The sequence below is a fragment of the Bos indicus genome, chromosome 5 (assembly GCF_029378745.1).
Source record: "Bos indicus isolate NIAB-ARS_2022 breed Sahiwal x Tharparkar chromosome 5, NIAB-ARS_B.indTharparkar_mat_pri_1.0, whole genome shotgun sequence".
Classification (NCBI taxonomy): domain Eukaryota; kingdom Metazoa; phylum Chordata; class Mammalia; order Artiodactyla; family Bovidae; genus Bos; species Bos indicus.
This window is the reverse complement of record NC_091764.1, coordinates 116,949,523-117,073,224: the sequence shown is the minus strand read 5'-3', so window position 1 is coordinate 117,073,224 and position 123,702 is coordinate 116,949,523. Positions and strand designations below refer to the sequence as shown.

The following is a 123,702-nucleotide window of genomic DNA, read 5'->3' as shown; positions in this document are numbered from 1 at the left end:
TGGTCAGGTATTGGCTTTTTTCCCCAGAGCTCCAGATATGTTTCTAACGAGCAGTCATGTTTAAAAACAACTACAGTATATGATGATCCTTTACTTTTATCTAGTTGCTTCACTTTTTTAATTTCATATTTAGTGCTTTTATCTCATTTAGTTTATGTTCTTCATTTTTTTCATCTCTGTTTTTTCTTTTGATGTTTTTTCTCAAGCCTTTATCTAGTAGAAAAGCTTTTGTATACATATATACATATATATATATATATATATATATATATATATAAAATTATGTATGAGGAAAGCCTAGCACTGAAGAATTGATGCTTTTGAACTGTAGTGTTGGAGAAGACTCTTGAGAGTCCCTTGGACTGCAAGGAGATCCACCCAGTCCATCCTAAAGGAGATCAGTCCTGGGTGTTCATTGGAAGGAATGATGCTGAAGCTGAAACTCCAGTACTTTGGCCACCTCATGCGAAGAGTTGACTCACTGGAAAAGACTCTGATGCTGGGAGGGATTGGGGGCAGGAGGAGAAGGGGACAGAGGATGAGATGACTGGATGGCATCACCAACTCGATGCACATGAGTTTGGGTGAACTCTGGGAGTTGGTGATAGACAGGGAGGCCTGGCGTACTGCAATTCATGGGGTCGCAAAGAGTCGGACATGACTGAGCGACTGAACTGAACTGAACATATATTTTGGAAAACTCACAAGTTTTGAATGAGATAGTTTTTGCCTAATAAATAGATTTGCCTAATAAAAAAATTATCACATTTTGATTTCACTTGTTTGACTTAGCATGAATAGAATGCTAGATTTCGAATTAAAAATAGATAAGCAACAAGCAACAAAGGTTTACTGTATAGCATAGGGAACTTCAGTCAATATCCTGTAATAAACTATGGAAAATACTTTCCAAACCAATATTTCATGTGTGTACACCCGGTCGTGCTGCTGTGCACCTGAAGCACCGTGACCCACTGTGCTTTGACGAAGTGCATCCACCGAAATAACAATAGTGATGACATGAAACGCCGAGAGTGATTCCACCAGGTGAACGGTGTTTGCTTGTTGTCACCCACTGCCTAAGTCCTGACTATTCTTTGCCACCCCACAGACGCACCTCGCCAGGCTCCTCCGTCCTACACTGTTTACCAGAGTTTGTTCAGATTCATACACACTGAGTCGGTGATGCAGTCTCACCATCTCATCCTCTGCCCTCCCTTCTCTTGCCTTCGATCTTTCCCAGCATCGGGGTCTTCTCCAATGAGCTGGCTCTTCTCATCAGGTGACCAAGTATTGGAGATACAGCACTAGTCCATCCAAAGAATGTGCAGGGTCGATGGTCTAAAAAACTCAGTTAAAAGGCAGAGATTGAATGAGTAGATAAAAGAGTAAAACTCTATTAAATGTGGCCTGTAAAACACTACTTATAAACATAAAGACGTAAATAAGTTGAAAGTAAATGAATGAAGAAAACAAATGCCACACAGACAATATGCACGAGAAGCGAGTGTGAGCATTTTATTTTACATGAGTCCCCCCCCCCCGCCCTGATTTATTGAGATATAATTGACATATAATGTGGCTTTTTAACAGGCAAAGGAGAAATTCAAATCAAAGACTGTCACAAAAAAAACCACATCATAATGATAATAGGATGAGATGGTTGGATGTCATCACTGACTATAGACATGAATTTCGTAAGCTCCTAGAGTTGGTGATGGAAACGGAAGCCTGGCATGCTGCAGTCCATGGGATCACAAACAGTCAGACACGACTGACTGAACTGAACTGAATGATAATAGAGACAATTCGGCAAAAGACATAACCACAATTGTGTATCTACCTAATAATTGGCGCTCCAAAATACAGGAAGCAAAAGTTAACAGAAGTAGAGAATTAAATAGAAAATTCCACGGTTACAGTAGGAGACATTATCATCTTCTCTCAGCAACTGCTAGAACTAGAAAAAACTGCAGAAAAGATATAGATCTAAGGAACAGCACCACCCTTCTTGACTTGACTCCCAAACAGAGGACAGTAGAATACACATTCTTTTCAAGTGACATGGAACACACAGATGGACGCAAGACAGACCACACGGTAGATTTACACAAGTCTCAACTCGTTCGAAAAGGTAAAGGATCGCACAGAATAGTCTGTGACCATAACAACACTGAATTACAAATCAATAACTGTGAGGATTTTTACAGAAACTCTAAGAATCTGTAAGTGAAAGTGTAACTTGAATTGACAGGTCAGAGCCAAAGACGGGAGATTAAACGACTGATTTCCTGGGCCGCAGGAACCCCACTGACCACGCTGACCCCAGGCCACCGAGGCCCCCGAACCCCACGCCCGCCGTGACCCCGGCCCGCGCCCCGGCCGCCCCGCGCCCGACGCGCCGTGTCCGTTGGCCCTCCGCCCTGCGCCTCCGACGCAGCTCGCACCGGGCGCTGCCATGGGGCCCGGGCCGGCTCTCCTGCTCCTGGGCCTGGGCCTGGGCCTGGGCTGTGGGCCCGGCCGCCCGCCTCCGCCCCCGGCTCCCGCGCAGGCGCCAGGCTCGCCGTCCCGAGACCGCCCCATCCCGACGCCCGCCGCGGCCCGAAGTGCCGCGTCCGAGACCCGGGCCCTCGTCCAGGCGCGGCGGCCGGAGGCCGCGCTCCGCTCGGTCAGGGCCTCCCGGGACCCCGGGGAGCGGGGCGCAGGCTTTGGCGGCCTTGGGGCCGGCCGCGCCCGCGTCAGCCTCCGGGCCCGCGCGGCCCCGGGCGGCGGCATCTTCCTGAGCGGCCGCCGCGGCCTCTGCCTGCCGGCCGGGCGGCCCCCGAGCCTCGTGCCGCGCTGCGTCCGCGCGCACGTCCAGCTGCGCGCCCGCCGCGCCCCCCGCCGCCGCCGCGCCCGCGCCGGTGGACCTGCAGCTGTCCGCGCCCGGCGGCCGGCTCTCCCTGCGCTGGCTGTCCCGCCTGCCGCGCTCGCTCGGGCCTCTGGAGTGGACCTTCCGCCTCGGGCTGCTCGGGCCCGCGGCCGCCGAGAGCCGCGCGTTGCCCCGTCGGGCTCTGCACCGCGGCCGGCGCTCCTACCCGGGATTCGTGGCCCGAACCGAGTGTCCCACGGACCGGCCCACCCCGGTCGTCTTAGAAGCTATCAGCCCGAACAGCTCAGAACCCACTGAGTCCTCCGTGTCCTATCAGGTATTCCGACCGGGGCCTTGTAAATTGGACCCCGTGAGGATAAATAGGAACGACGATAGACCGGTGCGACTGACCAGGGACATGGAAGACACCTTCAATGCAACAGTCATCCTCTTCTGTCCCATCCAGGAGTACTATTATCGGGGTTGGTCTATCTATTCCGTTCCTTATGTAGGGGCCGTGCCTGACTGGACTAAACCTCTGGAAAAGCCACCGGTCAAGTTTAGTAGAGGTTTCTTCGTGGTGACTATACCCCCATATTCTTTACCTTGGGGGGTGTATCTGTTTAATTTCTCGGTGGTTGTCAGAACGCGGGATCCCCAGGTTCCAGGGAAGAACGACTCAGACCGCATCTATGTCGTCATTTTTAGACGTCCCCTGAATGCTGTTATTTCAGGGCCTTCCAACATCACAATTAATTTCACAGATGGGGTGACTCTCAATGGAAATATGTCTTCTGATCCAGAGGAAACAGACCCTCTAGAGAAAGAGAGACTTAAGTTTCTCTGGTACTGTACCACAAACCCAAGAAGGTATGGAAAAAAAATAACAGTGATAAGCAAGGAAGTTTGTCTCCCGGAGCAGGTTGATCTCAAGTGGACATGGGCTTCTGGTCCTATTCTCACACTTTCTCCAGAAACACTTCAAGGCGGCCGTGTATATTTTTTCAGACTGGTGATCCAGAAGACCAGCAGGTCAGCCTTTGCTGATGCAACGGTGCACGTGCTTCAAGGAGAGCCAGTAGCTAGCACTTCATGCATTGAAAATTGTGACCAGGTTCTGGTTTTATCAGAGAGATTCTCGTTGTCTCTGGATTGCACAGGTTGTACAGCAGGCCGAGATGTCTATCGGTGGTCCATTCTGACGTCTTCAGGTCAGGAGGTGCCATTGGACTGGACGGGGCAAACTTCAACAGGACGGAATGGTGCTTATGTGTCTATAAAAGCTTTTGCTTTCTGGAATTTCAGGGAAGATAAGTTTTGGATTTCACTAAATGCAGCAACTTGGAGTGGAGTCACCTTGGTCTTAAGATATCCTTTCGTTATTCACCATGTCCCTATAACCATAGACTGCAAAATTGTTCCAGAAAAAGGAATTTCCTTCATTACTCAGTTTGTTGTCATTTGTACTCATTTCAAGCATAAGAACATTGTTCTTACATATAAAATAATAGTTCCTGATGTACATGGTTTTGGTGAGATCAGTTCTTTGAAAGAGAATAACTTTGGATCCATCCTGTATTTGGGGAAGAATTCCACATCGCCCCCTTCCTTTCTCCCTGTTGGTGTGTTGGACAGTCATTATGCCTTGAAAATAATTGCTCAGGCATATAATACCTCTCTGGGAGCTTTTTCTCAGGTGAACTTGTATGCCACTGTGCGGCCTCCCACTGACGTAAAGTCATCACCAACTGTGCTGGAGGAGTTATCCAACTTCACCATGGGACCAAATTCCTCCCTGTCTACTTTGCTTCAACAGCAGGATTTTCTAAATGCAAGTTATTTAATATACGTAGTAGCTTCTGTCTTGAATAGCATGAAAACTGATGCAAGTCTTCAAGCTGACAAAATTAAACTCCGAGAACACCTTTTCAATCAGACACTCATTCTTCCTATAAACACTTTGGTGAATATTAGCCAGGTGGTCATGGCTGTTACTAAATTAACAGAGAATACCTCTGAGATCAGTGCATTCTCTCAAAAACTGGCCACAGTGAGGACTTGGCAAGCAAGCCAAACCCTCCAAGATAGTCATCAGAGAGATAAGAGCATTTCTTCTGAGCAAATAGAAAGTGTGTGCACTGGAATCTTAACAACCTTGTCTAACATCCTGAAACTGCTGGTTCATTATGAAGTCTTTGAAGAGCCTTTCCACGTGGTTGAATCTCTAGCAGACACGATATTGTCTGTGAAAGTGCCAGAGAATGAGACCACTGCCTTGAGGACCTCCAACTTTAAAATGTATGTCAAGAAAACCGAAAAGTGGAATGTTACCAAGTTCTTCAGCACCCAGAAGCACTGTCAGAATTGTTTTTATCCCAGCCTAAATGTGAACAGCGTTCCTAGTCTGCCTGCCAGCGCTCCGATTTCGACGATGTTTTGTGAATTTGCGGATGACCCTTTCCCTTGGCTAAATTATGGGGAAAACATTTTGACCCAGGTGGTTGGATTCCGAATGACAGGAGTGGAGGCCACGGGTGACGTGATTGAGATCCCACCTGATGCAGTGGAAGTGCACCTCATCAGGAAAAACCTGAGCTTTGGAACTTTTAATCTCACGGTGGGACCCAGCTCAGAGCCTTATGCAGTGGATGAATCTGCGACAAAGACGACAGGGGCGTTTAGCTTTGTTGTGGACAGTACCGCAGGCAGGGACGTGTTGATCCACATCATGACAGACGTGTCCGTCTTGTTCACGGTGTCTGTGTACGCGGGCCGTGAGATCACACCCAACTCTTTTATGACCAGCTACCTGGTGCCCCATAAAATCCCTCCGATTGCCAATGAGAGTGACCTGTTTGACCCAGAGTGTGCAGTGAAGGAGGCCCGAGTGGTCTGCCTCCCCTCGGCCCTGGTGCAGGTCATAGCTCAGCGAACCGATTCCTCTGAGTGCACCGTCGCTGTGGTTCTACAGGCACCTCGTTTTGTCCTAAAACCCAATAACAAGTTGGTGAGAATTTCTGTTTTCAGCAGTGAATGCTTGGACATGTTTGGGATCCAGAGCGATTGGAGAGAAGATACCTGCGCTGTGGGAGAGAAGACCACTTGGCAAAGAGTGCACTGTATCTGCAAGAACCCACGGCGGGCCAAACGGCAGCTGGATATAATCAAACAGGCCAACCTTCGCCTGCATACCCACTATTTGACGGCCAAGGTGATCGTGGTCCCTAACCCTGTGGACTTACGAGTGGAGACAGTCAAGAACGTCGCCCCAAACCTTGTGACCCTCTTCACGGTACTTCTCATTTTGCTGTTGTACTTGATCCTTGCGTTCTGGGCCTTGCACAGAGATGAAACGGACCAGTATCTTAGGAACCATGTGATAGTTCTCCTTGATAACGATCCTTATGATAATGTGTGTTATCTAGTCACTGTTTTTACAGGAAGCCGTTGTGGTTCTGGGACCAGGGCCAATGTCTTTATCCAACTGCACGGAACTGAAGGTAGCAGTGATGTGCACTGTTTAAGCCATCCACAATTTAGGACTCTCTACCGAGGAAGCATCTGCACTTTCCTCCTAGCGACGAAAAAGGACTTGGGTGACATCCATTCCCTCCGTGTGTGGCACAACAACGAGGGCAGGTCCCCTGAATGGTATTTAAGTAGAATCAAAGTGGAGAATCTGTTCAGCAGACACATCTGGCTCTTCATGTGCCGAGAATGGCTTTCTATTGACACCTCTTTGGATCGAACCTTTCTTGTAACCCCCCCAGATAAGCCTCTCAAGAAAATGGACTTTTTCCTCATAGATTTAAGTTACAAGCTGGGGAGAAGCCACTTGTGGTTCTCTGTTTTTCCTGCTGTCATTTCTACACCATTCAATAGGTTCCAGAGGCTGTCCTGTTGCTTAGCCATGTTGTTGTCAATGCTTCTGTGTAATATTATGTTCTTCAATCTAGAGAAGGAGAATGAAGGAGAGACAGAAGAGTGGAGGTTCATCGAGTTGATGGTGATCGGACTGGAAAGTGCCTTTATTACCCTCCCCGTGCAACTAGTGATCACATGTTTGTTCATGTATTCCCAGAGGAGACCTCAGGTGACTCTAGGTGAGGTTACTCCTCGGAAACATCCTTTGAAACCGCCAGCAAGCCAGCACTGGGAAGAACGATTGGGAAACTGGCATGCCTATGAAATTGACAAGGCAAGCTCCCAGAAGCCTGTGTCTAAGAGACATGGTGTGAAACCCAAGGGTTCTGTCAACGTCACCTCTAAAAGACAGCCCCCGGCCAAGCAAGCAGAAAGCCAGGGGTCTCCCATCAAAAGCAAGGTCTCCCGTACCGAAAGCAAGGTCTCCAGAACTCAAAGCAGGGTCTCTGGAAAACAACACCAGGTCTCCCACACCCAGGGAAGAAATATAAACACTAATAACCCTAATATTGAAGATAATACAGATGTTTCTGTGGAGAAGCAGTCTTCCCATCCAGGTTTGGCATCCCTCAAAGAGAAGACCAGGATTGTCCTGCCACGATGGTGTATTTGTATAGCCTGGGTGTTGGTTTTTCTCATCTGCAGTATATCTTCCTTCTTCATCATATTGTATGGACTCAGTTACAGCTACGAAAAGTCAATAGCATGGCTGTTTGCATCATTTTGTGCATTCATTTTGTCAGTCTTTCTAGTGCAAATGTCTAAAATTATATTGATCTCAGCCTGTAGAACAAGTAAGGCCAAGTACGGTAAAAACCTTTCGTGGATTGGCGACTATCGCTTCACTGAGATCAAGCTGCATAACACCTGGAAGGACCCAGAAGAAATGCGAAGGAGCCAGGCGAGTGTCATGGAGCTCCGAAACTCGAGAATGTACCAGCCTCTCACCCAGGACGAAATCACGATATTCCAAAGAAAGAAGAGGATCAAAAGAAGAGCTTTCCTGTTCCTGAGTTACATCCTCACTCACTTCATCTTTCTGGCTCTCTTGCTGAGCCTAGTCGCTGTCCTACGCCCCACTGACAGCTTTTACTATAATCAGTTTACTCGGGACCAGTTCTCTGTGGATCTGGCAGGCGTGACCAGGCTGGAAGACATCTATCAGTGGCTGAACAGGGTGCTGTTGCCTCTGCTCCACAATGACCCGAATCCCACGTTTTTCCCTGACAGCTCCTCTAAAATCCTTGGCTTGCCACTCATGAGGCAGGTGAGGGCGCAACCTGGAGAGATAATGTGTCTGCCGGCCAAGAAATTTGTGGAGGGCAGCCTCAAAGGAGAGATTCGCTGTCACCCCGAATATGGCATTGATCCAGAAGACACAAAAAACTACTCTGGGTCATGGAATAGAGTTAGTAAGCGGGACACTGACAAGACGACCAGAGGGTTTACTTATAGGCCTCCGGAGAAGAGGTGGGCGTACTCTTCCTATGGGCTGCTGCACACCTATGGCTCAGGAGGATACGCCTTCTATTTTTTTCCAGCAGAGCAGCAGTTTAATTCCACACTGAGGCTCAGCGAACTCCAGAAAAGCCACTGGCTGGATGAGAAGACGTGGTCTGTGATTGTGGAATTGACCACCTTCAATCCAGACATCAGTCTCCTCTGCAGCATCTCGGTCATCTTCGAGGTCTCTCAGTTAGGTGTTGTGAACACTAGCCTGAATGCGCACTCCTTCTTGCTCGCTGATTTCAACAGAAAAAACTCAGCCGACTCAGCAGAAAACTACTTGTACTTGGCCATCTTCATTTTCTTCCTTGCCTACACTGTTGTCGAGGTTTACGTAATCACACAAGAACGGACTGCCTACCTGCAAAGTGTATATAATTTGCTCAACTTTGCTCTAAAATGTGTCTTTACCTTGTGGATCGTACTCTTTTTCAGGAAGCACTTCTTGGCCATCGGTGTAGTTCGGGCTTACCGGTCGAACCCTGAGGATTTCATTCCCTTTCATGCAGTGGCTCAAGTGGATCACACCATGAGGGTGATTTTGGGTTTTCTGGTATTTCTGACGATCCTGAAGATGCTCCAGTATTCCAGGGTCTTTTACGATGTGCGTCTGGCTCAGAGGGCCATCCAGATTGCCCTTCCTGGCATCTGCCACATGGCATTGGTGGTGTCCGTGTATTTCTTTGTCTTCATGGCATTTGGGTACTTGGTGTTCGGGCAGCACGAGTGGAACTACAGTGACATGATCCACGCCACCCAGACAATGTTTTCCTACTGTGTCTCAGCTTTTGAGAACACGGAATTTTTCAATAACCGGGTTCTCGGGGTCCTCTTCCTCTCATCTTTCATGCTGGTGATGATCTGCATATTGATCAACTTATTTCGTGCTGTGATTTTGTCAGCCTATGAGGAAATGAAGCAGCCCGTGTATGAGGAGCCCTCAGAAGAAGTGGAAGCCATGACTTATCTGTGTCGGTGCCTAAGATCTGCTTTTTGCTGCCTGTGCTTCAAGCCCAGGGCGGAAGACGAGCCCAAGTTCTTCATCAACATGGTGTACGGGCAGCCAGAGAAGAACAGCCGCCACTACCTGGGGCTGAAGACCAGAAACATTAATGGGAAGAAAATGGTTTACCTCGTCGTGTGATCCATGGCAGTGTCAAGGCCCACAGACAGGTTCCTCCAAAGGCTCGGTTTCTGGGGTCGAGGGGCGTTTCATGGCTCAGTTGTGTTTCCCACCCGTATTCTTCACAGTGCACCCCGCGTCTGGATGTGTCTGCAGCGGAGGCCTCCAAGCTTGGAACTTGAAAGGCGGGTCAAGGGCAGCATGGCCTCTGCGGAGAGAGGAGGGCGACCATCTGTGAGTCCCGGGTTCATTTCCCTTTTTCTTAGAAGCTGCTGTCTTTGGCACTGACTGCAGTTTAGAGGGTTAGAGACCTAGATTTGGGGGAGGGAGCTGAAAGGGCCCCCAACCTCATCTCAGCTTGTCAGAAGCAGCAGGTGAACGCTCCTGCTGTCCCGGTCCCCCTGTCCCCGAGGCTGGGAGGCCAGGGCTAGTGGTTGGGGGCAGAGCCCAGGTCCTCCGGCCCTGCTGGCCCTTCCCTTTGCTGATGGGGCTGCAGAGCCTCCCTGCCTCCTTACCCCCACCACACACACTCCAGCTGGGCAGGGCTGGAGGGGCCTCATGAGGGGTCCCAGGAGTGGCCCTTGTGCCTGGAAATGGAGGGATGTGGACCAGGGTGCAGCAATCTGAAGTTTCCCGTGTGCTCTTAAGGCCACTGCAAGTTATGGATGTATAATTTAGTACCATTTCTGGCCATGAGACACGACTTTTGTTAAACAAAAGGGTGTGTGTGTGTGTGCACGTGCGTGCACGTTGTGAGGTTTACACTGGAAAGCAGTAAATATTCCATGTAATGTGTTTTGCCATATATACTTCTAGGATTTGGGCTTTTGGTTATTGTTGGCCTGCTGGATTGTTTAGAATACATTGTTTAAGAAAATGGGCTAATAGCTCTTGTATTTTCACCCCAAAGCATGTTTCTTTATGTAGATGCCACTTTAAGCTTGATCAGAATTAAATCTGCGATTTCTTCCCTGAGGCCTTGTAGTGATTTCTGTGATGGGGTGGGGACAGAGATGGCACCTGCACTCCAAACCCAGTGCCAGCAAGGGGGGACCACCTGCAGGTGGTGACTGCTTGTACCAGGTGTTTGTCACTCGCCTGCCACGCTGATGGTACTCAGCTGCACTGGAAGTGCCATGGCACCTCGCACCTTTGCAGGCATGGGCACGTGCACATGTAGGCGCCTTCCATCCCTTTGTCCCTGGGGTGGTGGTGATCTTCCTTGCCAGCTTAGACAATGAAGAGGCTTTGTGCCTTGCCCCAAGCCACCCAAACTGTTATGGTCAGAAGCTCAGTTCTGGCTTTTCTAATCCCTGGTGGAATTCACGGGTGTGGCTAGGTTCTGGTCCACTGGTTCTTAGTGAAGTGCATGTTCCAGGAGTCCTGTTCTTATTGTTGTTCAGTCGATCAGTTGCCTCTGATGCTTTGCACCCCCATGGACTGCAGCACACCCCGCTTCCCTGTCCTTTACCATCTCCCAGAGCTTGTTCAAACTCACGTCATTGACTTGGTGATGCCATCCAACCATCTCATCCTCTGTCGTCCCCTTCTCCTGGCATCAATCTTTCCCAGCATCGGGATCTTTGCTAATAGAGTCAGCTCTTCGGATCACGTAGTCAAAGTACTGAGCTTCAGCTTCAGCAACAGTCCTTCAAATGAAAATTCAGGACTGAGTTCCTTTAGGATGGACTGGTTTGATCTCCTTGCAGTCCAACAGTCTTCTCTAACACCACAGTTCAAAAGCATCAATTTTTGGCACTCAACCTTCTTTATGGTCCAACTCTCACATCCATACATGATGACTGGAAAAACCATAGCTTTGACTAGATGGACCTTTATCAGCAAAGTCTCTGCTTTTAAATATGCTATCTAGGTTTTTCATAGCTTTTCTTCCAAGGAGTAAGCATCTTTTACTTTCATGGCTGCAGTCAACATCTGCAGTAATTATGGAGGCCAAGAAAATAAAGTCTGTCACTGTTTCCATTGTTTCCCCATCTACTGCCATAAATGATGCTCCACTTCATGTTCCTGGGTAGCACCTCTCATTATCTCCTGACTTCAATCCTTAATTTTCTATGACTATAGCCTTGCCCAGAAACTGTCTGTAGTGGACTGGTACTGGAGTCAGCATGTGGGCGCCCGCAGGAGAACAAGTCTGAAGGGAGGGAAGGGGGCCCCCCCACATCACCCCTTCCTGCTCCTGCGGTTGTGACCCTTTACCCTTTGGTCGCCCTCTGACTTTCTGAACCATCCTGCCACCCACAGGTGCCCACACAGGTGGCACCCAGCAGGAGGGCCCAATGCCAAGGTGTCCAGGGGACCTTCCTGCAGCCGGCCCCCTGGGAGGTGACGCCTGGTCCCCCAGCACAGAGCCAAGAGTACCATGAAGTCCCCTGTGTCCCCCGCTCAAAGCCCTGACTCGGGACTGCATCACAGACCCTGTCACCTCCTGTCAAGTCCCGCCTCTATTTGTGAGCCCGGAGGTCTGCAGAGACCCATGTGCCCTGTGGCCCCAGGAAGGCACCACTGCCCCCTGTGGAGGGGGAGGGTGCTGGGAGCCCTTCAAGGCAACGTCTGGGGGACGAGCCCTGCTGGGAGCTGGGGAGCAGGTCTGTCCAGGCAGCATGGATGGTGCTCAGGCAGCCTGGGGGAGCTTGGCACTGCCTTCTGTGGGCTGGGCGGTCTTGGCCTCCCAAAGCCCGGCTGCTCTCCTCTGAGTGATGAAGGGCTCAGTGCCTCATGGCATTGCATCCAGCAGATGGACCAGGCATGTCCAAGTGAGGGCCAGCCCTGAGCCAGGCCCAGGAGCGGCTGTCACTCCTGGGTACATGGTGGTCCCACCCCGGGCCTCAGTCTCTGCTCCTGGGAGGGGAGGCGCTGGAGGAGGGGCCTCTGAGTCAGAGAAGCAGAGGCCCTGGGGCCTGCAAGCCAGGGTGTCCAGGGTGCTGCCAGGGTAGCAGCCAGCCAATGTGCCCCAGCACAGAGGGAGGGGCCAGGCCTGCGGGAAGCACTTAGCATCCCGCCCAGCTCTGTGCCCTTGGCTGTGGCTCCCTCTGGTGGAGGTGGTACACAAGAGAAGTCCTGGCCAGCAGGCCCCAATGCCAGGTCAGGAAGCCAGCCTGCTGAAATAAAACTTACATTGAACATAAGGGGCTAAACTTCTTAGGACGATCTGTGGTCTCTGAGCGGCCAGGACACGCCCCGTATTTCTTGGGGCCTGGCTGCACTGGAGAGTCCACTTGTCCCTTCTGTGTGCCCAGGACCCGCACTCATCTCTTGGGGACCTCGCCCTCTCTGGTCCCCAGGAAGGTCGGATCGCACTGCCACCCGCGCGCTCCAGGCAACCCCGGGGATGCGGGTCCGCGGGCGCTCTGCCGAGGGCGTCCTCCGGGTACCTGACAGTAGCGCAGCGTGAGGTGTCAGCCATAGCGCGCGCGTGTTCCGCGCCCGGGGTGCGGGCTCTGCGCTTCGCCGCGACCTTCCGCGTGGGGGCGGGGTGTCGAGCCTCGGGGGCGGGGCGGCCCCCGCCCACTACTTGCTTCCGACACACCCGCCGCGCCAGGAGGGTTACCCTACAGGCTGGGGAAACCCAGGGCCACCCCAGGCTGGCAGTTTTGGTGTGAGCCCCCACCTACCCGATCAGACAGGAGCCAGGGACGGCAGGGGCAGAGGGCGGGCGTGGGAGAGTGGGTGGGATAAGGGAGTCCCTCTCCATGGGGACCCTCTGAGAGGTGACTGCAGAGTCCCCTGGGAGGCAGAGGAGCCCTGGGGCAGTGGTCCCTTTGGACAACAAGTGGGACCAGAGGCCGTGCTGTAAGGGCCCCAAGCCTGGGTGCCTCTGTCCTGGGTGTGGCCTGGACAGTTGCACAGGGCCTCACACTTAGAAGGACCCCATGCTCGCTTTGAAGCTCTGCTGTGGTCCTCTTGAAATTCTTCACCATCTTTGAACAGGGTTCCTACATTTTGATTTTGCACGGGGCCCTGAAAATCATGTAGTCGGTCTTCTGACAGCCAATGCATCTTTTCTGAATTCCCCACAGCTCACCACCTCCTCGGCCACTAACCCCAAACTGAGTCAGGACCAGCTCACTCGCATACCGAGTGCTCTTGCAGCAGGCAGGCCTGGGCCTTTGGTTTCCCTGGACCCCGCCTAAGAGGCCCCTGTACTTTCAATCCTGTCCACCTACAATCTATCTCCCTCACAGCAGGAGGATGCTTCCAACCTGGAAATCAGATCAGGCCCTTCCCCGCTCAAAACCCTCAAACACTTCCCCAACCCACTTGAGATGAAATTCAAATACACGACCATGGTCTCTGAGACCCAGCTTGCTCTGGTCATTGGCCGTCTCTCCAATGACATCTCCTACCACTTCCACTCCTCTCTGCTTACTCAGGCCCCACTACTAACCTCTCTTTCCTGCCTCCCTGCATTTGTACTTACAGTTCCCTGCCCTAGCTATGCCCTTCCCTAGCTCTGTGTGAGCCATGCTCCCTCATTTCAGGCTGATCTGTTGGCTCAGAGGGCACCTCCTTGAAGAGGTCTTCCTCGATTCCCCATCTCATTCTCATTTTTATCTCTTTAACTGCCTTATTTTTCATCTTATCACTTATCACACTCAAAATCCCACATAGTGTATCATGCTTGGGTGAATTTTGATTGTCACTCACTCCTATTATAATGGAAGCTCCATGGGAACTAGGCTTAGTGATGAAGCCTCGAAGAGTGCCTAGTATATAGTAGGTGCTAGAGAACCGTGTGTGAGATGACTAATGTTAAATGAATGGGGAATGAAAAGCAAAAAATCAGAGATTATAAGGGATAATCAGAGATAATAAGAAACAAATAATTAGATGACAGATCTAAACAAAACGTATCAGTCATTATATGAAGTGCTGAGAGTTATTACATTAACCGTAAATGGTCTTTGGTTGTTTTTTCAGTTGCTAAGTCCAGTTTATTATTTGCCAAGACATGGAGTGCACCTTGCCAGGCTCCTCTGTCATCCACCATCTCCCAGAGTTTGGTCAAATTCATATTCATTGAGTTGGTGAAACTATCTTACCATCTCATCCTCTGCCTGCCCTTCTCCTTTTGCGTTCAATCTTTCCCAGCATCAGGGTTTCTTCCAATGAGTTGGCTGTTCTTATCAGGTTCCAAATAGTGGAGCTTCAGGATCAGTCCTTCGAAACAACATTCAGAGTTGATGGTGTAAATAACTCAATTAAAAGCCAGGGATTGACTGAGTGATAAAAGCATAAAATTGTATGATATGTTGCCTGTAAAAGACCACTATAAATGGGAAGACATAAATAAGTTGAAAGTAAATGAATGAAAAGGCAGGTTTTAGGCTGGTTTAGAAAAGGCCCATCAAATTGCCAACATCCCCTGGATCATCAAAAAAGCAAGAGAGTTCCAGAAAAACATCTATTTCTGTTTTATTGACTATGCCAAAGCCTTTACTGTGTGGATCACAATAAACTGAGGAAATTCTGAAAGAGATGGGAATACTAGACCACCTGATCTGCCTCCTGAGAAACCTATATGCAGGTCAGGAAGCAACAGTTAGAACTAGACACGGAACAACAGACTGGTTCCAAATAGGAAAAGGAGTACGTCAAGGCTGTATATTGTCACCCTGCTTATTTAACTTATATGCAGAGTACATCATGAGAAACGCTGGGCTGGAGGAAGCACAAGCTAGAATCAAGACTGCCGGGAGGAATATCAATAACCTCAGATATGCAGATGACACCACCCTTATGGCAGACAGTGAAGAAGAACTAAAGAGCCTTTTGATGACGGTGAAAGAGGACAGTGAAAAAGTTGGCTTAAAGCTCAACATTCAGAAAACTAAGATCATGGCATCTGGTCCTAACACTTCATGGCAAATAGACGGGGAAACAGTAGAAACAGTGGCTAACTTTATTTTTGGAGGCTCCAAAATCACTGCATATTAAAAAGCAGAGACATTACTTTGCCAACAAAGGTCAGTCTAGACAAGGCTATGGTTTTTCCAGTAGTCATGTATGGATGTGAGAGTGGGACTATAGAGAAAGCTGAGCGCTGACGACTCTGTGCTTTTGAACTATGGTGTTGGAGAAGACTCTTGAGAGTCCCTTGGACTACAAGGAGATCAAACTAGTCCATCCTAAAGGAGGTAAGTCCTGGGTGTACATTGGAAGGACTGATGTTGAAGCTGAAACTCCAATACTTTGGCCACCTGAGGCAAAGAGCTGACTCATTTGAAAAGACCCTGATGCTGGGAAAGATTGAGGGCAGGAGGAGAAGGGGATGACAGAGGATGAGATGGTTGGATGGCATCACCGAGTCAATGGATATGGGTTTGGGTAGACTCCAGCAGTTGCTGATGGACAGGGAGGCCTGGTGTGCTGCTGTTCATGGGGTCGCAAAGAGTCAGACAGGACTGAGCAACTGAACTGAACTGAACTGAAATGAAATGAATGAAAAAAAAAAACAAATGCCACGTAGACGATAAGCTTGAGAAGGCCAGTGCTGCGATCTTATACTTCATTCCATTGCCTTTACCTACGTATACTGTGATATAACTGACATATAATATGGCTATTTTTTTAAACAGCCAAAAGAGAATTCAAATCAAAGGTTGTCACAAAAGACAAACACATTTCATAATGACAATAGGGCCAATTCAACAGAAAGACAAAACCACAATTGTGTGTCTACCTAATAAATAGACCTCCAAATATAGGAAGCAAAAGTGAACAGAATTACAGAATGAAATAGACAATTCCACGGTTACAGTAGGAGAGATTATCATCTTCTCTCAGCAACTGCTAGAACTAGAAAAAACTGCAGAAAAGATATAGATCTAAGGAACAGCACCACCCTTCTTGACTTGACTCCCAAACAGAGGACAGTAGAATACACATTCTTTTCAAGTGACATGGAACACACAGATGGACGCAAGACAGACCACACGGTAGATTTACACAAGTCTCAACTCGTTCGAAAAGGTAAAGGATCGCACAGAATAGTCTGTGACCATAACAACACTGAATTACAAATCAATAACTGTGAGGATTTTTACAGAAACTCTAAGAATCTGTAAGTGAAAGTGTAACTTGAATTGACAGATCAGAGCCAAAGACGGGAGATTAAACGACTGATTTCCTGGGCCGCAGGAACCCCACTGACCACGCTGACCCCAGGCCACCGAGGCCCCCGAACCCCACGCCCGCCGTGACCCCGGCCCGCGCCCCGGCCGCCCCGCGCCCGACGCGCCGTGTCCGTTGGCCCTCCGCCCTGCGCCTCCGACGCAGCTCGCACCGGGCGCTGCCATGGGGCCCGGGCCGGCTCTCCTGCTCCTGGGCCTGGGCCTGGGCCTGGGCTGTGGGCCCGGCCGCCCGCCTCCGCCCCCGGCTCCCGCGCAGGCGCCAGGCTCGCCGTCCCGAGACCGCCCCATCCCGACGCCCGCCGCGGCCCGAAGTGCCGCGTCCGAGACCCGGGCCCTCGTCCAGGCGCGGCGGCCGGAGGCCGCGCTCCGCTCGGTCAGGGCCTCCCGGGACCCCGGGGAGCGGGGCGCAGGCTTTGGCGGCCTTGGGGCCGGCCGCGCCCGCGTCAGCCTCCGGGCCCGCGCGGCCCCGGGCGGCGGCATCTTCCTGAGCGGCCGCCGCGGCCTCTGCCTGCCGGCCGGGCGGCCCCCGAGCCTCGTGCCGCGCTGCGTCCGCGCGCACGTCCAGCTGCGCGCCCGCCGCGCCCCCGCCGCCGCCGCGCCCGCGCCGGTGGACCTGCAGCTGTCCGCGCCCGGCGGCCGGCTCTCCCTGCGCTGGCTGTCCCGCCTGCCGCGCTCGCTCGGGCCTCTGGAGTGGACCTTCCGCCTCGGGCTGCTCGGGCCCGCGGCCGCCGAGAGCCGCGCGTTGCCCCGTCGGGCTCTGCACCGCGGCCGGCGCTCCTACCCGGGATTCGTGGCCCGAACCGAGTGTCCCACGGACCGGCCCACCCCGGTCGTCTTAGAAGCTATCAGCCCGAACAGCTCAGAACCCACTGAGTCCTCCGTGTCTTGTCAGGTAGTCAATAAAAAGGTCTGTAAATTGGACCGCGTGCGAATAAATAGGAACGACGATAAACCAGTGCGACTGACCAGGGACATGGGAGACACCTTCAATGCAACAGTCATCCTCTTCTGTCCCATCCAGGAGTACTATTATTGGGGTTGGTCTATCTATTCCGTTCCTTATGTAGGGGCCGTGCCTGACTGGACTAAACCTCTGAAAAAGCCACCGGTCAAGTTTAGTAGAGGTTTCTTCGTGGTGACTATACCCCCATATTCTATACCTTGGGGGGTGTATCTGTTTAATTTCTCGGTGGTTGTCAGAACGCGGGATCCCCAGGTTCCAGGGAAGAACGACTCAGACCGCATCTATGTCGTCATTTTTAGACGTCCCCTGAATGCTGTTATTTCAGGGCCTTCCAACATCACAATTAATTTCACAGATGGGGTGACTCTCAATGGAAATATGTCTTCTGATCCAGAGGAAACAGACCCTCTAGAGAAAGAGAGGCTTAAGTTTCTCTGGTACTGTACCACAAACCCAAGAAACTATGATGGAAAAAAAATAACAGTGATAAGCAAGGAAGTTTGTCTCCCAGAGCAGGTTGATCTCAAGTGGACATGGGCTTCTGGTCCTATTCTCACACTTTCTCCAGAAACACTTCAAGGCGGCCGTGTATATTTTTTCAGACTGGTGATCCAGAAGACCGGCAGGTCAGCCTTTGCTGATGCAACGGTGCACGTGCTTCAAGGAGAGCCGGTAGCAAGCATTTCATGCATTGAAAATTGTGACCAGGTTCTGGTTTTATCAGAGAGATTCTCGTTGTCTCTGGATTGCACAGGTTGTACAGCAGGCCGAGATGTCTATCGGTGGTCCATTCTGACGTCTTCAGGTCAGGAGGTGCCATTGGACTGGACGGGGCAAACTTCAACAGGACGGAATGGTGCTTATGTGTCTATAAAAGCTTTTGCTTTCTGGAATTTCAGGGAAGATAAGTTTTGGATTTCTCTAAATGCAGCAACTTGGAGTGGAGTCACCTTGGTCTTAAGATATCCTTTCATTATTCACCATGTCCGTATAACCACAGACTGCAAAATTGTTCCAGAAAAAGGAATTTCCTTCATTACTCAGTTTGTTGTCATTTGTACTCATTTCAAGCATAAGAACATTGTTCTTACATATAAAATAATAGTTCCTGATGTACATGGTTTTGGTGAGATCAGTTCTTTGAAAGAGAATAACTTTGGATCCATCCTGTATTTGGGGAAGAATTCCACATCGCCCCCTTCCTTTCTCCCTGTTGGTGTGTTGGACAGTCATTATGCCTTGAAAATAATTGCTCAGGCATATAATACCTCTCTGGGAGCTTTTTCTCAGGTGAACTTGTATGCCACTGTGCGGCCTCCCACTGATGTAAAGTCATCACCAACTGTGCTGGAGGAGTTATCCAACTTCACCGTGGGACCAAATTCCTCCCTGTCTACTTTGCTTCAACAGCAGGATTTTCTAAATGCAAGTTATTTAATATACATAGTAGCTTCTGTCTTGAATAGCATGAAAACTGATGCAAGTCTTCAAGCTGACAAAATTAAACTCCGAGAACACCTTTTCAATCAGACACTCATTCTTCCTATAAACACTCTGGTGAATATTAGCCAGGTGGTCATGACTATTACTAAATTAACAGAGAAAACCTCTGAGATCAGTGCATTCTCTCAAAAACTGGCCACAGTGAGGACTTGGCAAGCAAGCCAAGCCCTCCAAGATAGTCATCAGAGAGATAAGAGCATTTCTTCTGAGCAAATAGAAAGTGTGTGCACTGGAATCTTAACAACCTTGTCTAACATCCTGAAACTGCTGGTTCATTATGAAGTCTTTGAAGAGCCTTTCCACGTGGTTGAATCTCTAGCAGACACGGTATTGGCTGTGAAAGTGCCGGAGAATGAGACCACTGCCTTGAGGACCTCCAACTTTAAAATGTATGTCAAGAAAACCGAAAAGTGGAATGTTACCAAGTTCTTCAGCACCCAGAAGCACTGTCAGAATTGTTTTTATCCCAGCCTAAATGTGAACAGCGTTCCTAGTCTGCCTGCCAGCGCTCCGATTTCCACGATGTTTTGTGAATTTGCGGATGACCCTTTCCCTTGGCTAAATTATGGGGAAAACATTTTGACCCAGGTGGTTGGATTCCGAATGACAGGAGTGGAGGCCACGGGTGACGTGATTGAGATCCCACCTGATGCAGTGGAAGTGTACCTCATCAGGAAAAACCTGAGCTTTGGAACTTTTAATCTCACGGTGGGACCCAGCTCAGAGCCTTATGCAGTGGATGAATCAGCGACAAAGACGACAGGGGCGTTTAGCTTTGTTGTGGACAGTACCGCAGGCAGGGACGTGTTGATCCACATCATGACAGACGTGTCCGTCTTGTTCACGGTGTCTGTGTACGCGGGCCGTGAGATCACACCCAACTCTTTTATGACCAGCTACCTGGTGCCCCATAAAATCCCTCCGATTGCCAACGAGAGTGACCTGTTTGACCCGGAGTGTGCAGTGAAGGAGGCCCGAGTGGTCTGCCTCCCCGCGGCCCTGGTGCAGGTCATAGCTCAGCGAACCGATTCCTCTGAGTGCACCGTCGCTGTGGTTCTACAGGCACCTCGTTTCATCCTAAAACCCAATAACAAGTTGGTGAGAATTTCTGTTTTCAGCATTACGTGCTTGAATATGTTTGGGATCCAGAGCGATTGGAGAGAAGATACCTGCGTTGTGGGAGAGAAGACTACTTGGCAAAGAGTGCACTGTATCTGCAAGAACCCACGGCGGGCCAAACGGCAGCTGGATATAATCAAACAGGCCAACCTTCGCCTGCATACCCACTATTTGACGGCCAAGGTGATCGTGGTCCCTAACTCTGTGGATCTACAACTGGAGGCAGTCAAGAACGTCACCCAAAACCCTGTGACCCTCTTCACGGTACTTCTCATTATGCTGTTGTACTTGATCCTTGCGTTCTGGGCCTTGCACAGAGATGAAATGGACCAGTATCTTAGGGAACATGTGATAGTTCTCCTTGATAACGATCCTTATGATAATGTGTGTTATCTAGTCACTGTTTTTACAGGAAGCCGTTGTGGTTCTGGGACCAGGGCCAATGTCTTTATCCAACTGCATGGAACCGAAGGTAGCAGCGATGTGCACTGTTTAAGCCATCCACAATTTACGACTCTCTACCGAGGAAGCATCTGCACTTTCCTCCTAGCGACGAAAAAGGACTTGGGTGACATCCATTCCCTCCGTGTGTGGCACAACAACGAGGGCAGGTCCCCTGAATGGTATTTAAGTAGAATCAAAGTGGAGAATCTGTTCAGCAGACACATCTGGCTCTTCATGTGCCGAGAATGGTTTTCTATCGAATCCTCTTTGGACCGAACCTTCCAAGTAATGCCCCCAGATAAGCCTCTCAAGAAAATGGACTTTTTCCTCATAGATTTAAGTTACAAGCTGGGGAGAAGCCACTTGTGGTTCTCCGTTTTTTCTGGTGTCATTTCTACACCATTCAATAGGCTCCAGAGGCTGTCCTGTTGTTTAGCCATGTTGCTGTCCACGCTTCTGTGTAATATTATGTTCTTTAATCTAGAGAAGGAGATGGAAGCAGAGCCACAAGAGCAGAGGTACATCAGGTCGATGGTGATCGGACTGGAAAGTGCCTTTATTACCCTTCCTGTGCAACTAGTGATCACATATTTGTTCATCTATTCCCAGAGGAGACCTCTTATATCTCTACATGAGATCACTCCTCGGAAGCATCCTTTGAAGCCAGCTGCTAATGAACACTGGGAAGAACGGCTGGGAAAGTGGCATGCTTATGAAATTGACAAAGCACACTCCCAGGAGCCTGAGAAGTCTAATAGATATCCTAAACCCAAGTCTTCTCTCAAGGTCACCTCTAAAGGACAGCCCCCGCCCAAGCAAGCAGAAAGCAAGGTCTCTGGTACCCAAAGGAAGATGTCAGGCACCCAAAGCAAGGTCTCCAGGCCCCAAAGAGATGTCTCCAGTACACAAAGAAAAGTCTCCAGCACCCCAAGAAAGGTCACCGACACCCCAAGAAAAGCCTCCAGCACCCAAAGAAAAACCTCTAAAGCCCAGGAAAAGAATAAAAACACCAATAACCCAAATGTTGAAGACAATCAAAGCATTTCTTCTGAGGATCTGCCTCCCCAGCCAGGTTCACGAGCCCTCAAAGAGAAGCCCAGGATTGTCCTGCCTCGGTGCTGTATTAGTGTCGCCTGGCTCTTGGTTTTTCTTACCTGTGCATTATCCTCCTACTTCATCATATTTTATGGACTGACTTACGGCCTCGAAAAATCAATAGCATGGTTGTTTGCATCGTTTTGTGCATTCACTCTGTCAGTCTTTCTCATGCAGCCATCTAAAATCATACTTATGTCAGGCTACAGAACAAGTACAGCCAAGTATTCAAAGAACCTTTCATGGATCAGCAACTATCACTTCACTGAGATCAAGTTGCAAAACCTCTGGAAGGACCCAGAAGAAATGGACAGACGCCACCAGTTTGTCATGGAGCTCCGAAACTCAAGGATGTACCAGCCTCTCACCCAAGATGAAATCACAATATTCCAAAGAAAGAAGAGGATCAAAAGAAGAGCTTTCCTGTTCCTGAGTTACATCCTCACTCACTTCATCTTTCTGGCTCTCTTGCTGAGCCTAGTCGCTGTCCTACGCCCCACTGACAGCTTTTACTATAATCAGTTTATTCGGGACCAGTTCTCTGTGGATCTGGCAGGCGTGACCAGGCTGGAAGACATCTATCAGTGGCTGAACAGGGTGCTGTTGCCTCTGCTCCACAATGACCCAAATCCCACGTTTTTCCCTGACAGCTCCTCTAAAATCCTTGGCTTGCCACTCATGAGGCAGGTGAGGGCGCAACCTGGAGAGATAATGTGTCTGCCGGCCAAGAAATTTGTGGAGGGCAGCCTCAAAGGAGAGATTCGCTGTCACCCCGAATATGGCATTGACCCAGAAGACACAAAAAACTACTCTGGGTCATGGAATAGAGTTAGTAAGCGGGACACTGACAAGACGACCAGAGGGTTTACTTATAGGCCTCCGGAGAAGAGGTGGGCGTACTCTTCCTATGGGCTGCTGCACACCTATGGCTCAGGAGGATACGCCTTCTATTTTTTTCCAGCAGAGCAGCAGTTTAATTCCACACTGAGGCTCAGCGAACTCCAGAAAAGCCACTGGCTGGATGAGAAGACGTGGTCTGTGATTGTGGAATTGACCACCTTCAATCCAGACATCAGTCTCCTCTGCAGCATCTCGGTCATCTTTGAGGTCTCTCAGTTAGGTGTTGTGAACACTAGCCTGAATGCGCACTCCTTCTTGCTCACTCATTTGAACAGAAAATACCCAGAAGAAATCTACTTGTATGTGGCCATCTACCTTTTCTTTCTTGCCTATATTGCTGACGAAGTCAATGTCATCACGGATGAAAGGACTGCCTACGTGAAAAGTGTATATAATTTGCTCAACTTTGCTCTAAAATGTATCTTTACCTTGTGGATCATACTCTTTTTCAGGAAGCACTTCTTGGCCATCGGTGTAGTTCGGGCTTACTGGTCAAACCCTGAGGATTTCATTCCCTTTCATGCAGTGGCTCAAGTGGATCACACCATGAGGGTGATTTTGGGTTTTCTGGTATTTCTGACGATCCTGAAGACGCTCCGGTATTCCAGGGTCTTTTACGATGTGCGTCTGGCTCAGAGGGCCATTCAGACTGCCCTTCCTGGCATCTGCCACATGGCATTGGTGGTGTCCGTGTATTTCTTTGTCTTCATGGCATTCGGGTACTTGGTGTTCGGGCAGCACGAGTGGAACTACAGTGACATGATCCACGCCACCCAGACAATGTTTTCCTACTGTGTCTCAGCTTTTGAGAACACGGAATTTTTCAATAACCGGGTTCTCGGGGTCCTCTTCCTCTCATCTTTCATGCTGGTGATGATCTGCATATTGATCAACTTATTTCGTGCTGTGATTTTGTCAGCCTACGAGGAAATGAAGCAGCCCGTGTATGAGGAGCCCTCAGAAGAAGTGGAAGCCATGACTTATCTGTGTCGGTGCCTAAGATCTGCTTTTTGCTGCCTGTGCTTCAAGCCCAGGGCAGAAGATGATCCCAGGTTCTTCATCAACATGGTGTACGGGCAGCCAGAGAAGAACAGCCGCCGCTACCTGGGGCTGAAGACCAGAAACATTAATGGGAAGAAAATGGTTTACCTCGTCGTGTGATCCATGGCAGTGTCAAGGCCCACAGACAGGTTCCTCCAAAGGCTCGGTTTCTGGGGTCGAGGGGCGTTTCATGGCTCAGTTGTGTTTCCCACCCGTATTCTTCACAGTGCACCCCGCATCTGGACGTGTCTGCAGCGGAGGCCTCCAAGCTTGGAACTTGAAAGGCGGGTCAAGGGCAGCATGGCCTCTGCGGAGAGAGGAGGGCGACCATCTGTGAGTCCCGGGTTCATTTCCCTTTTTCTTAGAAGCTGCTGTCTTTGGCACTGACTGCAGTTTAGAGGGTTAGAGACCTAGATTTGGGGGAGGGAGCTGAAAGGGCCCCCAACCTCATCTCAGCTTGTCAGAAGCAGCAGGTGAACGCTCCTGCTGTCCCGGTCCCCCTGTCCCCGAGGCTGGGAGGCCAGGGCTAGTGGTTGGGGGCAGAGCCCAGGTCCTCCGGCCCTGCTGGCCCTTCCCTTTGCTGATGGGGCTGCAGAGCCTCCCTGCCTCCTTACCCCCACCACACACACTCCAGCTGGGCAGGGTGGAGGGGCCTCATGAGGGGTCCCAGGAGTGGCCCTTGTGCCTGGAAATGGAGGGATGTGGACCAGGGTGCAGCAATCTGAAGTTTCCCGTGTGCTCTTAAGGCCACTGCAAGTTACAGATGTACAACTTAGTAACATGTTTCTGTCTATGAAACATGCCTTTTCTGAAACAACAAGTTATGTGTTTATGCTGAGGGGTTCACACTGAAAGGTCGTAAATATGCCATGTACCGTGTGTTACCATATATACTTCTAGGATTTGGGCTTTTGGTTATTGTTGGCCTGGTGGATTGTTTATAACACATGAGTTAGGAAAATGATGTAGCAGCTCCTTTATTTTCAGCCTAAAGCATGTTCCTTTACGTAGATGTCACTTTAAGCTTGATGTGAATTAAATGTATGATGTTTCCTGAGGCCTGCAGTGATTTCTGTGATAGGCGTAGGTACACAGCTGGCGCCTGCCCTCCACATCCAGTGCAGCAAAGGGGAACGACCCACAGGTGGTGGCTGCTTTTCCCAGGTGTTTGCCACTCATCACCCCTGGAGAACGGAATGGCTACCCACTCCAGTTTTGGCCTGGAGAATTCCATGGACAGAGGAGCCTGCAGGCTACAGACCACGGGGTCACACAGAGTTGCACAGGACTAACACTTTCAGTTCACTTGGCACCCGGAGGTGCTGATCTGCACTGCGTGGCCACGGCACCTCACACCTTGGCAGGTGTGGGCACATGCACAGGTATAGGCCTCCATCCCTTCCTCCCTGTTGTGGGGGCAGTCTTCATCAGGTGAGTAAACGAAGGAGCTTTGTGACTTGCCCAAGGCCACCCAACAGTTAAGAGTCAGAAGCTCAGTTCTGGGTTTTCTATCTACCCTGGCGGGAAGTCCCAGGTGTGCCCAGGTTCTGATCCACTGTTCCGAGTGAAGTTCACGTTCATGGTTAGCACCTCCCATTAGCACAGGACTTCTGAACTAGTTGAGAGCGTGGAAAACTGGGGCTAACTCTTTATATTGGGTTCCGGTCAGGCGCACTCGCCCATGGAACACAGAATTGTGGAGTGTAAGCCCTGGCGATGTGGGCCAGGAACTGTGGGCCAGGCCCCCCTTAGAGGCTGGGAAGACCCATGGCAGATAAGGCAGTCTCAGGTGCTCTTTGGGGGAGGGTGGGGAGCGCCCAGACATTCTTCCCAAATTTAGGCATCAGCTCAAGTCTCCACCCCTTCTGTTGTTGTGGGAGGCCCAGGGTCACCCTATTTAGGCTCCCTTCCCTGGAAATAAGCCCCCAAGTCAGCACTGCATCTCATGATTTGGAGGTGCGACAGAGTCAGAAAGGCACCGCCCAAGTGGGCAGTCCAGGAACAAGGCTGGGGATGGGAAGCCATCTGAGACAGGACCAGGGACAGCAGCCGAATGCCCCGGGGAGAGAGGACTCTCCACTTCTGGCTTCAGTGAGAAGTCTAGCAGATTTGCAGGGGTGTTCCCATGTGTACTGGGAACGAAGGGAGTGCCAGGGGCCTTCCAGTGTCAGAAAGCAATGACACGTATTCTTATAGTTTAGAAATCTCAGAGATGCCAATTGTAACATTGTCAGCGTGGAAATTATTAAAGGGAAACCTCACTAAAATGGAGTCGGGAGGCCAGATGCGGGGTCTCATGCATACCCCACTCAAGTCAACACAGATCCCAACTGGAAGAGAGGTACTGGCAGGAAGTGATGCAGGAGGAAGAAAGATTTTCTCCTTGCCTGGCAACTGCATAGCCAATGAGAGGCTGTCACAGCTCAGCCAGTGAAAAGCTATCATAACAGCCCCTCCCAGCTACCCCTTCTCTATTAAAGATCTCTTTTCTTTGTTCTACCAGACTTACTTGTCCCAAACTGCAATTCATTGCTACTCCTGAATGAATCCATTTTTCTGGTAAAAATAACTGGCTGTTTTATTGTTTTAGGTTAACATCTGGGAAATAAAGTAATGAGAAAACTATAAATTCAGGTTTCTCCAGAAGGTCGTTTTCCTGGAACATGGCGTCAATTTCTAAAGGAATCTTTTAAGATGCCTTTATTCTTACCACATTTCCAGGCACAGGGCAGGCGCTTTTCAGAAGAAGTTGGAGGCAGTTATTCATGCCTCCTGAGTGTGCATTGCCCAGGAAAACAAGATAGATGTTCTTGGGTTTGTTTTTCACTCAGAGGAGTGGAGCAAGCTTTGTATGCAGAGAGGTGGCACCATCTGAAGCTACATGTCCTTCACCTACCTCAAACTGTTGTGTTAATTAAGAAGACTTGTATTTGTAAGGCCTGCTTCTGTGTGTATATTATACTCTTCAGTTCAGTTCAGTCGCTCAGTCATGTCCGACTCTTTGTGGCCCCATGAACCGCAGCACGCCAGGCCTCTCTGTCCATCACCAACTCCCGGAGTTCACCCAAACCCATATCCATTGAGTCAGCGATGCCAACCAACCATCTCATCCTCTGTCGTCCCCTTCTCCTGCCCTCAATCTTTCCCAGCATCTGGGTCTTTTCAAATGAGTCAGCTCTTTGCATCAGGTGGCCAAAGTTTTGGAGTTTCAGCTTCAGCATCAGTCCTTCCAATGAACATCCAGGACTGATCTCCTTTAGGATGGACTGGTTGGATCTCCTTGCAGTCCAAGGGACTCTCAAGAGTCTTCTCCAACACCACAGTTTAAAAGCATCAATTCTGCACTCAGCTTTCTTTATAGTCCAACTCTCACATCCATACATGACCACAGGAAAAACCATAACCTTGACTAGATGGACCTTTGTTGGCAAAGTAATGTCTCTGCTTTTCAATTTGCTATCTAGGTTGGTCATAACTTTCCTTCCAAGGAGTAAGCATCTTTTAATTTCATGGCTGCAATCACCACCTGCAGTGATTTTGGAGCCCCCCAAAATAAAGTCAGCCACTGTTTCCCCATCTATTTGCCATGAAGTGATGGGACCAGACACCATGATCTTAGTTTTATGAATGTTGAGCTTTAAGCCAACTTTTTCACTCTCCTCTTTCACCTTCATCAAGAGGCTCTTTAGTTCTTCAATTTCTGCCATAACAGTGGTGTCATCTGCATATCTGAGGTTATTGATATTTCTCCCGGCAATCTTGATTCCAGCCTGTGCTTCCTCCAGCCCAGCGTTTCTCATGATATACTCTGCTGAACTCCCCAGGTCGGTAGGTGCCCAATATGCTACTGGAGATCAGTGGAGAAATAACTCCAGAAAGAACGAAGGAATGGAGCCAAAGCGAAAACAACACCCAGTTGCGGGTGGGACTGGTGATAGAAGAAAGGTTCGATGCTGTAAAGAGCAACATTGTATAGGAACCTGGAATGTTAGGTCCATGAATCAAGGCAAATTGAAAGTGGTCAAACAGGAGATGACAAGAGTGAACATCGACATTCTAGGAATCAGTGAACCAAGATGGACTGGAATGGGTGAATTTAACTCAGAGATGACCATTATATCTACTATTGTGGGCAGGAATCCCTTAGAAGAAATGGAGTAGCCATCATAGTCAACAAAAGAGTCCGAAATGCAGTACTTGGATGAAATCTCAAAAACAACAGAATGATCTCTATTCATTTCCAAGGCAAACCATTCAATATCACAGTAATCCAAGTCTATGCCCTGACCAGTAATGCTGAAGAAGCAGAAGTTGAACAGTTCTATGAAGACCTACAAGACCTTCTATAACTAACACCCCCAAAAGATGTCTTTTTCATACTCTTAAATATTTACTTAAAAACTATACAACAGTTAAAAGCATTTTTTCTCTTGGCCATAAATTCAGTTCTCTAAATGCATCCTCCCTCCACCACCCTACAGAGGGCCAACCTTTCCTTTGAGCCAGAAGAAACCTCTAGTGTCTTGCACTGTAGAAGACTTCACCTGGGTGCTGGATACACTGCTGTATTTACTTCGTGAGATTTCACCTTGCTGCACACTTAGGAAGTATGTATTTTTCTGTATGTATGTTATACTTTTAAGAGTTTACTTAAAAAAACTAAGGCCTGCTTCTGGCATTTCATTCAGCACTAAAAGCAAAACTGCCCGTCTTTGGAGCTTAATTTTACTGGAAGAAATGGAGAAAGGGATGAGCAAGGCTGTACTTAAGTGAGATGAAGTGCGTAAAGAATGAATCCCCCAGAGTACCCCCTTTCGTTGCTACTAGCAGTGCTTTGCTTTAGATTCTAATCTGCAGTCAATTTCTTATTTTTCAATTTTCAAATCTTTCTCAGTCTTCACTTAACTAAAAATATATAATATCAATAGTATTTGCAATGTTCTGCCTTTTCCAGGAATGTAATAGAACTGGAACCACACACTATGTAGCCTTTACATATTGGATTCTTTCACTTAGTTATATGCACTTACATGTCCTCCATGTCTTATCATGGCTTGATAGCTCATTTCTTTTTAGTGCTGAATACTCCTTTGTCCATAGTTTCGGAGAAGGCAATGGCATCCCACTCCAGTACTCTTGCCTGGAAAATCCCATGGACAGGGAGCCTGGTGGGCTGCAATCCATTGGGGTCACTAAGAGTCGGGCACGACTGAGCGACTTCCCTTTCACTTTTCACTTTTATGCATTGGAGAAGGTAGTGGCAACCCACTCCAGTGTTCTTGCCTGGAGAATCCCAGGGACGGGGGAGCCTGGTGGGCTGCCGTCTATGGGGTCACACAGAGTCGGACACGACTGAAGCAACTTGGCGGCGGCAGCAGCAGCAGTCCATAGTTTATTTATCCACTGACCTACTGAAGGACATGTTGGTTGCTTCCAAGTTTTGGCAATTATGAATATGAATAAAGCTGTACTAAACATCTGTGTGCAGGTTTTTATATGGACATAAGTTCAATTACTCTGTTGAATACCAAGGAGCACAACCAATGGATGAGACGGTAAGAGTATGTTTATTTTTGTAAGAAACTGCACAACTGCCTTCCAAAGTGGCAGCACCACTCTGCGTCCCCGCCAGCCGTGAACGAGCGCTCCTGCTCTCTACATCCGCAGCAGCATTTGGTGTTGTCAGCGTTCCAGATGTTGGCCATTCTAATGGCTGTGCAGTGGTATGTTATTATTGTTTTAATTTGCATCTCCCTGGTGATGTAGGATGTGGGACATCTTTTCATATGCTTACTTGCCATTGTGTATCTTCTTTGGTGGGGCATCTATTTAAAGTCTTTGGCCCATCCTTCACTGGGTTGTTTCTATTGTTGTTGAGCTTTAATAGGAGTTCTTTGTATATTTTGGATAACAGTCCTTTATCATACATGTCTTTTGCAAATACTTTCTCCCATTCTATGGCTTGCCTTTTTTATTTTTTAATTGGAGGCTAACTGCTTTACAATGTCATATTGGTTTCTGCCACACAACGTCCATCAGCTGTAAGTGTACATATGTCCCCTCCCTACTGAACCTGCCTCCCACCCTCCACCCCATCCCACCCCTCTAGGTTGTCAGAGTGCACTGGGTTTAGCTCCCTGTCCTACATAGCAACTTCCCGCTCGCTGTTTTATATGTGGTAGCATATATCTTTCAGTGGTGCTCTCTCAGGTCCTCCCGCCCCCTCCTTCCCTCAATGGGTCCACAAGTCTGTTCTCTGTGTCTGAGCCTCTACTCCTGCCTTGCAAATAGGTTCATCAGCACCATTTTTCTAGATTCCCTGTATATACATTAATATACAATATTTGTTTTTCTCTTTCTGACTTACTTCACTCTGTGTAACAGGCTCTAGGTTCATCCACCTCCCTAGAACTGAGTCAAATTCATTCCTTTTTATACCTGGGTAATATTCCATTGTATATATGTACCACAGCTTCTTTATCCATTCCTCTGTTGATGGACATCTAGGTTGCTTCAGTGTCCTAGCTGTTGTAAATGGTGCTTCAATGAATGTTAGGGCATGTGTGTCCTTTTGAAATATGGTTTTCTCAGGGTGCATACATGGTTTGTCTTTTCATTCTCTTGATTTAATGCCTATTTCACATGCAGTTTGTTTTGGGAAACGATTTTTTTCTAAAGCTTTATTAGATATTTTAAATCCTTTTGGATTTTTTGTAAGCTTTTTATCAGTAACTGTTGTTGTTCAGTCTGACATCTGGCAACCCCATGGACTGCAGCACACCAGGCCTCCCTGTCCTTCACTGTCTTCTGGAGATTGCTCAAACTCATGACCATTGAGTCAATGATGCCACCCAATCATCTAATTCTCTGTTGCCCTCTTCTCCTCCTGCCCTCAGTCTTTCCCAGCATCAGGGTTTCTACCAATAAGTTGGCTGTTCACATCAGGTGACCAAAGTATTGGTGCTTTAGCTTCAGCATCAGTCCTTCCAATGAATATTCAGGGTTGATTTCCTTTAGGATTGAATGGTTTGATGTCCTTGCTGTCCAAGGGACTCTCAATAGTCTTCTCCAGCACCACAGTTTGAACACATCAATTCTTTGGTACTCAGCCTCCAGCTATCACATCCATACATGATTATGGAAAAACCATGGCTTTGACTATACGGACCTTTGTTAGCAAACTGATGTCTCTGCTTTTTAATACACTAAGTTTGTCATAGCTTTTCTTCCAAGGAGCAAGCATCTTTTAATTTCATGGCTGTAGTCACCATCTGCAGTGATTTTGGAGCCCAAGAAAATAAAGTGTGTCACTGTTACCATTGTTTCCCCATCTATTTGCCATGAAGTGATGGGACCAGATGCCATGCTCTTCGTTTCTTGAATGTTGAGTTTTAAGCCAGGTTTTTACTCTCCTTTCACTTTCCTCAAGAGGCTCTTTTAGTTCCTCTTCACTTTCTGCCACAAGGGTGGTGTCATCTGCATATCTGAGGTTATTGATATTTCTCCCGGCAATCTTGTGCTTCATCCAGCCTGGCATTTCGCATGATGTACTCTGCATGTAAGTTAAATAAGCAGGGTGACAATATACAGCCTTGACGTACTCTTTTCCTAATTTGGAACCAGTCCATTGTCCCATCTGATGCTTCTTGATGGGCATACAGGTTTCTCAGGAGGCAGATAAGGTAGTCTGGTATTCCCATCTCTTGAAGAATTTTCCACAGTTTGTTGTGGTTCACGCAGTCAAAAGCTTTAATGTAGTTAATGAAGCAGATGTAGATGTTTCTCTGGAATTCCCTTGCTTTTTCTATGATCCAACGGATGTTGGCAATTTGATCTCTGGTTCTTCTGCCTTTTCTAAATCCAGCTTGAACATCTGGAAATTCTCTGTTTATGCACTGTTGTACTTCAAGCCAACTTGAAGGATTTTAAGCATTACTTGCTAGCATGTGAAATGAGTGCAATCAATAACTGTGGACAGCTCAAATCAAAATTAACATTATTTTCTGCCTAAGACCACATGACTTGCTCTTTGAATATTATTTCACTTAACTCTTTCCGTGCAGCTAGGAACTTGTCCAAACTAATGGCTTTGACAGCATTCATGGGATAAGCTGTCACATATCTGGGAGTGGATTTAGGTCAAATTGGAAATGCTTCATCAAGATGGTCCATCTATGGCCACACTCAGAAATAAAAACCAACAGTATATAATCGTTGAATTGACCCCAAAAATGCCATTGCTGTAAGCACACGTCGAGGTCATGTTCTAGTAGTATAATAAAAGTGATTGCCAATTCCTGAAAGTCAGGACAGGAGCATTCTTTCGGTCAATTCAAAGACCATATATCATTGGTTTTTATTTTTGAATCTGCCCAGATGACGAAGGGCATTGCAGGCAGGTCACTTCAAGGCTTTGGAGGAGCACAGTGGCAAGTCCCAGGCGCACACAGCTTTTAAGGACAGCAGGAAGGGACACGACCCATTTTGAACCCATTTTATCTGCTGTCTCAGGGGACACAGTAACCACTGCGTGCAGCGCTCACCCTAGAACCCGGGCTTCCGTGCTAATGAGAGGACAGGTAACAGGAGAACTAAGACCAGCGCATTTCTCTCAGAAGCACAGGGTGAGCGAAACTGCCTGGGGCTACAAACCCCAGGGGTTGGGCGGTCTGTGAGGCTGCACACTGGCAGCACCGACTCTGTGGAGCTCGAGAAGGAAGCTGAGAGACTCCGAGCAGCCAGGACGGCAGGCCAAGTCGGCGTGAACGAGTCAAGGCGCGCCAAGGGCTGCCCAGCCCCTGCCAAACAGTAGATCTTGGGTGTGGGACGCCGCCACAAGGCGGAAGCGAAAATGAAAGGCATTCAGTCGTGTCTCTTTGCGACCCCAACGACTGTAGCCCCACCAGGCTCCTCTGTCCATGGGAATTCTCTAGGCAAGAATACCGGAGTGGGTTACCATGCCCTCCTCCAGGGCACTCTTCCTAACCCAGGGATCGAACCCAGATTTCCCGCATCGCGAGCGCAGTCTTCACGTTCTGAGCCACCGCTGAAGCCAAGCGGAAGGCGAAGAGGAAGTCCGCCGCGAAGCCCCGCCCCACCCCACCCCCCGCGCAGGCGCCCAGGGCACGCAGTGGCGGGGGCGGGGGCGGGGCCGCGCACGCGCCCAGGGCTGGGCCTCGCCGCCGCGGAGGCAGCGTAGGTGAGTGGCGCGGCCTAGCGGCCTGGCGGGAACGCGAGGGGACGTGTGCGGCCGCGCGCCGGTCACCTCACCGGCGTCTCCCGCTGCCCTGGCCGGGCCTGGGCTCCTCCGCGGAGAACTAGGGGGTTCTGAAGGGAGTGGCGGGCGCCTTGGAGCCAGGCCGCGGAACTTGCGCCCGGCTCGTTCCCGCGCTGCGCGGCGCTGCGGGCCCGGGAGCCGTCCGAGGGCCGGTCGGCTGACTGGACAGAACCGAGGGGGAAAAGTCAGTGAACTTGACGGCAGGGCGGCAGACACGACGCGAACTGAAACGCAAAGAGAGTGACAGCAGAGGTTCCGAGAACCGCGGGGACACTACCGGAGCTCAGCGTACTTGCGGTTGAGATGTCCGTGGGAGACGAGAGGGAAGGGGGCTGAAGAAGAAATCCATAAAGTGATAATGGTTAAGGATTTTCCTAAACTACAGATCAAACTGCTTAATGCAGCACAAGCAGGATAAGTAGGTTTAAAAGAGGTGAGGGTGGCGGGGAAGTCGATATATATTCAAACCGCTGAAAGCCGAAGGTGAAGAGAGAAACTTCAGGGCAGCCAGAGGGAAGTCCCCTAGGTGGAGACACGAGGGAGACCCTCCAGGCGGCTGGAAGGCCAGGAACGAGGCCGGGAGGTGGGAGAGCGCAGGGAACGCGTGGAGGATGCCGGGCCGCAGCGCAGCCTGCTGTATGGACAGTGGACGGCGGAGTCTTTGGGAAAAGATAGTTCCTGAATTAAAGAGGCCTCACATGCCCAGGAAGGTTTGAAACACCACTCAGAGCCTTGAGTTTTGTAAAATCCTGTTGAATTCTCTCATGCTTACAGTTTATGCGTCTCCTGAAATGATGGTGCCGTTTCTTCCTGTATCGTTACTCTCCTGAGTTGCATTCACTAGTTTTCGAATGTTGAACCAGGTTTGCATTCCTGGGTGGAGTCCAGTCTGCACTGATGCTCTAGGCTTCTTATGTATTATTGGATTCAGTTTGCTAATATTGTGCTGAAGAATTTTATTTGTGAAGGATATTGCTCCGTTGTGTTGTTCCGTGGCTTCAGTTCAGTTCGGTCTCTCAGTCGTGTCCGACTCTGCGACCCCATGAAATGCAGCATGCCAGGCCTCCCTGTCCATTACCAACTCCCGGAGTTCACTTAGTCGTGTCCAATTCTTTGTGACCCCATGGACTGCAGCACGCCAGGCTTCCCTGACCTTCACTATCTCTGGGAGTTTGCTCAAACTCATGTCTGTTGAGTCGGTGGTGCCATCCAACGATTTCATCTTCTGTCACCCCCTTCTCCTCCTGCCCTCAATTTTTCCCAGCATCAGGGTCTTTTCCAGGGAGTTGGCTCTTCACATCAGGTGGCTAAAGTATTGGATCTTCAGCTTCAGCATCAGTCCTTCCAGTGGACATTCAGGGTTGATTTCCTTTTGGATTGACTGGTTTGATCTCCTTGCAGTCCAAGGGATTCTCAACAGTCTTCTCCAGCACCACAATTTGAACGCATCAGTTCTTTGGCGCTTAGCCTTCTTTATGGTCCAACTCTCACATCCCTACATGACTACTGGAAAGGCCATAGCTTTGACTATACGGACCTTTGTCAGCAAAGTGACGTCTCTGCTTTTTAATACACTGTCTAGGTTTGTCATAGCTTTGTAGTTTTCCTATAATTAGTTCAGTTCAGTCTCTGAGTTGGGTCTGACTCTTTGCAACCCTTGGACTGCTGCACACCAGCCTTCCCAGTCCATCACCAACTCCTGGAAGTTGCTCAAGCTCATGTCCATTGAGTCAGTGATGCCGTCCAACCATCTCATCTTCTGTTTTCCCCTTCTCCTCCTGCCTGCAATCTTTCCCAGCATCAGGGTCTTTTCCAAGGAGTCAGTTCTTCTCATGAGGTGGCCAAAATATTGGAATTTCAGCCTCAGCATCACTCCTTCCAATGAATATTCAGGACTGATTTCCTTTAGGATGGACTGGTTGGATCCCCTTGCAGTCCCGGGGACTCTCAAGAGTCTTCTCCAACACCATAGTTCAAAAGCATCAATTCTTTGGTGCTCAGCGTTCTTTATAGTCCAACTCACATCCATACATGACCACTGGAAAAACCATAGCTTTGACTAGATGGACCTTTGTCAGCAAAGTAATGTCTCTGCTTTTTAATATGCTGTCTAGATTGGTCATAACTTTTCTTCCCAGGAGCGAGCATCTTTTAATTTCATGGCTGCAGTTACCTTCTGCAGTGATTTTGGAGCCCAAGAAAATAAAGGCTGTCACTGTTTCCATTGTTTCCCCATCTATTTGCTATGAAGTGATAGGACTGGATGCCATGACCTTAATTTTTTGAATGTTGAGTTTTAAGGCAGCTTTTTCACTCTCCTCTTTCACCTTCATCAGGAGGCTCTTCAGTTCCTCTTGACTGTCTGCCATAAGGGTGGTGTCATCTGTGTATCTGAGGTTATTGACATTTCTCCCGACATCTTGATTCCACCTGTGCTTCATCCAGCCCGCGTTTCACCTGATACACTCTGCGTAAAAGTTACATATATGCAGTACACAGCCTTGACGTACTCCTTTCCCAATTTGGAGCTAGTCGTTGTTCCCTGTCTGGTTCTAACTGTTGGCTTCTTGACCTGCATATAGATTTCTCAGGAGGCAGGTGAGATGCTGTGGTATTACCATCTTTTGAAGAATTTTCCACAGTTGTGATCCACACAGTCAAAGGCTTTGGCATAATCAATAAAGCAGAAGTAGATATTTTTCTGGAATTCTCTTGCTTTTTCTGTGATCCAATGGATGTTAGCAATTTGATCTCTGGTTCTTCTGCCTTTTCTAAATCCAGCTTGAACATCTGGAAGTTCATAGTTCACGTACTGTTGGAAGTCTGGTTTGGAGAATTTTGAGCATTACTTTAGTAGTGTGTGAGATGAGTGCAGTTGTGTGGTGGTTTGAATAGTCTTTGGCATCGCCCATCTTTGGGATTGGAGTGAAAACTGACCTTTTCCAATCCTGTGACCACTGCTGAGTTTTCCAAATTTCTTGGTATATTGAGTGCAGCACTTTCACAGCATCATCTTTAAGGTTTTGAAATAGCTCAGCTGGAATTCCATCACCTCCACTAGCTTTGTTCGTAGTGATGCTTCCTAAGGCCCGCTTGACTTCAAATTACAGAATGTCTGGCTCTAGGTGAGTGATCACACCATTGTGATTATCTGGGTCATGAAGATGTTTTTTGTATAGTTCTTCTGTGTATTCTTGCCACCTCTTCTTAATATCTTCTGCTTCTGTTAGGTCCATACCATTTCTGTCCTTTATCGTGCCCATCTTTGCATGAAACATTCCCTTGGCGTCTCTAATTTTTTGAAGAGCTCTCTAGTCTTTCCAGTTGATGCTGTCAGGTATCAGTTAACCAATTATCAGCTAATAGTCTAGTCTAGTTAATGGTATCAAGGTAATCCTGGAAGTTTTGGTAGTTCATGTGATACTAGCCTCAGAATTTCTTTGCAAGTACTCCTTTCTCTGTATTCTTTTTTCCTATGGTTGATTTATTTGCGTTTGGTTGCGCTGGGTCTTTGCCGCGAGCGGGCCTTCTCTGGTTGCGGGGCGCAGGGGCTGCTCTCTGGTTGTGGTGTGCGGGCTTCTCGCTGCGGTGGTTTTCTTACCGCAGAGCACAAGCTCTGTGGTGCATGGGGCTTCAACAGTTGCGGCTCCCATGCTCTTGGATGCATGGGCTTAGTTGCTCCTCCACATGGGGCATCTTCCTGGTATCAGGGATCCATCCTTTGTATCCTGCATTGGTGGGTGGATTCCATACCACTGAGCCACCAGGAAAGCCACCCTGCTCTGTATTCTGAATGTTTCTGTAGGTTGGTGTTACTCATGTAAATGCTTGACAATTTGCTGGTAAAGCCATCTGGGCATGAAGTTTTGCTGGTGCTCTATTTCATTTTAAAGTAAAATTTAAAATTACAGATTCACTTTTCTTAATAAATATAGGTCTTTTCAGGTTTTCCATTTTGAGTCACTTTTGGTAATTGGTGTTTTTATTTTCAAGAAATGTGTCTATTTCATCTAAACTGTCAAGTTCATTGGGTAAAAAGGTCACTGCATTTCCTTATTATTCTTTTGATGTCTGTAGTCTTAGTGATGTCCCCTATTTTGTTCCTCATTATGGTAATTTTTATCATTTTTCTGTTTTTCTTGATCAGTCTAACTAGAGGTTATCAACTTTATTGACGTTTTGAAGTAACCAGTTTTGGTTTTATTGATTTTTTTCCTATTGTTTGTCCATTTTCTATTTCCTTGATTTCTGTTCTTTATTATTTTCTTTTTTCTGTGTATTTTGGGTTTAATTTGCCTTTTTGTAGCTTCTTAAGGTAGAAAGTTAGATGACTTATTTTAAATCTTCATTTCCAGTTTAGGCATTTAAAGCTGTGAATTTCTCTAAAATCAGCTTAAACTGCATTGTGTATACTTTGGTATTTTAGTTTTCATTTAGTTCAAGCTATTTTCTAATTTCTCTTGGGATTTCTTCTGTGAATCATGATTTATGCAGAAATATATCATTTAATTTCCAAATATTTGGGGATTTTCCATGTATCACTTTGTTACTGATTTTAATTGACTTATTTAGGGGTTAGAGAAGGTACTTTATGGTTTCAGGCTTTTAAAGTTTGAGGCTCAGTTTTTGGCCTAGCCTATAGTCTTATCTTGGCGGTTACCTCATGTACACTTGACGAGAACGTGTGACCTTGAGCGGGTCTTGCAGTTGCCCTGACTGGAGACTCCTGGTGTGTATGGTGCCCATCTTCTCTGTGGGGAAGAAGCAGGCAGTGGGGAACTTTGAGATGTGCGTGGTTCTTGGTTCTGTAGGTGATGTGCCCCATCTCTTGGCCTTGCAGATGGCGTGTGAGACGGAGCGAACCCCCCTGGGTGTGTTCAAGTGCCAGCTCTGTGCCTTAACAGCTCCATACAGCTACCAGGGGCGGCAGCCCCCTGACAGCCAGTCTGTCGTGTGAGTACCAGGGTCCCAGCCCAGGAGCCTTGCCAGAGCTCTCTGGCCTGAATCTGACACAGAGCTTGTGTGTTGTGTCTGGGCCCACCCTGCCCAGGCTCTGGGTGCTTGAGGTGTGAGCCACACCTGATGGGTTCAAGGGCCATCTGGCTCTTCTGGAACCTCCCAGTCCCTCCCTCCATGTTCGGCCTTGGGTGGACTTTCCTGCCCGCAGCTCCTGTTCTGGTGGGAGTGAGCCCTGAGGGCCAGCATCTGCCCAGGGAAGGCCTGCAACAGAGCCAATGGGTCCCAGGCCTTGATTCTTGACCTTCAGCTCGTCCTTCATCAGACGCCACCTTGTGAGGATCTGACCAGTCCATTACATGGGACGGGTGCTGGGGGCCAGGCCTCTTCCCTCTGGCCGCGGGGATCCTGGGGGTGTTGCCTCAGGACTCTCTTGGTCTCCTTTCTGACGTGCACTGGAGGCCAGCAGGGCACCCATCGGCAGCCTCCACGTGCTCCCTGCGTGGAAGCCGTTTGGGAGTGGGCATCATCCTGGGGGCGGGGAGAGGACTCGTGCCTGCCCCCAGCCCCATCCTGTTGAGTCAGGTGGGGTCTGGGGTGGAGTTGCCGCAGCACTTCTCTGGGCCGAGGAGGAGCAGCGCTCTCTCGGAGGCTGTCGCAGAGCCTGGAGCAGGTCTTGTTTCAGTCCCAGCCTGGCCCCTTTGCTCCTCTCTGCTACTACTCGGTGGCGCTGGGGGCCCAGCCCCTCCCTCGATGCGCGGCCCCGGCGGGCGGCCCCCGGGAGGTCCGTGCAGCTGCCGAGTTCCTGTCAGCAGAGGTCGGGCCTTTCCGCCCCCTCTTCCTGTCCTGCAGCCTCCTGGAGGAGAGCTACGTGATGAGGGACCCCTTCACCCCCGACAAGGGCAGATTCCTGGTCGTCGGCTCGAGGTGCAGCATGTGCGGCAGGCTGGTGTGTGTGGGCCCGGTGGGTAAGCCGCGTGCGCCTGGGGCTGCCTCCTCTCTCCACCCCGTGGCTGGGACCTCACGAGTGCTCTCGGGAGAGGTGACCCTCGTGCCTTTCCCAGGGGCAGTGTGAGCGGCAGCCTTTCCTGGCCTTGGTGTTCCTGGGCCCCCTCACGGTCACTTGGCGGGGGCAGCTGCTCTGCCTCATCATGGGTGGGTCCCTGCAGCCAACAGAGGGCTCGGGGACAGGCAGGCTGGGGTCAGTTTGAGGGTCTCAGTGGGGGTTGAGGAGAGAGATTCTTGGAGGCTCTGCACTGCCCCCCTCCCCACCCCTTAGCCCCTAATCGCCTCCCCTCCCCGACTAAGTGCAGCTGGCATTGTGCTCTTCCCTCCATGGGACCGTGGCCGCCTTTCTAATCGTCCTAGGGCCCTTCCAGAGGAAGGGGCGTGCTTTCCGGAGCGTTTGTTGTGTGCCAGACCCTGTGCTTGGGGCTTGTGTTGCCAGCAATGCCTTCTTCAGTCCTACCCCGGCCCTAGTTAGGCAGAGCGGTGCCGCACCCATTTTACAGGTGAGGAGACTGAGGTTTGGAGAGGTGGCGTTGGCCCAGTTCACTGGGCTAGCTGAGCCTTTTGTGTGAAAGCCTGAGGACGGATGGAAGGCGGAAGACCCTTACCCCGAGTGACTCTGCAGCCCAAGCATCCCTGAGTATTCTGGCTGGGGGCCGAGGGCCAGCAGCGGAGGGGCAGGGGGGCTGTGTCACAGAGCAGATTGGGACAGCCAGTCTCCATCCATCAGAAGTCAAGGTGATGAGACTGGCAGGTGGGAGGAAGCCTCAGCTCAGGCAAAGGCCCAGAGGGAGCCACACTACCGTGGGGCCGTGTGAGGAAACAGGCAGCTGGCGCCGCTGAGGCCCTGTGTGGACCGGAAGCAGCTGGAGTTGGGAGTGGGGCCAGGCGGGGGAAAGCCAGGACTGCCGCCCTGGGAGTTTGGGCCGCACTTGGTGCCAGAGGGGACGGGGCCCCGTGTGGCGTCAGATCTCCACGGTTGTCTTGGTTGAGGCACAGCCTAAGCTCCTGGAAGGAAGGGACCCCGATACACGGGACAGATGAGACAAACAGAGCCTGGCCCAGGTGGCGCTGGCTGGTGGGGCACAGCTGTGGTCCTCAGCACAGGACCCGTCGGGTGCCCTTTGTAAGTTGCAGCTCCCACCATCACATCTACATCCCCACTGGTGGGAAGGGACAGGAGTGCACACACCTGTTCCTTCAGAGAGCACGACCAGGAGGTGGCATGCAGCTGTGGTGACGCTGCTGAGCAGACTCAGCCTCGTGGCCACCCCTGGCTGCAGGGCGGCTGGGAGGCAGGTCCGGGCCCTGTGCCGGATGGGCATCAGTGCAGTGTTAGTGGATGCCACGGTCGCCACGGTACGTGGAGGAGCAGTTCTGGCCTGCCCGGACCAGCCACTCGGCCGTGGCCTCCACCTCTGTGGGCTGTCCTTCCCGTCCCTGGCTGCTCCCAGCACCGGTGTCACCAAGCCCCTGCCCCACCGCCGTGATAGCCGGGAGAGGGAGGGACCTCGGGTTTCCAGCCCGTTGGGCCTGGCTTGTGCTCATCCTCGGCCCACGGTGGAGCCCCGCCCTGCAGAAGCCAGGCTGCGCCGTTTCTCCTGGCCGCCTTCGCGGGTCTCACCCAACCAGGCCCATGGCCTGCGGGCTCCGGCCCTGGCTCTTTTGCCCCCATTGCCCTCCTGGAGGCCCACCGGCTCTTCTCTTAGATGAGGACCACCCTCCTGGAGGTGGGCAGCCAGGCCCCTGTGCTCCCCTCTCCCTTTTGCTGTCTGGCTCTGGCCACACCCCCCAGCTCCTCTCTGCTGCTGTGTATCTGGGGGCCTTGCCTCACCCCCCTGCCCTGCCTGCAGTGAAGGGCTGCCCTCTGGGAGATGCTGCACTGGGCTTCTTGTGGCACTCAGCACTCCCTGCCCTTCTTTCAGGAATGCAGTCTATTCTACTCCAAGAGATTTTGCCTCCCCTGTGTCCAGGACAACGTGGATGCTTTCCCTCAGGAAATTCAGCAAGACTTGGAGAAAAGAAAAGTCCCCTTCACGAGGCCTGCCAGCCAGCGCAGTTCTCAACCATGAGTGCAGTCGGGTACCAGGTCCGCAGCGGTGCTCACCCAGGGCTTGTGGCCATGCGGGCTTCCGTGGCCCAGGTCAGAGACGGGGCCGAGATGGAGCCACTGTGCCAGCCTTCTTTCTGGGCCACTGGGAGCCGTGTCTGCAGCCCGGGGGGGCTGGGGTCTGCCTGCAGCAACACCAGGGTCAGGAGCCGGCAGAGACGGCGCCCACAGGCAGACCCCAGACGCCCGCGCTCAGGGACCGCAGCCCCCCACCCGCACAGCCCCCACCTTAGCAGCTGGTGAGACGCTGATGTGGGCTCGCCATGTGCCCCCAGTCCTTAGAGGGTAGAACTGCTCCGTCCAATTTTGTAATTTCTGCAGGGCCCGCGCACACTGCCTGGGGGTGATAGAGACATGTCTGATGAGGGGACCAATAAAGAGCTTTTACTGACCAATGTTGGTGCTGGGTTTTGTCTTCTGGGGCCGCACTGTCCCAGGTCCACTCTGTTACCGGACCCTGACAGGCAGAGACGACCTCAGGCTTGGGTTCAGGGCAGACCCTATAGTTGGTACTTGTTTTTCCAGACAAGCAGTTCATCTCACAGCATCACTCAAAACTCCCCAAATAATTTTTAAAAATAGTTTATTTTTTAAAACCATTAAGGCAATACTGTACCCTGAAATTAACTCTTTACATTCATCAGTCTTACAGTAGGACATTCCAAACATATAAGTTCCCATCAATTCAGGATAGAAATTAATATACATGATCAGTTCAATCTCCTAAAGGGAAAATGAATAAGATCCTTTTTTTTTTTAATTAACGTTATTTTATAGCCATTTTCTAATTGCCGGGCACGACCACCAGGAAAGTGACCAAGGAGATCCCACTCGTTGTCCTCTGCATACCCCAGCTTCCCTGACCCCAGGTGCCCCACCGATCACACCCAGGGGGCTGAGCCACAGAGGTCATTTGGAGCCTACCCAGAAGAGCTCGGCTTTGGAATTGCTCCTGTTTAGTATGAAATACAAGGGGTCTGTCAGCCCCTAAATGCTTTGAGAGCATTAAGGCACCAAGAACAATAATGGACCAACACACACCAAGGAATCGCGCTTAGTCCTGGCTTTGGAAACCGCGTGGCTCTGCCGCATGTCTGGCAAAGGCTTCCTCTATGCCCTGTGTACCCCAGGCACAGACACGCGTCAGGAAGAGGCCCGCCTGGGTTTGGAACAGGTTGCCTGGGAGATTCACGGGATCTGTGGCTTCCGCTGGAGGCTGCCAGAGGAGCAGCCGGTGAGAGTCCCTGTCTCAGCATCTCTCAGATTGCAGAGCTCTTTGGTAACAATCCCCAGGTAGTAATTCCCTGAAGAGCAGACAGCTGCTTACTACATAGGAGAAGTTCCGGGTCTCCAGCGGGACCGACCCTGCTTGCGTGAAATTGGTGGCTTCTAACCTGGGTCTGCCTTGCTGATAGATAGACAGGCTTGCCTGTGCTGCTCATGTGTGAAAGACGAAGAGAACAGATTTACAGGGAAATAAATTCCAGATGGCTCAGGAGAGAAGGAAAGCTCAGACGTGTGTGTGCGTGCGTGCGTGCGTGCGTGTGTGTGTGTGTGTGTGTGGTGTCTGGGGAGGGGCGGGCCTGTGTGCGCATGCGGGTGTATTTCTCTTGTGACGTTTCAGCTTTTTTTGTGTTTCCAGCAGGTCCAAGAGCCAAGCTACTAAACAGTATACATCAGTTCACACTGATTTCAGAAGGATCCCAATGTTTGTTGTTAGACACATGATTGTTGGTTAGTAAAATATTAGGATTTAAAAAACTCAAATCACAGTATTTAAGATATAGCTATTAACATAGTTCCTTTTACCATACAGTGTAGAAAAAAAAAGTGATTCTCAAATACAAATACTGTGACTGCAGGACAGTGAGTGGCATCATCTCACGTGAGGTACGTTGTTCTTTAGGCCTGAAACAAGGACCAGACCATCCACGCCTTTAAGAAGAAACTTCCCCAAAGCGAATGATTTTTCTTGGAAAAGATCAGCTACTCGTCTCCAGGGCTTCTCAGCCCGTGGCCCCCACCTTCTGTCCCAGGAGGCAGGGCTGGTGGTGGGGTCTTGTCTGCACTCCGGCTGGCACGATGCAATGCTACGCTGGTCACGCCGCTGGGGGTGGCAGTGGTGGGGGGAGGCAAGAGAGGAGGCGGCTGCTGTGTTACCTTCTCTGGGGGAAACAGGGAAGCTGTTCACATTTGACCCAAACTAGCAAACACATTTTCAAATGAAAAAACCTGACCCAGGTCTCAGTTTGCTGTTTTGCAATGTGAAAAAATTGGTATTTCTTCAATTTTTGTTTTTTTCCAAATAATGCATTTAACAGCCACAGGGCCCCCGAGGTCCTTGATGTTATGAGTTGCTCAGTCGAGATGTGACCTTGGCGTGGATGCAGTGTGGTCCGTTCTGTGCAGAGGATCCCAGAAGCATGTGGCTGCGTGTCTTCCAGCTGAACCACATCATGTGGCCCCCTCTTCCCCAGGGGGGTTATACTTCTCCCGCCTCACTGAAATTCTGAGAAGCAGACAGTCTAGATCTGAGGAGTCTGGGCGCCTCAAGCCAGGAAAAGGCGTGTGGAAGTGAGCCTCGGGCAGCGGCCTCTCTGTTCTAATAAGTGGGCCGCACCCATAGCAGCCCACTCTACGGGAATACAGTAGGAATCTGCCACACCCCACACAAACAGCATCATGGAAAGTGTTATTTAGCTCTTCAAATGAATTTGAAGACGCGTGGTCTTTTTTTCCCTTAGAGCACTTCCAGTACCACACTTTAATTCGTCCGGCAGTCCCCAGAGGAGTAGGAGGGCCTCCTGTATCCCAGTCAGACCAAGCTGCTGCCCTTGTTTTCACTCTAGTGTGTGTCCCTGGCTGAGGGTTGATGACCATTTTCCTAATTGTGCTGAAAAATGGTGCCTAAAAATAGATGTAAATCTCAGCCAACACTCAGACCTCAACCTTTGGAGCCTAATCTCGGATCTTCCTAGAGAGAAGTTCCCCAGAGGAAAGTGTGCCCCCGGTAAAGTCCTAGCCCTGGGAAGGGGGCGCATGCGCAGGTGGTGGGGCGCAGTCGGCAGCATGCGGCCGGCTGGTTGGCATTCCCCACCAGCCCTCAGGGAGATTTCACGCGGGCCTCAGTCCGCTCCTCCCAGCGGGGCTGTCCGCAGAGCCTCCCTGCCGCAGGCGGGCCGTGCCTTCTGGAGAGCTAAGGCAGGAGTCCCCTTAGCTGACCACTCCAGGCAGAGATTTCATTGCCGAGAATCTGTCATCCCAGAGGAGCCCCATAAGCCTGCTTGGACCAAGACTTAAGAACAAATGCAGATATAGTCCAGTGCCTGCAGCAACAGCGCTGTGAAAACCCTCCCTGGACACCTCTTGATAGTTCAGCCCTCAGTTAGTGGCAGCAGTCTAGTTTGTGACATCTAGGGACAGTGCAGTTTCCTTGCCTCTCTTGAATCGACATGGCTGTTGTGAACTTAAAGAGCAAGCGACCCCTCCGGGAACATGTGCAGCCAGGGGACCAGACTCAACCACAGGGACCACTCTGAAGCACCCTCACCTGCCTTAAATGCAGGGGCGGGAGAGTGGAAGCAAGCCACACCCGGGGCCCAATCCGCACGTCCAGGCAGTCCTTCCGAGCCCGGTGTTTCCACTCAAAGGTGGGATGACACAGTCCGACCCCCTCGAGAGTCTGAGGCCTGGAAGTGGCACCAGAGCCTGCGCTGACGGCGCAGGTGGGGAGCCAGGAGCACCTGCATGTCTTCCTCGCAGGACCCGCGTTTTGGAAGCCGTGCGGGTTGAAGAGGCACTTTGAGGTGACTGGTTTTCCAGGGTCCCTGGAAGCCCCTACTGAAGGCCAGGCCAGTGGCCAAGTTGGTCTTAGCTGGAAGTACCTGACTCCCTGGTTGAAACAATGGACTTATATTTAAACAGGACTTTTTAAGACATTCCAGAGACGAGTGTGGTCATTGGGTCAAGACAAAAAAAGCCCTCTGTCGTGCATCTGGCCGCGAGCCATCAAAATGCGCCTGGTGTCACGGTGGCTTGGAAGGAGCCAGGCACAGAGGGGCTCAGGTGCGACGGGGGCAGAGGCCGCGCTGACGAAGGCTTGCACAGAGACGCCTCTCTGCCCTCGCCTGCAGAATCTCCCTCTGAGCAGGATCCCCCTCGGCCAGCAGGTGAAGAGGGAGGCCCTGCGTGGGCCAGTCACCTGGGCCCTCGGCAGCAAAGGTGCGAAGTCCTAACCCCTGGGCCACCGGGGAATTTCCAAGGCTCCCTTTAAACGATAAAATTTCCTTTAAAAATCCACATAGGCTTCCGTGTCTCAGGGTGCACACAGCAGAGGTGGGCACACAGTCTCTGAGCCCTGCTCACAGATGGTCTGACTAGGAACGCCCCGAAGGCCCTAGTGCTCCATGGACCTTAGATTTGACAGAGGCTCCTGACGGCCCTATCGACGTGGCTGTCCAGCTGCAGATTTGGGGAAACAGTAGCTGCTCAATTAATAGCTTTCTCATCATCAATCATCCAACCAAGGGCCCTACCTGTGCCTGGAGCTTCTGCTCAGATTGTAGGCTGCTGCGTTCTGTGCTCTTAAATTGGAAGGAAGGGCTCACTTTAACAGGGCCGACTCTCAGGCGTTCTGGAATTCTTTCCCTTCGATTCACAGTCACTGTTGACGCCTGTGTGTGTATCCTCTTTGGGAAGATGCTTTGAGCCCCTCTCCCCAGAGAGCTGTGTAGAGGTCACAGGGTTCCCGGGGGCCAGGCGGACAGCGGGCAGGGCTGTCGTCAAACTGCTCCTCTGACACTGGACATCAGGGAGGCAGCATCCACGCGTGCAGCCCTCAGACTTCTCGCAGTGTGGCGGGGGCAGAAGTGAGCCCGTGGAACCCCCAACCAGAAATGCCCAGGAGGCAGAGAGGAGGGCCACTGGGCGGCAGCAGAGCGGCCCGGAGGAGCCCCATGGTCCACCTGTCCAGACAAAAGCCGCCAGTAGTCTGTGGCCTCTGGGGAGTCTGGCACTTGGTGGTAAGTGAGGGAACGAAGAACCAGGTTTTAACAGTGGCTTAAGAGCAGATCAAGGTGGTGAAAAGGGGTCCCGCCATGACCTGCACCCAGCACCGCGGGCGGCTGGCTCTCCACTCGTCATCTGAGGTTTCTGGAACCTGCTTCCACTGGACCTTGCGCTGATGTCTGCTAAAGCCTCACAAGCAAGAAGTGTGCTTCTTCAGTAGCTCCTGTGTGAAGCACTACCATCTACTAAACTGGCGAATAACCCGTCCGTCATCTGACTATCAGTGCTCGGAGAAGTCTTGGATTGTGTGACCCCAGACGTTCTGAGTGGCAATGAGTGGCTCTGTTATTTCAAGTGAATTTCTTCCTATTAACAAGTGAACAATGTCAGGTTGCTTTCAGGCCAAGGTCCTCTGTGGCTTCACCACGGGCTTCCCTGGTGGTCTGGCTGGACCCCAAGAGGACCAGACGCTCGCTGACACCGTGGATGCAGTTAGCCTGTTCAGTGGCAAGCGTGAGCTGGGAACTGTTTCAGATAGGTCCCATGAGAATCTAAACAGAACCTGCAGGTCTTCCGAAAGCCTGAGTCTTGAGCCTCGCTTTCCAAAGCCGTGTCTATGTGACTAGACCCGAAAACACTAGAGCGAGAGGCAGCACACGCACAGGATCCAGCCCGTGACCCCAAGACCTCGCACGAGCCACAGGCCTCCAGGCTCGTCAGCCCAGGGAGTTCCCATCTTAGGAAAGAACGGGGACACGGGTGCACCTGTGACTAAGAGCTTACCTCCTTTCTGACTTAGGGTGACCCCTGACTGGCGTCAGTTCTAAAGCGGAAATGCTGTCATTTGTCTCCAGCAGGCCCTTTGATTGCATCTTAAAAAAATTAAAAGATAAAAGCATCACCGAATGTGTAATGTGTACAAAGATGTCCTAATTGTGAGGCTTGGTTTTTTTTTAAGCTGAAGTCTCAGTTTTTTGTATGATAATGCTGGTCTTGGTGGAGAAGGAAATGGCAACCCACTCCAGTATTCTTGCCTGGAGAATCCCAGGGATGGGGGAGCCTGGTGGGCTGCCATCTATGGGGTCGCATAGAGTTGGACACGACTGAAGCAACTTAGCAGCAGTAGCAGCAGCTGATCTTGGAGACTTTTTCAAATTCAGTCCTAGCCATTCTTTAACAGCAGATAATAATGACCTTATAGGACCAAATGTCCTAAAGACAGAGGGGGGAGGGTCATTAAGGATCGAAAGTGCTGCCGGCCCAGGAGGCGTCCAGGGGCTGAACCGGCTGGGGGGTGGGGAGGCACTCTGACAGCTCTCTGACGGACAGTTAATCCAAGTGGTGGACAGGACCACGTGCTCTAGACAAGAACCATAATCCACAGCGTCTCCAAACTGGACTGAGGTTGGAAACTCGACTTTAAGGCTGAATCAGACCTTGTAGATTTTGGTAAAACCACCTTATATATGTAGCTGGAAAAGGAGACAACTCTTGAAATCCTTGCAAAAACCACCTGTTGTGAATCCTGAGACCAAATGAAACCATTTCATCCCCCCACCCTGCCCCACCCTGGCCCACTCTCCAGGCGAGACCCCCGGCCCCACCCCCATGCTATACAGTCACAGGTGCTTTGTCCTCTCCACCCTAGGGAGCAGCTGCCACCAACAGGGGTTAAAAAGAAACAAAGCTGCATATTTAGAAAAGCAACACAGAAAAAGACCAAGGAGCTGCCTTGACAGAGGGGGCCTGGAGCAAGATTTATAAATAACTTGTCAGTTTGCCCCTGGAGACGCGACCCTGGCCCCCAAACAGCTCGGCTCGGTAGATTCAGATTTGACAGGGAGTCGAGCCGAGAGGAATGGGAAGTGGACCACACTTCAGTCCCTGTTCTTCCTGCTGACCGCAGGTGCTAGCTTAACACAGGGAGGGGATCGAGTCCAGAGGGGCCTCGAGACACGGCTTTCTGGAATCTTCTACACGCGCCTGGGAACAGGCTTTTCCACATACTACTTACAGCCACAAAACAGCAAACTGAACCGAAACAGCCGATGCATTTCAACAAGCTTATTGAAATCATTCTTTGACATTCTAAATCCTGTGATTCAAAAATAGCACGTTGTCTTTCTTAGAATTCAGGAAACAGAACCAAAGTCTTCCAAATAAATATTTCGCTGCTCTTAAAATACTTTGGAGACATCTATGTTTACAGGATTATAAAAATTAAAAAGTGCTGATTAGTTTTCAAAATTATAAAAGAGCACAACAGTCAAAAAGCGGTAAAAAGGGAAGACAGACCACGTATTCTGAGGTTAATTCACTGGTAAATTCCTAACACGATATAAAGAAATCTGCATTGATTCACATCAGGCACATTAAAAATCAGACCGCTGAACACCATTACCCCTCATTTCCCAAGTCCTGATTAGTAGCTGCTTCTCACCAGCATCTCAAGACTCTGCATTGCTCTCAGAAGTGGTTACAAAAAAGAAACGTGGAGTAGCCTTCCGGTTACCTAGGCAGTATACCTCCCGTTGTTCCAAGGTTTCCATGGTGGATATTTGTGCAAAGCTGCATTGCTCCTGTCTCTCTGTAGTGCCGCCGCCTCTAAAAACCCGAGAGAAGCCTCTTTTCCGCGCTCGCGTCTGGATCGTCAGTACATGTCCCTGTAGATCTCCTGCAGCAGCGGGTGCAGGGCGGCGTCCGACTCCGTCTTCTTGATCACCTGCACCAGCTGTGCGTGCTCCGTGACCAGCTGCCGCAGGTCTGCCATCTTTTGCAGGAGTTTTGGGAAGAGGAAGACGTCGTCAGGATGGTTGTTCTGTAGGTGGAGTTTGAGCACGTGCACAATACCCTCCTGCATTTTCTCAATGTGTCCTACATTTAGGAGGCCAGGCCGATCTACCCTCAGGAGAGAGGAGAGAGGTGTGAGTGGGGTAACCGCACGGTAACGCCAAGGAACAGTCTTCAAGTCTGAGAAACCAAACATCCTGACTGGACCCTGCCTTTCTTACCCAAAGCTCAGCTGCCTTTACACACGGTCCACTTGCGTAGAAGACAGAGCTACATTTTCCCCAAATCGCTGGGCCTGGGACAGACAGGAGGAATGCTGCTACTGCTAAGTCGCTTCAGTCGTGTCCGACTCTGTGCGACCCCAGAGACGGCAGCCCACCAGGCTCCCCCGTCCCTGGGATTCTCCAGGCAGGAACACTGGAGTGGGTTGCCATTTCCTTCTCCAATGCATGAAAGTGAAAAGTGAAAGTGAAGTCGCTCAGTCATGTCTGACTCTTAGCGACCCCACGGACTGCAGCCTACCAGGCTCCTCCGTCCATGGGATTTTCCAGGCAAGAGTACTGGAGTGGGTTGCCATTGCCTTCTCCGGACAGGAGGAATACTCATTCCTAAGTATTTCTTTTCTTTTTTAAAATGTATTTTATTTATTTGGTTGTACCAGGTCGTGCCTGCAGCTCATGGGATCTTCCATCTTCACTGGGACATGTGGGATCTAGTTCCCTGATCTGGGATCGATCCTGGGCCCTCTCCACTGGCCTCGAGGAGCCTTAGCTGCTGGACCACAAAGGAGGTCCCTCTCAGTATTTCTGTGACCTGAAAACCACTGGCTACCGTACAGGGTGGCTGCTTCATCTAGAGTTTATCCGATGACCGCCTGTCAGGGGGAAACTCCCACAACATTAGGAGTAGCAGCTATACACACAGGCTACTTGCGCCTAATATGGAAAACAACACCCTTCTTCCTACATCTTCTTAGGTGCTCCGTTTCAACAACATTTAAGGAGTGTGATTATGCTCCACATAGGTTTAATGTGGTATAGAGCACCGTTACAGGTACCTTCTGAGTGTGTGAGTGTGTGTGCTCAGTCGCGTCCAACTCTTTGCAACCCCATGGACTGTAGCCCGCCAGGCTCCTCTGTCCATGGGATTTCCCAGGCAAGATTACTGGAGTGGGTTACCATTTCCTTCCCCAGGGGGTGTTCCTGACCTAGGGCTTGAACCCGTGTCTCATGTTTCTTGCATTAGCAGGCAAATTCTTTACCACTGTGCCATCTGAGAAGCCCACCTTCTAATATAAATCAGACAAAAAGTAGGTGGAGCCAGAAAGGAATGAGGGGATGGATACAGGCTGGAGAGGGGGCTGAGGACACCTGGAGAGGGGACGTGTGAGGCTTGGACCAGGAAAAGTGGGGTGGACACCAGGTGACCTCCCCAGGTTGGCTCAGACACGGGGACCAGGCACCGGGGACAGCTCAGACCATGCATCCTTCCCTTGATCCAGAAAGATCAGCCCCCGCCATGCATACTCAACAGGCAGTGCTCTCTTTAGAATCCCACACATCACTATGATTTTCAGAAGTGTTGCTCACAATGTGGACTTATCATTTTTTTGGAGGGGGGTGGATTGTAAAATAAATATTAGGTTTTTAAAGAGAGAAGTTTTAAAAGAGTAATAAGTGAATCCCACTTCATAATTGTAGCCCCATCATACAGATTTCATATATGTCTCACCAGATATTTTTCTGATCTGATTATAATTTCTTTTATAAAACTGTGGTCACACTACTTATATAAACAGTCATGCATCACTTTCCCCACCACACTGCCTCTTGAGCATGCAAAGGACGGTGGCAGATTACATACGGTTGCCCTGCCACTCAGTGCATTTTACCTCCACTGACTGTGCCCAGCTAGATGGCCAAAGGGACAGACCTCATCCAGCTCCGTGTCTGGAGTTGGGGCCACTGCGGCCAGCCTCAATTCTGCGAGTGAGGGACTCACGGGGGCACTACAGCTTCAGGCAGCAGTGGCCCCGTGGCTCTCCCTTGTGGCTGGGTTGGGTCAGCCGAGTACAGTAGAGGGATGACCTTCTTAGACCCAGGACAGGGCTATTTAAAGGAACGTAAGGCTGAGCCAAAAATCTGCAGAGCCAGCTCCCCATACAGAGGCCCAGGTTTTCCTTCACTGGAATCCATTTCCTCTGGCAAAGCATACTGTGCAGTCATACCTGTTAGCTAACTGCTTATGTTTTTCATTATGAAATTGCATAAGTACACCAATACAGACAGCAACTGGACTAACATCCATGTGGCACTTTATAGAATACTGTCTGCAACGTGGATACAAGATTATGATAACAGTTATAACACGGTCATCCCACAGTATCTGTGCAGATTGTTCCAGGACCCCTTGAGAGTCCCTTGGACTGCTAGGATTTCCAACCAGTCCATCCTAAAGGAGATCAGTCCTGGGTGTTCATTGGAAGGACTGATGTTGAAGCTGAAACTCCAATACTTTGGCCACCTGAAGCAAAGAGCTGACTCATTTGAAAAGACCCTGATGCTGGGAAAGATTGAGGGCGGGAGGAGGAGGGGACAACAGAGGATGAGATGGTTGGATGGCATTACGGACTCAATGGACATGAGTTTGAGCAAGCTCCGGGAGTTGGTGATGGACAGGGCGGCCTGGCGTGCTGCGGTTCATGGGGTCGCAAAGAGTCGGACACGACTGAGAGACTGAACTGAACTGAAACACCCAAAGCCACAAAAGCTCAAGCCCCTGACACAAAACGGCATGTAACCCGTGCACATCCTCCCAAACATATTGCATCACCTCTAGATCACCTGTAATGCCTCAGGCAGCGTGAACAGTATACAAACAGTTGCCAGTGTGTGGCAAATTGAAGTTTTGTTTTTTGGAACCTTCTGGAATTTTTTTTTCTGCATGTTTTCCATCCACGGTTGACTCTGCAGGTGCAGATGAGTATGGAGGGCTGACTGAATATGATGGTGTTATTATAACACATATACATTGTAATATTACTACAATTATATCTGATATATAATAGTGGGTATGATGTAATGAAAGTGAAAGTCACTTAGTCGTGTCCGACTCCTTACGACCCCATGGACTCTATAGTCCATGGAATTCTCCAGGCCAGAATACTGGAGTGGGTAGCCTTTTCCTTCTCCAGGGGATCTTCCCAACCCAGGGATAAAACCCAGGTCTCCCACATTGCAGGCGGATTCTTTACCAGCTGAGCCACAAGGGAAGCCCGTGATAAGAAGAAATATCACTAAATATTAACGATCCCTAATATATTTTGTTGTTTAGTCGCTCAGTCACGCCCGACTCTTTGCAACCCCGTGGACTGTAGCCCGCCAGGCTCCTCTGTCCATAGGATTTTCCAGGCAAGAATACTGGAGTGGGTTGCCATTTCCTTCTCCAGGGATCTTCCCAACCGAGGGATCAAACCTGCATCTCCTGCATTGACAAATGGATTCTTCACAGCTGAGCCACCAGGAAAATGCCACCTGATATATTTTATTACTTCCTGACCCAGGGATCAAACCCAGGTCTCCTGCATTGCTGGCGGACTCTTTGCTGTCTGAGCCACCAAGAAAGCCCTGATATATTACATCCTGTTATAAATAAAATATGTATTTCTGTAGTTACAAATGGGACATATCACTACTTTACAAATGTGCTGTTGTCTTGTCACTCAACCACTCGGCCATGCCCAGTTCTTCTGTGACCCCGTGAACTGTAGCCCAAGAGGCTCCTCTGGGTTGCCATTTCCTTCTCTGTGGGACCTTCCTGACCCAGGGATTGAACCCACATCTCCTGTTTGGTAGGTGGATAATGTGTTTTATATAAAGTAACATGAAGACACTGCCATACATAAAATAATCAACAGAGACCTCCTGTGCGGCACAGGGGACTCTTATTCTGTAACCACCTAAATGGGAAAGTAATCTGAAAAAGAACAGACGTACGTGTATACACCTGAAACTAACAGCAGTGTAAGCCACTTACACTCCAGTATAAAATGAGAATTGTTAAAAATAAAAAGTTAAAGCTCTGAAACTGGAGAAATTACCTTTGCTACCATATGATCCGACACAGATCTCATTCTCACTGAATCCTGGTCAGTGTCACTGTGGGAGTTCGGACGCCCTCCCCACCTGCCCCCAGCGGTGGCTCCATGCCACTCACATCGGATTTACCGCTGCTGGGTTCTCGAGACAGGAGGCCGTAAGTGCCCTGGCACCGATGCGAAATCAGCAACTTACCTCCACAGCAAATGATAGCAGCCACAAAGAGGGAAATATCACTGTCGTCCAGCTCCAGTGCATTGAACTTCATTGCAAAGTCGAACTTGGGTTCCATGATATCACAGAAGGGTTTTCTTAGGCTTTTAAGGAATTCACGGGTTATGAAGCCATTCCCGTAGGCTACCAACATCCCGTCTTTATTCATCACAGAAGACAGCATCGCAAATATGGCTTCGTAAACTCCATACTTCAGCAGAGTGACTTGGTCATTCAAGTCCAAGTTTGCAAACCCAGGGATGGACTTGGCAAACTCCGTGAGCTCGGTGACGGTCTCCACGGACGTGCACTGGCAGCAGTGGAAAATGCGGACTTCCGCCTCCTTGTTCTGGATGCCGTTGGCCACCAGCTTGGCCACCAGCGTCTTCTCGGCCATACACAGCGTCTCCATGTCGTGGATGACGAAAGGCTGGAAACAAAGACACTGGAATAAGTTGGATGACTGGTGACAAGCTGTCTTCTTAATTATCATGAAACTGATGGGTAGTCACTGTAGTTCAGCCGCCTGAGAATCAAAGTATGTACAAAACACAGTCTCCATCCTTAAACCACCTCAAAATTAGCTGGGGATAAAAAGACATTTAACAGAGGACAATATACATCAGAAAGATAGTCAGCGTCATCGCCTGGAACTGGGGGGGATTTCATTGCTAAGGAAGTGAAGGACTTCCCTGGCGGTCCAGTGGTTAGGATTCCATGATTCCACTGCTTTGGGCACGGGTTCGATCCCTGGTCAGGGAACTAAGATCCTGCATGCCTTGCAGCACAGCCAAGAGCAACAAAGCAAAGTACTGATTTTGGCAATAAAGCTCACAAGAAAGAGAATACTAGCAAACCACTCGAAATGTTTGATAATTTTCTCTGGATTCCCAAATACTACTGCAATAGCCAATCATTACAATAATTCTTTTTTTTTCTATAAACAATGGTGGTGGTGGTTTAGTTGCTAAGTTGTGCCCTACCCTTGCGACCCCATGGACTGTAGCCCACCAGGCTCCTCTGTCCATGGGATTCTCCAGGCAAGAATACTGGAGTGGGTTGCCATTTCCTTCTCCAGGGGATCTTCCCACCCAGGAATCGAACCCAGGTCTCCTACATTGCTGGGAGATTCTTTACCGACTTTGCTACAAGGGAAGCCCTGAGCTACAAGGGCTTCAGGCCCTGAGCTATAAACAATAAGGGTTCATTTATTTCAGAGACTCTAAAAAAAACCAAATCCTAGTATTTATTTTGGCAAAGTCATATTTAAATCAATGAAAAGTGATAAAAGAAATGAAATGATCATAGTCACTGATCATTGGGGAATATGTTCTATTTTAACTATGAACTTTTGGTAAGTTGGGATTTCCTGGTGGTTCAGACAGTAAAGAATCTGCCTGCAATGCAGGAAACCCAGGTTTGATCCCTGGATCAGGAAGATCCCCTGGAGAGGGAAATGGCAACCCACTCCAGTATTCTTGCCTGTAAAATCCCACGGATGGAGGAACCTGGTGGGCTACAGTCCATAGAGTTGCAAAGAGTTGGACACGACTGAGCGACTTCACTTTCACTTGGTAAATTATTCGTTACATGCCTGCGTACTAAGTGGATTCAGTTGTACCCAACTCTTTGCGACCCCATGGACCATAGCCCCGCCAGGCTCCTCTTGTCCATGGGATTCTCTAGGCAAGAATACTGGAGTGGGTTGCCATGCCCTCCTCCAGGGATATTATTCATACAGTAATTCTTAGTTTTTCCATTTTATGAACGTTAGGGATAACCATCCTTATCCAACACTATTGAATGAATAAATTTCGCATGTAAATAAATGTAACTCAGAAAGTTGGCTATCTGTGTAGAAGTGAATGAACAAGCACTGTTAAACCCTTGCTCTCTAGGGATAAACCGGAAAGCCTCACAGGACCCCCTTTCCTGGTGCAGGAGACTGAAATCTCCCCACCACTGCTCCACATGCTGAGACAGTCTCTACAAGCTCCAAATGCTTGCGGCAGCTCCCTAAACGTGGCCTTACCATGTGCATCTAGACCCACCGGTCCTATCATTTTAGAAAGATCTAGGGGCTTCCCCGGTGGCTCAGATGGTAAAGAATCTGCCTTGAATACGGGACACCCGGGTTCGATCCCTGGGCTGGGAAGATCCTCTGGAAAAGGGAATGGCAACTCACTCCACTGTTCTTGCCTGGAAAATCCTGTGGGCAGAGGAGCCTGGCGGGCTACAGTCCAAGGGGTTACAAAGAGTCAGCCACGACTGAGCGGCTAACACAGTGGAGGACAGACGAGATGGTGGGTCATGGACCTGGAGCAGTGTGCTCAGAAGAGATGGTGTCTCTGGTGGGTCTTGGGAAAACGGGCACAGAAAACACTGCAGCTGAAATGTGGCCCGACCTTCATGCGGAGCAGGAGAAATGGCAGCCTCCGAGGGAGCTCGCTGGCTCTTCTGCAGGCCGGTGAGGAAGCAGGCTGAGGCGTTAGGTTCAGTCCCCGCTGGACAAGCACTGAGTGGACGAGCAGCCCAGTGATTTTAAGAACCACTCTGCAAGTGGGCAGATCGCATCACTGACAGAGCCTCCGGGCCCCACGGCATGACGCGTGCCCTGTCTGGGCTCACGAGCATCGGGATGAGCCACTTGCAGGGCACCTGTGGGGTATCCCTGGCACAAAGGTGGAGGTGCTGGGGTAATCTGACGCACTGTCTTTGAAATGTCTAAACAGCATTCGCAAGATAGTCTTGGACCAAAAAAAAAAAAAGGATCTGATTTCGCATCTGAGGCAAGGAAATATTTTTTAAATTATCTGTGTAGGACTGCAAACATCCTGAATACAAAACTTAAAGCCAAATTTCTAGCAATCTCCAGTTTGATGGAGAAAGACTAAAACTATCTTTTCCCAAAGACTTTAAAAGCAGGCCAGGTTGACCATTTTGGGGGGAAAGTTTGGGGGCAGTTTCTATGAAGTTGGAGCTCAGATTTAAAGTGGACTAGAGAAATATTTTTAAAGAATAGATGGCAGTGTTGCCTCAATTGCAGAAAATACAATATAAGGCCACCTCGACTTTATGCAGATCACTGACTTTTTAAAAGCACATTCAGCAGAAATAAAAATGTTCAATGAATTTTTTTTAAATGAGTTTTGTTGTTAAAAAAAAAAAAAAAACTGGGAAAACACTGAGCTAAATGAAGTTAGGTCCTGCCAGCGTCTTTAACATACTGAGTGTACACTGTCCATCTTTAAGAATAATGAGTGTACACTGTCCATCTTTAAGAATAATGAGTGTACACTGTCCATCTTTAACATACTGAGTGTACACTGTCCATCTTTAAGAATGGGGTTAGGGACTTCCCTGGTGGTCCAACGGTTAAGGCTTTGCCATGCAGGGGACGCCAGTTCAATCCCTGGTCGGGGAACTAAGATCCCACATCCCACGCCACTAAGCCCAAACTAGAGAGTCTGTGAGTCACAACGAAAGATCTCACGTCTCAACTAAGACCCGATGCGGCCAAATAAATATTTTTTTAAAACAGAAATAACCTGCTAAAAAAATTTATTAAAAAAAAAAAAAGAACTGTTTGACTGCAGAATGCCTATTATTATTATTGGTAAGACATTTCATAGGACTAGCATAGACTGGCTACATAATTTTCAGGGCCCAGTGCAACATGCCAGTCACTTACTCAGAAGCAATTAAGACTTTCAAGACAGTGACAGAGAGCATGAAACCCCAGCGCAGGGCCCGCTAAGCGGGGGGCGGTGTGAGACAGGACACACAGCCAGGACGCCAGCCCTGGACTGGTTTTACATGAAATATTCTCTCATAAACGAAGACTTCGATCGTAACGAGTATTTCATTTTTATAAAATTATCAGTTGGGTTTTAGAAGGCAGGCCTCATTAACAGGCAAAATCAGAAACCATTTGGATTCAAAACAAGTGCGAACATTTAAAACCATGTTTATTACAGCCAAAGAGAAATTGTAGAGTAAGACCCTTGAAAGTTTGCCAAACTTTATTGAGAACTATTCTCCATTAGACTATTTTAGAAGTCCTGGAAGCTTTCATTTAACTTTGGAATGTGCCTTTTCTACTCAAGCTTGAATATGAATATATCTGATGTTACAGGTGGTCATTTCAAATCAATGAAAGTGAAAGTGAAGTTGCTCAGTCGTGTCCGACTCTTAGCGACCCCATGGACTGCAGCCTACCAGGCTCCTCCATCCATGGGATTTTCCAGGCAACAGTACTGGAGTGGGGTACCACTGATGCTACAGGTGGTCCTTTCAAATCAATGTAGCACATCATAAAAAGTTTAAACAGCATAAGGCAGAAAGCTGCCCACTTTCCCCTCAGAACTGTGCAGGCATGCATGCTAAGTCCCTTCAGTCATGTCTGACTCTTTGCAATCCTGTGGAGTGTAGCCCGCCAGGCTCCTCTGTCCAAGGAATTCTCCAGGCTAGAATACTGGAGTGGGCTGCCATGCCCTCCTCCAGGAGACCTTCCTGACCCAGGGATCAAACCCTGGTCTCTTTAGGTCTCCTGCATGGGCAGGTGGCTTCTTTACCACTACTGCCATCTGGGAAGCACCCACCCCGAATCGCTCTGGGCCAAATCCAGAAGGCTCCCTCACTGATCCATTACTTTTTTTCCGCTCACACCTGAAGTGTTCTATGTGTGTCAATGATGTTCCTTATAAGAGTTCATTTCCGAAACACATTCAAAAAGCATTTTCTTTGAAAACTTAGGCAGCACTATCTTTTAGGAGAAATTTAATTGTGAGTTATTTGGCAGAATCGCTTTGGATGACATTATCTAATAAGCTCTTGATGAGGTTTTACTACACGTTTCTCGATATAAAACAGTGTGTTCTTCAGCCTACTGACAACTGAAGTTATAGGTATAATATTTCAGTGTAGCACAGCAGGCCAGACCCCAGGGTGTGGTGGCAGGGGGTGTCAGCAAGGTCCACCGTGCCTGGGCAGCTCTACCTCTGTCTGAGCACAGATGGAGTAGCAGAGCCTGTGGCCCCGAGCTGGATGCCCCAAGCTCTGGCATGCCCTGGGCAGGCCAGGGAGACAGGGGAAGGGCCATGTCTCCATGTATATGGGGCATGGGCGGGAGGTGAGCCCACCTGGGAGCACACAGGGTCATCAAAGGCAGTGACTGTCCCCTGGACACTCCCTTTCAAATTGGTACCTGTGATGCTGCAATTTGGAGGTGGGGGCAGAAGCGGGCTATGGACCCTTAGCCATACCCTGAACTCCATTTTTCCTATCCAGTGAAACCCAATCCTAGACTACTTGTCTATTATTTATTTCCTTGAGGCCAAAACACAGATTCCTCTCCCCAGGCCACTGTGTGACAGTCCTCAGCTGTCCAGGTTCCCACTGGCCTTGGATGACGGGCTCCTCCTCGGAGTTCGTGGACCTCAGTGGGGTATGGGAAAGACACTCTACAGAAATGAAGTTAATATTAAAGAAGAGTGTTCGGCTCAGAGTAAAGATGACTTATAAGTTAGCTTTACATTCTGAAAACCCAAGGGAGAAGTAGAAGATCTCGGCAACATCTCAAAAGATTCAAAGAGATAAAAAATTTGGACTACAAGATCAAACCAGTCAATCCTAAAGGAAATCAACCCTGACTATTCGCTGGAAGGACTTGATGCTGAGGCTGAAGTTACAATACTTTGGCTACCTGATGGGAAGAGCTGACTCATTGGAAAAGACCCTGATGCTGGGAAAGATTGAAGGCAGGAAGAGAAGGGGACGACAGAGGATGAGATGGTTGGATGGTGTCACCGACTCAATGGACATGAGTGAGCAAACTCTGGGAGATGATGAAGGACAGGGAAGCCTGGTGTGCTGCAGTCCGTGGGGTCACAAAGAGTCGGACATGATTTAGCGACTGAACGACAACAACTCCGGGCTGTACCAATCATTTCCAGGGTAGAAATTCAAAGGTGAAAGGTTACTTTGCTTTCACCCCCGTGATGTGGAAAGGATTGAGTCTGTGCTGGCCCAGCTTGGGTACAGCTTTACCAATTTAACGAGAGTTAGCTCAAACCCTTCTGAAGTACCTCAGCCTGTTTCATTGGAGAAATCACCAAAGAATGAAAAGACTTAGTAGAAAAGAGGCTGGGTGTGTTCATGAAAGTAAGCAGCTTGTGAAATGCTTTATTTTCCTGTGACTAAAAGTTCCAGCTTGTAATTCCCAATAGGGATGGCTTCAAGCTACTCATTAGTACACATTAAACCTGTTGCACCATGCTCGTAGGGAAGAGGCAGAACGTCTTGATTTGCCAACCTTGGGCCATGCCCCACTTTGAAGGCCACACTGAGATCAGTCCTATAACGGAGACAGGCTGGGCTCATTGTGGGGTGGGGGCCAGGTGGGGGCCGGGTGGCACTAAGCTGGGCAGGCAAGTGTCAGCGCCCACAAGGGGCATTCTTAGCTGCTCCCAAGAAGGTCCAGAACTGTCCAAAAGACAGTAAAAATAAAGTTACTGAAAACAAAAGGACCCCTTCTAAGCCCGGAGATGTCATTTGCTTCTCACTGGAAAGATGAGGGGTGGGTAGGAATGGGGCACGCTGGTGAGGACAGAGTATTTTTTAGGAGCAAGGATACAGGGGCACATTCTGAGTCAGAAGGGAATGGGTTAATTTTCTGAGATTAAACAAAAATCACTGATACAGCTCTAGAATCTGGTAAACTATTAAACAGAGTTTTGGGGCACATTAATTACACAGTCATTATACTAACTTGGTTGCTGGGAGCGTTGAGGTGGATCAATGGATGGGAATTGCTGTCAGGCTGAGTTTCACAGTCTCTGAATGAAAACGTTTCCATTGCATTGTCTGTCGTTTGCCTCGGGGATAAATATTATTTTCCCAACATTCAGAACATACTTCCTCCACCCTCTGCCACGACTCTAGCTGACAGGTTGCCCAGGGAGCCCGTCAGACTGTAACTAACAGAGCAGAGCCACCCACCGGGTTGTTGTTGGTCTTCCCGGCAAGGATGACCCGGGCCTTGATCTTGTTCATGTTGAAGTTCTTCAGGTAGGCCTCGTAAATCCTCTTGGCCAGAGACTTGAGATCCGCGGTTTCGGAATCTTCTAGGTCATGCTCACACGTAAGGATTTCTGCCTTCAATTTTGCTTTTTCAGATCTTGGCATTCGTCCAAAACGAATCGCTGGGGGTCGGAGGGGAGACACGGAATCATGGGAAACAGAGAAATGAAGGACGTAACGGGGAGTGATGACTAACAGCTGCAGGGAAAGTTCACACTACGGGTCAAACTGTGGGCGAACATCAGCAGGAAGTCAGAACACACTTCACGGCTCAGCTTTCCCCCTGTGGAGCGGTGGGCGTGCTGCTCACACTCCACGTAGCCTAGACTTTCAAAACCAAAAGGTTAAAGTAAAAATAGCACCATTACTCACTTCATCAATAGGACGGGCTCAAGGTCACTTGATGTCATTAAGTGTATAATTGACCCTTTCAATCAAGGAGATGAAAGTGAGCCTTAGAAGGAGTTAACTATTACCTTTTTCTTTTTCAGAAGGTAGACGAGCAACTCTTTTGAACATTATTTTAAACTTACTTTCACGTAGTGATTGGCATGTTTTAAAATAAAAGTAGGGGGCCTTCCCTGGCAGCCCAGTGGTTAGGACTCCATGCTTCCAATGCAGGGGGCGTGGGTTTGACCCCTGGTTGGGAAAGGATCCCACATACCACATGGCTTGGCCAAAAAAAACCAATAATAATAATAATTAAAATAAAAGTATGACTGAATATAATTAAACTTATGGTAAAATGTTTGAAATGGCACACACTTCATATATATGATCTGAACATTATCTCTGTGATTTCCAAGTGTTTGCAAAGTCTTATATCCAAGTTTCACCATTTGAAGTTTCTAACCATAATACCAAGGGCTGTACTGGATTTCTGCCCTCTGAGACTTACTTTCTTAGGCTCTCGTGTTACAAAATGACCTGAATATTAAATGCTGCAGCACATTCATTCAAAGTACAGCACGTTCCAAGCCCACAAGGGAGGCAGACGGAGGCATGGGTGGGTGAAGTTTGAGAGACAACCTTACCTACCGTTATGGGACATCCCAACTGAAAGGCACTTGTGGAAACGACAGTATTGGCACTTATTCCGATTCTTTTTCTGAATCTTGCAACTACGGTCACATTTGTCATACACCAGCTTCAGCCGAATCGTTCTCCTAAAGAAACCCTGTGGATTAACATACAGTTTGTTAACGACTAGGAACTGATGATCAGCGTCATTCCTTTATTCACGCTTCTTGTTCACTTACTCTCTCTTTTAAGATGAACTAATGTAGAGACATGGTTCATCTAAAAAGTCCAATGTAGGGACTCCCCCAGTTAAGACTGAGCTCCCAGTGCAGGGGGCACAGGTTTGATCCTTGGTTGGGGAACTAGATCCCATGTGCAGCACAGCCCGGGCAAATAAAAACATAAAGTTCGTAATTTTTTTTTTTTAAGTCTGATATAATTGAGGCAGGTTGAAAATTTGAAATTTCATTCCATGGAAAAGGAAAAGTAAGAAAATGAGGCAAAATTCAAAGTAATACCAATACCGCCTCACCTGGGAAGGCACACAGTCTCCCAAAGAGTGACCCCACCCAGCTAAGACTCTACAAGTGTGACTTTCTCTTCTTAGAGAACAGGTCCATTTGGGTGATGAAAGTGTTCTAAGCATTTCTGTGGGAGAATATAAACTCTCTAAAAGATAAAGATTATACAATAAAGGGAGGCTAGCTTCTTATAAATGGAGAAGGCAATGGCACCCCACTCCAGTACTCTTGCCTGGAAAATCCCATGGATGGAGGAGCCTGGTAGGCTGCAGTCTATGGGATCGCTAGGAGTCCGACACGACTGAGCGACTTCACTTTGACTTTTCACTTTCATGCATTGGAGAAGGAAATGGCAACCCACTCCAGTGTTCCTGCCTGGAGAATCCCAGGGACCGGGGAGCCTGGTGGGCTGCCGTCTATGGGGTTGCACAGAGTCGGACACGACTGAAGCAACTTGGCGGCAGCAGCTGGTTGTAAATAACTTTCTTGCTTTATAAAAGCATCTTAAACTTTACCCAGTGAGAAACAACTTTTAAAAAACCCAAAGTAAACAAAGGTGACTAAGCCGTGGCCCGGCGGAAAGACAGCTTTGCAAGGAGCAAGGCACTCGCTGCGGGGCCCGCGGTTCGGGTGGACGGGCCCCGGCAGAAAGGACACCCTGGGGCGTGCCGCAGCATCGGGGAGGACTCTGCCCGGGCTCTGGCCTTTGGCTGGCACATGCTGCGGGCTCCACCACTGCCCTCCGCGGCCTTCTGAGGACGATGCAGAGAGAATGTGCGCGGAAGCTGTCTGACCTCGCGTCCCCATGAAGGGAGCAGCCTTAACGTGGTTCATTCTCCTTCAAACAGCACACTTGCCACGTCGCGAATAAAGAGCAGTCCAGCAATATACCACAGGCTTTCCAAAGAGAGAAATGAACGTGTTACTGGGGTCCGTTTCTGATCAACAGCTTTAACGTGCTTGTGCTAAGTCACTTCCGTCGCGTCTGACTCTGTGTCACCCCATGGACTGTAGCCCACCGGGCTCTTCTTGTCCATGGGATTTTCCAGGCAACAATACTGGAGTGGGTGGCCATTTCCTTCTCCAGGGGATCTTCCCCACCCAGGGACTGAGCCCGAGTCTCCTGCGGCTCCTGCACTGCAGGCGGATTCTTTGCCACTGAGCCACCAGGGACGCCCTTTAGCAGATCTTTCTTACTAACGACAAACATTTGTGTATAACATAAAGGGAAGCACACGTGGTCCCTGAAAGGTCACTTTTCTCCGCATCCAGGGTCCCCGTACCTTGCAGCCCTCACATGCGTGGACACCGTAGTGGTAGCCAGAGGCTTTGTCCCCGCAGATCCTACACTCGATGTTCAGGGCGATGCTGGATGACTCCTCGGCGCTGCCAGGGACCGCGGGGTAGGAGACGGACGAGGGGCTCGAGGCGGGGGACAGGGTGTCTAGGAAAGGAAGGGGCGGGTTATGAGCTTCCGCGCTCTCACCATCCAGCGCCCAGACCAGCTTTCTGAGGATCCATCCCCGCCTAACCACTCCCGCCCTCCATCCAGCACCCAGACCAGCTTTCTGAGGATCCGATCCCCGCCTAACCACTCCCGCCCTCCATCCAGCACCAAGACCAGCTTTCTGAGGATCCGATCCCCGCCTAACCACTCCCGCCCTCAACCCCCCCCACCCCACCGCCCCGGGCTTTGACTGGGGAGGCGTCAGCTGCTGGGTAGGGCTCCCTTCCTGTGTCAGCCCTGGCCCGGCCCTCCCACAGCGACCAGGGCGGGGACATCTGGAAGCTCCCCTAGCCAGGGACTCCCCAACTGAAAAAAAAAAAAAAACCAAAAAACAACTATACCCTTTAACTCATAAAAATCAAAACAAAATGGACCAAATCACGGCCCCATAGAAAAGGCCACTTCCCAAGCAGCCTATACACATGAATGCTCACAGCAGCTTTATTCTTCATTCCAAAAACTGAAGTGTCCCACACAGAACTTGTTGCTTTTTTTTTGCATCCTCCCTTCCAGCCCTTTTGTAATTGTTAACTCAGTAAATTGCACCAGAAGGACAATAAAAATCCATGAGGGCGACCCAAAAGCACAACTCAAGAAAAAAAGAAGTTGGGCTTTCTTAAAATTAAAAACGCCTGCTCTGCAAAAGACACTGTTAAGAAAATGAAAAGACAAGCCACAGACTGGGAGAAGCTATTTGCAAAACACATCCGCAATAATAGAGCTGCATCCCAAATACATGAACGAGTCTTACAGCTCGATAGCAATGAAATTAAAAACTCAATTAAAAACAGAGGATCCGGATAGATATGTGGCTGAAGAAGACACAGAGAGCAAGCAAGAACATGAAAACATGCCCCCCATCAATGGTCGCTGGGCAACTGTGAAGTAAAACAACGAGACATCACGGTGCAGCTATCAGAACTGCTAAAATCCAAAAAGCTGACACCATCGAATGATGGTGAGGAGGTGGAGGAAAAGAAGCTCTCCTTCTAAGGAAGAGAGTGGTGCAGCCGCTTTGAAAGGCCGTTTGGCGCTTTCTTATGAAGCAAAACAGTCTTAAAGAATCACACTGCTAGACACTGGCACATGGTGCTGGAGGAGACTCCTGAGAGCCCCTTGGACTGCAAGGAGATCCAACCAGTCCATCGCAAAGGAAATCAACCCTGAATATTCATTGGAAGGACTGATGCTGAAGCTGAAGCTCCAACACTTTGGCCACCTGATGCGAAGAACTGACTCATTGGAAAAGACCCTGATGCTGAGAAAGACTGAAGGCAAGAGAAGAGGGCGACAGAGGATGAGATGGTTGGATGGCATCACTGACGTGACGGACATGAGTTTGAGTCAACTCCGGGACTTGGTGATGGACAGGGAGGCCTGGTGTCCTGCAGTCCATGGGGTCGCAAAGAGTTGGACCAGACTTGGCGACTGAACGACAATAACAATATTGACAAAAGTGATCTGAAAATGTGTGTCCACACAGAAACCTGCATGTGAATGTTTTCAGCAGCTTTATTCTTTATAGTTGCTTTACGGTGTCATGTTTAGTTGCTGCCGTACAGAACAGTGACTCAGTCACACACGTATATTCTGATCCTTTACAGTTCGTCACAGGACACTGAGCGTGGGTCCCCGTGCTGCACAGCAGGACCGTGTTTTTTTCCACCCCGTATATACCAGTTTGCATCTGCGAATTCCAGCTCCCGATCCTCCCCTCCCCCACTCCTCCCCCTTGGGAACCCCAAGTCTGCGCTCTATCTCTGTGTGTCTCTGTTTGGTAAATATGCTCATTTCTGGTCGAGTTTTAGATTCCACCATAGCTGATGTCATATGCTATTGGTCTCTCTCTTTACGACTTACTTAGTATGAAAATCTCCAGTTGCATCCATGTTGCTCCAAATGGCTGAGAAAAATGAAAAATCACTTCTTTTTTGTAATGGCTGAGTGATATTCCATTGAACCTACATATGCACCACATCTTCTTTATCCACTCCTCTGTCGATGGACGTTTAGGAGGTTTCCACGTCTCGGCTATTGTGGACAGCGCTGTAGCAGCTTTATTCTTAATTGCCAAGAGGCCCCTCAATAGGTAAGGTCAGTTCCGAAAGGCTACATATGCGGTTCTTAATATCTGACATTTGGGGAAAGGCAGAGCTATCGGTGGTAAAAAGATCAGCAGCTGGAGTGGGGTGAGGGAGGCAGGGCTGAATGGGGGAAGCACGGTGGCTTTTTCAAGGTGGTGAAACTATTCATATGAAATTGTAATGGTGAATACACGACCTATTTACTGGTCAAAATCCACAGAGTTTTACAGTTCAGAGTGAACTTTAATGTGTGCAAATAAAAAAAATAATTGAGGAGGTCCAGGGGCTCCAGAATGAAACACAGAATGCAATTATACAACCTAACTATATCACAAATGTGGGAAGCATTTGTAGGAAAGCTGATGAAGATGTTCACCTGCATGACCTTGGAAATGCACGGAGTCTGTGAGTCCAGAGGAAAAGGGAACTGCGCCTGGTCATTGTCCTGAGCCAGTAAGGTTGTCCCCACAGGGCCCTGGGGGAGCAGTTCTGAGGCCCCTGCACTTGCTGTTCTGTCGTTCGGTCCTGTCTGACTCTTTGTGACGCCATGGACTGCAGCACACCAGGCTTCCCTGTCCATCACCAATTCCCGGAGCTTGCTCAAACTGGTGTCTATAGAGTCGGTGATGCCATCCAGCCATCTCATCCTCTGTCGTCCCCTTCTTCTCCTGCCTTCAATCTTCCCCAGCATCAGGGTCTTTTCCAGTGAGTCAGTTCTTCACATCAGGTGGCCAAAGTATTGAAGTTGCAGCTTCAGCATCAGTCCTTTCAAAGAATTGTCAGGCCTGATCTCCTTTAGGATGCACTGGTTGGATCTCCTTGCAGTCCAAGGGGCTCTCAAGAGTCTTCTCCAACACCACAGTTTGAAGGCATCAATTCTTCAGTGCTCAGCCTTTTTTTATTGTCCAGCTCTCACATCCGTGCATGACTGCTGGAAAAAAACCATAACTTTGATGTAGGCAAAGTAATGTCTCTGCTTTTAAATACGCTATCTAGTTTTGTCATAGCTTTTCTTCTAAGGAGCAAGCATGTTTGAATTTCATGGCTGCAGTCACCATCTGCAGTGATTTTGGAGCCCAAGAAAATAAAGTCTGTCACTGTTTCCATTGTTTCCCCATCTATTTGCCATGAAGTGATGGGACCAGATGCTATGGTCTTAGTTCTTTGAATGTTGAGTTTTAAGCCAACTTTTTTACTCTCCTCTTTCACTTTCATCAAGAGGCTCTTTAGTTCCTCTTTGCTTTCTGCCATAAGCATGGTGTCATCTGCATATCTGAGATTATTGATATTTCTCCTGGCAATCTTGATTCCAGCTTGTGCTTCATCCAGCCCAGCATTTCGCATGATATACTCTGTATATAAGTTAAATAAGCAGGGTGACAATATACAGCAGCCTTGACGTACTCCTTTCCCAATCTGGAACCAGTCTGTTGTTCCATGTCTGGTTCTAACTGTTGCTTCTTGATCTGCATGCGGGTTTCTCAGGAGGAAGGTAAGGTGGTCTGGTATTCCCATCTCGAAGAATTTTCCAGAGTTTGTTGTGATCCACACAATCAGAGGCTTTGGCGTAGTCAGTGAAGCAGAAGTAGAAGGCACTACACTGGAAATGAAAAACTAAATGTTCATTTAATGATGGTGGATGGATGGATGGATGGATGGTGGATGGATGGATGGATGGTAGATGGATGGATGGATGGTGGATACTGTTGGAGTATGAGCTCACAGATAAGAATAAGAGGCTAGAGTGGTCCATGAGGTGGTGGATTAGAGGTACAGACATTTGTTTGAACTTATATCACCTTAACATAGAGACAGACAGCTGTATATAGAAATACAGACACGTGTACATATGTGGGTTTGTATGCACACATAAATGTCTGCTCCATCAGCTGAGAGCCTAAAAGGAAAGATGCTCCAGGGGATTTCCTGGTGGTCCAGTGGTTAGGACCCTGGGCTTTTACTGCCAAGGGCTCAGATTCAGTCTTTGGTTAGAAAAACTAAGATCTGGCAAGCCGTGGGGTGTGGCCAAAAAAAAAAGGAAGATAAAGAAAAGATACTCCAAGAGCAACCTCAAATGCTTAGAAGGAACAGTATGGAGTATCTCAGAATTCTCAGGACCCTGGGTAAAACACTCAAAAGGGTTTTGCCTCAGAACTGGGGCAAATTACGTCTAGAATCAGCACTGCTCTGGGCCCATCTAACAAAGCTTAACCACAGGACCTGAAAGGATCAACATTTTCCACGTTAAAACTTAACTGCCTCCCAGAACAGGACTTAAGAATATTTATGTAAATACAAAATATCCATCATCAACAAAATCCACAATGTATGGTATCTAAAAATAAACTGTAAAGAAAAAAAAAACATGCACAGAAGCAGAAGAACATGATCCCTTCCACTCCTATTTACCCAAGAGAACTGGGAGCACCGTTCACACAGAGGTATGTACGTGAACCTTCCCAGCAGCTGCATCTGTAACAGCCAAGACCTGGACACAACCCAACGTTTATCAACAGTGTGGATAAACAGACCATGGTAAACTCAGACAGGGAATTTTAAAAGATGAACTGTTGATACACGCTGTCAGTGCAGATGAATCTAATTTGGCTGAGTGAAAGGGCTTAGAGTAAAAAGGGAACACGCGGTACGATTCCATCTATATAAAATTCTAGCAAATACAAACTGACTGAAGACAGAAAGCAGACCAGCGGTTGCTGTGGGAGAGAGGGAGGTATGGTGAGGGGAGGGACTACACGAGGGCACAAGTAGGCTTCGGGTGCCGGGGCTGCCGTTTGATTGTGCAGATGGCTGCACAAGTCTCCGTGTGTGTGCGCATCTGATTGCACTGTTTGGATATGTGAAGTTTTTATGTCAATAAAGCCAGCTACGGGGGTAGGGCAGGAAATACAGACTGGCAGAGCAAACAGTCTCACCCGTCCAATCTCCTAGGTGTAAATTTGCCCGTGAACACATTTTACAGAGGGCCCTCCCGAATCTGCAATTTACATAACTTAGAAATATCACCAAGGCAGCCGTTAGAGACAAGGATGAAAAATCGAATTTACAAATAAGAAATCATTTTATCTCTCAAATGAATTGGTAACAATAGCAATGAAAAGCCTAACTAGGAGACAAAGATTTTATGGATTATGAGATGATTCTAAATGATCAGAAGGTTTAACTAACCATGATAAGGAGAACTGGAGGGAAGTAAAAATGGATGACCACACACCCACCACCTTAGCGGCCAGTGGCCGAGAGTCAAGGACGTGTGTCTGGTCACTTTCTGTAAGCTTCCCTTTCTTCCTTTCTGCCATGGTGCACGCCCTGTCACAAACACCACCTCAGTGCAGACCCCTGTGTGTGAGGTGAACAACGCCCACCCCAGCAGGCTCGCAGGTCATGCACTCTCAACCATGCTCTCCATGACACGGGTTTATCCGTGAACACGGCTGCCAGCCAACCTCCAGCCTCCCTCTCCCGCCGTCACTGAAGGTCAGTGCACAGTCTCGGAAACCATCTTCCTGGGGTGGGGACATGGGAGAAGACGGTGGGGGAGTGCGCCCTGGACACAAGGGGAGCCGTGGGGGTGGAAGAGCACAGAGACCTGCCACCAGACGCTGCCGGGAGAACCTTCTCGGTTCTCCCGAGGGAGCTGGGATAATCCGCGATCGGAGGGGAAAACCGCACACACACCTCCTGGCCGGTCCAATCCTGACTCCTCCAGTCCCAACCCAACACCCACTCCTGCCAAGAAGGACAGTGAAGTCAAGTCCACCTCCAAAGGAGCCTCCTTTAAATCAAGGGTGCAGTCTACACCACATTATCCCAGGGTGGCTTTGGCGGGGGCATGCTGCAAGGCTTGAAGAATCTTAGTTCTCTAACCAGGGACTGAACCCATGTCCCCTGCACTGGAGGCATTGGAATCCTAGCCACTGGACCTCCAGAGGAGTCTCCGGGGTGGCTTACATGTTGCCCAGAGAGATGGACTGCGCTGCGACTCCCTCTTTCCCAGTGAGGCTACCAGACTAGACCCCACATTTTACTGCTTTGTATCTGCCTCGCCTGATGCTTAATGTAGTTCTTTTTTTTTTTTTTTACCATAACCATCTTAAAATTCTTTTTTTACAGTTTTAATATTTTTTTTACTAAAGCATAGTTGATATGCCACATTGTATTAATTTCTGCTGTTCAGCAGAGAGATTCAGTTGTACACATATACATATATACATTCCTTTTTAAAATATTCCTTTGCATTACGGTTTATCATATGCAAAAGACCCTGATGCTGGGAAGGCGAAAGCAGAAGAGGGTGGCAGAGAATGAGATAGTTAGATCATCAACTCAATGGACGTGGATTTGAGCAAACTCTGGAAGAGAGTGGAGGACAGAGGAGCCAGATGTGGTGCAGTCCATGGGGTCACCAAGAGTCAGACACAACTGAGCAACTGAACAACAGTGAAAAAAGTAATTTAGTTCTCCATGCTGCGCAGTAGGGCTTTGCTGCTCATGCATCCCATACGTGAAGGTTTACAAAAGAGGAGGGAGATGGTTCGTATCCGTTTCCAGACAAGACAGTGATTTTTATTACAATAGGAGTCTCTGCTTTAAAGAAACATAAACTCACACCATTAAAAAACAAAGCAGCTGCCAGCTGAATTTCAAGCATTATGTGACTTATGTCCAGCTTTTATAAAGAGGACACACCGTGAGACGCCTCAAAAGCCCAGTGGCACGGGATGTCACGCTCTCACGGCTGCATATTTCAAGGCAGAAAGACGCAACCTCTCCTCCAGGTGACGCGAACACTGTTCTCTGCGGAAAAAACATTACTGAGTAAAGCTTTCCAGGAAGTAGTACGCTTACCTGTAATAACGGAGCCATCTGATCCTGGACCACTTCCTAAGTACTGGTATTCTGTAAAACTGAAGCTTCCGGAACTGTCCTCCCCAATAGACTGAGAAATCTCTTGAATGGTTCCCATCTCTTGTAGGAAGTCTGCCGAGAGCGGGCTTTCCAGGTCATCAGCCTCCAGTGGGGAGAGGGGACCGATGGGGCTCTCTGTGTCCACCATCTCCATTGGGAGGAGCTGGTCCCACTGCCCAGCTCCGATCTCCTGGGAGGAGAGAGAAGCCGTCAGTGAAAACACTGGAGACTTGGAGGGCCACTGGCTTTCATTGAACGGAAGCATCACTGGCCAGTGGACATGCCTGAACTCATAATCGAAAGAGTAACATTGTCAGCCATTCTCCTTCCGCTTGACTCTTGATAAGCTCAGTAAGAAAAGGAACATATTGTATTCTTCTTATTTTTTATTTTGGTCAAGCGGCTTGCAGGATCTCAGCTCCCTGACCAGGGACTGAACCCAGGTCCTTGGCAGTGGCAGAACCAAATCCTAACCACTGGGCCACCAGGGAACTCCCCTCAAAATGAAAAATCTCTAAACAAGAGCTCGTCTCAGGACCAGAGCTGACCCGGCCGGGACTCCCTCTGCGTTGCCGTGTCCTCTGTGTATCCGAGGAAGACGGAAGTAGCAGCGGACACACGCTTCATCCCCGCTGGCCCGGGGCAGCCCCTCCGGTGGGGACACGTCTGGACTGTCTGACGGGCACGCAAGGATGCAGGAGGGGGATGGGGAGGGCACAGTTCCACACAGCTGGCCAGGGAGGGCCTCACTTAAAAGGGCGCAGACCCCAGCAGGAACACGGCAGACAGCTGTGCAGACATCTTGGGGAGAATGTCCAGCGAGAGTAGTGGCAAGCGCGGAGCCCCCAGGATGGATGCCTGCGGGGCTACTTGCAGGCACAAGCGGGTCGGTGTCCTTGGCTGGGGCCCCGGGGGTTGCAGGGGCAGGAAGCTGGCGGGCAAGCTGGGGACAGAATTATGTGTTCTCTGTGCCCGTGGGGTGCACCGTGCAGGTAGGTGTTCCTAAGGTGACTACGCTGTGACGAGCACATCTGGGGTCACAAAAATCTAAACAGGGCAGTCCCCGGCAGTGCCAGGCTGTTTCAACTCACACACACGGAAGAACGCTCTCTACATGGGCATTTTCAGGCTGCAGCGTGCCCCCCAGATTCCTGTGTGGGAGTCCCGACGCCTGTGCGTGCCTGCCCAGTCATGTCTGACTCTTTGCGACCCAATGGATTGTAGCCCAGCAGGCTCCTCTGTCCATGGGACTCTCCAGGCAAGAATACTGGAGTGGGTAGCCTTGCCCTCCTCCAGGGATCTTCCCAACCCAGGGACTGAACCCGCGTCTCCTGTGTCTCCTGCACTGGTAGGTGGATTCTCTACCACTGAGCCACCTGGGAAGCCCTAGGGCCCTAGAATGGGGTTGCATTTGGACATAATAAAGGGGTGATTACATTAAGATGAGGCCCTAATCCAATCTGGCTGGTGGAAATCTGGACACACAAAGAGACACAGGGGTGTACACATGGTTGAGGGGGGCGGCCCGTGAGGACACAGCGGACGGTGGCCCTGTGACCCAAGCAGAGGGGCCTTGAGAGGAACCAAAGCCGCCCACACTCCGATCTTGGCCTGCGTGCCACCTAGACGGTGAGAAGCAAACACTGTCGGAGGCTGCAACCCGTGATCCGCCCCGAGGGCAGCCGGAGTACGGGTACAAAGTCAAAGCACAGGTCCTCCCTGTGCTGACTGGGTTCACGCTGTTGCCCACACCTCTGAAACCACTTCCTGCGACCTTCAGACCAGGGCCCGGTCTCCTGCACAACATGGGCCCTGGTGACACACCTTCCCCACCTCGCCCTGGCTACCGGCCCCCGTGCCCCCGAGACCAGCGGCACGGGTCATCTCCCCATCTAGAACCCCAGCGTCAGCCCAGCCCCCTGCCTGAACCGACCTCCCCTCCCTGCCTTCCCGAGGCCCCCTCCAAGTTCACCCCCCAGCCCAGCCTGGTCTCTCCTCGCCAACAAGGCCGACGAGGCAACATTCAGCTTCTGAAATGGTCTCAGGGAGGCCCACGCTCATGTTGAGGACAGGACCCGAGGGGTGCGTGCCACCAGTCCTGGCCAGGGCTCAGCGGTGGAGGGGGGGCGCTGTGGTCCCTCCACGACCTCGGAAGGCTGGGCTCTTGGGACCAAGGAAAGAAAGAAAAGAAAGAAAGAAGGAAAGGGAAGTCACTCAGTCGTGTCCAACTCTTTGCGACCCCATGGACTATAGCCTACCAGGGTCCTCTGTCCATGGGATTTCCCAGGCAAGAATACTGGAGCAGGTTGCCATTTCCTTCTCCAGGGGATCTTCCCAATCCAGGGATCAAACCTGGGTCTCCTGTGTTGCGAGCAGACACTTTACCCTCTGAGCCACCATGACCACGGAAGGCTGGGCTTTTGGGACCAAGGGAGAGGACCCTGCCAAAAGCAGACCTGTGGAATGTACTTGTGTCAAAGCATTTCCCATCTCAGCCCGGCTGCAAATCAATAGCAGCTTCAAGTGCAAAGATGAAGGGATGGTTTCCTTCCTTTAGAAACGAAAAATGGGTCCAGTTCACATACTTTTGTGAGAGTCACATCTCATGCCAGGATTCTGACAATAAATGATCATAGTCAATGATAACGCCATAGCGAAAAAGAAAAGGGAATCATTAAACTTCCATATGATTGAGAAGATATTATCATCTTTTAAATCAGACTGTAAATCTGTGATCTGTGCTTTTTTTTTATTGTATTTTATTCTGCATCATAATTGAATTTCTTCAAATGGCAAGTGAGATAAAGGGATTCCTTAAGATATTTTCTGGGAGGTCCCTGGTGGTCCAGTGATTACGACTTCACCCTCCAATACAGGGATGCAGGTTCCATCCCTGGTTGGGGAGCTAGAATCCCACACGTCTTGTGGCAAAAAAAACCAAACATAAAACAGAAGCAATATTACAAATTCAATAAAGATTTTAAAAATGGTCCACATCTAAAATAGATTTTTTTTTTTAAAAAAAAAGGTATTTTCCACCATGAACAAAAGATTCCAAAGTGCAGTCATTAACTTACTACCTCCACCATAAAACTCAACTTCAAAACTATACGAAAGCCAGGCAGGGGCCATGTTATCAACGGGGCCGCGACCACCTCCTCTGTGCCATCATACTCAGTGCTGCAAGGAAAACACAGGTGGAGGCAGGCTTGTATTCCTGCAGACATCCTATCTTTCAACCAGGAGAGCCCAGATCCGGAGGAACTCAACTCTGACTACAAACGATGCTAGTCTCCCTGGCGTTCCAACAGGGAGTTGGAATGCTCTGCCATCTTATCGTTTTACCTTTCGGTTGCTTTCCAAGGGTACCTGAGATTTATGGAGAGAAACATCAGTGTTTCTGTTAATGAAGAGCTAAAGGATGTGAGAGTTGGACTATAAGGAAAGCTGAGTGCCAAAGAATGGATGGTTTTGAACTGTGGTGTTGGAGAAGACTCTTGAGAGTCTCTTGGACTGCAAGGAGATCCAACCAGTCCATCCTAAAAGAGATAAGTCCTGAGTGTTCATTGGAAAGACTGATGCTGAAGCTGAAACTCCAATACTTTGGCCACCTGGTATGAAGAACTGACTCACTGGAAAAGACCTTGATGCTGGGAAAGATTGAAGGCAGGAGGAGAAGGGGATGACAGAGGATGAGATGGTTGAATGGCATCACCGACTCAATGGACATGATTTTGAGCAAGCTCTGGGAATTGGTGATGGACAGGGAAGCCTGGAATGCTGCAGTCCACGGGGTCGCAAAGAGTAGGAAAATGACTGATCAACTGAACTGAACTGAAACGAGATCCCTGGGGAGTGAGACAACACCATGACCTCTGGCCAGAGGACCGGCCGCCACACATCACTGGACACACTGGCCCTGCCTGCTTCCAGCCAGAGCAGATAAGGGACACTGCCCTTTGGACGTTTCCACAGGTGAAGACGAGGCCGCGTGGCACACGCCGTACATCGTGGGCCTGCGGTTCCTGGCAGCCTCTGCACACCCGGCCTCCACACCAGTCACCTCTGCTCTGGGATCAGGAAGATCACGGCAAGTCCCTGCCTCTGGAGCCCACAGAACACAGTCACCGCCTGGTCGGCCAAGACGGGCAGCCAGGTGCCAGTTACCGTGCCCTGGCCCAGGGTCCTAGGTCCTCCAGGGCTTTAGAAGAGAGAAAAAGACACCACCAATGATGTCTCAGCAGCTCCCAGTGTAGCCAAGAGGCAAGACATCAGGAGGTGGTGCAAATGGAAGTCAAACAGGCCTCGGTTTCCAGGCAGGGAGCAGCGAGCGATGGGGTGGTGGGTGTTGAGGACACTAACCGGTAATAAAGCCAAGTTCCAACAGAGACGTGGGGGATGCATACTCCGTCCCCCTTCCTGGATGATCCATTCTGAGACTCACTGGCTTCTAAATGCATTTTTTTTCTCCCCTTTCTCATCCAACTTAAGTGTTAGAACCGTATCCCGTATATGGGAAACTCAAATGTAAACTGCTAAAATTCTACTTTTAGTAGAACACCGATCTGTCAAAATATTGATGGTCCAGTGGTTAAGACTCAGCCTTGCAGGGGGTGTGGGTTTGATCCCTGGTCAGGGAACAATTATATAACCCCACATGCTGAGCGGTGCAGTGAAAAAGAGATTTAAAACAAAATTAAATGAAAAAAAGAGAAATTAACAGAGTGAATCATAACCATGAAACTAAGCCTGAGAGACGAAACACACACACACACCTGGGCACCGTTGTCGTTTGCTGTTGTTCAGCCACTAAGTCACGTCCAGCTGTTTGTGTCACGGTGAAAGCAGTGAGCAGGAGTCCAAGTGGGCAGGAAAAGGCAGGCTTCACACGGGGAGGTGGGCGGGGGGTGCACCTTTATCCTGAGACGGGGACCGTGCCCGCGGCCTGGGAGGCCGACTGGCATGCATCACCGACTGCTCAGGAAAGGCGTGGACAGAGCGCCAGTCTGACTCTACCAGAGAAGCAGCAGAGAGAGGACCTGGAGAACGTTCAGTGACACAACAGTGCTTTGCAGAGACTCAGGAAGTCTCATTATCTGATCGGAGTAACAAAGCGGGGACTCACTTGGCTGTTGTCTCCCGAGGGTGTTGCTGTGTCTCACCCATTTTTGTCCCCTTACGTTACTTTTTAAAGTTTTTGTTTAAAGTATTTATTTATTTAATTAGTTTATTCGGCTGTCCCAGGCCGTAGTGGTGGCATACGGGACCTAGTTCCCTGACCAGGAATCGAACCCAGGCCCCCTGCACTGGGAACGTGGAGGCTTAGCCACTGGACCGCCAGGGAAGTACCCCCGCGCACACACATTATTAACAGAGTTTCTTGGACCTAGGAGGCCTTTTGCAAATGTTCTCTGAAATAAAGTACTAAATAAAAGTTCACCATCTAAACATATTTCTATGCTGTGACATCACATACTCAAGAAAAAGAACAAGTGGAATTAGGCTGGAGTTCTCTTGCTCAGAACTTATGTTTGACTCAAAAGGGTCCAGATAAATAGCTGAGCAAACATCAGTCTTTTACTTTGCTTCTCTTTACCCCGCTCTGTTCAGTTCTTACCGTACCGTAAAGCCCTGCTAGATGGTCCCTTCTCAGGCCTGACAATGCTGCCTCTGAGCAATCTGCTGACAGCTGTCTTCACTCGGGTAAGTCTGACTACACTTCACTGAGTGATTAAAAGTAAAAGAGGGGATTTTTGTCAAAAGAGTGCCATTTGTGGGCAGACAAGCAGCTTTCAGACAAGGAGTTTTTCCACTTTTCATCGACTCTGATTTACTACCTTGTCACATTCTTTATACTGTGCTGTACACCTTATGGAGATTACACAACTACCGAGATGACTTTTGGCTTAACTTGCTGGGTTAGGACTGGAAACAACATTTCAAAATAAACAAAATAATGCAAAAAGCCCTCTGCAACTTTACCTTGCACCTGAAGTTCACTGAAATAGATTAATCATTAGGGCCTGCATAATGATTAACAAAGTATAGAAAAGGCCTAGGAAACACGTCTGAAACAGAAGAGAAAGTTCCAGAGTACAATAAAAAGAAAACAAAGGACTGTGCATTTTAACGAATTAAATCAAACATGCTAGGAGCACTCTGCACAATAGGTTTGACTAGAGCTTTCTAGATCTTTTCCAACAACGCTTAAGACGTGAAATTTTGTAATCAAGAGTCTGGCAGGCAGAAATGGGAGACAAGAGGATGTTGTGAGCCTCTACACCTGTCTTTAAAGGTGCAAAGAGAACATTCCCGATCATTTCCAAGAAATCTCCCTCCAGTTTTACAGAAAGGTCACACTCTATCATGTAGCTGTTCCAGCACTTCAAACCCACTCCTTCCCATGTTCCTGAAAATGGAGTTATCGTTCCGAAATATAATCTTACTTTTGTGGATGGTGATACCAAAATAATCACAGGCAAGTGGCCACTTTGGACGCGCATTGGTGCCAGCTGCGACGGAAGGTGCGTGAGCTGAGAACCGAAGCCAGTGGATGCAGCCACTGTGGAAAACAGTATGGAGTCCCTCAAAAAACAAAAATGGAGTTGCCTGTGATCCAGCAATCCCACTCCTGGAGGGATATCCAGACAAAACTACAACGCAAAAAGATACGTGCATCCCTATGTTCTCAGCAGCACTATTTACAACAGCAGAGACGTGGAGACAACCTACCCGTCCGTGGACAGACGAATGGATAAAGGGGCCGTGGCAAAGACGGATACATGACTACTACTCAGCCATAAAAAGAACAAAACAAAGCCAACAGCAGCAACGTGGACGGACTTAGAGATTACCATACCAGAGTGGAGTAGGTCAGAGAGAGACAAATGCCATATGACGTTGCGTATACGTGGAGTCTAAAATACGACACAGCGGGACCTACTTGGGAAACAGAGGCAGACTCACAAAGAGAGAGAACAGATTGCTGGCTGCCAAGGAGGATGGGGGTTGGAGAGGGATGGTCTGGGAGTTTGAGGTTAGCAGATGAAAACTATTACACAGAGTGGAGGGACGACAAGGTCTTACTGCAGAGTACAGGGAGCTACATTCAACCCCCTGCGACGACCCGTAATGGAGAAGAACATGAAAAACTGTATATGGCTTATATACATATAAGGCTACTATGTAGCTCACTCAGTAAAGAGTCTGACTGCAGTGCAGGAGAGCCGGGTTTGATTCCTAGGTTGGGAAGATCCCCTGGAGAAGGGAATGGCAACCCACTCCAGTATTCCTGCCTGGGAAACCCCATGGACAGAGGAGCCTGGCGGGCTACAGTCCATGGGGTCACAGAGTCAGACACGACTGAGCAGCCCCACCACCACCATATGTGTGTGTATATACATATAACTGAATCGCTGTGCAGCGTGAATGAACACAACATTGTAAATCAAGTTGACTTCAATTAAGAAATAAACGTAAGAAGTTGTGAGCGAAGGTCCACGGAAATTAAACGCATATTTATGACACAAACACTTTGACCCAAAGAAGACAGAACCAGGAGCAGCGGGGCGGACACTGAGCTTCTGCCACTCAGACGACAGACCAACAGGGGAGGATCAGGGGCCCTGATGGTCGCAGACCTGAGCAGTGACACCCCAGGCAGGGAGGGCCTGGTGGCTGTTGGAGGAACATCCCACGGACGACAGGACGCGAGTCAAGCTGGGGCTCACCGCTGGGATGGGAGCCGTGTTTTGTGAGCTTGGTGGGCTGTGTGCGTTCCCCTGAGCTGGTGACCATGCTTCTCCTGGAGACCTCTTAGGGGGGACCCACAGCTCCAGGGCAGGGGTGTGGGAGCTGAGACGGGGCGGGGAGGGGTGCAGGGGCACACCTGGAACCAGGCCCTCCGGAGCAGTTACTGCAGCGCTTTCGCTATGGGTCCACACTGGGGCAGGGGAGGCAGCCCTGGTCCACTGACAAAGGGGACCAGAGGCTCAAGAGGGACCCGCCTTATGCAGCCCAGACGTGAAGAGAGAGAAATAAACGAGAGACGGCAGAGTCAGTGTGATGAGGGCCATCTGGGGACACCCTGAGGGTCGGGGGCCTCCACCAGGGAGGGGATGTCCATGCTGAATGCTAAGAGGTGGCCATAAAGAAATGCAGCAGAAGAAAAAGGGTGAGGAGGCGTTTCTAAGAAAAGGGCACAGCCCGTGTGCAGAGACGACTTGAAACATCACTGAGTAGCTGAGAAGGCCAGGATCACCCACACTGAGGGGGCTGGACCCATGACCCGTGGCTGCACAGCAAACACCCCCCCGCTCAGCGGCTGGAACTCCATCCACTGTGCTTGCTCACAGTTCTGTGGGTCAGCAACTCGGGCTGGGCTGGCTAAATCTTCCTTGGTCAGCGGGTCATGGTGGCTGGGGGGGTCAGTGGGGATGGACACTGGGTCCAGGCTGGGCCCTTCTCACCACGTGGCCTCTATCCTAGCAGGCCAGCCCGGGGCTCCTGCAAGTGCCTTCGTCTTCCAAGAGGGAGTGTGGGAGCTTGGCGACCTCACTCATAAATACTGCATCACTTTGGCCAATTTCTGCGGGTCAAAGCGAGTCGGAGGTGAGCCGAGATCCAAGCGGTGGGGAAATGAGCCCAGCCTCTGAGAGGGAGCCCCAGAGAACCTGGGACCCTCTTTGGGGCAGCATGGGTCGGGGGTGGGGGCTTGCACAGGGGAAGAGGCTGCAGTGCAGTTGAGGTGTGTCACCGCTCACGGCTCAGGACTCAGCCTGTGGCCTCCACCTTGCAAGCAGGAAGCAGCCACGGAGGGATGCCTGCGGACGGTGACGTGGGAGGAGCTGCACTGGGCTTGTTCTGGCAGCAGGTGGGATCCAGAGTTAAATGAAAGCAGGCAGGGTGAGAAGCAGCAGGACTCCTCCAGAGTGAGTGGTAACCCCAGGGCTGATCTGGGGAGGTGGGAGGGAAGAGAACAAAGACCTAACATGGCCAGCAGGCAGGGATGGAGCAGGGAACTCGGATGGAGCCTGGGCTACACCTCCTCCCCAGCTCAGGTAACTGGGAGACAAGGTGACGCCATGAAACCAGGAGCATGAAGAGAAGAGCCGGTTCCCAGAGCGGAGAGTCATGGAGAGGGAGGGTGGCGAATTCAGGGGCAGGCTGTGGTGGTGTCTGCGGGACATGCAGGCTCAGCCTCTGTCAATGCCTCCTCTTCCGGAAAGTTCTGAGGATGTTACCAGCGTTTGCCTCCTACAGCTCTTAGCAGCAGCAGCATCGGCGGGCAGATGAAGCCCCATCCTGCTCTGGGTGACCTTGGATACCTGAAACGCAGTCTCAACAGCTGCGACGGGGTTACTAACATCCACACACTGGTTGGCCTGAGCGTGTGTGGATCGACTGTCCCTCCTCCTTCCTCAGGTCCCCCCGCCCTACCCCCACCTTTATCCCTTAATCACGCCCTTCCTCCTGCCTGGCTGGACCTTAAAGAAGGCTGAGAGCCGAAGAACTGATGCTTTTGAACTGTGGAGCTGGAGAAGGCTCTTGAGAGAGTCCCTTGGATGGCAAGGAGAGCAAACCAGTCCATCCTAAAGGAAGTCAACCCTGAATATTCACTGGAGGGACTGGTGCTAAAGCTGAAACTCCAATACTTTGGCTGCCTGATGCGAAGAGCTGACTCACTGGAAAAGACCCTGAGGCTGGGAAAGATTGAAGGCAGGAGGAGAAGGGGACGATAGAGGATGAGATGGCTGGATGGCATCACCTACTCGATGGACACGACTTTGAGCAAGCTCCGGGAGTTGGTGAAGGACAGGGAAGCCCGGTGTGCTGCAGTCCATGGGTTTTCAAAGAGACAGAAACGACTGAATGACTGAAGTACAACAAAGACAAGAGCAAGCTGATGGAAACATAAGCTCAAAATGCCCCTGGGTGGGCTGAGCTGAACACCAGGAGGAAGGGGGAACGAGGCAGCATCTGTACTAGATTCTGCAAGTACCAAGAAGGATGTCGGAGACCGGTGAGGCCTTCACGCTGCTGAAACAGAGTGAGACAGAAGGAAGCAGACTACTCGAGGCCGACTGAGGGCGTCAGCCCCGAATGTATTTCCACCGCCTGCCCTGCAGTGCTGAGAGCCTAGACAAAGGTTTTACGGGAAAGAGAAAAGTCCCTTTATCTTTAACTTCTCCGGGCCAACTCACTGAAATCTAAGTTTGTTCTAAACCAAGAGAAATCAAGTAGAAAGACGATTACTTTTGGTAGTTGTATATCCTGGAGGCTAATTTTGGCTTTTTGATTTCAGAAACTTGATAACAGATGTGTCCATTATTTTCTTTTTTAAAAAACCATTTAAAAAAAAATCAAAGTGTAGTTAATTCACAGTGTGCGTTAGTTCCAGGTGTACAGCAAGGTGGCTCAGTTACACACATGTGCACATATGTATGTTCTTTTTCAGATCCTTCCTCTTACAGGTTATCACAGGACAGTGCGTGTAGCTCCCACGCTGCACAGCAGGTCACCGATGCTTGTGTGTCTCACACACAGCAGCACGTGTCTGTTGTGCATGCATGCTCAGTCGCTCCAATCATGTCTGACTCTTTCTGACCCCATGAACCGTAGCCCACCAGGCTCCTCTGTCCATGGGAATCTCCAGGCAAGAATACTGGAGTGGGTTGCCATTTTCTCCTCCAGGGGACCTTCCAGCCCAGGGATCAAACCCACGTCTGTTGGTGTCTCCTGCACTGCAGGGGAATTCTTTACCTACTAAGCCACCTGGGAAGCCCGCATATCTGTTAATCCCTGCTGATTTATCCCTCCCCAGGACCATCCCCTCGGGAAACCATAAATTTGTTTTCTAGGTCTGTGAGTCTGTTTCTGATTCATTAATAAATTCACTGATATCGCTTTTTTAGATTCCACAGGTAAGTTACACCATACAATCCAAGTCTTTGTCTGACTCGCTTCACTTAACGTGATCATCTCTAGGTCCAACCTGTTGCTGCAAGTGGTCCAAACCACTCTCCTTTAGCTCCTGTTTCGGTTCTGGATGCGGTCAGAGGCATCGCATTCAACATTGGGCCACAGCGGGCAAGGTCTGAGCATCCTCCCATTTTTCCGGTCTGACATGGAGCCACAGAGAGTCAGACACGGGGACTCAGAGTAAAGTGGGCCTCCTCTAGTGACAACGTTCGGAGAGACAGGAGGGACCAGAAGTTTCTGGGGAGACAAGCTCCCTCCAGCAATGCTCTGAATGCCCAGAGCCAGCTCGGCCTGCAGAACCATCTGGGAATTCAGCATCAGCCCTTCCGTAAACGCACTCAGAGGAGCAACTTCAAGGACAAGGTCCCACTTTCTGGGAGGTGAGAACCACTTTTTGGACGCTTTCATAAACCACGCTAAGCTACGAAACCAATCGGTGCGTCCAGCGTTCAGAGGGGCTGCCTCTGTCTCTCTTACCCCACTGAACAATGATGCGTGCTCACGTCAGTGTCTCTTGCTCTGCAGCGAATGAGACGACAGCAAGAGAAAAGCCAAATCTGGGATAGTAATACAATGGTGTCACTAGGTTCATCCTCCTCCATAAGGATGAAGAGATTGGGGAAAAATCCTCCTCGTCTCTCCAGCAGTTCTATATGGACAACTGATACACAATATTACAATTTTATTTCTACCGTCACCAAGGGATGGCTTCTCTTCAGCTTCATGGGTCTGTGAGCGGCTGTGATAGGCATAGTGGGGAGACCACCGACTAAGAAAACACTCTCATTCTTGAGCTCCAAGTAATTGGGGGGGGACGGTGGAAGGTAAAACATGCTCACCAGTAAGCACCCAGGAAAACAGATGCAAGCTGGCACTGAGTATTGGAGATGGAGAGTTTCAGGGGGAAACCCGATTACCACACTCAAAAAGTCAACAGGAGCTTAGCTTTGCAGAAGTTCAAACATTTTTTAATTTCCTTATTGTTTTTATTTTTGTGATTTTTTTTTTTTACGGTGCCATTCAGCCTGTGGAATCTTAGCTCCCTCACCAGGGACCAAACGTGTCCCCCAGCAGTGGAAGACCACCAGGGAAGTCCCAAAACTACTTTTTAAAAAATTTATTTGCTTTTAATTGGAGGATAATTGCTTTACAATATTGTATTGGTGTCTGCCATACATCAACACGAGTCAGCCATAGGTATGCATATGTCCCCTCCCTCCTGAATCTCCCACCCTCTAGGTTGTCACAGAGCAGGTTTGAGCTGCCTGCATCATAGAGCAGATTCCCGCCGGCTACGCGTTTTCCGTATGCTACGCGTTTTCCGTATGCTACGCGTTTTCCGTATGCTACGCGTTTTCCGTACGATACGCGTTTTCCGTATGGTAGTGCACACGTTCCCATGCTACCCGCCCAGTCCGTCTCACCCGCTCCCTCCCCACTGGGTCCACAGGTCTGTTCTTCGTGTCTGCCTTGCCACTGCCGCCCTGTAAATAGGTTCATCAGTACCATCTTCCTAGATTCCATACACATGCCTTCATATACAATATTTGCAGGACTTCTTTTTTTAAACTCAAACTTTAATCTTAGCCCAGAGATTAGGAAATGTGCCTTCTGGAGTCACCAGAACTGCCACAGCTGCACAGGAGTTGTGTAACTCTGGAGCTGACTTACAAAGTCCCTAAGGGTAGGGGGATAAAGGCCGTCATCTCCCAGAAAGCAAAGCGAAAAGGCAGATGGAAATGGGAGAAGACAGAGGAGAAAGTGAGAGGAGCAGTCCAGGGGTGAGGCTTAACCAAGCAAAGATGTCCCAGAGGGAGGGAGGCGGGAAGCTGGGGCGAAGGAAAAGATCCTCGAGAACTGCTCTCAGAACTGAAGGCTGTGCGTTGCCAGGTCCCCAGTACAGGGGGTGAATGCAGACCCACATCACAGCAGAGCACGGGGAAATTCTGGAGCACACTGGGACCAAGAGAGGCCACCAGACCCTCCCAGCTTTCAGAGGGGGCACACGTGCCCCATGAAAAGCGTCAAATACAGTACATCCCCTACTTAGGAGTGAGCTCCACCCCACAGCACATCTCTAAGTCCAACAAAGTTAGCCGAGGTACCCAACTCACACAACGGGCTGTATACTTGCTGCTTTAGTCTCGAAGTTGTGTCCAACTCTTTGTGACCCCATGGATTATAGCCAGCTAAGCTCCTGTCCATAGGATTTCCCAGGGAAAAATACTGGAGTGGGTTGCCATTTCCTTCTCCAGGGGATCTTCCCAAACCAGGGATTGAACCCAGGTCTCTTGCATCTCCTGCACTGGCAGGCAGGCTCTTTGCCACTGAGCCACCAGGGAGCCCGGGCTCTGTAGCACTGCACTGCAATAGGTCTATAACACTTTCACACAGATAATACCTAAAAACAAACAGATACAAAAAACAAGGAAAACCCTTTTAACCTTACAGTACAGTACCTTGAAAAGTGTAGTAGTGACTGCAGAATGAAACTAAAAGACGCTCGCTCCTTGGAAGGAAAGCTATGCCAAACCTAGACAGCATGTTAAAAAGCAGAGACATCACTTTGCAAACAAAGGTCTGTCTAGTCAAAGCTATGGTTTTTCCAGTAGTCATGTATGGATGTGAGAGTTGGACCATAAGGAAGGCTGAGCACCGAAGAATTGATGCTTTTGAACTGTGGAGCTGGAGAAGACTCTTGGGAGTCCCTTGGACTGCAAAGAGATCCAACCAGTCCATCCTAAAGGAGATCAGTCCTGAATATTCATTGGAAGAACTGACACTGAAGCTGAAGCTCCAATACTTTGGCCACCTGATGTGAAGAACTGACTTATTGGAAAAGACCCTAATTCTGGGAAAGACTGAGGGCGGGAGGAGAAGGGGACGACAGAGGATGAGATAGTTGGATGGCATCACCGACCCAGTGGGTATGAGTCTGAGCGAGCTTTGGGGGATAGTGAAGGACAGGGAAGCCTGACTTGCTGCAGTCCATGGGGTTGCAAAGAGGCGGACACGCCTGAGCGACTGAACAACAAGAAGAGTACTGCAGCTGGCACACAGGGGCTCGCAGCAGTGCCAGCTGCATCACCGCTGCTTTCACATTGGTTCCTGGACATCCTCGGCCGGAAACAGAGATGCCGTGCACTGGGCTCACAAGCACAGCCACTTGCAGAGCATGCACACAGCAACGTGCGCCAGGTACCTGAGCCAGCGGACACAGCTGGACACGTAAACGCAGGTTCAAATCTTTGAAAGTTTGCAACGTGAGGGCTCATATGTAGGCGCCTTGACTTCCTGCTTCAGAACGCTTTTGCATTTCTCAACAGCGGCACTGGAAGCAGAAGACGACAGGACGGCACGCTTACAGCGGGGAAAGGAGGGGACTCCCACTCACAACTCAGCATCCAGGTGAGCAGGCCAACGGGTGGGGAAGCAGGAACGTGCTGGTATATTCTTTCAGCGCGGTAACTGTGCCTCTCTCTGAGACTCGAGTCTCTCCCTCCCCTGATAACCTAGTACTTATCTCGTCTCACAGGCAACGACAGGGGAATGTGTTTTTTAAATGGAGTTATGAAATGCAACTCAAGGATCTCTTCTAGCCATCTAACCTGCAGTGAAATATTGAAAGTTGCTCGTGTCTCATCTGCTGTGGTTCTATAGGCTCCTATGCGTCAACTTGACATCATCATTGGCCACCATGCAGACACAGCACTGCTCTAAATTAGAGATTTTGTTGCCATGGATGATGGAGGCTAATGCTCCTTGAATCTTCATAACGTGCCAAGCATGCGTTAACTCGTTCCATCCTTGCAACAGCCCCATGAAGAAGGTCCTGTGAATATGCTTACTTTAGAGGTAAGGTAACTGCAGTACAGAGAGGTTACAGTACTGGGCCCAGGGTCTCAGCACAAGTGGAGGTGGGGTTTGAACCTTGCCGGCCAGCCTCCAGTTTCCGCTCCTGACCCACCATACTGTTATCCTTGATAAAACCAATGGTGTAACATCTCCCAGGGCTCATGTTTCACAGCCTTCTGGTCAACCACTGTGATTTCTGAGGTTTATCGTCTAGTTTCTGAATTACCCTCAAGCTGTTTTTCTTTCCCAGTTTAATCTATGTTAACAGCAGATACTCTGCTGCAGGAATGTTATTCTTAACTAGACTGTCTAGTAAAGTTTAGAGCTGAGAAAAAAACCCAGCATCATTTCAATTTGTTTATTCAGTGGAGATTGGAGATTTAAAGTCATGGCAAAATTAAATATAGATAATTAGCGGAATGCCCAGCTCTCATGCTGCTGTTTGCGTATTCAGTGGAGAACTGTCTACTCAACTTTGCCAGTGGAGTCATTTGTGAGAGTGTCTTTACACTGGGCCATGTGAGTCTTAGCTGATGACTTTAGGGCCACGCCTACAGTTTTAATACCAATTATGAGTGAATCATTTTTTTGTTTTTAAAAACCGGTCTTACTGATGTATAACTGGCATACAATAAACTGTACGTATTAATTTTTTTCAATTTGTATTATATATATATTTTTAAAGTAATTATTTTTCTGTGTCGAGTCTTAGTTGCTGCCTGCAGGCTCTAAGGTGCTCGTTAGTCGAAGCACACAGGCTTAGTTACCCTGCAGCACGTGGGACCTTAAATTCCTGACCAGGGAATCGAATCTGTGTCCTCTGCATTAGAAGGTGGATGCTTAACCACTAGACCAGCAGGAAAGTCCCTGTATGTGTATCAAGTATACAGTTTGAGAAGTTTTGATATATGCACACACCTGTGAAACCACCATCGCTATCAGGATGGTAAAAACATCCGTTGCCCCCAGAGTTTCTTCCTGCCCATCTGTAACCTCTCTCTCTCTCACCCGTCTGGACCCCCACCCTACTGATCTGCTTTCTGTCACTACAAATTATCTGCATTTTCTCGAGCTCTATGTAAATGGAATCATTCGGTGTATACTCTTGTCTGTTTCCTTTGACTCAGCGTGCTTCTCTGAGCCTCATTCGTGTTGTTCTGCACGTCCAGAGTTCATCCCTCTTCGCTGCAAAGTAATATTCCATTCACCTGTGGACGGACATTTGGACTGTTTCCAAGTTTGAGTTATTACAAACAAAGCAGCTATAAACATTCATGTATCAGTCTCTATATGGACAGGTGCTTTTTTTCCTCTTGGCTAAATACCTGGGTGTGGGATTGCTGGACCAAATGGTAGGTGTTTAACTTTTTAAGAGATTATCAAACTGTTTTCCAAAGTGTTTGCATCGTTTTTCATCTCTACTAGCACTGTATGAGAGGTCCAGTTCCTCCATGACATGGCCAACATTTGGTGTGGTCACTCTTTCGAATTTTATTTCTTCTAATGGGTCTGTCGGAGAAGGCAATGGCACCCCACTCCAGTACTCTTGCCTGGAAAATCCCATGGATGAAGGAGCCTGGTGGGCTGCAGTCCGTGGGGTTGCTACAAGTCGGACACGACTGAGCGACTTCACTTTCAGTTTTCACTTTCATGCCTTGGAGAAGGAAATGGCAACCCACTCTAGTGCTCTTGCCTGGAGAATCCCAGGGATAGGGGAGCCTGATGGGCTGCCCGTCTATGGGGTCGCCCAGAGTCGGACACGACTGAGCGACTTGGCGGCAGTAGCAGCAGCAATGGGTCTGTAGTAGCACCTTATCACCTCTGTGAAAGCTGTGAAACCCGAGCACAAGGATTATAGGTTTAATTTGCATTGCCCTGGCAACTAATGATGTGGGACATTTTTCTCACGGTATTGGCTACCTACGTATCTTCTTTGGTGATGTGTCAGTTCAAATCTCTTGCCCATTTAAAAACTGGATTATTTTCTTAATGAGTGAATTTCCTAAGATTTTTTTTTCCTGTTTTCTGGTTACAAGTCCTGTATCAGGCTTATGCTTTACAAAAACTTATTTTCAGCCTGTAGTTTGCATTTCCATTCTCCCAACACTGACTTTCGAAGAGCAAAAGTTCATTCTGATTAAGTCCAATTCATCGATTTTTGTCCTTCTGTGGATTGGGCTATGGGTGTCATAACTATAAAACTGTTGCCTAACCCAAGGTCACATAGATATTCTTAATTCTTGCTTTCTGTAGATTTTGCATTTAGATCTATGGCCCATTTTGAGTTCATTTTGTATATGGTGTGAGGAATGAGCAAAGTTCATTTCGGGCACATGGATAAACAGTTGTGAAAAGATTGTCTTTTCTCTGCTGAACTGCTGTTGTACCTTTGTAAAAAAAACACTGATTTCTCAGTAGCAAATATGGAATTTCATCAACAGCTTCTTCTACATCTATTGAAATGATCATGTAGTTTTTTTTCATTCTGTTAATTTGGTGAATTATGCTAATTTTTGATTGTTAAACCATCCTTACATTCCTGGCTGAATCCATTTGGCTATGATATAACATTTTTTTATACATCATAGATTCAAAGTCCTAAACTATAAATTAGAATTTTTGTATCTATGTCCAGAAGGGATTTTGGTATTTAGTTTTCTTGACTTGTAATGCTTTTGCCTAGTTTTGGTATCAGATTAATGCTAGCCTCATAGAATGAATTGGAATGTACTCCCACTTCTTCAATTTGGGGGAAGATTTTGTATAGAATGGTATCATTTATTCTTTAGATATTTGGTAGAATCTACCAGTGAAGCCATTTAAGCCTGAGGTTTCTTTGTGGAAAGATTTTTTAACTACAAATTCTATTTATTTAATAGATGTAGGGCTAGATAGATGATCGATTTATTCTTGAGTTTAGTTTTCGAAATATGCATATGTCAAGTAACTTGTCTTTTTATCTGAGTTGTCAAATTTGTTGACATAAAGTTCCTAACGTCTTCTTTTTATCCTTCTGATAGCTGTAGACCCTGCAGTGATGTCACCTCTCTCATTGCAGATATTAGTAGCTTGTATCTTTTCTTCTTTTTCTGAATAAAACAGGCTAGAAGTTTATCAGTATTATTCATCTTTTCACAAGAACCAGCTTTGTATTAATATTTCATTGGTCTTCTCAGTTATGTTTGGCTTTCTATTCATTGATTTCACCCTGATCTTTATTATGTCCTTTTTTGTACTTACATCGGGTTTAATTTGCTCTTCTTTTTCTATTCCTAAGGAGTTCTTTCTTCTTTTCTAGTAAGGTGCTTAGTGTTATAAATTTGCATCTAAGTACTGCTATAGCGGGTTCCACAAATTTCAACATGTTGTTTTTAATTTTCATTCATTTCAAAATACTTTCTAATTTCTTCTTTGATTTCTTTTTTGATACATGGCTTATTTGGAAGCATGCAATGTAATTTCCAAATATTTGGTGAGTTTTCACTCATGTTTTTGTTAGTGACTTCTAATTTAATTCCATTATGTCAGAGAACCTACTTTATATGACTTAAACCTTTTAAAGTTTATTGGGATATGCCTTATGGCCCAGAATACAATGTATCTGGTAAGCGTTCTGCAGGCACCTGGAAACGACGAGTGTTCTGCTGCTGTTTGGTAGATTGCTCTGCACAGAAATGTCAGATCAGATTGTTTGATAATGTTGTTCAAGTCTTCCATATCCTTGTTGATATTCCCTATATCTAATAAATTATCTGACTATAATTTTGTATCTGTCTGTTTCTCTTTGAAGTTCTCTCAGCTTTTGCTCCATGTATTTTAAAGTTCTGTTATTAGATACATAAACTTAAAGAACTGTAAATCTTCCCAAAGAACTGATCCCATTATTTCTTCAAATGTTTTTTTCTGCCCCCCACTTTTTCCCTAGGATCTCTAATTATGCATACATTAGGCTGCTGTTGTTCACCAACACAGCGATGGATCTTTTCATTTTTTAAAATCATAATAACTATTTTACTGCTTAATCTAACATACACACACATCAGTATATATCAGTTCTGGGTAAGTTTCAACTCACTGATTCCCACCTCCCACATTATGGATCCTCTTTTCTGGTTTTTAGCTTATCTAGTAACCCTGGATTAGCTGTCAGACACTGTAATTTATTTTTACCTTATTCAGTACTGAGTAATTCTGTATTCCTATAAAGATCCTTGAGCTTTCTTCTGGGATGTAGTTAAATTACTTGGAAAAGATCCTTTTGTTTATTAATTTTGAGAATCGTCAGGCAGGACCACAGCAGCATGTAATCCAGTGCAACTCTCTCCCTACTGGGGCAAGCTCTTTCTGAGTACTCTGTCCAATTCCTCTTGAAGCATGAGGTTTTCCAGACTAGCAAGTGGAAACTGCCAGGCACTATTCCTGGCCCAGCTTGACTGCTGGGCGCTGATGCTTCTAATCCTCCCAGATGGCTCCTTCACTGGCCTCAAGCAGCTTTACTCACACGCCTGAGCCAGGCAGCATGTAGCAGGTCCCAGAGCTTTCTCCTCTGGTGCTCTGCCCTGGGAACCCTAGACCCTTTGGTCTCTCCAGACTCTCGGCTCCATCTCCTCAGCTTAAAGACCCCGCCAAGCTCTGCCCAGGCGCCTCCTCCTGGCGCCACGGCCTGGAAACTCACTCGCATCACACCTCTCCCCTTGCTTGTTTTCAGAGCCATTCACTGCCTGACGTCCAACGTCTTGAAAAACATTGTTCCATACATTTGTCTGGATTTCTGGTTGTCTCTGGCAGGAGGGTAAATCAGCTCCGTTCCATCTTAGACAATGAAGCCAATCATTTTTACACACATAGAATAAGTTGGTCACAAGATCACAACCACTTTCTCTCAACCTTTTTAATGTGAAATGGGAAACGGTTAGCATAAAGTTATATGACCCATCAATTGCACTCTTGGGTATTTATGCCAGTGACATGAAAATTTATGTTCACAAAGAAACCTTAAGACATACCAAGGGCGCAACTGCCAAAAGGGAAAAACAAATTGGATGTTGACATTTTTTTTAAAGTGCGCTATAAACATTATCATCAAGAAAGTGAAGACAACTCACAAAACGGGAGAAAACTGTGAAAATCAAATATCTGACACAAGACTTCTATCCAGAAGATATAAAGCACTCTTACAACTCAGCAACAAAAAGGAAGATACCCAATTTAAAAATGGGCGAAGGATTTAAGTAGACATTTCTCCAAAGGAGATATACAAATGGCCAACAGGTGCATGAAAAGATGCTCAATGTCTTTGGTTAGGGAAAAGCAAATCAAAACCACAGTGAGATACCACTTCACATCCACTAGAATGACTATAATACAAAAGGCAGACAGTAACAAGTATTGGTGAAGATGTGGGGGGACTGGAACCCTCACACATTGCTACTGAGATTGTAAAATGATGGAGCCATTTGGAAAACAGTTTATCAGTTCCTCAAAAAGGTTAGACACAGAGTTACCACATGACACAGCAACTCCACTTCTAGAGAAACGAAAACATACATCTCCACAAACACTTGTACATGAAGCATTCATAGTAGCATTATTCATCACAGCCAAAAAGTGGAAATCACTCACAAGTCCACCGACTGATTACTGGATAAATAAAGCACACGGAGCCTGCATGCACCTGTGCTGCTTCTTCAGGTGAGCCCGACTCTTTGCGAACCCACGGACTGCAGCCTGTCAGGCTACTCTGTACTTGGAATTCTCCAGGCAAGAATACTGGAGTGGGCTGCCATGCCCTCCTCCAGGGGATCTTCCCGACCCAGGGATCAAACTCACATCTCCTGCATTGGCAGGCAGGTTCTTTCACTACCGCCACCTGGTAAGTCCCAAAATGTACTATATCTATACAAGATTCTTGGTGACAAAAAGAAATGAAGTACTGATTCATGATACAACATGGATGACCCTTGAAAACATTATACTAAGTGAAAGAAACCAGCCACAGAAGACCGTGTATTGGGTAAATCCATTGCTATGAAATTGTCCACAACAGGCCAACTGTACAGACAAAGCAGATCGGTGCTTTTCCAGGGCTGAGGGTGGGGTGTGCAGGGAATGAGGCATGATTGTTAGTGGGTATGTGGCTTCTTCCGGGGTGATGAAGATGTTCTAAAATTAGATTGCGGCAATGGTTGCACAACCCCATAAGTATAATGGAAACCATGGAATTGTATACTTTGAACCATTGTTTAAACATACCAGTTACATACCAGTGTATGGTATGTAAACGACATCTCAATGGAGCTATTTAAAACCTGCGCAGCAGCTTTATTCATAATAACTCACAATTGGAAAGAATCCACATGTCTTCTGATGGTGAATGGTTCCACAAACTTGGTGTATCTGTTTCACGGAATACGACTCAGCAAAAAAAAGAATGAACTATTAATATATCCAATAACCTGTATGAATCTCATGAGAGTTACGCTATGTGAAAAAGCTAGCACCAAAAGGTTACATGCTGTTTTTTGTTCGTTGTTCAGTCGTTAAGTCCTGTCTGACTTTTTGTGACCCCAGACTGCAGTCCTCCATTATCTCCCAGAGTTTGCTCAAACTCACATCCATTGAGCCGGTGATGCTATCCAACCATCTCATCCTCTGTCACCCTCTTCTCCTCCTGCCCTCAATCTTTCCCAGCATCAGGGTCTTTTCCAATGAGTCAGCTCTTTACATCAGGTGGCCAAAATATTGGAGCTTCAGCTTCAGCATCAGTCCTTCCAATGAATATTCAGGGTTGATCTCCTTTAGGATGGACTGGTTGGATCTTGCTATCCAAGGGATTCTCAAAACTCTTCTCCAGCACCACATTTCGGAAGCATCGATTCTCCGGTGCCCAGCCTTCTATTGGCCTCATTATGCACCACTCTCGAAATGATACAATGATAGAAATGGAGAACAGACCACCAGGGTGAGGAAGAGGCCAGGGTTTGAGAGATCGGTGTGGCTCTGAAGATGACTCTGAGAATGTTCTGGACACATGACTTCATCCTGGCTATGAGGCGGCACTGTGGTCTTATAAGACGTTTCCACGGGGGAAACGGTAGAAACAGTACGGGGATCTCTCTGAATTATTTCCTACAACTGCATGTGAGTCTACAATTATGTCAAATTTCAAAGATTTTTTCATTTTAAAAAAGTACTAAAAGGGAGATAAATTAGGAGTGATATTTTCGGAACAGGTGAGCTCAGACTCACACTTCTGATCTGCAGCTTGGTAAATAAACATGATAATAAACATAGCTGTGATACAGACGGTAGAACCTGTGCTTTTCTGTTTGTCTGCTTTTTTTTTTTTCCACTTGGAAGTGATTTCACTTACAGAAAAATTGCCCACAAACGCAGAATAGTGTAAAGAACACTGTGAACTCTGTACCCTTTATCATATTTGCTGATGATTAACATTCTACCCACTTGCTCTATCTTTGTAGGTAGGTAGCCATGACTGCAGCCATGAAATTAAAAGACGCTTACTCCTTGGAAGGAAAGTTATGACCAACCTAGAGAGCATATTCAAAAGCAGAGACATCACTTTACCAACAAAGGTCCATCTAGTCAAGGCTATGGTTTTTCCTATGGTCATGTATGGATGTGAGAGTTGGACTGTGAAGAAGGCTGAGTGCCGAAGAATTGATGCTTCTGAACTGCGGTGTTGGAGAAGACTCTTGAGAGTCCCTTGGACTGCAAGGAGATCCAACCAGTCCATTCTGAAGCAGATCAGCCTTGGGATTTCTTTGGAAGGAATGATGCTAAAGCTGAAACTCCAGTATTTTGGCCACCTCATGCGAAGACTTGACTCATTGAAAAAGACTCTGATGCTGGGAGGGATTGGGGGCAGGAGGAAAAGGGGACGACAGAGGATGAGATGGCTGGATGGCATCACTGACTAGATGGACGTGAGTCTGGGTGAAGTCCGGGAGTTGGTGATGGACAGGGAGGCCTGGTGTGCTGCGATTCATGAGGTCACAAAGAGTCGGACACGACTGAGCGACTGAACTGAACTGAGCCATACAGCGTGTGTGTGCATGTGCGTCTGTGTGTGTGTGTGTATGTGTATGTGTGTGTGTACATGTGTGTGTACGTGTGTGTGTGTGTGTGCGTGTGTGTGTATTTGAAGCATGACTCTATCTCCCTCAATAATGAAGTACCTATTTTCTAAGAATCAGGATATTCTATTAATACACTGCTGCTACTGCCGCTGCTAAGTCACTTCAGTCGTGTCCGACTCTGCGACCCCATAGACAGCAGCCCACCAGGCTCCTATCCCTGGGATTCTCCAGGCAAGAACACTGGAGTGGGTTGCCATTTCCTTCTCCAATGCATGAAAGTGAAAAGTGAAAGTGAAGTTGCTCAGTTGTGTCCGACTCCTAGTGACCCCATGGACTGCGGCCCACCCGGCTCCTCCGTCCATGGGAGTTTCCAGGCAAGAGTGCTGGAGTGGGGTGCCATCGCCTTCTCCGCTCTTATACACTAGTGTATGTTTATCTACAGGACACTTATCAATTTCAGCCAACTGAATAAATAGAGATACAAGGCTTTATGACTCAAGGTCAAATTTTCCTCAGTTGACCCAACAATATCCTTGACATTACTCCTCCAGGACAGGATCTAGTGTGGGGGTCACCTATGGCGTTTTGTTGTCATTTCTCTTTTAATGTGAAATACTTCCACTGCTTTTGTCTTTTCGTGAAAGTGACTTTTTAAAGGCTCACCATTTCTACTACTGTTTTTAAACAGAATGTAGACATTGCTTTAAGGGAATGGCAACCCACGCCAGTATTCTTTTTTTTTTTTTTTTTAAGTTTTATTTTAAACTTTACATGATTGTATTAGTTTTGCCAAATATCAAAATGAATCCGCCACAGGTATTCATGTGTTCCCCATCCTGAACCCTCCTCCATCCTCCCTTCCCATACCATCCCTCTGGGTCGTCCCAGTGCACTAGCCCCAAGCATCCAGTATTGTGCATCGAACCTGGACTGGCATCTCATTTCATACATGATATTTTACATGTTTCAATGCCATTCTCCCAAATCTTCCCACCCTCTCCCTCTCCCACAGAGTCCATAAGACTGTTCTATACATCAGTGTCTCTTTTGCTGTCTCATATACAGGGTTATCGTTACCATCTTTCTAAATTCCATATATATGCGTTAGTATACTGTATTGGTGTTTTTCCTTCTGGCTTACTTCACTCTGTATAATAGGCTCCAGTTTCATCCACCTCATTAGAACTGATTCAAATGTTTTCTTTTTAATGGCTGAGTAATATTCCATTGTGTATATGTACCATAGCTTTCTTATCCATTCATCTGCTGATGGACATCTAGGTTGCTTCCATGTCCTGGCTATTATAAACAGTGCTGCAATGAACATTGGGGTACACGTGTCTCTTTCCCTTCTGGTTTCCTCAGTGTGTATGCCCAGCAGTGGGATTGCTGGATCATAAGGCAGTTCTATTTCCAGTTTTTTAAGGAATCTCCACACTGTTCTCCATAGTGGCTGTACTAGTTTGCATTCCCACCAACAGTGTAAGAGGGAAATTGAAACTGTAATCAAAAATCTTCCAGCAAACAAAAGCCCCGGTCCAGATGGCTTCACAGCTGAATTCTACCAAAAATTTAGAGAAGAGCTAACACCTATCCTGCTCAAACTCTTCCAGAAAATTGCAGAGGAAGGTAAACTTCCAAACTCATTCTATGAGGCCACCATCACCCTAATACCAAAACCTGACAAAGATCCCACAAAAAAAGAAAACTACAGGCCAATATCACTGATGGACATAGATGCAAAAATCCTTAACAAAATTCTGGCAATCAGAATCCAACAACACATTAAAAAGATCATACACCATGACCAAGTGGGCTTTATCCCAGGGATGCAAGGATTCTTCAATATCCGCAAATCAATCAATATAATACACCACATTAACAAATTGAAAAATAAAAACCATATGATTATCTCAATAGATGCAGAGAAAGCCTTTGACAAAATTCAACACCCATTTATGATAAAAACTCTCCAGAAAGCAGGAATAGAAGGAACATACCTCAACATAATAAAAACTATGTATGACAAACCCGCAGCAAACATTATCCTCAATGGTAAAAAATTGAAAGCATTTCCTCTAAAGTCAGGAACAAGACAAGGGTGCCCACTTTCACCATTACTATTCAACATAGTTTTGGAAGTTTTGGCCACAGCAATCAGAGCAGAAAAAGAAATAAAAGGAATCCAAATTGGAAAAGAAGAAGTAAAACTCTCACTATTTGCAGATGACATGATCCTCTACATAGAAAACCCTAAAGACTCCACTAGAAAATTACTAGAACTAATCAATGACTATAGTAAAGTTGCAGGATATAAAATCAACACACAGAAATCCCTTGCATTCCTATACAGTAATAGTGAGAAAACAGAAAGAGAAATTAAGGAAACAATTCCATTCACCATTGCAACGGAAAGAATAAAATACTTAGGAATATAAAGACCTATATATAGAAAACTATAAAACACTGGTGAAAGAAATCAAAGAGGACACTAATAGATGGAGAAATATACCATGTTCATGGATTGGAAGAATCAATATAGTGAAAATGAGTATACTACCCAAAGCAATTTATAGATTCAATGCAATCCCTATCAAGCTACCAACAGTATTCTTCACAGAGCTAGAACAAATAATTTCACAATTTGTATGGAAATACAAAAAACCTTGAATAGCCAAAGCGATCTTGAGAAAGAAGAATGGAACTGGAGGAATCAACCTACCTGACTTCAGGCTCTACTACAAAGCCACAGTTATCAAGACAGTATGGTACTGGCACAAAGACAGAAATATAGATCAATGGAACAAAATAGAAAGCCCACTCCAGTATTCTTGCCTGAAGAATTTCATGGACAGAGGAGCCTGGCAGGCCACCATCCACGGGGTTGCAGAGAGTCAGGCATGACTGAGCAAGTAACGGGCACACAGTAGCTTGCATTTCGGTGGATATCTGGGGAGAAGAGCCAGCGCTTCTGGAGTGCCACTGACTTGAGATACCACAGGTGCCCTTCCAGAGCGGGGTGCTTCAGCTGCCTCGTAGCCCCTCTAGCAACTTCTGTCCGTTTGCCAGCTGGAAATGTTTGCCAGGCCTTCCTATTTGGAACTAGAGGTTCCCAGAGCCACATAGCTTCCATTCCTATTCACCATGACAAATAAAAGCAAACTGAAAACACAATTATTCTGTAAATTCCCAAACAAGAAGAGGCTGATCTAACGCTGATTTTCAGCAGCTCTATAATTCCAACATTTAGCGAATGTTGGTAACAAGCAACCAAGGGCCCTCTTCCGTAGCAGGCTGTAGATCAATTGCTTTTCTTAAGAAACCAGGATGAATGCGACTCAAAGTGACAAGGACACGAAAGGAAGAGAAGCAATCTGTTTAAGGGGGAAAAGTGAATCTACTGCTGTCAAGTCAAACTCTGCATGAAAATAAGAGAGCCGGGAACCCTACGAAGGGTTTATTCATAACACCCAGCGCCGGGGCTTATGAGGAGGAGATGGTCCTATATCTGCGGTAACTGGCTATTCGCGTCCACTGGACCGAATCCGGGAGGGGAGCGGGCTCAGGTGCCGATCAAAGCACCGACGACTGACATGCAGGAGGCTCTGCTCAGCCACGCTGCCGGGGAGAGCAGGTCTGGGCCAGGAACAGCTGTCCACATGCCTCATAAGCAGCATGGCCTGACATGACCTTGGTCTTTGAGGGCTGACAGAGTTCCAGCCTAGAGTCTTTTGGACAGTATGGTTTGCTTGCTTCTTATTTGTTTTGATAGACTGTTTTCTAATTACTTGCCTCTTTCCTGCCTCCACCCACAGCAGCACCCCCCTCCCCTACTTGGACTTCGGCAACATCCTCCTAAGTGGCCGGCTCGCCAGCTGCTCCTCTCTCCGAGGGTCTCCAGCGACACTGCCAGTTGCATCCTGAAGTCCCGCCCTGATGGCCCCACCCCTGCTTTACGCATCCCTCTGAGGTGCATGGGTTCCAAATACCTGGACTTACAGGTAAGGAAGGAAATGACAACCCACTCCAGTATTCTTGCCTGGGAAGCCCCACACACAGAGGAGCCTCCGGGCTACAGTCCGTGGGGTTGCAAAGAGTTGGAAGGGACTGAGCATCTGAGCACGAGCAGACCTAGGGAAAGCATCGTCCAGGGCCACATGGCAACTCAACTGTCAGCATCTCTGCCCCACGCGGGGCCACGTCCACACCGCCCAACAGCCTGAGCTGCTCTCCGCCGGACCCTCAGTGAGCCCCAAGAGCCTCATGGCCGGCCTGTGGCGTCTGTCCCCAGCCCCAGATGACAGCCAGAGGGAGCCCGGACCAGCTGAAGAGCTGTGTGCGGCAGCCCCCGACTCAGACCCTGCTCCTGGGGGTGCTGCATTCACAGAGCACACAGCCAGAGCCCTTGCAGCGCCCCCAGGGCCCTCCACGGGGACCTGCTGCCACCTCCCTGCCAGGGCCACGTGTCCTCCTCCTCAGGCTCCTCCACGAGCTTGGCCCCGGCTGCCCTTGGCCCGGGACGCTCCCCCCACAATCTGTGGAGCCTCTCACCTTCCAGGCCTTTCTCAGACGTCATTTTCTCGGCGAGGCCGCTTGGCCGTCCTTCGAGCGCCCTGGCCCTTCCCTGCGTGCACGCCCGCCCACCTGCCCACACACAGCATTTCTGAACACACCAAGCCAAGCACGGATGTGTCCACTGGGCTGATTGTCCATCTCTCCCCACCAGAGAGCCAGCTCTCCAAGAAAAGAGATTTGTGGATTTTTGCTCCTTTATGTATCCCCCAACCAATGCTTAAGAATAATGCCTAGCACAGAGAAGGAGCTTAATAAATATTTGCTGAAGTTTTATCCTGAACAGATCCAATGTCTCTTCATTCCCCTTTGCGACCCTGTGTTCCAAAATAAACTATTCAGGGCCTTGCCAGACCCACCTCCTAATTTCCAGTCTCTATACCTTACCCTATTCCTCTGCCTGGAATGCCTCCCATTCCCATACGTGTCGGGGGAAGCTCAAATACAATTCCTCCCTGAAACTTTCCTGGATGCATCCAGATGGAAGGACCCCAACCTTCACATTCAATCTATTGATTGAAATAGATTGATGTCTGTAGTTTGACCACCTGATGTGCAGAACTGACTCGTTGGAAAAGACCCTGATGCTGGGAAAGATTGAAGGCGGGAGGAGAAGGGGACACCAGAGGATGAGATGGCTGGATGGCATCACCGACTCGATGGACATGAGTTTGAGTAAGCCCTGAGAGTTGGTGATGGACAAGGAATCCTGGCGTGCTGCAGTCCATGGGGTCGAAAAGAGTCAGACATGACTGAGCGACTGGACTGAACTGATTGATGTTTAAATGCCCAGCTGATCTGGGTCTCCTTAAGGCAGTGTTCACACCCCAGAAGGCAGGTGTTCAATAAATATAGACTGATTCAATCTAACATCAGTGCTACACTCTGGACATTGATCCCTTTCTTACAAAAACACCTCATATCATTTTAAGCAATGAACCAGCGGAAGGAGTTTACGTGGGGAACACACCAGGGGTCAAAGGGCTGAGGCCGGGCATGGAGCGGGTGCTTTTCTGAAGAAACAGGGGTTTATGCAACTTCAAGTGTCAAGAAAGGTAAGAGAACAGAAGTGATCCGTTTAAGGGGAAAAAAAGATGGCAAAGTTCCTGAAGCACATTCGAAGACATTCTGGGGAACAGTGCATGCAGGGGTGTCAGGGCCAATTAAATTGTCTTTAACCAGTTTTCAGAGTCCACACCATTCAGCTGAGCACAGTTGAGATGCCCACGTGAACTTGGTGGTAAACTTAGAGGTCACTTTCCCTTGTTTGGTACATGAGGCCTTTTCAGAGAGAACTGACCCCTTCCCAAAACTGAGTTGTCTCCTCCAGAAACACTGTACAGCCATCTGTTTATTTGGGCTACATTTAATGTCAACACTCGGGTTCGATGCCTGGGTCGGGAAGATCCCCTGGAGAAGGAAATGGCAACCCACAGTACTCTTGCCTGGAGAGTCCCATGGACAGAGGAGCCTAGCGGGCTGCAGTCCTTCGGGTCCCAAAGAGTCGGACACAACTGAGCGACTAAGCACGAATCCGTGTTAATGTCAACAGTAGGGTCAATTATCTGAGTAGAGGTCTTGTATACCTGTTTCATTAATAGGTTTATTCTTAGGTATATGACACATGCAGTCTAATTTATTCTTAATAGAATGGATTTTATTACTTGTTTCCAATTTTTAAAATTGAAGTAGAGTTGATTTACAATGTTGTCTTCATTTCTGCTGTACAGCACATGATTCAGTTATACATATATATACATCCTGTTTTAATGTTCTGTTCCATTATGGTTATCATAAGATACTGAATACAGGTCTCTGTGCTGTATAGCAGGACCTCCTTGTTCACCCACCCGGTACATAAAAGCTTACATCTGTTAACCCCAGCCTTCCGCCCCGCCTCTCCCCCAGGCCCCTCCTTCCGCTCCGCCTCTCCCCCAGGCCCCTCCCTCCTGGCAACGACCGGTGTGTTCTATTAAGCATAGTTCAAAGTTTACAGAAAAACTTAGAAGAAAGTACAAAGAGTTCCCGTGTTCTCCCGTTAGTAACATCTTGGTAGGGTCATTACCACTGACGAGCCAATGTCAATGTACTAATTAAAGTCCATAGTTTACATCAGGGTGCGCTCTTAGTGTCGCCTGTTCTGTGGTACAAACATACATGGATATAAACAAGCTCTGGTTTTTCCTGTAGTCATGTACGGGTGTGAGAGTTGGACAATAAAGAAGGCTGAGTGTCGAAGCATTAATGCTTTTGAACTGTGGTGCTGAAGACACTTGAGAGTCCCTTGGACAACAAGGAGATCCAACCAGTCCATCCTAAAGGAAATCAAGCCTGAATATTCATTGGAAGGGCTGATGCTGAGGCTGAAGCTCCAATACTTTGGCCACCTGATGCAAAGAATGACTCACTGGAAAAGACCCTGATGCTGGGAAAGATTGAGGGCGGGAGGGAGGAGAAGGGGACGACAGAGGATAAGATGGATGGTGGAATCATTGACTCAGTGGACATAAGTCTGAGCAAACTCTGGGAGACAGTGAAGGACAGGGAAGCCTGGCGTGCTGCGGTCCATGGGAGGAGCTGGATACAACTGAGCAACTGAACAACACGTGCCTACTACAGTATCACACGGAGCAGCTTCACTGACCTAAAAAGCCTCTGTGCTCTGACTCATCCTTTCCTCCACCCAACCCTCGGCAACCACGAATCTTCTAACTGTGTCAATAGCTTTGCCTTTTCCAGAATGTCACAGAGCTGGAATCATGTAGTCTGTAGGCTTCAGTTTGGGCCCTTCAGGTATGTGACATTTTCGGTAATAGCGTCAGTGATATCACTGGCCAAAATGTTTTACAAAGAGGCTGTACCAGTTTACATTCCCATCATCAGCATGAGTTCTTGCCAGACCACGTCCTCAGACCTGACACTTGGTCAGTCTTCTTAATGTACCCACTCTGGTTGGGGTTTAATATCTCTCTACTACTAACAGCAGGCTTCCCTGCTGGCTCGGACAGTAAAGAATCTGCCTGCAAAGCAGGAGACCCGGGTTTGATCTCTGGGTTGGGAAGAACCCCTGGAGAAGAGAATGGCCACCACTCCAGTAATCTTCTCTGGAGAATTCCATGGACAGAGGAGCCTGGTGGGCTACAGTCCATAGGATCAAAAGAGTCAGTCACAACTGAGAGACCAACACTTCACTATTAATAGCAATATCTGCTGCTATTAATTTACATTTTCCTAATGACTAATGATGTTGAACACCTTTTCATGTGCTTACTTGCCATCCAATACCTTTTGCTGAAGAATGTGTTCAAATATTTTGCCCACTTTTGCTTTCATTCTTAATTGGGTTGCTTGTCGTCTTCTTATTAAATTGTGAGAGTTCTTTACAGATACAAGTTCTTTGTCAGATGTACGTTTTGCAAATATTTTCTCCAAGTCTGGGGCTTGTCTTTTACTTTCTTAAATGCCTTTTGATGAGAAAAAGATTGTATTTTTTTAAATTTTGTTTATTTATTCATGGCTGCAGTGGGTCTCCGTTGCTGCGTTTTTTCTCCCGTCGTAGCAAGCTCCGGGTCCTTCCTGTTACGATGGGTGGGTCTCTCACTGCAGCGGCTTCTCTTGTTCTGGAGCGCAGGCTCTCCCGGACCAGGGATCGGACCCGTGTCTCTTAGATTCACAAGTGGATTCTTTACCACCGAGCTGCAAGGGAAACCCAAAAGTTTATAATTTCGATGAAGTCTAATTTATTAGATTTCTTTGGTAGCTTGTATTTTTTTCATTATAATCTTTACCAACCCCGAATCACTAAGATGGACTCTGTTTCTTCTTCTAGAAGTTTCTATAGTTTTCACTCTTAAAGTTAGGTCTCTGGCCCATTTCAAGGTCTTCCTTTTTAAGATGACCTGATATGGGGGCTGAGATCTGTTCCTTTGCATGTGGCTATCCAATCGTTCCAGCACGAGTTGTTGAGAAAAAGTGTCTTTCCCACGGAAGCGATCTGTCACTCTGCTCACAGTCAGCTGGCCGTGAGGCTGGGTCTGTCTCTGAACTCGCTGTCTGGGCTGCTCCTCTGTTTCCCTACTTTCATGTCAATACTATATTGTTTTGAAACTGCGGCTCCATCATTCTTGAAACCAGATAGTCCAAGTCCTCCCTCTGCATTCTTCTTTTTCAACGTCGTTTTAGCCACTCCAGGTCCATTGTGTTTCCATATAATGTTAGAATCAGTTTGTCAGCTTCTACAAACAGGCATGCTGAGATTTGACTTTGATCACTGAATCTGTAGATCATTTGGGAAGAACTGCTGTCTTAACAATGCTGAGCCTGATAATGCAAGAGCCTGCTGTGACTTGTCATTTATTCAGGTTTTTCAAAATTCCTCTCAGCCACGTTTGGTAGATTTCATTGTTCAGATCTTAGGCATTTATTTTATCCAGAAGCATTTCATGCTTGTTGATGTTTGATTACTTTAAAAACTTTTTCCAGGTTATTTTAAAAAATTAATTAATTTTTGGTTGTGCTGGATCATCATTGCTGGGAGGGCTTTCTCCAGTTGCTCCAAAGTGTTGGAGCCTCAGCTTCAGCACCAGTCCTTCCAATGAATATTCAGGAAGGTTGGTTGATTTCCTTTAGGATGGACTGGTTTGATCTCCTTGCTGTCCAAGGGACTCTCAAGGGTCTTCTCTAGCACCAGAGTTCGAAAGCATCAGTCCTTTGGTGCTCAGCCTTCTTTATGGTCCAGCTCTCACATCCATACATGACTACTGGAAAAACCATAGCTTTGACTAGACGGGCCTTTGTCAGCAAAGTGATGTCTCATTTTAATACGCTGTCTAGGTTCGTCACAGCTCTCCTTCCAAGGAGCAAGTGTCTTCGAATTTCATGGCTGCAGTCACGGTCTGCAGTGATTTTGGAGCCCAGAAAAATCCTCCTTTCTAAGTTTGAATCTGCATCCCACATTTTTTTTTTTGCATCCCACATTTTATCCTTTGTACTTTCAATGTTGTGAAATATCTTAGAGAGTTCTATCAATGTGATTGGGGGAAAGGGCTAGGCTCACTTCCTGTGTGGCACTTTCCACCATTTTCCTCAAGCATGTGGATAAGCTAAGCATGTGGATACTAAGCTCCTCTGCCTGCCCCTCTAGATGCTAAATAGCAGCAGTGTCCACATCCCCACTTTTGAGCCTTTAAAAAGCAGAGAACCTTCTCTGGCTGAAATGAGGCAGAAGGGGAGGTGGGAGAGGTTCAGGGCATGAGAAGGACTACACCCACACAGCAGGTTTGGAAAACCACACGGGGCCACGAGCCAAGGAATGTGGGCACCTCTGGTTGCAACCAGGAAGAAAATAGGCATGGAGATGTTCAGAACGCACAGAACTGTCCATCCGAAAAGGACGGATTTTACCACATGTAAATTAAACTTCAGTAAACTTGACTTTAAAAAGACCTGAAAGCCATCTCCACTGTCTGGATTTTAGGGACAGGTGGCTCAGTGGTAAAGAATCTGCCTGCCAATGCAGAAGACACACGAGACAGAGGTTCAATCCCTGGGTCAGGGAGACCCTCTGGAAGAGGAAATGGCAGCCCACTCCAGTATTCTTGCCTGGGAAATCCCATGGACAGAGGAGCCTGGCGGCTACAGTCCATGGGGTCTCGAAGAGTCGGATGCAACTGAGCGACTAAGCCATAGAAAGAGGTGAGTCTGGTGTTAGAAGGTGACCCAACGCACATCACACCCTTGGAGCAGGGCAGCCACGGAGGTTCTCCAGCATCTGCAGGTGTCAGCCCTGCTCCCACCTGCTGTAGCCAAGCTCCTGACCTCGTGGGCAGGATACAGCCTCTCTCCCCACCACCCCAGCCACGGAGCAAGAAGCCAGGAGGCAAAGACATCACCCATCTATGGTCCTAGGAAAGGGGCTTGCGTGTGTCTAAGAACAGTTCACTTCATTCACTTCTGTGACAGCAAACAATGGCGGGCTGGTGACACACCTGGTCGCTCACGCCCGGCTCCTCCAGGAAGCAACTACCCCGCTTTTATAATGAGGACAGATCGCTGCTCGGCGGGCTTCTCCACGCCTCGTGCCTAGCCGTCGGCAACAGAGACGGCAGACCCCCAAGTCAAGTGCGGTGCTTCCTGGAGACAGGTCACTAGGTGTGGGGTGGGAGTCTCTATGCCTCTAAGGTTTAAATCCAGCTGACCTGAGCGGGGCAGAAGGATTTCAGCTGAGCACGTGATGCCAAGAGAAATAAAAAGGTAATCACCAGAAGAACTGAGACGGGTGCGACCATGGCCCGGATCCCTCATGTTCACCCGTTTCCTTTCTCCCAACTCAGCTCCTGTCGTTCAGGAGCCCCCGACCCCTGGGCCACGGACACGCACCGCCCTGTGGCCTGTTAGGAAGTGAGCCCCACAGGAGGAGGTGAGCAGTGGGCAAGTAAGCAAAGCCTTCGTCTATATTTACAGCTGCTTCCCATGCCCCCGCCCCGCCCGCCGTCGAGTTGCAGGAGAACAAGCCCAGGGCTCCCGCTGACTTTGCATTATGGTGAGTTCTGTAATTATCTCATGACACATCACAATGTAATAAAAACAGAAATGAAGTACACAATAAACGGAATGTGCCTGAATCGCCCCCAAACCATCCCCCGGCCCCACCCTGGTCCGTGGAAAAGTTGTCTTCCACGAAACCAGAAACTGTCTTCTAACGTGCCCTGTGCCAGAAAGGCTGGGGGCTGCTGCTCCAGTTGAAAGGATGTGTTAAAGACAAATATTACTCGAGGAGCGTGTGCAGACCCCTATTAAATCGTTGCTGTCCCCCTGGCCCCCCAGGGGCTCGGAGAAGGCCAGCCTCGCCCGTCAGGTCTCCTGGGTTGGCTGTCCCCATGCAGCACCACCTTGCTTGGGTACCTGCCTGAATCCTGAGCCGCCATGTGACACAGCGCGTCCTGATGGCAGGGAATGCAGCCTGCCCTTTTCTGCTGTTGCCCCCAGCACTTGGAACACTGCCTGGCCCGTAGCAGGGGCTCAGGAAAGGTGTGCTGAATAAACGAATGAGCTCAGGAATGAATGACTGAAGTACTCAGTAAACAGCTGCAGAGGCGAAGGTAGAACATGACCAACCAGAGAGATTCACGCTGCAGTAGGGCGTCTGGGCGGCAAAATTCCTGCCTCTCTCTCGGGTAGCAATCAAGGAAGGCTTCCTGAAGGAGGCGGTATTTGATCAGGCCTGGAAGGAATCTCAAACGGAGGGGTAGCCGAGCTGGAGCTCACGCGCTTGTCCTGCGGCCCCTGCTGGCGCACATCCTGGTGACTGGAGCGCGAGGCATCTGTGGTTTCCTGCCCCAGAGGGTCTGCGACTCAGCCAGGGAGGGCGACTTGCACCAAGCAGCCACGATGAACACGTGACTGGCGAGCACACAAGCAAAAGCACCGGACGCTGCGCCAGACAGACCTGAGCCGGCAGGCAGCGCTGGAGGGCTTCCCCAAGAAAGGGATTTTCACCGAGATCTCTGGGGTGGGGGCAGGGAAGGAGGAAGGGTGAGCCGCAGGGCAAGCGAGCTTCTCGGGCGCAGCCGAGGAGCTGGCCACGGAGGAAGCACGTGGGCCTCTGGGCGTCAAGGCCCTGCCCTCCAGTCGCCACCGGAGCTGACAGACAAGGACGAGTAAGTCCATGTCACAGCTAGAGACTTAATAGCAAGCCAGGAAACAACACAGCCCCAGCAACAAGGTCCTGCTGTGTAGCCCAGGGCCCTATGATAAACCGTAGTGGGAAAGAACAGGAAAATGAACATACACGTGTATATGTGTGTGTAACACTCTCATGTCCTGTTCAGCAGAAACGAACACAACACTCTAAGTAACTATACATGAACAACCACTGGGAAAGTCATAGCTTTGAGTGTATGGACCTTTGTTGGAAAAGAGATGTCTCTGCTTTTTAATATGCTCCTTAGGTTTGTCATAGCTAACCCTGAATGAATTCATTGGAAGGTCTGATGCTAAAGCTCCAATACTCTGGACGCCCGATGCAAAGAGCAGACTCACTGGAAAAGACCTTGAGACTGGGAAAGGCTGAGGGCAGGAGCAGAAGAGGGAGACAGAGGATGAGATGGTTGGATGGCATCATCGACCCAATGGACTTGGGTTTGAACAAACTCTGGGAGATGGTGAAGGACAGGGAAGCCTGGCATGCTGCAGTCCATGGGGTCACAGAGAGTCGGACGTGACTTTGGAGACTGAACAACAACAAATTCTTGAATAAAGTAAAATTTTTTGGAAAAGCCTTCTTGGGAATTCCCTGGTGGTCCAGTGGTTAGGTCTCCACTTTCACTGCAGGGGTCCAGGTTTGATCCCTGGACGGGGAACTACGATCTTGGATCCCACAAGCTTCATGGAGTGGCCGAAAGTAATGATGATGAAAATAAAAGGCATTCTTCCTCTGCACCAGGCGACAGCCTCCCACTCAGAGCAGCAGTACCCCACCTGTAGACAAGGGGCGCGGGCGAACGGGCGATGTCCGTGGCCAAGAGCCGCTCAGCTCTCAGTACCGCTCCACCTCCATGGCCCCAGTGGGAGGCCACCTATTGGACTAGGAGGAAGACCAGGGTCAGGGAGGGGAAACATGGGGGCTCAGAACCGACATTCTGAGTCTGAGTCTCAGGGAGGCAGGCTGGGGAGCGTGGGGCCCCCGTCACAACAGCGATGGCAAAGTCCCGCTCCGCTGAACCTCTGCTGCCGTACTTCAGTCTAACTTCATGTCTACAAAGATGAGGCTTCCCAGGTGGCTGAGTGCTAAGGAACCCGCCTGCCAATGCAGGAGCTGTGGGTTCAATCCCTGGGTCGGGAAGATCCCCTGGCGGAGGGCATGGCAACCCGCTCCAGTATTCTTGGCTGGGAAATCCTATGGACAGAGGAGTCTGGCGGGCTACAAAGAGTGTGGCCTAGGGTCTGAAAAGTGCGGGACATGACTGAGCACACACACACACAATACAAAGAAGAAGGCGTCAGCTGGATGGACGTGTTAAGACCTTCGGTTGGAAGACCATCTTCTCATCTCTTAAAGTGATTCCTTTTCTAAATTTTATTTACTAGTTTTTGTAGTAAATACAGAGACCTCTCAGAGGTCTCGTTCTCAAAGAGACCGCACCAGATCTGACATCGCGAGTGGCCATGGATCTTTCTGAAATGTCTTCTAGAAAACAATTTCTCCTGCTATGAAAGCCCACATTTGAACTCATCCATTCCACACAGAGTTGCTGAGCCCTTCCTCGGTTTTGTGCCCTTTCACCAGTCCATGAACCAGTCATGGGTTTATCTGCTTTCCTGGCTATTTTTTTCCCTTCTAGAATTTTCTTTCTCTTAAGTCCTGGGCCTCTCTTAGTATTAAAGATTATCAGCCGTCCTTGAATGTGGTTAAATATTCACTTTCACTTAGACTTCTGACCTAGACACTGAAAGCTAACTTTGCTGCCTTCATCTAAGTAAAGAGAAAGCAGCAGGAAAAAAGTCAATAATTTTTGGTTTCCAGAGTGAAAGAAAATACCCTGTTTTTTTTTTTTATAATGATAACCTGCTAGGTACGCTTGTTTAAAAAATTTGTTTTACTGAAATATTGACTGACAGTGCTGTGTTCTGCTAGGTACTGACATCCACACACAATGCTGGCCTTGGAAAGACTTAGTCCCGCTCTTCCCGGAACCCTTCCTCTCGTCACCGGCCACTGTCACCCTCGGCCAGGATGGGGGCCTTCCTCTTTCCGTTGAACACACCAGCCCTGGAGGGGGACTTCCTGCCCCCGTGCTAGGGGGGAGGGTTACAATCTTTGGTTTCCAGGCTGCTGGGGTGGATGCTGGCAGTGCCCCCCCGCATCACTGGGGAGCCAGCATCTAGACCCGCCCTCCCCCTCCCCTCCCCAGGGATGCGGGCACCCTGCCCTTTCCTCCTTGCCCAGGTCCAGAACCTTCCGTCTCTGGCTCAGACATCAGTATTTCCACCCCCACAACCTTCTGTCATCGCTTGTCCAACACATTCTTTTAACCCTGTTTGTGCTGGTGTTTTTTTTTTTTCTCTCAAGCAACATCTGCATGTGAATACTCTGATGCCTTTCTCTGCATACCTCTTCTTTTTCGAAGGCTTCGTGGTCGAGTGTCGCCCACAAGCTCATGCCACGGCTTTTTGCACAACTGAACTTTGTGAGTTTTTTTTCAACCGTTCCTCTCTGTCGGGACCCCTGCCTGAAGGTGGCGGATGAGCTTTACTTTCATGGCTTGAGAAGCACCGCACTGGAATGCATTTTCTCCTGGAAACGGCTCTCGAGAAGTGATAAATCGAAGGAAAGCAGAGAAAGAAAGAGGCTCTTTCCTGAACCTGCGTGTGCTCTGGACCGATTGCTGTGAACACTCAGGGGGACCCTGCAGAGATGGGGCTGGAGTCCCTTTGCCTACAGGTGGGGATAGTCTGCAACAGGTTTCAAGGAGGGGAATAAAAGGTGATCATAATATTCAAGCAAGATATACCCTCCACAAGTCCTAAAGTCCAAGGATATTGTTAACGCATCCAATACTGCTTTTTTGTTTGGACTATAAATAACTTCAGTACAGCAAGAGATGCTTCTATTTAAACCAAATTTCAAATTGCTCGGAACCATTTTCCTTTTATACGTCACTCCTGTTAATCCCATCCCCAATACACAAATAGAAAATCAGAAATAAAGTGAGTGGATAGAGAATAAAATAAGACCATAACCCACTTACCAAACTGTCCCATAAAATCAGCCAAAATGAGATTACCAATTAGAATTTATCAAATTGATTCACAATCCTTGACAGAAGGGACATACGTTCTTCATGCTGGCAGCCTAATAGATGTCAACTTGTCCAAGGAGGAACACTGCCTGAAAATGCTTCTGAAAATTTTTTTGGTTAAAAAAAATCCCATTAACATACAGGTAATAGAAGAAAACTTGACTTCAGATCATCAAGATCTGATTGTCACTTGAGTCCTCTGTTTTACTAGCCACACTGCTTCACCGTAACTATGCACTTAAATATACGTCAGGCTAACAATTTCTTAGAACACTTCCGAAAGGGACATGGCCACGTGTCAACCTCTAGATGACTCGGTCTGTTTTACTAGAACTTGGCAACTTGTCACCTCAGTGTGGTTATCACATAACCACAGATGTATGCAGTTGCAAATGGCCTCAGGGAACTTGGTGCCCCACTTGCTCTTAAAAATTGGGGGGGGGTAAGGAACTATGGTATACTGTTTACTTAACTGTATTATCATCTCCAACCTTTCCTGTGAAGCTTCGTAACCTTTGAGACAATTCATTCTGCCTTTGCTTTCCAAACTCTTCCTGTTTCAAAGGGATCCTTTTTCAAAGTTTACTTGTGGTCTCTGAATTAAAAGTGTAAAAGAAAGTAGATCAGAAGAGAACTCACCACTCCTTTTTATTTGCAAATCCCTTTGTGTATGTGTGTGTGCGTGCACGTGTGTGTATGTGTGTGTGTGTGTGTGTGTGTGTGTGCTCAGTTATGTCCAACTCCTTGTGGCCCCATAGACTACACACTCCCAGCCTCCACTGCCCATGGAATTTTCCAGTCAAGAATACTGGAGTGGGTTGCCATTGCCTCCTCCAGGGGATCTTCTCCATCTAGGGACCAAACCCCCATCTCTTGCGTCTCCCGCATTGGCAGGTAGATTCTTTTTTTTTTTTTTTGGCAGGTAGATTCTTAACCACTGTGCCACCTGGGAAGTGCCACAAATCTCTTTAAATAAAGCAAAGTAAAAGCAGTCAGATGGGAACTATATCCAATCTCCTGTGATAAACCATGATGGAAAAGAATATGAAAAAGAACATATATATATATGTATAACTGAGTCGCTCTGCTGTACGGCAGAAATCAACACAACACTGTAAACCAACTCTACTGCAATAAAAATTTTTAAAAAATTAAAAGCCAAGCGATGAGTGTGGCATCTGAACCAGAAGACAAATCTCTGCAATGCTTTCTCTAATTTCTCCTGTGTGTATCTTACCTTCACAGTTGGAGAGCCAACAGGACCCTTGCCCTGTTAAATAATAGCACATGTCCCAACTGACAAAGATTTAGAACACAACTCTTTCCTTCTGAGTCAATTTTTTGGAATCAGAACGCATGATCTTGCAGAAAGAAAGAGCATTTTATTTAATTAGCTGCTCAGGCCACCTCATAGAAACTCTATTTCATGCTTAATATACCCCAAATCTGGGCTTCCCAGGTGGCGCTAGTGGTAAAGAACCCTTCTGCTAATGCAGGAGATGTAAGAGAAGGGATTCAATCCCTGGGTTGGGAAGATCCCCTGGAGGAGGAAACGGCAATCCACTCCAGTATTCTTGCCTTGAGAATCCCAAGGACAGATGAGCCTGGAGAGCTGCAGCCCATAGAGTCACAAAGAGTCAGACACGACTGAAGCAACTTAGCACCCATACCTCAGATCTAGTGATAATTATAAACAGAGTAATTTGAACGGCAGCTGCCACCTTTATAATACCTATGCCGTGGGAGCCACGTGTGGGAGTCCAGCAGGCGTGCAGGAGCACGCCCGTCTAGTGCAGATGGAAGGAGGGGTTCTGGCCATCTGGGTGTGAGGGAAGTTGCAAAATGCCAAGGGGAAATCCTCCAGCAGGGGCAGGTAGGCCCTAAGTGCCTTCTAAGTGCCCCCCACTAGTTCCCACCCACATCTGAGCACTGTAAAAGAAATCGACAAATACTCGCTGAATTCAATTCTGTTCACGTTTTAGTGGCTCAGGGCACAGGCACAGGCCTCCGTCAGCATCCTCAAGGATGGTCCCAGGCCCCTTGGGGGCACCAAAACCTGCCCACCAAGCTCAGGTCCCTTAAATGGTGTAGCATCTGCATACAACCTACACACATCCTTCATAGGCTTTCAGTCACCTGGAGATTACTTCCAATACCTAATACTACATGCATGCGATGTAAATAGTTGCGGATACAATGTATAGCTATTGGCAGGTGGCAAATTCAAGTCTCGGTTTTTGGAACTTTCTGGAATTTTACACCCTCGAATATTTTCGCTCCATGGTTGGTTGAATCTGGGGACACAGAATCTGGATGTCGAGGTCCTACTCAGGATACAGGGCGAGCTGGGCAGAACTGACGGGCACACTGCCCGTCTCATCGAGTCAGACTCAGTGGAAGAAGACTTCCTTCAGCCTGCGTTTCCAGAGACGCTCCGAGGATGAGCAACAACTGTTGTCAGGGTCTGGGGATACCAGAGGAAGGACAGATGCAACATACATCACCATCAAAACCTGAGCGCGTGGACTTCCCTGGTGGCCCAGTGGTTAAGACTCCGTGCTCTCAATGCAGGGGGCCCAGGTCTGACCCCTGGTTGGGCAACTGCTAAGCCCACGTGCCGTAACTCCTGACACACCTAAGAGTGTGCTTCGCAAGAGAAGCCACCGGAAGGAGAAGCCCCCGCGCTCTGCAGCTAGAGAAAAGCCTTCACAGCAACTAAGACCCAGCTCAGCCAGGGATGAATACATAAACAGACATTTTTAAAAAGAATAAGAAAAGCAAAGAAAAAATTGCTTTAATAAAAGTGTATATGCAGGGTGGGCGATGTGCTTCTTTCCAAAAGCCTTTGAAAAATCATCCAGTGGTCAGAGCCAAAATAACAGGTACCAGATCCGGGCAGGTGGCACCGGCGTGCTCCTTTAGACCCCGACTGGGCGAGACTGGCTTCTTACCTGCCACAAAGAATCTTCACCCGCACTTCTTTGCCACCACTTATGAGCCTCCCAACCCTTCAAAGAGGTGGAGCAGAGCGAAAAGCCATTTTGTGATGAAAAGTCAGCATCTAGAGAGGGGGACAGAGGTCCCCTGGCCCAGCGGGCGGCCCTGAAGGGACAAAAATCAAACCTCGCGATGACCTAAACACCTCCTCCACTCTGTCAGACTGCTTCTCCGATGCGACCGCAAAACAAACGCAGCTCAGCTACCAAAGTAACTATATACTAGGCCGGGCTTAGTAAGGAGCAAACGCTCCATCTTTTGAGGTGCATAAACCCCTCCCCGATACTGCTACGAGAAGATGCTAGTTAAATGTTCTAGAAGCAAAGAATGAACACAGCTCCACACAGCAAGCCAACCAGACTGGGTGAGGTCTGTTCCCCACCGGACAGGTCACTGCAGGTAAGTGACAGAAACACTGGGAAGAAGAAACAAGTTCTGTCAAATCTGGCCCACGGGGACATCAAGGGCTTTCCCTGTTTGGTTCTTAACCCTAAAACTATCTTCACACCAAGTCGGAAATTACAATTCTTTGCCTAATTTTCCCCAACCACATGGCCTTAGAAGTGAGCTAGCCTGTTCTATGTAACTCCTCAGGCAGAAGCAGCAGACACAGCACACGTCTATCCTGCAAACAGAAACTGTGGCATTACTTGAGGCGTCTGTGAAGCCCCTACCAAGCCACCAAAACCAGAATAAAAACAGAGGCCCTCAAATTCCCAAAAAGCCACATCCTCTAACTGCAGTGCAACAGAATTAGTGCAAACATTCACCCCCAACGCCGGTCACTTGGAAGTTAAGACACTCTGCCGCTAAGGACATATTCATTCACACACAGACTGAAAGAGGAAATAGAGAAATGTGGCATGTTTAAAATATGTTTACAGTAAGCAAAGAAATGTTTTAATAGAAGTTTTTAAAGATGATTACTTAATCCTTATAAAAACAGATGCTCACAGACAACACATCAAAAAAAAAAAAAAGCACTGGTTAACAGTCATTTATCACATATCATAACATATGATTTATTATATCATATATAATCATAAACACAAGGTGTATGGCAAAAATAGATTCCCTTTCTGCACCTCGATTTCATCTCCTTTCAGCTCCTTTTTTATATTCTGGTATAAAAATCAGCTTCATGAGCAGATTCACAGTTGCCTTCCCCAATACTAAACACAATATCCCAGGGCAGCTAAAAACTCAGGAAATATTTATAGAATATATGAATTTTAAAATGTACATCTATTAAAGAATCAGCTTAATAATTATTCTATCTAAGCATGATGAAATATATGATATAGACACAAACACATTTATTCACATGAAAAGATTTTCCATAACCCAATGCTTAATAAAGCAGCTTATAAAATAGTTTCTATAGAAGAAACACATTTTTTTTTTCTCCTCTCTCTCATGCTCTCTCCCACATACACAGACTATGTTTAAAAATCTGGGTACAAGTTGGACAAACGTGAACTAGTAACAACAGTTGCTTTATGATTATGAAATAATCACACGTCCAAGATGGGAGAAGAGGGAAAACGTTGCTTTCTGTGGTCAATTAATTTGCTGTTGCTTCCAAGTTGTGTAGAAGTTTGTCAAGCTCCCTGCCTGGTCCCTCAGTGACCAGTGAACCACTCAGCCTGAACCATCTCCTCCAGGGTATCACTGTCCTGGCTGATGGCACTTCTAGACCTGGCCTACCAGCTTGGCAAGCATCTGCTTGATATTAAAATTGGAATTAAAACAGCTAAGTCGTGGCACGGCTCCTGACTTGTCGGCGTCTGTAACTTAAGTGTCTGTTAAGTGAAAACATTTCTCACAGTCATATTATCTAGTTTTAAATTATGTGGAACCAGCCTGCCATAAAGAAAGGAAGTTCCTGAAGAACACTGACACGATCAAGTTTTCAGGACTTAAAAGAAGTTACCCACGTTTATCTTACTTTCAAAGAAATGAAAATAGACCTAACTGCGGCATCGGCAAGGTAGTACTTAACCCTCAAATTGCTAGTCTGTAGGGCAATGGAAGTAAAGACTTCAATATTTCAGTCTGGAAAAAAATGAGTAAATCAAACCTCCTATTTACCTGTGATGACAACGTCTTGGTTCTGGGCTGCTCCGGCCACAGACTGTTACTTTCCAGAGGAGGCAGGGCCCTCCTCCTCCGGCCTTGGCGGCAAGAAGGTAAAGGAGGAAACGATCTGTGCTCTGGTTCTGCCAAACTCTCCACCACCTTGAAAGAGGAAAGTCACCGTGACCCTGCGTCTTCAACCGCTACGGTGTGGCAGGGTCGTCCCAGGAAAGCCCAGCCCCGCCTCCCTGCCCCACGCACCCCTTCCCAAGCAGCCTGGGGGAGGAGGGGACTCCCGAGTTTGGGGAGGGGCCGCAGGGACTAGGGGTGGGCAGGCGGCCGCGAACGGCCCAGGGCGCTCCGCGAAGTCCAAGGCAGTATATAAGCCCGGACTTTTCTTAGAAAGAATCTTGACGTTTGCGGCGCAGCCACCAGCCTTTAAACTTCAAAAGGCAGGAGAGCACGGGTGTGCCGTTGTTCCCGGTTAGACTGCGGAGCGCGTAGGGGCAGAAGCAGCCCTCCGGACTTCCGCCAGGACCGCAGCGCGCAGCCGGGGACCCGGGGAGACCCGGGCGCGGGCGCCCAGCGTCAGACCCGCGGGCCCCGGGCTGGGAGGGCCGTCCCGCGGCGGAGGCTGCCCTGGGCTCGGCCTGTCCGGGTCTCCCGAGGGCGCTTAGGCGCAAAGTGGGCGCAGTTCCGTAAAGCTGAACTAACCCGCGCTTGTCTCTCTCATCCGAGCGTCTAAGCCCGGCGCACGAGGGTCAGTCTGCCGGACCTCGGGCCACCTGGCCTAGGGGATCCTCGGAGGTCTCGGGAACGTCCCCAGTCGGGGACAACCAAACTCGACCATGCAGAAGGAAGGGCGAGCCTGATGCCCCCGCCTGGTGGGCCTTCTCTCCGGAGTGGGGGCAACTTGAGCACCTAGCGTCTCTGAGGTACCAGACCTCGACCCCTGCCCAGGCCCCAGTCCCAACCGACAGCTGCGGACGCCGGGGCTCCAGGCAGGCCCCGGGCGCTCGGAGGGAGGCCGACCAAGGGGAGGGCCCCTGGGCCCCGGGATCCCCAGTACTAGCCAGCAGCGAGCGCCCTCACCCCGCGCCCCGGGGCCCCGCGCATGCGCCACCCGGCCCCTCCCCGTCCGCCGCCGCTCTCGGGAGGGAGCCCGGCCCCCGGACCCCCGCGCGCGCCCGCCCGCCCGCCGCCTGGCACCTGGGGCCGCGCGGTCCGCCGCCTGCCGGTCCGCCGGGCGAGCACGCCGAGGGAGGCGGCGCCGGGCAGGGCGCTAGCGGCCGCCTCCGCCCCTGCCGCCCGCTGCCCCCGCCATGGGGCCGTCGCGTCCCCTGCCCCTGCCCGGCGCCGCCTCCAGGCTCCCGTGCCAGCCGCGCCCCCGCGGCACGCGCCGCCCCTCTGCCCGCCGCCCCAGGCCGGGCCGCTCGCGCAGGGGGCCCCTCCAGGAAGCCCCGCCCCCGGCCCCACCCCGCGCGGGGACACAGCCCCCGGACGGCGGGGCCCGATTGGCTGCCCGCGGGGGCGGGGGTGGGACCGCTCTCGGCGCGGGGGCGCCCACCTCCTGTCCCACTGCAGCGGCGCCAGCGGGGAAACTGAGGCCGGGGCGGGGGTGCGCGGAGGTTCAAGGTCACCCGGGTGGGCGCAGCGCCCGTGAGAGTACTCCGCGCGTGACTGGACCTGGGCGCGCGTCCGGCCCCGCTCACTGGGGGAGGGCCGAAGTCTAGGAGGGGCGGGCGCGAGACTGCCGGCCGGGTGGGGGTTCCCGCCCGCGGCCCGGCCACGCTGGCGAGGCCCCGCCTCCCCTCCGGGAGCCCAGCTCTGCCCGGGCCGCGCGAGGAGCTTGGTCTAGACCCGGGACCAAGGCGCGTGGTGCCCTCGAGTCTAGGGAGAGCGCAGGGCCAAGGACAGGCGGGGAAAGACCTTGTCCCGGGGACCCCTGATTGCAGAGGCAGGGGAACGGGAACGCTGGTTGGGAGGGCGCGTCAACAGGTGGCGGAGTTGCCGGGGGCGGCGGACGGGGGACGGAGACGAGCGAAGGGCACCGGGCCCAGACGCCCGGAGGCGCTGTCGACTCTGACCAGCCGCCCCCCACCGCCCCCCGGCCCCGGCCCCCGGCTGTCCAATGAGCCTGCCCTCCCCCAGTGAATGGGGGGAGAGGGGCTGACTCTGTGCCCAGCCGAGGAGCTGGGCTTCTGCCAGCGCAGGAGGGGAGGTCGCGGCCCGGGAGCCAATGGTGAGCAGCAAGAGCGCGAGCTGCAAAGCGGCTTTGTTTGCGCGGTGACGCCCGAGCTCCCCGCGCCGAAGGCACAAAGCCCCAGGTGCCAGCGCATCGGGACGCTCCTCCTTTGGGAACGAAATGTGTGCTATGTGGGCCCTGCTCCTTGCCCTCCCGCGACTCGGTCCACTGTTCTATTTGTGGCGGCGAGCGCCCAGAAGGACCTACTGGGGCGGGAAACAGCTCCAAGCAAATTCCCGCATGACACACAGACGCTGGAGACCCGGGGAACGCGGCCCCTTATACGGATGTCTTAGGCTCACCCTTGTTGATTGGCTGCATACCTGTGGCGAACTTTGCCCCACCCAACAGACACCCTCAACACCTTGGCACTAACACACTGGACAAGCCCAGCTTTTATTGCACATGCTATATAGCGATGGGCAGTTTTTGTATTACGTTTCAGAGTTTACCAAGTGATCCGTGTACATTACATCCTGGATATCTCACAGGTTGAGCAGGCAACAGTATTGTTTATTTATGGAGCTAGAGGGCCCATAACTGGGTTTCTGTCCTCATGAGGGCATCCAAGCTCGGAGAGGTCACCTGACATACCACAGATCAAGAACCCAAGAGTTGGAATAGAAGGGCAGCGACTTCTCTCCCCAGACACACCCGTGATTGTCTGCTGTAAACCCAGTTAAACCAGGCAGTTAGAGAGACCTGGTAAAAACTGTTTTGAATAAGGGCGAAGGAAGCTGCCTAGGGGTCAACAGAGTCGTGTGTACACCCACAGACATACAGAAATGATGTTCTTGGGGCTTCCAAGATTTTAGGGAGAGAAAGCTTGCTTTCCATGCATGTAATGTAATCAAAGCTTTCACATTTGAACAAATGCTCTCAGCCAGTCCCTTGCCTCCCCTTCCCTAGGAAAAAGTAGAAGGATGCTCAGGACTTTCCTCGTGGGAGTAGTCATGCGAGGTTTCCATACACGCAGCCCCCAGGGGACCGTAGGTTCCTGTTTACCTTGAGCAGACTTCTGTTAGCCATGAAAACCCGTCACAGCCAGAATAGGAGGTCCTGTCACAAAGGACGTCCCTCTCCCAGCCCCCAGCTCCTGGAAGTCTCTCCCTCCGCCCCCACCCCCGACTTCTGTGTGATGACAAAGCTTGAGCAACACAACAACACAGACAGCCTCCTACACTGGGACAGAGCAGCACCTTGTAGCTTGAGGGACACGTCAGTGCTCCTAAACACGCCTCCAAGCATTGCCTCCGCTCCTCTCTGCAGCCTTGGTGAATACCAGGGGCAGTGTGGGTTGTGTGTGTCTTCGTTCATAGCTTCCATTTCTTTGGTGCTGATGCTCTTTCAGATCCTGTTTCACATTTTCTAATCTTGGAGACATTTGGAGAAATAATTATTCTTGTGCCCACATTACAACAGGGGGACTGCGGCACACACACACCCCCCGCCAGGTCATACTGACCAGTTGCAGAGCCCAAGATAGGAAGCCTGTCTGTGGTGCCCACACCTGGATGGACCTAATCCTACAGGGGCAGACAATGGTTTCCCATGGCCTCAGGGGAGAAGTCAGGAAGCTGGGGACGTTCAGAGGACAGGAAGGGAGTTGCTGGCCAAGGCTCCCATCACCAGATACCAGGTGGCAGGTTCGACCCTGGATGTGTAAGCAGGTGAGGTCACCACCTGTGTTCAGAAACTGGCCCTGACCCCTGCAGGGCTGAGGCATCTGCTGTGGGTTGTGTCCAGGCCCCAGACAGAAGTCTATCTCTTTGCCGTGCAGTTGAGCTAAGCCCTTTTCCGGGAACTGTCCAAGCCTCTGCGGGTCACTTGCTTGCCCTTTGATGATGTGCAAAGCCTCCCAGTGAGACGGAGTTTGTGCTTCTGGGGTGTCATCAACCAGGACGGTGGCCTCTGATCTCCTGGACGCGTGACCTCTGGTGAGATAGTGGAAGTCAGCAGGGGCAAGGGACACGGGCTGAGAAACTGCAAGTTCACTGTTGGCTGGTTCGGAGCTGCCCTGTGGTCCAGACTGGACCTCAGCGGGGACCAACCCTGAGCGTGCACATGGCTGCTCTCCTAGTAGTGATGGCGAAACCTCAGGGGTCCAGGTGACCAAGTCTTGTCAACCCGAAGGCTGGAACTCACAAAGGTCCCGAAGAACAGCTGGGTTCATCTCATTCTGCAGAAGTGGAGACAAAGGGAGTGACAGCCCTTGGCCGAGGTCTTCGAGAATGAGCGAGAACCTGGCTCTCCGAGTCCAAACCCACTCTACCATGGGTGCAGAAGAGGGCCTCGAGTAACCCCAGGGTGCAGCTGCCTGGTCCCCAAGCCCGTGCTCTCCTGGCCCAACGCCCCGGCTGTCTCTGGCGGGCCCAGGAGCCAACTGTGAAGGACCAGTCTGGGCCCAGAGCATCAGTGAGGCCACAGCACACCACAAGCTTGTGGCTGGAGAAAGAGGCCATGTTCAAGGGGAGAGTGGACAGGGCACGGAACAGGCGGAGGTAGGCAGTGACCTGTGACCTGGTGGGGAGGGGGAGGTCGGCTTGACTCCATCACATCAGTAACAAATTGCAAATGATACATGTTAACCAGTTGTTATCATGGAAGTGGCGGTGGGGTGGGTGGGGTGGGTGGGGTGGGGTGGGGTGGGTGGTGGGTACAGCCCTGCACCCGCTTGAGGTCGGCAGGGTCTGGAACCTTCTGCAGGTCCAAAAACAGCTTCCATCAAGATACCAGTCCCTTTGATTACTCACCTGTCCCCAGCCAAAGTCCCCAGACTGGCTTTCCTATAGTCTCTGTCTCCAATCTCTGTCTCTGTTGTTCTTGAGAACCCCAAGGCAGCCTTCCCACAGCCATGCTCCTCCAGCCCCCACCATCCCTCCCTAGAGTCAGATTCCCTCATCATCACGGACTACTCCGTCCCAGGTGGCTTAAGCTCCTTGGGACGGGCTGGGTCACAGATATCATTTGCTGGGTTCCGAGCTTGGGCTTGGAGCTTCAAAGTGATCCAGAAGGAGAGAATCTCACACTAAAGTATGATGGATAGATGCTGTATGATGTATAAAGCAGCATCTATATAAAGCACAGTACATCATGTACATCATCATACATATAAAGCACAGTAAAAAAATATATAAAATGTATACAGAAAGCTGAGTGCCAAAGAATTGATACTTCTGAACTGTGGTGTTGGAGAAGACCCTTGAGAGTCCCTTGGACTGCAAGGAGATCCAACCAGTCCATTCTAAAGGAGATCAGTCCTGAATATTCATTGGAAGGACTGATGCTGAAGCTGAAACTCCAATACTTTGGCCATCTGATGTGAAGAACTAACTCACTGGAAAAGACCCTGATGCCGGGAAAGACTGAAGGCAGGAGAAGGGGACGACAGAGGATGAGATGTTGGGTGGCATCACCAACTCAATGGACATGAGTTTGAGTAAACTCCGGGAGTTGGTGATGGACAGGGAGGCCTGGCGTGCTGCAGTCCGTGGGGTTGCAAAGAGTCGGACACGACTGAGAGACTGAACTGAACTGATAGATGCTATGCCATGAGTGCATGCTCAGTCGTGTCCAACTCTTTGCAACACTAAAGACTGTAGCCCTCCAGGCTCCTCTGTCCATGGGATTTCCCAGGCAAGAATACTGGAGTGGGATACCATTTCCTTCTCCAGGGAATCTTCCTGACCCAGGGATCAAACTCGCAGCTCCTGCATTGGCGGGCAGATTCTCTCCCACTCAGCCACCTGGGAGGCCTGATGTATGGATAAATTTGGTCAGTAAAGGACATTCTGCCTGCTGGGGTTCTCAGTTATCTGACCCGGGGAGGGGGGTCCTGAGTGTGAAGTGCACTGTTGTAGGTGGGCAAAGTCTGGGGGGAGGGCGTGCAGAGATAAGACAGGTGTGTTGACCCACAAATGCAAAATAGATTCACATGTATGTGGGGATCACCGCCTCTCTCTAGGGCACCCCCAATTCCCTCATGAAATTAATAGACAGAACCTGGGATTTGGAGTCAAACAGATCTGGATTCAAAACCTTGCTCTGCCTTTTTCTCATACCATAATCCTAGACAAATGGCTTGAACTCCTATCTGAACTTTTTCCTCGAGAAAATGAGGTGGCAATGCCAAGCTCCAGGTGTCCTGGGGTGAGAATTAGGAAGGAGGGTAGAGGAAGTGCAGGGACAGGGCCTGATAGGTGGGTCACTTTTGGGACCTGGTGACCACCTGCCTGAGGGCTCTGCCAAGGGCCACCTCCTCCAGGAAGCCTGCCTGGCACCCATCCCACCTGCAGAGCCGCCCTCTTCTCTGTGCCACCACCGCCCGCATGACTCTCGCCTAGGTCAGCGCTGTCTTGACCGTGCCTCTCCCCTTCCTGCCTCGCCACTCAGAACGGCCAACACGATCGAGTCCTTGGAACCTTCTGACACCAGGCGAAGTACCTGCTCCTTGCTCCCTCTCGTGATCCTCAATTCTATGCTGGTACCTGCCTTTAGGGCTTTCTGGTGCCTCAGCCATAAAGAATCCTCCTGCCATGCAAGAGATGCAAGAGACTCTAGTTCGATCCCTGGGTTGGGAAGATCCCCTGGAGGAGGAAATGGCAACCCACTCCAGTATTCTTGCCTGAAAAGTCCCATGGACAGAGGAGCCTGGTGGACTACAGCCCCTGGGGTCGCTGCGACTGAACACACACCACCTTTCACAGAAGAGTTCTGCCGGCCGGTCAAGGCAGCGTGACCTCCAGCTGAGCGGCCTGCAGGTTCCCAGCCTGGCTGCCAGCTGCCCTCACCCAGGTCTTCATCTCTGAGTGCACAGGGCCTGGAACCCACCCCACCAGCCCCCATAATGTGCCAGGGAGTGGCCAGCATGTCCAGGCCTCGGAGTTCACTAACATGATCGAGTGGCCCGTGGGCCCCAGTCCCCTAAGGGGACAGCCCGTGTTTAACAACATGTCCCCAGTCTGTGGCTAAATGGACAAAAGAGCCTTTGGCGAGTCTTCTGTAGAGCTAGTTGACCTAAAGAGGGGTCCTCTTTGTCCCTGGGTGTGTCCTTGACACTGCCCTGGTTTTTTGTCGAAAATGCCTTTTCTTACTAAAAAGGTGCTGATAATAACCGACCATAGCTGTGTTTTGACTTGGCGGCCCCACGGCCGTCCCCCAAACCGGGTACAACGTGGGTCTGTGAGCCCGAGGTCCGCCGGTGTGCTCTGTTCACCGATAAACGCACAGCATGCTGCGAAGGCCTCCTGGCCCCTGTCCTCTGGCCCAGCTCTCTCCTCCAGACTGCCTTCTGATGCTTATTTTCCCATCAACACTTCGGCTTGTGTTGAGACTTGCAGCCGGGAATATAAAATCCTACACAAGGGCCTGATTTTGATCTCTGACATGTGGGCGGCGCCCTCGGGAGCCTGCCGGCATCACACTCACTCGGGGCCCCAGCTCACCTGTCACCTGCTACCCTCGGGTGGGGGCTAGGCCTGGGGAAGAGCGCTCCCTCTGCCTGGGAGCCTGAGGTGTGCAGGGCCCGACTTTCATGGGAGGCAGGAGGGAAACTAAGATCTACACTCTGGAACACTCTAGAAGGAGCCAGGGGCCTGCCGCAGACAGCGTGGGACCGGCCTCCTGGCAGATGGGGCCCTTCGGTGGCTGGCAGGAGAGACACTGGGGGCTGTAGACCCATTGTTTCTTTTCTCTAAGTTGAAGTACGTTAGATTAAACCAACTTTCTGGGCAAGCGTTAGTGCTAAGTTTAGTTTCAAAATGGTCCCTCCCCGCAGGGAGATCTAGGGATCGCTAAGTACATGCCAAGGACTGAGATGGCCCCTTCCAAGAGTGATGCCAGCTTCACCACCCAGGGACCCCAGCCCTGACTTCGTCCAGGAAAGCAAGGCGGGCTGTACCCCCTTGTTCCTGACTCCCCACCTCCAGCTTACAACAGAGAAGAATCCCTCAGTTAGACGCCTCTGATCTTGACTTCTGTCCTTACATGTGCCTCCCCCCACCCCAAGGTCAAGGCCCGGCCTTTCCAGATTGGCAAAGGCCCTCAGGGCAAAACGGCTGCAGAGCCATCGCCCCGTTCCTGCTCCCCGTGTCCCCAGACTTAGCCTCTGGTGGTTCCCTGCTACCTCAGCCACACTTAGAGGCCTGTAACATAATTTTTAAATAACTCCTTTATCCAAAACATTTACTTGCTTCCGGAGAGAGTCAGTGGAAAGAATCTGGCCCACCATTACTAGACACAGAAGCTTAAACCCTGTTTCAGTCCTTGATATTTATTTGTCTTCTGGCTCAGCTGTTAAACAGCTTGAAGACTGCGCCTTGGGCTCACCTGGCACAGGGGAGGCGGTGACTATTCGGGGATCTTGAGCATGTCCCTGAAGGGTGCTGTTGGTCCAAAGGAAAGCTGGTAGGTAACTTCAGGTGCCCGGAGTTCCCTCCTGGCTCGGCTGCCTGGAGAGGGCGTTGGCGAGGTCACCCACCTACCTCTCTGAGCCTCGTACCTGGGAACCACAGGCCTGGGCGCGGTCGGGCTCACGTGCGCTCACTGTTTCCACTGTGCCTACCCCTCCCCTCCCGGGCTCTGTGACCTTGGGCAGCCCGACCAACCGCCCTGCGTCTGTTCCGGACCTGCGTCTGTTCCCAACCGTAAACTGAGAGGCCGGGCTGGCTGATCTCAGACGCCCCCTGCCAGCTTGAGACTCTGCGTCTTGCTTAGGGGGTGTGACTGTGACGTACCCCAGGAGCCAGCTGCCAGGGCCCACGAGGGAAGCGTTTTTTTCCTGCCTCGTTAGGGGAAAAGCAGACACGTGACTCTTCCAGCTGATCTCTTGCGTGAATTGAGATCAGCATCTCGTGCTCTGCTTTGGAAAGGCGTTGGGGACCAGCCTCCCTGGTCTGCGCCCTGGGGGAAATCGGCTGCTTCTTTGGGCTGGAACCTTCCAGGCTAAGGCTGGTCGGCTGAAAGTCCCGCAGCCCTGCTCCTGCAAATGCCCAGCAGGCAGACTGTGCCGAGTCCCGTCCCAAGGCCGCAGCAGGGAGGGGACATGCCCCAGGCTTCTGCTTCCTCTTCCGGGGACTGCTCCTCTGCTGCCTGCTGCTTCGGTCTAAAAATATGCTCTGCCTTCTTGTTAGGACCCAGTAGGAGTGATAGACGCTGCCAACGAGAGGAAGAAGTTAGGGGATGGGGCACACTTTGGGAAATTCCCAGGACGGCAGGAGCCCAGGCTGGGTGCCCCTGGCATCCTCCACTCACGTTAGGGAAACAGAAGGCCGCTGCCCAGAGGGACCCAGGGCTCCCTACCCCGTCGCTCCTGCCCCGATTAGGAAGGGAGCCCCGCTCGGCAGGACCAGAGGTCCACCTGGAAGTTTCTGGACCGGGGGGGTTCCTTCAGGGCAGGACCCTATGGGATCCTTGCTGAGTCTCCTGGGCCCAGGGCCAGGCCCCGAAAGGGAGGCTCAGGCAGCCATGGGGGTGACATGGGGCTGGCCCCCCAAGGGGGCTCTCCCTGTCTCCATCATCCATTTTGTTCAGGGAGCAAAGCCAAGCGGAGAGTCTGAGTGCTAATCCCAGCTCTGCTGGGTGAACTTGGCCAGTTGCCTCACCTCTCAGCTCCTCAGTTTCTTCATGGGGGTGGGATTTAAGGCTGCCCTTGGAGGGTCACTGTCAAGGTCAGCCTGATGAAGGGCATCCTGGCCCCTGACTCCGCCCCCAACTCTGCTGGCCCCGCCCTTTCCTCCTGGCCCTCAAGTCTCACTCCCCTTACCCTCCAGCGCCAGGCTCCGCCCTGCCTGCACAGCCGCTCCCCAGCCCATATTTCTGCCCTGCTGGCAGCCGGACAGGCCTGGGCACAGCCCTTGGGC

At 49.5% G+C, this 123,702-nt stretch overlaps 4 protein-coding genes and 1 long non-coding RNA gene across 16 annotated transcripts; 3 read left to right on the top strand and 2 right to left on the bottom strand.

Moving 5' to 3' along the window:
- Positions 1-2,458: 2,458 nt before the first annotated feature.
- On the top strand, positions 2,459-10,426 carry LOC109558647 (polycystin family receptor for egg jelly-like). The gene is made up of 2 exons (XM_070788797.1): positions 2,459-2,805; positions 2,861-10,426. Exons 1-2 carry the CDS (start codon positions 2,459-2,461, stop codon positions 9,423-9,425), a joined length of 6,912 nt encoding a protein of 2,303 aa, XP_070644898.1. The 3' UTR covers positions 9,426-10,426.
- On the top strand, positions 9,549-27,246 carry LOC109559913 (polycystin family receptor for egg jelly-like). Its single transcript, XM_070788795.1, has 5 exons — positions 9,549-9,638; positions 11,670-11,750; positions 11,921-12,013; positions 12,710-12,889; positions 16,593-27,246. Exons 1-5 carry the CDS (start codon positions 9,549-9,551, stop codon positions 23,742-23,744), a joined length of 7,596 nt encoding a protein of 2,531 aa, XP_070644896.1. The 3' UTR covers positions 23,745-27,246.
- A 5,500-nt stretch (positions 27,247-32,746) lies between these two features.
- CDPF1 (cysteine rich DPF motif domain containing 1) lies at positions 32,747-41,370 on the top strand. 8 transcript variants are annotated; one of them, XM_070790580.1, is made up of 4 exons: positions 32,747-32,823; positions 37,742-37,854; positions 38,710-38,784; positions 40,791-41,370. In XM_070790580.1, exons 2-4 carry the CDS (start codon positions 37,742-37,744, stop codon positions 41,206-41,208), a joined length of 606 nt encoding a protein of 201 aa, XP_070646681.1. In that variant the 5' UTR covers positions 32,747-32,823; the 3' UTR covers positions 41,209-41,370. The 8 variants fall into 8 exon arrangements, with proteins under 8 accessions (XP_070646681.1, XP_019817539.1, XP_019817538.1 ...); XM_019961980.2 differs by lacking the exon at positions 32,747-32,823 and adding an exon at positions 32,830-33,189; XM_019961979.2 differs by lacking the exon at positions 32,747-32,823 and adding an exon at positions 32,830-33,198.
- A 171-nt stretch (positions 41,371-41,541) lies between these two features.
- Positions 41,542-114,956, bottom strand: PPARA (peroxisome proliferator activated receptor alpha). 5 transcript variants are annotated; one of them, XM_070790577.1, is made up of 9 exons: positions 114,808-114,956; positions 113,614-113,760; positions 84,403-84,531; positions 70,161-70,410; positions 62,987-63,147; positions 61,201-61,339; positions 60,082-60,284; positions 53,065-53,512; positions 41,542-48,880 (listed from the first exon to the last, which is right to left on the bottom strand). In XM_070790577.1, the coding sequence occupies exons 4-9, from the start codon at positions 70,372-70,374 to the stop codon at positions 48,633-48,635; spliced, it is 1,413 nt and encodes a 470-aa protein (XP_070646678.1). In that variant the 5' UTR covers positions 70,375-70,410; positions 84,403-84,531; positions 113,614-113,760; positions 114,808-114,956; the 3' UTR covers positions 41,542-48,632. The 5 variants fall into 5 exon arrangements, with proteins under 5 accessions (XP_070646678.1, XP_019817531.1, XP_019817529.1 ...); XM_019961972.2 differs by lacking the exon at positions 84,403-84,531; XM_019961970.2 differs by lacking the exons at positions 84,403-84,531; positions 114,808-114,956 and adding an exon at positions 114,313-114,688.
- A 1,257-nt stretch (positions 114,957-116,213) lies between these two features.
- On the bottom strand, positions 116,214-122,571 carry LOC109559909 (uncharacterized). Its single transcript, XR_002180858.2, has 2 exons — positions 122,171-122,571; positions 116,214-118,022 (listed from the first exon to the last, which is right to left on the bottom strand). It is a non-coding gene; the product is annotated as an uncharacterized lncRNA (long non-coding RNA).
- Positions 122,572-123,702: the final 1,131 nt, after the last annotated feature.

Coding starts and splice junctions, on each gene's coding strand:
- LOC109558647 (XM_070788797.1), top strand. CDS start 2,459: ATGGGGCCCGGGCCGGCTCTCCTGCTCCTGGGCCTGGGCCTGGGCCTG. Junction 2,806..2,860: donor GGCCGCCGCGGCCTCTGCCT/GCCGGCCGGGCG, acceptor GCGCACGTCCAG/CTGCGCGCCCGCCGCGCCCC.
- LOC109559913 (XM_070788795.1), top strand. CDS start 9,549: ATGTGTCTGCAGCGGAGGCCTCCAAGCTTGGAACTTGAAAGGCGGGTC. Junction 9,639..11,669: donor AGAGAGGAGGGCGACCATCT/GTGAGTCCCGGG, acceptor TGCCACCCACAG/GTGCCCACACAGGTGGCACC. Junction 12,890..16,592: donor GCTTCGCCGCGACCTTCCGC/GTGGGGGCGGGG, acceptor CGCTGACCCCAG/GCCACCGAGGCCCCCGAACC.
- CDPF1 (XM_019961974.2), top strand. Junction 37,855..38,709: donor CCTGACAGCCAGTCTGTCGT/GTGAGTACCAGG, acceptor CCTGTCCTGCAG/CCTCCTGGAGGAGAGCTACG. Junction 38,785..40,790: donor TTCCTGGTCGTCGGCTCGAG/GTGCAGCATGTG, acceptor CCCTTCTTTCAG/GAATGCAGTCTATTCTACTC.
- PPARA (XM_070790577.1), bottom strand. CDS start 70,374: ATGGAGATGGTGGACACAGAGAGCCCCATCGGTCCCCTCTCCCCACTG. Junction 61,340..62,986: donor ACGCATGTGAGGGCTGCAAG/GTACGGGGACCC, acceptor GTTAATCCACAG/GGTTTCTTTAGGAGAACGAT. Junction 48,881..53,064: donor TGCTATCATTTGCTGTGGAG/GTAAGTTGCTGA, acceptor TCCTGAGGGTAG/ATCGGCCTGGCCTCCTAAAT.